The sequence below is a fragment of the Conger conger genome, chromosome 7, assembly GCF_963514075.1.
Source record: "Conger conger chromosome 7, fConCon1.1, whole genome shotgun sequence".
In the NCBI taxonomy this organism is placed as follows: Eukaryota; Metazoa; Chordata; class Actinopteri; order Anguilliformes; family Congridae; genus Conger; species Conger conger.
In genome coordinates this window covers 15536938-15650078 of record NC_083766.1, presented here as the reverse complement: position 1 = coordinate 15650078, position 113141 = coordinate 15536938, and the positions used below count along the sequence as shown (strand labels likewise).

Here is a 113141-nt window from a genome sequence, read left to right as displayed (position 1 = left end):
GAAGATCAAAAGAAGCTGTGCTAATGAAAATTCCTTTACTATATACATAATGGGATAAACTATTTTTTGCTATTTAGATTGTTCTTTAATTTACAAAGCCAATGCTAACACCTTTTTTGATAGGCTTTTATAGGCCAATGTAAAGGCCAAGACAGCAGGCCAAAAATGCTATGTATATATTTTTGTTTGGTTTATCATATTCTTGTACCAATTTTACTGCAAATGTATTTAAATGATGCAGAACTCGGCCCCCCTACCTGGTGATACGCTTCTAGCTAACTGGCTGGTGACCACTCTTTAATTTTTTCTCTTGTTCATTATTAACCTTGTCTTTATCTATAGTTTCTCTTATTGCCAGGGGGTTAAGACAGAATTGTAAATGTAAAGTCTCATTCCACATCTGCTGATACCAACTTTGAGATCACAATGGGGTAACTTTGGGGGGATATTTGGTTTTCGCATGGCTCTGAGCGCTCTGCTACAGTTAAGAATACTTTCAATGGAGATATCTTGCATTCAGATTATAACCGTTTAGGGCACTATACCTGTCTTGTGATTAGGTTTAATAATATTACTATCATTACTGCTAACATATATGGATATAATACTAAACCTGAGAATGATAATTTACTTGAATCCTTGGAAAGAAGAATTCTCCTTTGGCTTTCCAAATACCCTAATTCTTCTTTTAATTGGTAAGGGATTTTAATATAAATTTAGCTAATGCAATTGATAGCCCTCCACTTTTAACACAAGCTTGAAGGTGTTTATCGGAAAATATAATATTGCTGATATGTGGAGAGAGAAATTTCCTTATAATAGATCTTTCACTTGGAGCAACAGGGCAGGGACCAGGCAATCTTGCATCAATTTCGATTTCTGTTTGTTTCAACTATAATTCCAGACAAAATAAGTGCACAGGCGCGCACACACACACACAATTAAAAAATCATACTGTTCTGCAGTATTGTTTGAGCTTTCAGATAAAGATAAGGTGGACATACCAAATACCAGGAAATTCTGAAATGAATGTCATTTTTTCAAAGATTCAACTTTTCACTCAAATCGTTACACTTATATCATTAGTAATTAAAGAATTTGTATGAAATTAGAAAATAATGCAAAATAGAAGCATTTTTACAGACTTTTGGACCCCACTGTATATGGCATATTGTATGAGTGCTGAGTCAGCTCCATACTTTGACCCCTCCTCTCTGTGTGGCCTCCAGAGCTTCTCTTCTTTCTTTCTTTCTGTTTCTGCCTTGCCAGCCGTCCCCAGGAGAAGTATAATACATTTCCACTCCTAAACCATGGACACATTCACAAACAAAATAAAAAGAACAATGCAGGGGCTGCAGACACAACCCTTTCCAAGAATTAGAAAGCTTCCACTTACAGTCCCGTAAGTACTAGGAGATTACCAGGTAAATATATGGTAAGAATAACATAATTGGGTAATTACAACCTGTCAATACTAAGAAACTGAAATGCAGGATACTCTTTCTATTACCTAGCAATGCAAGTGACTATCTTGTTATGAAATAAGCTTGGTTATAGCTGTGTAGGCTACCTCCTAGGAGGTACAGTTATTTCCCTCAACAGCATGAACACAGGCTAATCATGACATACTGTACTGCAAAGCCTACATACAGTAAAAATAAATGTTGTTTTGGAAGGGCAGGTGTTAAAGTTAACCATTGAAGGTTGTATTTCCTATGCAGTAACAAACTGAACAACATGGGAAGCAGAAATGTTATGTTTATTTTTCATGAATAAGCATGGCTTTTGTTAGTCCTAAAGAATGAGTGTCAATGTGGATTAAGCAATTCATAATAAATGGAAAGGAGCGGTAGGTACAGTGCATTTGTGTAGAGGTGTTCATACCATATTTCACTGAGACAAATGTGAAGAGGTTGATCAGAAATGTTATGTTTATTTTTCATGAATAAGCATGGCTTTTGTAAGTCCCAAAGAATGAGTGTCAATGTGGATTAAGCAATTCATAATAAATGGAAAGGAGCGGTAAGTACAGTGCATTTGTGTAGAGGTGTTCATACCATGTTTCACTGAGGCAAATGTGAAGAGGTTGATCATTTTCAGCTTTGATCATTTCCTGCTTTAGTGTGACCAGGCATTGTGAGGTGGCTGCAAGCATTGCTCAATGCTTTTGTCTGCTTCTTCCTCTTGTCTTCAGCACCTGGAATATGACATGCCCACAGATGATGTCACGGTTCACAAGGAAAAACCAACTACTTTTTGGTTCCAGCTGAAAACCAACTTTTCCGGTTCCGAATAAATTAGACTAAACAAGCCAGTGATTTTTGTGTTAAAACATTGTTACAAAACCATTGTAACAAAATCCCTTCCTATTGTTGAAAAAGGCTCACTGACATATTGACTCACCCTCTGCCTGTGTATAGTCCTTAAATTCTGGTTTAAAAATATACGGTTGATCCATCACTGAAACTTTGTATACTATTGCTTATTATCCAGGCGAAGCCAAGAAGCCAAGCTAACTAATAGTAATTTTATGAGACCGATTACTTTTTGCAGTTATGCTGCTACATAACATTAATTGGTGCTATACATGTGGATTATTAGAAAGAAAACTTTTATGTATCAATTCCACACAATTTGTGTGCCCCGTGTGAGGATTAAGATGTATATGTTTGAAATAGTAATCCTCACTATTTAGTAGAGTGTAAACTCCCTACACTATTTTGCAGCAATTAACATTGTTTTTTTTATTTGGAATGCATTTTCCATTATTTTTGTGCTTTCCCTTTTGAAGTGTGATAGTCTTATTTGTTTCTGAACATGCAGAATATTTCCCTTTTATATTTACGTTGACATTTTGAAGTATGTTTCTATTGCAGCACATTTCTGTGTTTCATTTGCTTTAGCATTTGTTTTGACATTTGCTTCTTTTCTTGATTTGGTTTGACACTTCCTTGAATGTTTTTGCTTTCGTTTTTGAAGCTACCACGGTAGAAAAGCATATGGACAAGCGAAGGAGAAGGAGGAGCTGTACACTGGTGCGGCTGTGATAGTGAAAGAAAGGGTAAAAGGCTAACCAAATGGCAGGACAGTATTCAGTAACATTAGGTAACTGCTGCTATGACCTAGCCAAATTAAGTTATAACTTAACATAACAAAATGGCGCCATTCAGCCCAGCAATGCTCGCCTTTTACAACCACAAAAATCTGTATGTAATGCTTTGTTTACCTCTTGACAACCTCCACTACATGTCCTTGCAAATTATTCCACACAGTGACCACTCTGTGTGAATAAATACTTCCTAATGTCTGGGTGGAAATTATCCTTTGCCAATTTCCATTTGTGCCCCCTCTTTCTGCCAACCTGAAGAATATCCTGTAGATCACTTTGGTAATCCCTTTAATGAAATCTCCCCAAGGTCTCCTTTTACTAAATTTGAAGATATTATCCATCTTTCCTCATGACTTTGATCGTTTATACCAGGAATAATAATATCTGGTCAATCTTTGAACCTTCTTTACATTTTTATTTCCAACATGTGTAACATTTAGTTACATGAGTTTCATTTTCTAGGCTTCTGGATTCACTTTAAATATTCTTGCATTACTTCCGAACTGTTAGCTAGACCTCTCAGTTTTGTCTCATCTGCAAATTTAACAAATGTCTGAAGGTAATTGATGTAAATGATGAAGAGCAGTGGTCCTAGCATTGCTCTTTGTGGGACTCCACTTCCTACAATACCCTGCTCAGATAAGATCCCTTCGACTACTACTCTTTGTGTTTTATCCTGTAACCAGTTCCGAGCCCACTGTAAAATGTATCCTGGAATTCCTACTGTCTTCATTTTGATAATGAGTCTGAAGAACATCTTTACAGTCTTGTGGCACTACCGGAGGCCACACCCATGAACATGCCCTGGGCAGGTCTATACTGTGTCCTCGCCAGCGAACAGTAGCGGGTGAGGATGAGGATCAGTCCTCCATTCTACAATGTTTACACATACGTACACTCACAGCTTACCTGTCAAAGCTTATAAAAGTTGGTAACAGTCCAATATGCATGGCTAAAACCATTACATTTCGGGGCAGCTGCAGGAGATAGAATACCAAACACTTTAGACCTCCATCAGCTCCTCTCTCACCTTACAGGTGTTCTCTCCTCCACAACACGTAACACTCTCTTGCATTAGCTTCACTCTGGATCCATAGTGCCAGGGCCCCAGGAACAGCAGGTTGCAGGTCTGAGATGGCCAGAATTGGCCATATTATGGACACTTCCAGAAGTTAGGATAGGACAAGTGTAAGATGGGATGTTTCACAAATTCATATTACAGAAGAAAATCCTAACTAACTTTAGGAATCCTATCTTATCTTCCTCCATCCAATCTCATCCCAGGTTAGGAAATCTTAAGGAGAAATGGGAGACGGAGACTAATTTTGCCATGTCAGGGGAGGAATGGGAAAGGCTGATCCAACAGGAGTGGAAGACAACTTGCTTGTTGATTTGGAGAGAGTTCAGCTGGAAAAATATTGCAAGATTTTTCATATCACTAGCACAGAGGAAGCACTAATTGCTAGGTTCAGGCTGCTCGAGAAAATGCTAATCATTTCCACATATTTTGGGGATGCCCTTTCATTCCTCTATTTTGGAGGGGGTTCATGGTTGTATGGAAGAAATATTGAATACTGAAATACCTTTCACATTCAAAGTTGCATATCTAAGGAAAGTGGTATGTGCATTTAGAACAAAAGAAGACCAAAACATGTTTAACATGATGCTGGTGGCTGTTAAAGAAAAGCACCAACATTTTGGGAAATATACTTTTTTTCCGACTTACCCAGACTTAGACAAGGCGTTTGATTTCATTTTCATTTTTGTGCATTCACTGGCTCAATTTCCATGTTAGCAAAATGTGTTAGCTTTGCATAAAGACTTGAAGCCAGTAGCCTATGTCCTTCAAATGCAACTTACAGCAACTCCGAAGCAGGGTTATTTACACAAGGTATCATATGTATTTGAAAAAAACTGAAATGTTTCTGAATGTTAATCGGGAATGTCAAGAATTGTATGTGTCTCTAATTGTAAACCGCCATATAAAAATGAGAATAAAAAAGAAAATAAATTAATATTTGATAGCATATCCCTTGCTTGCAATAACTGCATGAAGCCTGCAACCCATTGACATCACTTTTTTTTAAAGCTTTTTTTCAGGCTTTTACTGCAGCCTCTGTTTGTTTGGGGAGTTTTTTTCCTTCAATCTCCTCCTGAAATGCATGCTCAATTGGGCTCAATCTGGTGAGCCCACTCCAGAAGCAGCCAAGCAAGCCTAAACCATGGCACTTCCTCAACCTGTCAACCAGATAAATGAAGTCACAGTTTTGGATTGAGGTTGAGGATATCGAGTAGCGGTTCTTAATGGTGATATCGTTGAGGCCTTGGTAGTCAATTCAGGGACACAGGTCTAGCTCGGTTCAGCCAATCCCGTAATGGCGGGAGCAATAAACTTTCCCGTATAAGAGCAAGACATGTTCTCGGGATCCCTCTCTTCTTCCTCTTCTTTCTTCTCCCCACTTTTCGACGCACCCTTTTTGGCCATTCGCTTCAGTTCATCTGCTCCGAGACTCGGACAGAAGCTGAATGCTGCACAGCGCACTACCAGGCCTACGGACACACCTATTTACCTCGCGGTAACTTAGTGACCTATAGCAAGCGGAATCTGGTGTACGCGAAACTCTAAATCAGTTTACCCCTGCAAAGCTCACCAACGAACAACAGCAACAAACTTTTCCACCCGGAAAAAGGACCAGCGAACATCCTTCCAGCAACCAAGCGGGCCAGATGACAACGCGTGGCTAAGACGGGAACATCCCAGCTTTGCGCACCTCTCCAGGACATTATTCACAGCACCATCACGGCTCCTATAAGGACAGCACGTCTTTTGGATCCAATGCGTATGGACTCAGTAAGACAACAAACATTCAGGCATAGCCAGTGTTTAGTTTAGTCTTAACTGTTTTTGTGAATCTGTGTTTCCATATTTGTTCCATGTTCCATGTTCCTAACAACAACCTGCTAGACCCCCATCAGTCTGGCTTCAGATCGGGCCACTCGACAGAGACTGCGCTCCTCTCCGTCAGTGAGTCACTCCATGCCGCACGAGCAGCCTCCCTCTCCTCTGTCCTCATTCTTCTAGATCTCTCTGCTGCCTTCGACACTGTGGATCACTCCATCCTCCTGTCTGCCCTGTCAGCAACGGGCATCTGTGGCACAGCCCTGGACTGGATTGAGTCCTACCTCTCTGGTCGCTCCTTCCCGGTTGCCTGGGCTGGTTCGGTATCGACACCTCGGCCCCTCACCACAGGAGTTCCCAGGGCTCAGTCCTAGGCCTGCTTCTTTTTTCTCTTTACACTCGCTCCCTTGGTCCTGTGATCACTGCACATGGGCTATCCTACCACTGCTACGAGGACGATACCCAACTCTTCGTCTCGTTCCCGCCATCTGATACGCAGGTTTCAGCCCGTATCTCTGCTTGCCTGAGGGACATCCAGAGCTGGATGGACAACCACCATCTAAAGCTCAACCCAGGCAAGACTGAAATGATACTCATCCCTGCTAATACCTCTCCCCACCTGGATCTCTCCATTTCCCTCGGGGATACCACACTCACGCCATCACCCAGTGCAAGAAACCTCGGTGTGGTGATGGACAGCAGACTGTCCCTTTCCGATAACATTGCGGCGGTGACCCGGTCTTGCAGGTTCTTCCTATACAACATACGGAGAATCTGCCCCTTTCTCACCCCCTACTCGACCCAGCTCCTGGTCCAAGCGATGGTTCTATCCCGCCTGGACTACTGCAAATCCCTCTTGGCTGACCTCCCAGCATCCCCCATCAGACCTCTCCAACTTATCCAGAATGCAGCAGCTCGTCTGGTCTTCAACCTTCCCAAATACTCACACGTCACCCCCCTGCTTACTTCCCTCCACTGGCTGCCTGTCATGGCTCGGATCAAATTCAAAACATTGGTGCTAACCTTCCAAGCAGTTAAGGGGTCTTCCCCACCTTATCTACAAACAATCATCAGACCCTACACCCCTGCCAGACCTCTTCGTTCAGCCTCCACAGGCCGCTTGGCACCTCCCCCTCTCCGAACCTCCACCTCACGCTCACGACTACTGTCTGTTCTGGCTCCACGGTGGTGGAACGAACTCCCCGTTGAGGTCAGAACTGAAGAATCTCTCCCCACCTTCAAGCGCAAGCTGAAGACACACCTCTTCAAGCAGCACTTCTCCCCATCCCTCCCTACCAACCTTAATTGTTGTCTCTGTGACTTGCTTTGTGTATCGGTATTTTTAGTTAGCTAGGTAAGCAGTGTTTGGATAGTGAACTTGGTCACTTTTGCTCTGTTGTTTGTTTCTTTGTTCAAAAAAATAAAAAAAATAAAAAAAATTGGCCCTTGTCCTTATCTTTGTTGTACAGGTAGCAGTTGAAATTGTACTTCCCTCTAGGGTCTTTCAGCGAACTTATCCCTGGTTATGGGTATGCACTTTGTTGTACGTCGCTCTGGATAAGAGCGTCTGCCAAATGCCAATAATGTAATGTATTTGCCGTCTTATCATTGGAATGTATTTTGTTAGCTATATATATGTACGTGAATTGATTCGCCGTGTTTTGCGCATATATAGAGTAAACTACTTAAGTAGTCTTCTCACAGCTAACAGTAACTCACACACCCACTTTTACTTTCCTTTGTTCAAGGGACACGCGCGCGCAACACACACGCACCCTACTAACTTACCCTATTAACTTCCCGTTAGCTTATCGGTTCTGTGTTTGTACGTTTGTTTAATAAATATATTTTATTAAACCCGTGTCTGTTTTGGCGTCACAGACATGAGAGCGGAGTTAAAGCAGTCTTTTGAAGAACTTCCAACCTTCAGGCCATCAGTATGTTTAATCATTAATATTGGTCATTATAATTAATTAAAATACTAAATTGGTGGTTAAATATTTCTGAAAACAGTAATTTTATGAGACTTTTTGCAGTTATACTGCTACATAACATTAATTGGCGCCCTGGTTTGAGTAAAATCCCTACATTATTGGGCAGCCCGTGAGAGGACCCTATAACAGCTAGGACTCCAGCCGGTGATGGTCCATTAGACTCAGTCGATTTGTGGATTGTAACACAGATCTGACCTCCTGTTGTAGGTGGAGAAGCTGACGAGGTGTGGAATGGCCCACTGCAGACCAGCCAAAGACCTTCTTAATGGCATAAGCAAAGACAGGAAAGCTGGCGCATTCATGGTGAAGACACACTGAATGCGGCAAAACCACCTGGCACCACAGCAGCAATGCATTTTTTAACTGACAGTGGTGTTTGTTAAATTTCAACGTTATAGTTTCATTGTCCAGTTTTAATCAAATCTAAAAATCCAGAAAATGTAAGATGTATTTTTGCGTAGGTGTGGTTAGTCTTGAAAGTCAGTCATGAAAAATGATATAACTATAAGGAGCCAGATTTGCATCCCAATGTCAATGCCCTTGTTGTCTGCTACAGCAAAACATGAAGCATGAAAAAAACAAGGTCAAACACAGCACGGAGAAGACAAACTGGCCATCATCGTGATGTGGGAAAGGCTACGTTATAAAAGAAATGCTTGGGTGGTTGAAGAGGGAATGGAAGGGGAAAAGACAGGTGGTCAGAAGCATCCTACGTGAGAGGAAGCTACTAATGGTGCCTGCACTGACTAGGAAATGAAAGCACACAAACAGTGCAACTGCTGCAAAAGCAGCTGGACGTGAAACTGTGCATCTTAAAGGAGCACTATTCTGTTTTTTGACTTGAGCTTATTTGGATTAAATGCTTAAATTCTGTGTGTAGGCATTTTTTTAATCACCATCACCATGTAGGCGTTTCCTAGATATGGGGCAAAAATTATCAAAACAAATGCATCCACTGTACATGTTTGACTTGAATCTCCAGCCTGTTACCCAGAAGGTATCGGGCGCTCAAACTCAAACCTTGAACGCAGACTGGTTTATGGGTGATCACATGACACTCCAACGAAAATACCGTAACGTTAACATACAGATCAAGTCAGAACTGTCCGTCATATCGCTCAGGCGATAGCCAAGTTAGGTTCCATGATATTTGTATGCTAGTACAGAAGATGATAGAAGACTCCAATCTTTGAATCAAGACAGTAGGCTGTTACATTAGCAAATGTTGCTAGGCTATCAGTATGATCACCAGTCTAAATTCATATGCTGGCTACCGCCAATAAAATATCAACGAGGAATCGCAAGAGCTGCACTGTATGATGAAAAACATTGGTTTTATATTGAATATCATAGTTACATATATGCTAAGCAGTTTGCTGTTGATTCCTATTCTACAGACAAGGGTATGAAGGTAGTGAATATAACATTACTTGTATCAGGTCAGAACTAAATTAGATTCCCAATATGCATTGTGCTGTATGTACTAGCATTAATAAACTTTGGGCACAAAACTCAGTCAATATGACAATTAATGAAAAGCAGACTCTTGGTTACGTTTGTTTTGAGAAGTTTTGGCCCATATCTAGGAAATGGCTACATTGTTGGTGATTTTAAAAATGCGTACACACATAACTAAACATTTAATCCTAATAAGCTCACGTCAAAAAAAGTGAGACAGTGCTTCTTTAACACCAATTTGGCACAAACAACTGGTGTGAAGAACAATGCCTTTGGCAAACTGAGTACCAATGTACAACACAGGAGCTGGGAGCAGCGGCAATGAATGATTTCATCAATAATACAACAACTCAAGGGTATCTGAAGAACCACAAGCAATGAGTGCCCTCTGGTCCATCAGATAAGTACCTCTCAAGTTTTACCATTTCAAGGAAAGATACTGGTTTCAAGAATTCAAGACACCCAGTCATTGCATAAAGTAAAAATATATTTCTGTACAAAGTATGAGTAGAAAGCAGCCAGTAACCAATTTTAAACATTTTAATATAAAATAAAAATAAAAATACTTGTATGTAAATGATTAATAAAAACATATATAAATAAATAAAAATGTTTTCAAAATGAGTTGGGAAGATGGGAGGTACAGAGCTAAAAGACAAGAAGTTGCAAAGTAAAAAGCCATTTCTGGTCTGTCCAAGTAGGCTTCCTTCAAAGTATAAAAAACAAACTAAGGCAGTAACATCCACTGGTAGTTTCCATATCCATTCTGAATACAAGTGTGAACACTTCATTTCCTCAGAAAGTTGAACAGTCAGCACTCTAGTTTAATTTACATTTACTGCTTTATTCAAAGATTTGGAGTATGGCACTCTTTGGAAAGAGCGCATATTCAAAGACTAAGCCTATTTCTTTGGTGAGGCTCATGAGTCAGTTCTGACTGCCCAGAAACCTCCTTCTGACTTTGTGCAACACACAGGAGCCAGAATTCAGAAGATCCACATGCTGACTCTGTCCAATTCCAGAATATGTTCAGGTGCTTTCCATCCTCAGCTTCTTGGGGACTGGCACAGGACCGAGAAAACATAGGCTATCACTATCGCCCTCCTTGGTAATTCCTGATAATCTTGCCCATAATTTTATAATTCCACCTCCAGCTTTATGTAAAACCATTATTGTTTAACCTGTTCCATAGTCATGTTTACAGAGTTTACAACAACAAAACTATCTCTGGTGTGTACAGCACATACAGTCCCCTCCAAAAGTATTGGAACAGCAAGGTCAATGCCTTTGTTTTTGCTATACACTGAAGACAATTGAGTTTAAGGTCAAAAGATGGAAATGATAGATCTGAATTTCTGTTTTCATTTCCTGGTATTATGATCTAGATTTTAGAATATAGATATAGAACTTAGAACTTATCACCTTTTGTATCTGACAACCGATCTGATTTTTAGGTGAGCAAAGGAATTGGAACATATGACCGGCAGGTGTTAAGCAATAGTTCTGAATGTCTACTCTTGGTTTTAGCCTTGGGTTTTGCCTGTGAAGACTGCATTTGTGTATGAAGGCCAGAGAGCTTTCTTTAGGAGCAAAGCAAGCTTTTGAAGCTTAGAAAAAAGAAAAATCCATTGCACAAGCTTCTACGCAAAGGGATAGCTTCGACAACAACCTGGAATGTCCTGAAAAAGAAAGAAACCGCTGACATACTGAGTAACAGACATTGTACAGGTCAACCAAGGAAAACAACAGCAGTTGATAACAGAAACATTGTGAGAGCTGCAAAGAAAAACCCCAAAACATCAGTCAGTGACATCAAACTATTTCTACAGAACAGGGGTGAAGGTATCTCAATCAACTGTACAAAGAAGGCTAATACAGAAGCTATACCACAAGATGCAGTAGTCAGTAGTAAGAATCGGAAGGCAAGACTACAATTTGCAAAGAAGTACAGAGATGAGCCACAAAAGTTCTGGAACAAAGTTTTATGGACGGATGAGACCGAGATTAACCTCTCCCAAAGTGATGGAAATGCCAAAGTGTGGAGAAAAAAGGAATATGCTCATGACCCAAAATATACGAGCTCATCTGTGAAGCACGGTGAAGGTTTTATGGCTTTGGCTTGCATGGCTGCTTCTGGAGTGGGCTCACTTATCTTGATGATGTAACTCAAGAACAGGATGAATTTAGAAGTCTACAAAAACATTATGTCTGTCAACTCACAGAGAAATGTGTCCAAACTAATTGAGAGGAACTTTATCATGCAGCAAGACAATGACCCAAAACACACTGCCAACACAACAAAGGACTTCATTAGGGAGAAAAATGGAAGGCTTTAAACTGGCCAAGTCAATCACATAACATTACTTTACATTATTGACATTTGGCAGACGCTCTTATCCAGAGCAACGTACAGTTAATTAGACTAAGCAGGAGACAATCCTCCCCTGGAGCAATGCAGGGTTAAGGGCCTTGCTCAAGGGCCCAACGGCTGTGCGGATCTTATTGTGGCTAGACCGGGATTAGAACCACCGACCTTGCATGTCCCAATCATTTACCTTAACCACTACAATACAGGCTACCAGACCTTAACCCAACTGAGCATGCCTAAGGAGGAGATTGAAGGGAAACAAACCCTGAAATAAACAACTGAAAGAGGCTGCAGTAAAAGCCTGAAAAAACACCACAAAAGACGAATGCAACAGTTTGGTGATGTCAATGGGTCGCAGACTTGATGCAGTTATTGCAAGCAAGGGACATGCTACCAAGTATTAAGAGTTATTTACTTTCATTTACTTAAATATGCTGTTTCAATACTTTTGCTCACCTACAAATTGAGTGGTCTGATACCAAAGATTCTAGGTTCTAAGTAGTTATCTACGTGTAAATACCAGGAAATAAAAGCTGAAATTCGGAACTCTTGTCTCGTGTTCATCTTTTTATCTCAACCCCAACCCCAAATGTATTCAGTGTCTTGCAAAAACAAAGGAATTGGCCTTGCTGTTCCAATAGGATGGAGTGGACAGTCCCCTCCAAAAGTAAGTTTTCAAAGCACTCCATCTCGATTGTTATGGCCTCTTAACGGAAGCCCCTCACTAACAAATGATCTCATTGATCTGCATATCAGTTCTAAGACTGCTCTGGCAGTTTTTTGATCTTTTGCAACAATGTCCAACAGTAGAGTATTAATGGGAGTGTTGCTTCGCGAAGCAAGCATTCTCACCGATTCTGCTTGTGACAGCTTGTGCTGGCTAAACTTTGTGGTTGCTTTACACCAGTAACAAAAGCCTCCTATTATGAAAGAACCGGTCTTACTATTGTGATGTCTTAATCCCTTCTCTATGGCTTTGCAGCATTTCCACTGGGTAAACCAGCTTTTCTGAAATGACCACTCAAAGGTCTCTGTTCCAATTTTCCTCCCAGGAAAATGGATGTCTGACCAACACAGTTTGTCAAATCCTGTAACATTTGCTAGAACAAATGGCTGCAGTTCCTCCTGCTCTGTGTTGGCTAACGTTAGCTCTTGTTTGTTAGCCACTGACCTGCTAGCTATTACAATGTCTGCAGTGGTGCTAGCAGCTTGGTGGTCATCGGTGGGCAAAGTAGAAGAAGCTGCTGCATCAGCATCTTCTAACTCTGTCCTGGATGTTTTTGCATTTTTCCGCCATGTTGTAACTGAATCATTTGTAATTGTAACAACTTTCGTACTGACACCGTGTGCTTTGTTACCCCGACTCGTAGCAAGATCATTAAAAACTAACCAACACTTTTTTCAACATTCTTGGAGCCAACCAACCCAAAGGAAAACAAGAAAAGACCCTAAACTTGTCTATTTCTAATTTCTAACTGAAATAAATTCAGTATAGGAACAGCTCTCTCTCTGTCTATCTTAATACCACAATACTGGCTCTGTGCACGTGTCAATACTGAAACACCAAAGCTCAGAGCAGTGCCAGGAAGAGACTTAAATAGCTCTTCAAGCAGGTGACTGCAATCAGCCATGATTCTACCTGCATTCCACATGCGGGAGGCAATTACTCCTGCTGAGCTAAGCCGGCAAGCCCTCTAGAGGTCTAGATGGGTAAATACCGGAATTTTCAGGAGTAGACAGTGAGAAACCATGACAGGACCCCCCCCTTAAGGAGCGGCAACAGACGATCCATCAGAACCCTGTCTATGGAAATTATTGATGAGCTCTGGGTCCAGAATGTTCCTGGATGGAACCCAACAGCGCTCCTCTGGTCCATAGCCCTCCCAGTCGACAAGGTACTGAACCCCCCTGCCGACTTGCCGACTGGCCAGAATGCAGCGCACGGTGTACGCTGGCTGGCCGCCCACGATCCGTGGAGGCGGTGGTGGTGTCTCCGCCGGTGCCAAAACACTGGTGAGCACTGGCTTGAGTCGGGACACATGGAAAGTAGGGTGCACTCTCATGGTGCGTGGTAGCTGAAGGCGCACCGTGTCCGGGTTGATCCGGTGTGTGATCTTAAAAGGCCCAATAGACCAGGGAACGAGCTTCTGGGACTCTACACGCAACGGCAAGTCTTTGGTATCTAGCCACACCCGTTGCCCAACTCGGTAGGAAGGCGCTGGGCGGCGATGTTGATCCGCCAGTGCCTTCTGGTGGGCAGACGAACGCAGGAGAGCCGCTCGTGCTTTCCTCCAGGTGGCCCTACAACGCCGAACGAAATGCGCGGCAGATGGCACCCCAGCATCTCTCTCGTGTTCCGGGAACAGTAGTGGTTGATACCCAAACTGAGCCTCGAACGGAGAAAGACCTGAGGAGGCGTTGCGCAGGGTGTTGTGCGCATACTCCACCCAGGCGAGTTGACGGCTCCAGGAGGAGGGATTGGCAGAGGCCAGGCACCGAAGCGTGCTCTCCAAAGACTGGTTAGTGCGTTCAGTCTGGCCATTGGTCTCGGGGTGGAACCCAGAAGAGAGGCTTGCTGTAGCACCAAGGAGGGTACACAAAGCACGCCAAAACCGTGCTGTAAACTGGGGACCACGATCAGACACCACGTCCGTTGGAAGGCCGTGTATCCGAAAAACATGGTCCACCACCAGTCGGGCAGTCTCGGGAGCTGACGGTAGCTTCGGAAGGGGAACAAAGTGGGCCGCCTTAGAAAAATGATCCACAATCACCAGGATTGGAGATGGAGGACGGAGAGTCTGATATTGGCAGACCAGTCACAAAATCGCAAAATTTTGTTTGTTTTGTTCTTGGGGACGAACAGACGACCTGGAGGGTTGCCCCCCGGACCAGGCTCCCGCACAACGGTCTCTATACCCCATGACACTGGAGCCATTATTTGAGTGGTTGGGACAATCGGTGCAGGAGGATGATCTCAAAGGAAAACTTTCCTTTGCCTGGGATTCTGGTAGAACATCCTAGAATCGCAGTCGAACGCCCACTGTTGGAGACAAACTGCTAACAATCACCACTCTAGCAAAGGCTCTTTTGGAATAGTGTATCTACAGCAAAAATGTGTGCCCCGCTGGCAGCAGCCAGCTCTATGGTAAAAATGTGTTATCTGAATAAGAAAGCACGCCCCTGCAATTGAACACCCATGAGGGCTGGAAGGAAGAGGCATGCCCAGCCAAAACTGACAGATATGAGAGAAATGGAAAAAAACGACTGACTGAAATATAAACAGGATGAATGAGCAAGTTTGCCAGATTTAACAATGCACTACGTCCTTATATATTTTAATATATTTAATATATTTTAGGGCGGCCTGTAGCGTAGTGGTTAAGGTAAATGACTGGGACACGCAAGGTCGGTGGTTCTAATCCCGGTGTAGCCACGATAAGATCCGCACAGCCGTTGGGCCCTTGAGCAAGGCCCTTAACCCTGCATTGCTCCAGGGGAGGATTGTCTCCTGCTTAGTCTAATCAACTGTACGTCGCTCTGGATAAGAGCGTCTGCCAAATGCCAAAAATGTAATGTAAATGATCCTCCTCTGACCCATCATATAGTCGGGAGAGAGCGTCCGGTTTCAGGTAGGTCAGAAGGAAGTTGAATCTCGAGAAGAATAGTGACCACCGAGCCTGTCTCGAATTCTTCCTGAGCTTTTTTTTTATTGACTTTTTATGGCCCCCTCTAACCAGTGTCCCCACTCCTCCAGTGCCAGCTTGACCGCCAGCAGTTCTCTGTCCCCCACGGGGTAATTCCTCTCGGCTGATGAAAGTGCCCGGGAAAAATATGCACACGGGTGTACTTTCCCCATCGAGATGTGACCGCTGGGACAGAACAGCTCCTGCCCCCTGCTCCGAGGCATCAACCTCCACAATAAAGGGGAGGGAGGGGTTTGGGGTGATTAAAATCGGTTCAGAGGAGAAGCGCTCCTTCAGCTCGGTAAAAGCTGCTTGGGCTTTTGAGTTCCATTGGAACCGAGAAGGTGTGTTTCGGGTGAGTGCAGTGATGGGAGCCACTACAGCGCTGAAGTTGCGAATGTTGCGATAAATTCGCAAACCCCAGAAACCGTTGCACCTGCTTCACTGTGCCAGGGGTGGGCCAGTCCCTGAGTGCCGCCACTTTCTTGGTGTCCATTCTGAGCAGCCCCTCAGATATGAACCCCAGAAAGGAGACGGATGTGGTGTGGAACATGCACTCCTCTGCCTTCACAATTAGGCGTGCATCCAGCAGGCACTTGAGGACTTGTTTTACGTGATTGACGTGCTCAGCATGAGATTTGGAGAAGATCTATATATCGTCCAGATATACAAAGACAAACTTCTCTCTCTCTGAGCACGTCATTAACAAGTGCCTGGAAGACGGAAGGGGCGTTACTGAGCCCGAACGGCATCACCAAGTACTCATAGTGGCTGCTGTGGGTGTTAAAAGCGGTCTTCCACTCATCCCCCTCCCTGACGCGTACCAGGTTGTAGGCGTTGCGGAGGTCTAGTTTTGAGAACACGGACGCCCCCTGCAGCCGTGTGCGGCCTTAGCCCTCCATCTTTTTTCCCCACAAAAAAGAAGCCGGCGCCTGCCGGTGAGGTGGAAGGTCTAATAAACCCATTGGCCAGTGCTTCTTTAATATACTCTTTCATTGCACTGCTTTCAGGGATGGACAGAGTATAGCGAGCCCCTAGGAGGCACTGTACCTTATTGCACAGTCATATGGTCGATGGGGTGGTAAAACAGTGGCACGCTGTTTACTGAATACCTCCGCTAAATCAATGTATTCGTGGGGAACATTTGCTGGCAATGGGAAGGTGAGCGCTCCCATCACGCTCTCCCCCTCTTTTCCTGATGGAACTAAGGGTGTGACCTCCCCAAAAGGGTCAGAGTCGGAGAACTCCTCGCCGGACCAATCGTCCACCAGCGGTTCCCAGTCCACTAGCGAATCCCAGGCCAAACTCTCCTTCCCCCCCTCAGATGGTGGTGGGGACCCCCCCTGATCAATCAAACCAGCCTCCTCCTCCTCGCTATCAATGGCAGTATCTAGCTCAGGGCCACCCGTCTCCAGGGAGCTTGATGATAGCTGCCCACAATGAGATGCGCACTGGGGACCCCACTGGAGGATAGCATCTCCTACCCTGCCCCAGTCGACCTGAGGCTTGTGTTGAACCAGCCACGAATGACCTAAGACTAGAGGTAAGGTAGGGGAGTGAATTATATCATGGTATCATTTTGCATTGTCATTTTCCCATTAAAATCCATCTCATGCATGTTTTTTGTTTCATTTAGTTTCAAAGGTAATGCAAGTGACATTGGTCAGATTTTATCTTCCCCACTTTATTTTTGCTGTTCTCCGTTCCTTCTTAACCTTAATTGAGCTTAACAAAATTAATTGTCCTGAGTACTCATACAAGTGATATGCTGTGCAAATATGCTCTTTTCTGGATGAATTGTACTCGCGTTTAGTTGGTGATGCGACATATTTTATACTGACGTTTTTACAGATTATTCTCTTCAAAATTTTGCTATTGGATTAACGCTGCATTGCACCAAATCCAGGATAGGGCCCCTTATCTGCTGAGATCCAACTCATGCTATACCTCAAAACTCATTGGATGGCACTCTACCCTGCAGTAGGACAATGAACCAACACACAATGTTCAAGCAACCAATTTTCGCATTTTCTTCACTGACTATGTCAATCACCCACCGTGATTCCAATTAAACATGCATTTATGCATTTAAGCTGAAGACAATAATAATAATCATAATCATAATCGTAAAAATGGGGGTGGAAAAAAATGGTTGCAATTCCTACGTGGTATTCGGTATATGGACATAAGTGTCAATTAAAGTTGACAGTCTGCACATCACATTCACTGTTTAATTTCAGGTCCAATAAGCTGGACTTTGGACTTGAAGTTACATTGGACTTGAAGTTACATTGTGGCACACATTTGATTGACTAAATGATATTGAAGAATCAAATACTGTATAAGGAATAGAATTTTAAAAATAAATTCAGTTATGTTTTGCAAATGTAAAGGCATGTTTTACTTCTTATAACAGTACACAATTCTAATATGAAAAGTTTTAGATCTTGATAAATACTTAGTAGGGAGGGATAGTTGGCAAGGAGGCCGATCCAATTCTCAACCTCTCTTCCTATAGGGTAATTTGGCCACATTAATCATTCCACCCCTCCATGCAAACTACTAACCAGCATCCACAGGGATGTAATATAAGCAGGAAGTAATATAAGCATCAATCTGCACTCTGAAATCACATGTACATTTTCAAGCCAAAACATCAGATCGCCTCTTGCAACTGTTAACACACAGTACAGGAGCACAGTATACATCTCCATTATTGAGCAGACATTGTGATGTCCTTTGTCAAGTACCTCTTTGCTGTAGCACCATCACAAAATATTCTCCTATGCCTTCGCTATCGGCCCTTCAACTGATCACACATCTTCTGGTCTACCCTTTCAATCACTTCCCTCTCTCTCTCATCCATATTTAAAATAAAATGGATATTTAGCCAAACATAACCATATCTTTGTTGTCAGCTTCTAATTGCCCTTGGCTGTCAGGCCCTTACAACTTACACCTTACTGTGAGTCACATGCATTTTACATTCTCGTTCATCCTTTACCATTTTTATCTGTGGAAGGCAGAAGTGGAAATCATTTAATCACACACACACATCCTTGAATGCAAAGAAAAGAAAACAAAGAAATGATCAAACACCCACTTGATTCAAACAATAACGAAGCAAAACACTCTAGTTCATGTGGATTTATTAACCCTCCTAATCTGTTAGAAATCTGCACGTACCTTTTGTGTTAGCGGGTCAAATTTGACCAGTTTTTTTATCTCAGCACAAAACACACACACACACAAAAAAAGATCATCCAATATTGTTTTTTACCTCACACTTTATAACTAACTTATTATCCATGCATAACCATACAATCACTTTTTTATGGTTCCAAAAACATTTACCTTACAATATACCACTTGTTTTCAGGCAAAAAGAGTATATATTTACTCATTATAATTCTGATAGTGAAGACAAGGGGCAATTATGTTAGCTGACTATTAAGGACTAATATTAGAACACACTTTCCTAGAATAAATGACTTGTGCTTTGTTTTTTTTTTACCTTATATTATTAACCAAAGTGACATCTGTGGTGTTATGGCTCGAAACTGACCGTTAGCGATCTATGTTAGAAAAAAGGTTTAAAAAATAGTTTTTTTTTTTTCTCAAACCAAAGTTTATTTTGTTGAAAATAACTCATCCAAATGGAACATGAACAAGGATTCTGAAATCATGTGGAGTCACGGCAGTCCACCTTACCTATACATAGGTACCACCATGACTATCCATTTGTTATGCAAAACATTTCCTGTTATTTTTCTGAATAATAATCCATACTCAAAGCTCAACTGAAGGCTTTAACAAATATTAGACAAATATTTGCCAAAGGTTGCACAAGATTTGATTGAAGGCTCAAAATAATGAACTCCCTCACCAGCCCCAGCCCGGATCTCCTACCATCGCAGTGTTTTGTGCAGAGATAAAACACGGGTCAAATTTGACTAGGAAAAGATCTGTGAGAAACCCTGAACAAACAATTTTATTTATAACCAGCCAATACCAGACACAGAATTATATTTCAATAATCTCTTTACTATCTATTTCACCTTGTGTGTGTGCATGTTTGTTCTCTCTCCTCCATTATTGTCATGATCAAATACATTATCAATAATCATAGTGAATCTGTTGCACATATTGTAATAGACAGATGCTGCTGCAGAATGAAATTGACAAGAACTCAAACAAGCCTTTTTGAAAGATCCCAATGTAGCGAGAAATCTGTGGAATGTTATTCATGCCACACCCCCACAATTGATACTGTACTAAAGCCTAGTGGCTAAGGTGAGCTGGGGGGTTGGTGGTTCCAGCCCTGGTGCAGCCACAATAACATCATTACATTATTGGCATTTGGCAGATGCTCTTATCCAGAGCGATGTACAGTTGATTAGACTAAGCAGGAGACAATCCTCCCCTGGAGCAATGCAGGATTAAGGGCCTAGCACAAGGGCCCAACGGCTGTGCGGATCTTATCGTGGCTACACTGGGATTCGAACCCTCGACCTTGCGTGTCCCAGTCATTCACCTTAACCACTATGCTACAAGCCGCCCAACATCACAGCAGCTACTAGGCCCCGAATCACCACATTGCTGCAGAAGGGATTGGCGTCCGCTTAGTCTAATCAACTGTAAGTCGATTTGAATAAAAAGCATCAGCTAAATAATTGCAATGTGCTTGTCTGCGAGAAACAAAATGAGTTCCTGTGATGCTGTATGTGGGCATAATATTATGAAGGGGAGCAGTTGTGATGACAGAGCAAGGGGTATTCTTTTTGAGAGTGTCTGTGGGATAGATGGACAGACAGCCAGATAGATAAGGAATAGAAAGAGAGAGAGAGAGAGAGAGAGAGAGAGAGCGAGAGCGAGAGCGAGAGAGAGAGAGAGAGAGAGAGAGAGAGAGAGAGAGAGAGAGAGAGAGTGTGTGTGTGTGTGTGTGAATTCAAGTTCCTTTTTCATGTGTGGGTGTGTGTGTCCTGGCCATTTTCTGCAAGAAAAATGTTGTTCCGGATTTGGAGTACAGACTGCAGGAAAACAAAGGGGAGGGGGTGGAGTGTCTAGACCCAAAGATTAATCTTGTTTGAGTAAAATATGATTCACAGAACTACCCACAACTTTGTCAAATGCCATGCCAGGTCATTTTTAACCCGTAACACCACAGATGTAACGTAATGTAGCGTAATTCTTTTCGAGATCTTCTTTTAGAGAATAAAATGGTGACCATTGGTTTTGTTGTGTTTATATAGCTGTTTTTGAGGATATCATGAAATCTTGTTCCAATACAAAAAAACAAAAAACTGGTATTTCTTACACATCTTAACTCGGAAATGGGTCAGATTTGACCCCAACACAATAGCAGGGTTAAGGCATATTGTTTAGGGGGGAGGGTGCACAGTAGGTACAGAATTTCTGGGTTCATAATCTGTTAAGATAAATCTTGCAGTAGGGACCTGCCCACCAACTGGCCCATGCCCCGCAGCTAAATATTGTACAGCTGCAGAAATTACCTTCACTGCAAGACGTTCTCAGGGACCCCTGTGAACCATAAAACTGCTACAAAACGAATTTCCTTTCCCCTTTGCGTGTGCATGCGTGTGTGTGTGTGTGCATGTATATGTGAGCATGGGAGTGAGCTGCAATAATTCCTTGTGAACCTGGCATCTTGCCTTGACATCCAGTTTGACAGAATAACACTGGCACTGCACGGGAGCAACCCCAGGCACTTTGGCTGTTTACTGAGGAATGGCCCAACAAACAAGTTCACATGAAGCTTCCCTGGCTCCCAGTGATCAGCTCCTCTCTGTGGAGTTGTACAACACATGGCAGCGTAGTCCACAAGAGTGTCTATCAGCCGACAGGTAAACGAAAGAAAGATGTTAATATATCAGGTGAAGGGTGTTACGATACACTGTTGTGTGAGTGGAGCTCAAACACATGCAAACCAAAACCCTTGTGCATTGCCGAAAGCCTTATCAAGGTGTTGTTTGTGCCGCACTGGTTGAAGCTGGACTTGCCGTAACGGCAAACGGCGGACTAATGTGGCAACCACATAGACACAGCTATCAGCTCGGGAGGTTAGTGCAAAGAATGATCCGTGGCGATTTTCCGCTTGGATGCGTTTGTGTAGCTGCGTGAGATCCGCTGGGGGTGCGCTCCTGGATGAGGACAGCCTACAGGATCCAGCCCAGTGGGCAGCGTTGCAAATTCCAGGCCACGCCCAGGGTAAGACATTACGCAGTGCCTAGAGACCAAAGAAAATGACATGGCTTTGATCATATTGGGTTTATTGTAGTAGAACTTAGATATCCAGTGTTACCAGTACCAGCATCTGAACTTACTTAACCTGATCAATGACAATAAATTAGCAAATGTTTAAAAGATACTTTGAAGAATTTAAAGGATATTCAAGGATTGTGGGAAGTCTGAAAAAATATACTGCAGAGACTAAAAACCGGCATTCAGCTGACTCTCTTATGTTAATTTGGAGTTTTAAACACCAATCTGAAAAGGAATCAAGACAGCGGGCAGGAATCTGAATTGTACATTTTTGCTGATATGATGCAGTTGCTCCCTTTTATGTGAACTTCATCCAGCAGGCTTATCCCTGGACTCACCGTGCTCAGGTGGGAAAACGTTCCTCAGCTGCGCAATCACCTGCTGGAGCTGTAGCACAGTGTCCTCCTGATCCTGTTCATCTTCCCCTGTAGATACATGGTGCACAGACCAGAGACACACCCCTACAATAACCTACAATGACCTTGCAAACTCTCGCCCAGTTACCCCAGTTTGACTGTGTGAATGACAACCTGTGGCTTCTGTGTCTGGGGTTCCTCTGCTAAGCTGCTCCCCCTGGTGGCCACTCGCAGATACAGGTGAAGACACTGAGGATGGCACAGAGTTTGTCTCTGAATCCCCTTTAGGCTGTCAAGAAAAATAAAAAAACAACTTTGCTGAGGACAACCCAAGAACACTGCATGGGGCAACCCCAAAATGTAGAAAACTGTTGAAAATTGTTCAAAAGGGCAACCCAAGAACAATCTGTTCCAAGGCTTCTTTTTGTAAAGACATATCAGACATATATACAAAATACTTATACAAAAAAATAAACAATACAATTATTGAGAAAATTGTATGGTAAAATTGTAAAAATTGAGTGTGGTTCGGAATGGCAGTTACTGCTGGCCTTTATGTTAGATGCCATTCTACTGCAACATGCAAGAGTGACTTCTAGAATTCCAATGAGAAAAACTGGCACAATGCAAACAAAACTGTTGCTTCTGAAATGCTCAGAGATATTTTTGATAACTAAAAAAAATGAAATCACCTCCACACACATTTTTCTCATATTCACTCTACCCCCCCCCCCCCCCCCCCCTCAGTGGCTCTGACATCAATCTCCCCCACTCCTGCTTCTGTGGTTTTACAAATGCTGAATCTGGCAACTGTGCTTCCAATTGACCAGTTACTGCTCTCCCGAAGTTCTATCACTTCCTGTGCCCAATTATCTTTTTCCTCACCTGCATCAGGAGCTCTCTGAGTCGATGGAGCTGAGACTCCAGCTGCTTGTTGTGATCCTCCAGGATCTGCATTCGGGTCTCTAGCCGGGACTTGTGCTGCCTGAGGATCCGAGCTTCTGCCAGGAGCTCCTTGTCCTCTTCACCCAGGGTCACGCCCTCCATTAACTGAGGAGAGGCTGCAGTTTCTGCATGCTGCCACTTCAGTCGTCGGTATTCCCCCTGCAGGATCCTGTTAGAACAACACCTCTTACATAGTACAATGGAAGTCAAAAGGCATGAAAGTGCCAAATTTATGCTCTTTAAATTTGTTATGGTTAAATCAGGGTCCACTCACGAGCAAATATTTTAGGGTGCATTTACACTACCACTCTGATGTGACCTGCTTACATTTTTTCCAAACATCTGACACAGATTGGATGAACACAAGAAAAAACACGTTATCCGATAATACGGCAATGCCATATGATATGTTTCTCTTTTGGGCTTATTATCAATGTAATTGGTACATTCTTGCTTAGCAGAGTTTATTTAGCTACATGAGTGCTTTCGTCATGTAACGGTCGTGCCTCTGTTAGATAATGTCCAAAGCACACTTACATGCAAAACACGTTTATGGCCAGGCTCGTCATTTTGCCGTTGTGGGACCAATATACATGAAAGTAGTTTTTATTAAAAATATAAGTGAAAGTATGAGCATTTTCGTAAGAGTTATTTTTTTTGCACTCTTCTCGTTTTAAAGCATTTCACAGTTTCTCACCCAAATGGAAGACGTCCTACTTTTAAACGGACAAGTGCCTTTTCCGAAAATCGGGTTTTTATGTGCTACGGTTGTAATTAAAATGTATATTTTGAGAACGGGGCCCCGTTGAAAATGAATGGTGAAAAGTTAGCTTGTCTAACTATCTTGTTAGTTACTAGTAGCTAGCGATACAACTGTACAAAGCTATAATTACGCAAGTCAACTTAAATAAAAAAAATTGTCCTGCTTTAGGATCTGATTTCGCAAAATATCGAAGGAACATTATGTCTGACCCTGGATAAACAGGTAACATACTTTACACGACATTGCCTTAATGTAACGTTATCCCCAGATTTGTCGTTATCAACAGCTAGCACATCCTGGCATGAGGCATGACATCTTCTCTGTTCATTCTCTTTCACTGCCCTCCACTACATTAAGTACATGGATAGCTATCATAGCAAGCAATATAGGTAGAGCTAGCAAGTAACTGTCTTCGATCATGCTGTAACGTTAGCTAGTTTGAACAGTAGAGTTAAGAGTATGGTTGGTTGGTCACGTGGCTAGCTAGTAAACATATATTTCACTAACCTGTGTAGTCAGCAGCTATTGAAATGATCTTGTGATGGAGCTCCCCAAATCCTAACCATAACTGTTAGTAAATGACAAAAACAACAGACCCTCGATCACAATGAAAAAAAGTGTTACTTTCTTGTTTTTATCCTTTTTTTTAAACTTCGGACAATGTTGCTACGGAAAGCTGGAAAGAAAAAACTACATGCAGTGCCATGTAATTCCAATGGAGGGAAGAAGGGTGAAACTGATGTAGGATTAGATGGATGCATTTTTAAATATGCAGGGTGGTCTTTATTTTTAGATTTAAGATTCTACATGTCCTAGAGCACCTGTTAAGACATGATCATGAACACCACTACGTACCAACATATTGAAATAACAAAACAATGCACCCCCTGGCCCAATGAGCTCACAAGATTTCCATTTTCATCCAAAAATGTTTACCTTTGACTGCAATTCACTTATGATTATCTGCTTATGTAAGTACACATATCATAATGAAATATTAACTGTTTATCGACAAGTTTATACAGTTTAACGCATTTTTAATCAGAAAAAAACTGGTTTAAGCAGGTGTGTTTATGTTGCGGCTGATTGGTGTATGTAGCACACTATATTTACTTTATATCAGTGGTCACTTTATCTTGAATTCCAAACAAGCAGATATTTTGAGGATAACCTTATCGTATTAAGGTTTTCGTATTAAAAGGTGCTGATTTCAGACGCCTGTGGAAATAATTGCTGCCACACACACATACACATAGGCTGACTCTGTGGAAATATCTGAATGTGTTCTAAGCCGATGAGCTTTCGGCATCTAGCATGTGTTGTCGTTAGTATCATAATATTTATATGGTCTTGGGTAGCAAGTCATAGAAAGTAAAGCACATGCATCTCTTTCATCTCTTCTCTTGCTCACTTGACCTAGCTAACTAGTTGGTTTAAAACAAATTTCCGCTTGCAATGGCACAGGCCAAATGGTAGCTGAAAGTTTTGCTAAATCAGCCATTGCAATCTGCTTCCGGACAATTACCATAACTTCAACTATTAAATTTTTGACTCAGTCCGGAAAAGGCAGAAAAGAATGTGGCTCAAGGGGTTCAAGGCTTGTTGGCTACTTCACTGAAGCTCTTGCTGCTGTGACGTTTACGTGTAAGGGCCATTATGTATTTGATTGGTAACAGTCTTAAACTACTTATGGTTCTCTGTTCTTTTTAAATGGTCAAAAATTCGAATTATATTAGTCATTAATATTTCAAGTTATTATGGCAAAATTAGCAGAGTTTATTCAGATTTCAGAAGTGGAATATGATAAATGCTAATTTTGAAATGGTTTACTTTCTGATAACACAAGATATCATCGGTCAGGACAACCACTGTTTATATAGATATGATTACATTACATAAAAGTCTGGAGAATCACAAATTCTACAAAACTTCTCTGCTGTGATGTTGTCTCTTATTGTACAGTTGTCTGAACATCGATTTCATGGCTGCTACCAATCAATTTGGCAGTGATTTACCACTGCATTAATTACTAGAAAGTAACAAGACATAATTGGTACATTTTAAGTACACATAGCAACTAAATATGTACCTAATTGATTTCTAGAAATTAATCAACTCCTGCGTTCCTCTGAAAATAATCTATTTGGTTGTTGATTCAAAGAGAATATTTGATTGAATCCTGATTGATTGAAGTAGGCCACCATAGTTACAGTACCCACAGCAGGTATTAATGCATTGTGTGTTGGAAGCCTTGTCAGTGCCTAGGTCAAGATAATGTTCTCGGTGCTTCTGTGAATTTATGTGTCTTTTTCGGCTTTTGCCAATCATTATCTCTTCTTTAAAACATAGTTTTTGGGTTGAATTTCCTGTCTTTTTCAGCTTTTGCCAACCATTATGACATTATCTCTCACTTTAGATGTAGTTTTTGTATTGAATAAAGTATATGCAGTAGTTTCTGAAATGGCGTTTGCCAGGTCTGGAACTTTAACTCATATAAGTCAGGTGAATGTACATATGCTCTCCCACATTGTAAGTCACTCCAGACAAGTACATCTGCTTAAAGAATGTAATTTAATGTAGTCTAAGTGATATAAATGCCAGAAGATAACAGTGTGCTAAATGGATGTTTAATGTGATATACACTGAAGTGATATTAGCAGCTTTGTTTTTCCAGATCCAGTGGTCTCAGCCCACAGTACCTTTGTAGTATTACCGTTCCTGAGATAATTAATGCAGGTGTCTCCTCACCTATTCTCGTTCTCCAGGCGGGCCAGCGTCCTCTGCAGTTCGTCCTTGTCCTCGCAGTTGATGTTGCCCAGGAGGTGCTGATTGGTCAGTGAGTCCTGCTCCATAGCAGGGCTGGAGTGCCGCAGGAGGTACTGGTCTTCATCCCTGAGCCCACAAGGAGGAGACAGTGAACCAAGCAACAACAATGACTAATGCCATTCAGTAGGGCTAGCTTAGCATTTTACAGTATTTTGTTGTGTAGGTCTTAACTCAGCTATGTTGATGCCGTGTTGTGGTCGATGGGTTGGACCTACAGAATCAATAGCACATTGCACAAAGAGACTCAAACAACTGGAGGCCACCTGACCCTGAGCTGCACGACCCAGTTCAACCCTTGATCCCTACAGACAATAAAAGGCATATTCTGACAATCCTTGATACCATTTGTCTACGTCAAAAAATCATGTTCAAATATAAGAACAAAAATATACAATTCAGAAGTGTGCATGAATAAACACATTGTTTTCTTTTCTCAGGTCACTTTTATTCCACATCCAGCCGACATATTTTGTTTGTTTAGCAAATTATTCGATACAGATATATTTATGGAACCATATATCCCACCTGGTTATGAAGGTAGGACTGCTTTCTAACTCATGCTGAAGTTTATTTCGAAGTCCGTTCAGCCATTTTTGAGAAAACTATGTTTTTGCCAGGAATATACAAAGCAAATGCCGTCTTGTACTTATTATCATTGCTTAAATGCATTGCTTGGTCATTTCAGTACCAAACTGATGTTAAACATGGTAACTTCTTGTACAAGGTTTCCTACAAGGTATAATGTGTCATATTCAGGTGACAGGCAGTTTAGGAATATCGCTGCATTCGCATAGCAGAATGAATATACAGAGCTTTGGGCATGCCTTATGAAAAACATACTCTCATATATGTGAATAAAACACACGTGAAGGTTAATCTCCTTTCCATATAGTATCAAAAAAAATTCTGATCTTGCATGTGTAAGGACAAAAACATATGCAGATTTGGGGACTCTTAAGGACATCTTAAGGAGTTTTGGGAAAACTCATGTGGAATTTGATTGCCTGTCAATATCTTTTCCGTATTTTAGCGTTTAGTAATTTCTTTGTATTTTAGTGTATCTTTTGTGTACACTGTATGTACATGTTCTGACAAATTTGTTCCATCTCAAATATCTGAATGCTCCAAGTCTCCGTAAGCCTTCATGTGCAGGAAGTAGTTTTTTTAGATATTGTCACTTATAAGACAAATAGATGGAATCGCCTTCTGGTGGGGGGGTCAAAGTGGAACGGGTGTAGTGTGTGCTGTGCTACCGTTTCTATCATGATTTACATCATCATTCCAACAATTGCAAGGGTAGAAACACAACATGCATGCACACACACATACAGACACATTCAGCTATGGATTGCGATGTAAAGGTACAATAAGTACGATTTTTGTGTTAAAACATTGTTAAGACTATTGTAAATCCATTCCTATCATTGAAAAAGCCTCACTGACTGACAGCTAAGCCTATATGCGTCTCAAACTGTAAGTTACAGTGGTATTGTTTGCAGTGGACTATCATATCTTAGTTATATAGCCAGCTAGTTACATAGCCAAATAACTTGCTTGCTCATAATGTAGTTCGTTAGAACTATGAAAAGACGGTAGACTTTTCGTGTTTGTCACTGTCAGCTTTCCAAAACAGTGCATGAGAACACTGAACTGTATAATAACGCATTATATTTCGGGCTATATTCATAGACTGTGGGAAGTCAGCGTTGTGGTTTGAGGGTGTTTGTTGCTGCAATTCCTCTGTTGACAGTTAGGAGTCTGAAATCACCTACTGTACCTTTAAGTGAAAGGTGCGAGGGACAGTAATATACTCACAGGCTTTCATCAGGCGAGAGACTGTCAGTGAAGAAGGAACAGTTCTGATTTTCCATCTCCGCCAGTCTGAAGAAAGATTATTGATTAGAAGGATGGAGTCGACCTGCCATATCTCAGGAAGCACCTGCATCGTCCGTCCTCATTGAATAACAATGTGTCACTGCCAATATCTTTCTATCAAACTGTATTTTACAAATGCAAACAGTGTGAAAGTAATAAACATAATAATCACTTTATTTTCATAGTACTTTTCATACAATGGTTTGCAGCCTATTGAGCCCAAAGTGCTTCACAGAAGAGCATTTCATTGATAGATTCCCTTTGGTGATGTGTCAAAAACGTTTTCTGCGGTTCTGCGGGGGCTGACAATTCTCTTAGCTAATTCAATAGCCAATCATGACATTGACAAGGAAAATGCATGTAAGCAGTGAAATATCTAATTTACTGTGCTTTTGTTGAGCTTTGAAAATTTCCTAGTAGAGATGGTCCTGAAAGGGTTGGGTTTCTTAATTTAGTACACCAAAGATTTAATTGAGGGTAAATGTTGACAAGACAAATTTGCCTTCGTTTCAGTAGCATTTTCTGGGTGTTAACAGTGGAATGAATGTCTGAACTCAAAGCGTTGTGTACCTTCATAAAAAATGAGTTGGCAATTAGAAAGTGATGAGAGAATAATTACTTTATTTAGACGTTGAAATCACAACCTCAATTGTCCCAGTTGAAGGAAAAGCAAATGCGAAATTAAGTGTTTGCGAAGGCTACATTTCTTTTTCTTTGTGATTATTAATTATTTTGAGGCAACAATAAGTGCCAATACCATCATCTAATTAGCAGAAAATACAAGCTAGTCGGTCTAGTATTAATCTCGTGAAATAATTCAAATAAATAATTAAAAACAATATGAGACACCCCTCCAAATTCTATGGTTGTTCTGAGTAGTTTGATAACATCTCTGAATTTAGTTGAGATCTGGAGGCTTCAGCACCCCACAGATAAAGAATAGTAATTTTTCAAAAGTTCGTAAGTACTCTTGAATAGATGACTTCCAGACTGATGCAAATTATTTTTAAAAGGTAATGACAAGCTGCATGTCGATCATTTTCTGATGATATGGAGCCTTGTAATTTTGTGGTTGTAGAACCAACTGCTTTGGTTATATGAAGTTGTCGCTGCTGCTGTCTATGATGAAATGCGCAAGCATAGCATTTAGCTGTATACCGGAAATGCAATTCAGTAGGACATCCGTTTACTTCCTCATTAAATCCAAGTCATTTGAAGGGTCTCCTCTTTTGAAAAACTCCATACATTTTTCTAGATTTTTCTGTGTTTTTAAGAAGTGTAAGATTGTGATTTTCTAACCCTGAAGTAGCAATATGTGGTTGCTCTGATGCTTGCCCCATTGTTTTTTTTTGTTAGCATAACAGGGCAGGCATGTGCACTAGTGCTTTTCAGCGGCCGCTCTGGCTAGTAACGGCAGTGACAAGTAGTAGTCAAATGACCATTTTATAATTATAACTTATAGTCACCAAATGTAATGCTATATATATTATATTAACCTATCTATTAATGAATTATTACCTAATGTTAGCTTAGCTGCTAAATTGATTTTCGTTGGATTGTCAAAACCATTATGGGTTATATGCAATTGTACTGGGTCCTGACAACCTAGGCTTACATAATCTGAAAAAAAAAAAAAAAACAACTTTACTTTCTAGAAATTACCCGTTTAACAAACTTTTTTGGAAAAACCCCATTGACCTCAATTAATTCTGTGAGCCTGTTGCCTGTGTAATAAAGTACCAGTCCAGACGTTTCAGACCCTTAGTGTAGCCTCTTCCTCTCTGCCTTTACTACCCAAAAAATAAAATCGGCTGTGCAAGTGCCCACTGAGATCAACTCATGTTTTGATTGGTTAGAGGTTATATCAATCATCATGTCCAGAATGAGCACAAGACCGCGCATGATCAGAAGACATTAGTGAAGCAAGCTTCATGGGTGGGCATAACAACGCATCATAAATCAACAAATATCCAATTAATGCCTTTTGACATGAAAACGTCTCTCATTGGTTATTATACGTCTACTTTTGTGGCTCCACAGAGGGTGATTGCGATGACAATTTAATATTAAAAAAAGATATGTTGAGTGAGATATGCATGTTCTTCTAATGTGAGGGGCTATATAAAGTACCGACCTTACCTTACCTGTTCAGGGCCTTGCTCATTTTGCACAATCTGCCATGCTATGCTGCCTGCTAGCTGCATCTGCCCTGCTGGCTGGCTCATTCTTTCTGCTGTACTGCCTGTTTTGATATGCTGCCATTGCTCATATTGCATGCTGCCCGTTGCTAGCTGCATTCGCTCAAAATATCCTGCTTATTCTGAAATCATGCCTTAAAAATCTTTGCGCTCCCACCACCAACCCAATATCCACTGGTGAGCTCTGCTTCTCAGATCCTCATGGAATCCACAGCAGTTCTCAGATCCTCATGGGATCCACAACAATTCTTATTAATTATTATTTTCATTAGGTTGGTAAATTAGCTTGTGTTTTAAAATCCAACTCCAAAGTCTAAAATTGCAATTTCATAAAGTTTTAAAAAGGTCCACAAGCTTCACTCCATTACTTGGGCCCATACCTCAATTAAATATCAGTCGAACTGCCAATTCTTAGAGCCATGGTTAGATGGAGCACTCGCAGACTGACAGCAAGAATAATACAATCATACATATGTCACAATAATACAATGTCATGCAGAATTTTACCTTCCCTACTGATAAAACAAAGGGAATTCCAACCTGAGGAGACTAATTAGAGCTGGCACCTTTGAGGGGTGTGGGCAGCTTGCAGCCCAATACAGTAACACTCGGTATTCAGTGGTACCATATGTGAACCTAGTCAACTCTGTGGAGAACACCTGGCCTGCTGGGCCCCTTAGCCTTGCAGTCAATCATTAGTGCCGCATTAGAGGACACCCCACCACAACCCTATACAAGCCCGGCAGACATGGACACTGGCTCCTACTGAAAGTATGTTTCCAGAGTTCCTAATGGTAGTTATGCTCTGGACTTAAAGGGGAGGGCCTGAGTCCTACCTGCTTGCAAAGTGCTCGATCCTGGAGTGAGTGTCCGCATGAGGAAGCTTGGGGGAAGAACTGGGCCTGGTGACAGAGACAGAAACAAACGTTAATCAAACAGCCAATGGCGCAGTACCGAGATGTTTCTGCATCCACCCCCTGGTGAGGCACACAGCACACACACTTGTCAAATGACTCCTCCTATAGAAATTCTGTGTCAGACACTGAAATGGCAGTTCACTTGCTGTCTGAATCCCTTCATGTTACACTTTTCTGCAGCTGTGCCATTTCCTGCCCGCTTTAATTTGCATCAAATATATCAGGGTCAAATCTGGGAACTCACGTCTCTGTACTTTCAGCCCCCAGGACAGACTGTACGGGCAGGTAGCCTCTCTGCGGGTGCTTGCTGAAGTACTGCTTGGACCGGAACTTGTTCTTCAGGGTCTTGGCAAAGTCTCTCATCTTCTCCCCAGAGGTGGTCTATAGAGCAATATGGGAGAACAGGATAAAGGGTGAAGAAAGACCCGCAGCTAGTCCATAAGGACATCACACCCACTGCCATAGTCCACATGGCATGACATACCGTAACAGATGATTTTCAAAATGAGAGAGATTTTATGTACACTAGCATGCGATAACACTAAAAGTCAGATAATCGTATTCTGCTCCTTAACAGTCCTGTAAAGTAACTGAAGTTTCTGTTACTCCATTTTGTACTATTGCAAACCATCAACTCCCATGATACATATTTCTCTCATTTTAATATAACATTACAACTAGTCCAATCTGTTTGGGAATGTTGAATTTTAGCTTCTGATATCATCTCCTGTATTATCCCTGACAGCATAGCTACATAATGCCAATGTAGATGCTATACTGATTTCCAGAAGACTTTTGAGTTTGGCGGATATTGCAAAAAAAAAATTTCTATGCTTGTGCAAACTATCTGCTCTGTTTTGTTTGATACTTAATATGATGTTTTGTTTGACACTTTTGACATAAATCTGATTCTATGGCAGAGCTACAGTAAGCTACAGTAAGTGTCACTGCAACTTAGTAATGGGGAAACTACCTCCACGCTACATTGTGACTACCTCCCACAGTGACAGCCTACAGTACAGTACATGAATCCAAGGTCACTTTTCACTGTGTACTAGGCAATAGACTGGAATCGACTATTATACTACAAAACACACCATTGTTTGCACATTAATACAATTCAATTTTATGTGTATAGCACTTTTCACAGAGACATTGTCACAAGGATGCTTCGTCACAAGTACACCAGTCTTGGGTACGACTTTTATGATCACAATTATAGGATAAAATGATTCTGACATTCTAGGATCTGACAAAGGATACAGGCCTAGAACTTTTAACCCTTTAAGTATCGCCCCTTTTCTTGACACAAGCTTAAGAATGACATACCCCAATAACCCCATATTATTGAGCCCTTTTGACAAGGTTACCCTTTGGGGTTTGTTTTCCAAGAGTCAGAATTACAGCAAATATTACAAAAAACAAAGTTACAGAAGCTCAAACACAGTGAAATTTTTAGCTTTTTTTCTCACTGAAAAAATCTTCTGTTTGACTGGATACATATTATTGTAGCAGTGGCTTGTGCACTTAGAAAAACAATGGAGCCAAGTCACAACACTGGACAAATCTTCTTTCAAATTCAATAACATAAATAACACGTAGATAATAGAATTTCTATGAACGTATTAAGTATTTTTCTAGAAGTAGACAATGGACATTCTATCAACGTTTCTCCGAGTTTCTAGAATGAGGAACTATTATGCATTTGGTCCGTTGGACACTTGTCGTGAAAAGGACACTGACATTACGTTATTTCTTGTAGTATGTGGATTTCCAAAATGCAGAGAAGGTGAGGTCCCCCCACACTTGGTTTACCACCCACATGTTACAAAAATAAGTAACTGTTGTTGCTAAAGCAATGGCATCTTAAAATAAAGTTATACAGATAGAACTGTGAGTTTTAATGCTTTCAAACAGTATCCTGTTACCATAATGTTTGAAAAAAGGAATAGAAAGAAAGAACTAAAACCCTCAACAACTTAGGGCTGACTTAAAACTTAAGGGGCTAATCACGGTCATTAATCAATATGTTAACTAAAGGATAGAAAAGACAAACAGCAGTATTACTGGCCTCGATGTCCAGGTTTAGCAAATATCTGTCGTAGAAGGAGAACAATTTTAGATTTTACTGAATACTGTTTAGTTCTGTGTATATTCAGGTTTCCTGGTTTCTGGTCTTTATCATTCTACTTTGTTATTGTTGAGAGCAGACTGGGGCTTGTTGCCTTCAGAGACCAAGACTACTGTTAGCAACAGGATGTTCGCCTCTAGCTGAGAATGCAAAAAGCCTGAGCAATTTGTTTTTCCATCATTGATAACAGCAGTGGATGCTATGACTGAGGTTGTGCTGCCCCACTGTGGACCTTAAACTAACCCCACCCACCACAACTCCTTTCATATAAAGAATCAATGCTACTTTGAGACAGTCATTTAAGAAAGTATTTTTACTCTGAGACAATAAAGACTGCATTGATTTGACAGATCTCTTTGTTTGACTTCCACAATCCAACCACCCGATCTTAGACCAAAGAGCAAGCAGATCATCATTACCGGAATGTAGTACTCCATGATGGGATAGTGGAGCTTTTTTCCCTTGGAGGTCCGTCCCGTCAAGAAGCAGGTCTGGCATATATCCACATTGAACTGCTTAAGGCTACGATACCTAGGCCAGGCACAGGAGACACAACACTTCCAGTCTAAAACAGGGTTTTTATAAACCAGTCTCATTCATAACCTGTCGTTGATTCAAAACAACAAGCTCATTCTAAAGCTCATTCTCAAGGACCAGTTTAAAGACCTATCGAATGGAAATACTAGCACTTTTTACTGTACAATCTGCTGTGCAGTCCAGAATAAAATCCTGCAGTGTTGGGGTCTACTGTGGCCAGATACTCAAAAGTGAGGCATACAACAGGTCATAGCATTGCTAGACTCCTTGCAAAATGCCTCGCCGATTTTGATAGTCGTACAGCTACCACTGAGGATTCCATATTTGTAGAAAGTTTTCATGGAATGAATATTAATCATTACAATAAAAAACTTGGTCAAAATCAGATGCTAATTCAAATGCATATGCTAATTAAAAACCTCATTAAACACAGCCCACCATAACCTTCACCATAACCACCCAGGGAGCACAGAAGTTACTGTTCTCCACAGGATTCACAGCCTCACCTGAAGCCTTTGATGGGGCACTGTTTGCAGACAGAGCACTTTGCCTGGTGTTTGGCAGACTCTGCTGCAGCCACTCGGTGCAGGACAGGCAGCCACACCAGTGACTGCGGCTCCAGACTCATCCACTCTAGGAAGTGGGACACCTCAATGGCCGGCTTCTCTGGGGCCTACAGACAGGGAAGTAGGGAGGGAGGGAGGGAGCGAGAGATTCCATATGAAACCAGCCTAAGCTGATTTAAGCTGTTTTTGACACTTTTAGCTGGTCAACCAGCTGTTCACCAGCTAACCAACCTATATAGTCAGCTAGTCCACCAGTTGTCCAACTAAATACCAGCTAAGACCAGCCACAGACCAGCTATAACCAGCTAGAAGTGACAAAAACACAGCTAAAACCAGCTTAGAATCTCAGGAGGGGAGAAAGTCAGAGGGTGTGAGGCATGAGCTGACAAGATGGTACGGAGTAAAATAATGAAGGAAGGGGCTGGAGCAAAGACCTGGGTCCAGGCTGTATTTCAGCATGGAACATGGCAATGGCAGGAAATAAAGACATGCTAATGAAAGGGCTCAGGAGATAGGGACAGTCATTAAAGGGCTAAATTCTCATTAAATGTGTATGGAAATTACATTTAAAGTTTGATTTCCCCAAGGGCCCTGCTTTACGAATGAGCAAAGCAGGATAATTGACATGTCACTTCCCCATGGCGTGGTGACAGCGGTCTGTGTAAAAGGTGGTTTACCTCACAGCAACTTGGGCTGCGCTGCTCCCAGCCTGACTGAGACCATAAACAACAGTACCTCTTTGCTAAGGCTTTAGGTTTATAGAACTACAGTGACACATTACTGTAACTACCCAAGTGAATGGTTAAATCTGGGCCTTCTCCAACAGCAAAGCTTGACAATTATGCATTATCTCATGTATGGAGGATTCCTGATAAGCAGACAATTGATATTTCTTCAATGATTACAGCATTGTTAATCAGTTGAATTAGCAATGGCTGTAACCAGACATAAATATTTGAATAGGAAATGGTTTAATCATGGATCAAGCCTTTCAGAAAAGCCCTGAAAAGCATAAAGCTGGTTTCAAGAGGCAAAAATAGGAATAATAAACCTCTACTTACTCCAAAACTTATGATTAGTACAGTCAGAACCAAGAAAATATATGACAGTGCTATGGAAAATCCCTGACGATCTTATTGCAATAGCCCTTGCATAACCCTAAATGGCCTTTTTCACTTTACACTTTTTACAGACTTAGACGTACTTTTCCCAATCATTTTGACTTCACTAAGGGTGAACTCCCTGGAATACATGACACATTATGAAAACATAATGAGAAATTCAATGGAATTTGACACATTCACAGGAAGATTGCCACACAAAGTGGCAGGGCAGAACAGGAAGCGACAGGCCGCAGCAGGATAGCTCACCATGCGGAAGCAGCTGCTTACACTGGGCTCCACGTTGCTGCCCCCAAAGGCTGCAACCTCACCCAGCTGCCGTGGGATCTGCACGGCTTCATGCAGCAGGAGGCTGAGGTGCCGCTGGTCCGTCAGCCCACCGGGCCCTGATACCTGACGGAACAGATCTGACATGCGCACGCACATACACCCAAACACACACACACACACACACACACACAGAACAGTGTTAGAGCCTGACCCCCCAGGTTTCATTAGCTGGTCTGCAAGAGGGCTGCACCACTAAAAGGCATGACATTGACAGAAAGCTGGAACAACTGGAGAATGAATGACAATTACTATCTTAACTCAGACCTTATAAGCAGGGTAGAGCATTCCTTGCTAAAACTGACTACCAATTCAACCCGTGCAAAAGCACCTTGGAAAGACCTCCATTGTGGTAGCTGCTCTCCACACAGTGAAGACACAGATTGACAGTGAAGGCAGGAACACCCTACATTACATTACATTATTGGCATTTGGCAGACACTCTTATCCAGAGCGACCTATAGTAGATTAGACTAAGCAGGAGATAATCCTCCCCTGGAGCAATGCAGGGTTAAGGGCCTTGATCAAGGGCCCACGGCTGTGCGGATCTTATTGCAGATACACCAGGGATCCCAGTCATTTACCTTAACCACTACACTACAGGCTGCCCTTGCACCCTCCCCCCAGATGAAAAATTGCATGCTGAAAATTACAGCACTAATTCAATCCTTCCCATTGGCATATGCATGTATTCTCTACTGTTGAAATGTGCTCAGTACAGGTTTACAGAACTTTGCTAACTGTGGATGAGTGGAGGTGATGCTGAGAGCTATCCTCTCATTCATTTTCTCTCCTGGTAGAACAGGCAAACAACTAAGCAGATTAATAAGGTTTAACCTGGTGTTCCCTCCGTCTCTGCCATTCAAGTTTGAATGAGTAAAAATAGACACAATTCTCAGAACTTATTTTTTGGTCTTTAGGCAGCAAAAACAGTGAAATTTGCATGAGAAGAAAAGCTGAATCCGAGCAGACATAGTTGACTCAGCTTTCTTCAGAGCAGATAATGGTACACTTATCAGCAATCCCCAAAGGAAAATGGGACTGTGTATCTGACCCTTCAGCCGTAGCACAAAGCCTTCATACTTTTTCACTGATAAGGACATAATTCGCAGAAGGGGCTATACAGACCCGTTGTCAAATTTTAACAACCAATCTTAGCTTGCCCCTGTGCAGTAAATGTCGGTCGCCAAACCTGTCGACCCAATGATCCCTCTTTCCCCATTGTGCATTCTGAAGCCAAGCTAAAGCACTTGGACATGGTTCTCCCCTCTGTAACACATTTTAAAGTGCCTGCTCATAAAATCAGTCATAAAGGTCCTCCCTTTATAGCAGTACTCCAATACAAATTTCGCAGCTAACTGAAAATAAAAAACAACTTCAACAAAAGCCCTCCAGAGAAAAAGAGTTAAACAGCATCCGGTTTCAGCTTAGATACATGTGTTCTGCAACATAAAGTTGTTGGTTTTTAAGTGAGTTGAAATTGTACTTCCCTCTAGGGTCTATCAGCGAACTTATCCCTGGTTATGGGTATGCACTTTGTTGTACGTCGCTCTGGATAAGAGCGTCTGCCAAATGCCAATAATGTAATGTAATGTAATGAGTGGATACCTTTACATGGCACTTCTATTATTTGTGTGTTTCATGGTGCTTGATGATGTTATGAATACAAGTGTACTATATTTCACAAACTCACATTTGTATTTTTCCAGAACATCCACATTGCACAGGCACACCAGCCCGGTCTTGAAGGACAGAACTCGCACCTTCCCGTTCCGGCCACTAGAGAGAGCAAAGATACAGTTAGGGGGACGCTGGATGCTATTGCCACAAATTAGGGGCACAAAGTCAGACATACTTAATTGTATGATTCCGACTCCTTGCCCCACACACAAAACAAATGTAAACATGTAAACATTTTTAAAAATAAATTTGCCCTAATTTCACAAGACAGCTTTAGATTGTTGACTCTCGGATTAGTCTTGTTATTTTATGAGCACACACATCTGTCCACAAGACCTTTTTCCAGAACTGTAGTTGCTCTTGTAGTACTTCTTGCCAAACTGTAAACATACATCCTTTATTCTGCGGCTAACCAGTGGTTTCAATCTTGCAGTATAGAATCTGTATTTATGTTCATGATGTCTTCTGTGGACATTGGTGGTTATTGTTCATTGACAAATCCTCCTGAAGAGTTTCTCATCTGTTCTGAACATTGATCCTCATGTTGATAAACAGCAGTAATAGTTTCCAAAGGTGATTGCAAGCTAGAGGAAAAGAGGTAATTAAACACACCTGAGCAATTACACCTGTGAAGCCATGTGTCCCAAACATTATAGTGCCCTGAAAAGGAGGGTGGGGGGGGGTCTGTCATTTCTACATGGTGAAACCAAAATGTATAAAAGTACTCTTTACTAAAATCTGAGAACTGTGTACTTTAACCACAGGTTAATTGTGGCAATTCAGAGGCAAATCAAGAGATAATGGGTATTTTCCCAAACATCATGGAGGGCATTGTATATTTGCAAAAGTTCAAAAACGTCCAGTTCTCACCCTCAGCATATCTTGCAGAGATGGCAGGATCAAGCAAACGTTTGTTTTCTGCAGCAGGGCAAATTCTTTGTCTCTATCGTAAAACAATATGTCTTACTTACAGCCTAAGATTGCAGTTGCTCAGGCCTAATTCTATTCAGAGAGAGTATTCATGGAAAAAACAGCCACAAAAAAGCAATTATTAGAATCAATGGGGAACGTGTACAGATATGGAACTCTCATTAGCGGCAGGTAGCTCACAGCCACCTGCTTAAATTAAGATGGACTTTGAAAAAGAACTGGGGTCTGTGTTCTGTTCTCCTGTCATAGCCTCAGATTTTCAATCAAGCACCAGGTGGTGGGTGGGGAGCGGAGGGTCATTTCTGTACTGTTAAATGGTGCTCACTTCCTGTAGTGAAGTGAGATGCCTGCATGAGACCTGATCCTGTGAGTGGTGGGGGGCAAGCTGATCAGGCACCCCCTGCAGAGCTACCGACATCAGGCCGAGGGGAGTTGTTTGGTGGGGAGATCAAGGTCGGAATCAAGGCAGGAATTTGGCTTGATGCCAAATGTACATTTAACCTCTTAAATATCACCTCTTTTCTTCCCCCAAAAAAATTATTGCTACTCTTGAATCCTTTTGACTACAGGCAGAATCCTGGTCTCTTCTGAAAGGTAACAAACCCTTGGGGGTTTGTTTTCCAGGAGCCAGAATTACTCTAAATATTACTAAAACAAAGTTACAGATGCTAAACTAGTGGAAGCTTTTTTTCTCACTGAAAATATTTTTTTGTATTTGAGTGGATACAAATGCTGTGCCCGGTGGGCTTATATTTAATGTGGAAATGCCCTCTAGTGTGGAGTCAAATGTGTTTTCACTGTCCTCCTCAGAACTATTCAATCAGATGATAAGGAATTTTTCCACATTCTTCCTGGCAGAACACCTCAAGCTCAGTATTCTTCGGCCTCCTTGCATGTACAGCACGTTTTGAGCTCTCGCCACAGATTTTCAATAATACTCAAGTCTGGGGACTGTGGTCGCCATGCCAAAACCTCCATCCGTCTTTCCTGGAGGTACTTCATTGTTGATTTTGGGGTATGCTTTGGATTGTTGTCTTGCTGGAATACCCAACCTCTCTTCAACTTCAATGTCTGGACTGAACCTTGAACATTAGCCTATATGATTTCTTGATATTTGGTGGAATCCATTCTTCCTTCCACTTGCACAATCCCCCCCCCAGCTGCCACACAACCCCAAAGCATATTGGATCCGCCTCCATGCTTCACAGTTAGCAAGATCTTCTTCTCTACAAAAGCTTCACCCTTTTTTCTCCAAACATACAGTACTGTGCAAAAGTTTTAGGCAGGTGTGAAAAAATGCTATAAAGTAAGAATGCTTTCAAAAATAGAAATGTTAATAGTTTATTTTGATCAATTAACAAAATGTAAAGTGAGTGAACAGAAGAAAAACCTAAATCAAATCAATTTGGTGTGACCACACTTTGCCTTCAAACCAGCATCAATTCTTCTAGGTACACTTGCACAAAGTCAGGGATTTTGTAGGAATATAGTCAGGTGTGTGATTAACCAATTATAACAAACAGGAGCTAATAATCATCAATTTAATATGTAGGTTTAAACACAATCATTAACTGAAACAGAAACAGCTGTGTAAGAGGGTTAAAACTGGGTGAGGAACAGCCAAACTCTGCTTCCAAGGTGAGGTTGCTGAAGACAGTTTAATGTCAGAAGTCATACACCATGGCAAGACTGAGCACAGCAACAAGACAGGTAGTTATACTGCATCAGCAAGGTCTCTCGCAGGCTGAAATTTCAAGGCAGACAGGGGTTTCCAGGGGTTCTGTCCAAGCTCTGTTGAAGAAGCACAAAGAAACGGGCAACGTTGGGCACCGTAGACGCAGCGGTCGGCCAAGGAAACATCATGCTTACTTCCCTACGCAATTGGAAGATGTTCAGCAGTGCCATCAGCCCAGAATTGGCAGAGACCAGTTGGACCCAGGGACACCCATCTACTGTGTGGAGAAGTCTGGTCAGAAGTGGTCTTCATGGAAGAATTGCGGCCAAAAAGCCATACCTCCGAAGTGGAAACAAGTCCAAGCGACTGAAGTATGCATGAAAACACAGGAACTGAGGTGCATTTGGCTGAAATATTTGGCTGTAGCAGAAAGCAGTTTGATCGCCAAAGGGCTGGAGAGAGGTACAAGAATGCAGGCAACAGTTAAGCATGGTGGAGGTTCCTTGCAAGTTTTGGGCTGCATTTCTGCAAATGGAGTTGGTCAGAATTAATGGTCTCCTCAATGCTGAGAAGTACAAGCAGATACTTCATCATGCAATACCATCAGGGAGGAATCTGATTGGCCCCAAATGTATTCTGCAGCAGGACAACGACCCCAAATATACAGCCAGGGTCATTAAGAACTATCTTCAGCGTAAAGAAGAACAATGTGTCCTGGAAGTGATGGTATGGCCCCAACAGAGCCCTGATCTCAACATCATCGAGTCTGTCTGGGATTACATGAAGAGACATAAACATTTGAGGCTGCATAAATCCACAGGATAACTGTGGCTAGTTCTCCAACATGTTTGGAACAACCTACCTGCTGAGTTTCTTCAAAAACTGTCTGCAAGTATACCTCGAAGAATTGATGCTGTTTTGAAGGCAAAGGGTGGTCACACCAAATATTGATTTGATTTAGATTTTTCTTCTGTTCATTCACAGAATAATGTTCATGCATTTTGTTAATTGATAAAAATGAACTATTGACATTTCTATTTTTGAAAGCATTCTTATTTTACAGCATTCTTATTTTACAGTATTACAACCATGGTAGTTAGGTGAGGTACTGATTCCTGATTCTGCAGTTGGATACTTTAGAAGGCATGGAATAACTTCAGAAGGAAACGTTCAACCCTGGAATTATACTCACCTGACTCATTGAAGCCCTATTGGGTGAATCACCTGTGTCTGTGCCTTAGTAATCACCTTTTTAAAAAGATGCACAGGGCCATTTTCCTTTTATAATTAAAACATAAAAATAAAAGCAATCTTGCTTTAAAATTTGCAGAAATGTCTCATGTTAAACTCTGTACCATTTAGAGTTCAGGTTTGTTTTCGATCATATACAGATTCATTGCAGCAAACATTTAAATCAGGGGTGCCCACATTTTTGCACCCCACTGTTGATCTGCGTTTTCTGTGTTGGATTTTCAAAAGATTTTGAAAACTCAGCTGTTTAATTTTGCTTTCTTATAACTGCTGTTGTGGCTTTTATCTTTTATATTTTATTGCACTATACTCATTATTTTTGTTTTCATTTCTTATTTGCTTGTAAACATTTTTTATTATCATTCTATTTTATTTCAAATGTTTTCTCTATGAAGTACTTTTGTTTTGATAAGTGCTATATACATTAAAATTATTTATTATTACTATTTCAAATTACTAATTCAAATTGTTGTTGTATTTATATGTACATTCGTCACACTTGCAAAAGAGGGCACCTGCTATCAATGTGTCTCTGAGTTTAAATAAAAGAAAATGTATGAAAAATGAAGGCCGAGGGTGAGGACAAGAGGGCGGGGCAGAGGCTGGGTTAGGGGTGGGCCTACCTGTCATACACATTGAGCAGCCAGTTGAGACACATGTCCACACACAGCGGGATGTTGACTAGCACTCCACGCTCCTCCTCCAGCCGCTCATATAGGCCACTCAGCACGTGGATGACATCCGCCACATCCATGACGTGTTCGCCGTGCTGCAGCTCCTGCTCGCGGAACACGTCCGTCAAGCTACCCAGGGTCAGCATGTCCACTGCACTCAGTCAGACAGATGCAGGCTTAGACCAGGCAGAGCGAGAATCTCACATTCTCTTCTTTACATACATACAGTCACTGTGTTCTTAACATCATGATTTACTGAAATAGTGATGGATGAAGATAGAGGTGAAGCCTGCGTTTATGGTGTTGACATTGCTTTTATGAAAGCCAAGTTCAATCATAAGTGCAAGACTGAAGACAGTCTGCAGTCATGGCAGCCAGGTAATTAGTTGTCCTAAGGAGCTCAGCCTGGGGATGAATAGAGAGAGAGAGAAAGTGAGCTATGTTTTCCAGCGAACGCCGAGGCCTGTCTCCGGGGTACAGACAGAACAAAGACCAGGGTGAGTACTGAAGCAGGCAGCCAGTGATGAGGTACGACCAGTGGTTGGGGTGCTGACAGAAAGATTCAAAATGGGCCCCTATGGAGATCAGGAGGGAACGTTTTTCCTAAATTATTGAGACCAATTTTTGGACTTAATCTGTCCAAACAGCTGAGCCCTCAAGGACTGCTGCTGCCTTCAACATAGACTGAACTCTTGGATTCCAGCAGACTACCCAGAATGGCACAACTTCCCCCCTAGTAAGGACAAGCACACTTGTGGGGTGTGGTTATCTGGAAGATTGGCAGTGAGGGGTCCCACACGTACGTCGCAAGGTCTTCTGGACCCTCCTCAGCTTCATGGCTGTCCGGTAAGCCGAGAACTTGACGTTGTTCAGATCGACTGAGGAGGAGAGGAGGGGAGAGGAACAGAGGGAGGCATACAGTGGGGAGCAGGTGAGACAAATTAACATCTCTTCCCCTGGAGCCGAGACAACCACGGCCTCCCTCATTACGACACACCCATCTCCAGCAGATACATTGTCATGAGGCTTTATCATTGCATGCAAGCAGGAGGTTCAGGCACCCCCAGTAGATACATTTCTGAGGGCCATATTTTCCAGCCGACATCTGGCGTGTTGCGAGCTGGCATGCTGTTGATTTCAAATTTCTGGATGATCCAGATGCTTCTGGTAAGTTTGGGACTGACAGCACGCTGAATTGGGAGGAGAACCACTGCTCAGGGCAGTCAAGGCAGCTCATTGCCAATTTGGTGTAGCTTATTGAAATTCTGACAGAAGAAAATACGTACAAATTGATTTTCAAGCAGATTTATCTTATTTATGAGAATGTTTTAAAAAATCAACACAAGTCTGCACCTGCTGCAAAATAACTTTTTGGGAGAAACATCTGCTGTATCCTCGTCTTCCACTGTATTTTTACAGACTACGGAAATTGCCTATACAACTTGCACAATATCTTCATTAAAATAGTTAATTTGATTGAATATGAATGAATTAAGGTGCACCACACCCTATGATAATTTTATTAATATAATCCAGCCCATTTCAGCCTGCATTGGTTACATTCACATGAACTGCATCTGTAGCATAATAAGTCATGACACAGCCTATGGGGAGGCAGGGATTTCATGAACAGGATACAAAGTATAAAGTAGTAGAATCAGAAAGAATCAGGACCTCACCTGACAGCTACAGAGGAAAGGCAATTGTTATCTTACCCAATGCTTGGTACAGCTCTGTCATCTTTGGGTGATCCCAGCTGGTTGTCTGAGCATGATGACTAAACAAAGAAAGATTAATGGTTGTTTTTATGTTGTTGTAAAATGTTAACTCTCCAACTATGTATAGAAAAATGATTTAATGCCAAAAAAAGCAAGTGGAGAGATAGACAGAGATGGTTGGAGACAGAAAACAAAAGAAGAGACCCTCTCATTCTGCTACAGTGGCTGACATAATGTAAAGCTCCATTCCATTCTCAAGCATGAAGAGAATGTGTTATGGAACCCTGTGGAATCATCACCGCGTCACTGTCCTATTAGGTCAGGACAACTGGTTAAGCTGTGTCCTCCCCTCCTCTAATATCAGACCTTTAGCTCTTGGACTTACTTGATGTAGTACGGCACTTTGTTAGCGGACACAGCGCGTTCCCATGGAATCTGCACAGAACCTGTCAGGGGTGAGGGGTGGTTTCAGAAAAAACAATATCAGAGGTCAGTATCACTCACAAGACATCAGGGATCCTAGGATCAGTGATATGGTTGCAAATAAAACGGACCATCTAGTTAAATTAACTACCTTGCTAAACAATGAATGGTGGAGGTTATAGTTTTATACAATGGTGAAAGAACTCAAGAAGTAGAGGAATCTTACTGGAGAGGAAGTGTTGGGACCCTGGTCCAAAGTCTCTGTGGGCATCTTGCAGCTGCTTTAGTCTCTCCTCAATGGAACCCTGAAGCAGAAAAACATGTGACCAGGGGTGACAGAGACAGACAGACCTAACTGGCCAATCTCCGCAGGCTGGAAATGGTACACCCAGGTCCAGGCAATAAAGGAGATTGACAAAAAAACTATTTTCCCTCTTCAAACAGGGAAGGGGAAAGCAAATATTTAATTCCATTTACACAAAGCCTACCATTTGTGCTAGAATAAATGCATTTGCAGAGGGCAATGGTGCAGACTTCAGTAAAGGGGATTTCAGAGCACTAATACGTTCCTCTCTCTGTATCATTTGGTTTTTGCATATCTTTTTTTATGCGGCATAGGCCTAGAGGGATTTAGGCTGGCTCATTTGGGTTTATTTACAGGGTGCTGGCTTTACTGTGCAAATGAATGCCAGCAAATGTCAGAAGATCCCACTACACATCTAAAGCCTGCCTGTCCAGCACCAGAAATGCAGTTCTCTGAGGCAAATCTGAAAAAAGAGTTGTGAATACACGATGAAACAATCAGGATGGAAAACATATTTTTTTCCTCCCCTTTCACAGCATATCAACCCCCTCATCTGTTTACATATGTTGTTTATGCATCTGCAAGCACTGAGGGGGTTGGTGCCTCTGAAGAACTAGCAGGCAAAACATTAAGGAGTGGCAGCTACCCTGAAGACCACTGAACATCTACACTACAGCTCTACATTTTCCCATCTGAAGCCACATCTATAATTTAGTTAGGTCAAAGGTATCAGAGTAAAACAGTGGAAATCAGCCCCTGAAATGTGTTATATTTCTGTCACCGGAAGATAGTTTTAATTCAGATTACTTGTACTGTATAATCAATTTTTCATTCAACACATTATTCAGCAGAAGAACTGCTGGAAGAAAAGACACTGGTGTGTAAAACAATTCACAAGGAGAGAAGGAGTGAGGGGTATTCTCTTAGCCTCAAATGGTGCACTACACTCCTACTTCTCCATCGGAGTATTGAGCATGGCATGGATAATAAGCTGGTTGGATGGGAGATGCCTCTCGATCACTCCACCACTCAGCCATTGAATGTAAAACAATTTTATATAGCCTGTTCTGGGGAACAGAACCGCATGGCTTACCGTCAACCGTGTGAATGTTCAACCTCCAAACACAGAAGCGTCCAAGTCAGTACAATCCAGCTTCTATGTGATGCGCAGTTAGAAAGAGATGCCATCACAGTAGCAGCAGGTCTGTGCATGCGTATGTGACAAACCAGCATCAAATATGAAATTGTTTTAGAATCAAATACTTTTCAGCTCTCTATTGGTCTTGTCTGGTGCCATTAAGCCAACCAAGAGGACCAGAAGGCAGGGTGTGCACTTTGTGAGAGTATTTATTAGGTTATAATACACCAGAGAAGCTCAGTAAAGTGCAGAGAAGTATTTGAATCCATAACAATTAAATATTTGGCCCTGGTTTGGTGCGTGCACACATGCAGCTTACCTGTAGCAGCCTCCACCGGCTGTTGAGGTGCTCCAAGGCTTGTGCATTCTCCACGGACAGGTGGACGTTAGAGGTGGCCAACTGGTGTGCCTGGTCATTGGTCTGCTTCATGGCCTCTTTCACCTGAGTCAGCTCTTCCTTGAACAGCTGTGTGGCGGGGAGTCAATCATCAATCATGTGATCAGTGATCAATAATGTCCCAAATACCACAGGGCAGTAAGAGGGTAATGGTAAACTCCATGCCACCAATTCAAGCATGTGCAACCAAAACACCACTAACAAACATCCCCAAGATGTTCTCGGAAACTCAGTGCCTGGTTCACTGTGGCTACTTATACATGGCTGCTGGCTAATAGCATAGACATGAAGTCTCAGTTTAGCCAGGAGCTGACCAATCTGTTCTGAGAATGTGGAGCAGATAGGCACCAGCATAGCAAGCAATGTGTGGATAATGATGTATTCATTCCCACATAAGATATTTGGAAGGGAGGACAAGTTATGAGCTGATCGGCCGCAGTGATAAACACAAACTACCTCATTCTCATTTTAGACTCATGTCTCATGTCAAAATTTTAGATAATGGCTTTTTGTGACAAGAGAACAGTTATCTTTGTTTGTACATTTATCAGTTATAATATGGTGATGGGCTTCTGTGTACACATAGCATTCCCCTGCGGTAAAATAAAGCAGGGCTTCTTAATGCGTTAAGATTTGTTTTAAAGATAATGGTGGTATTAATAATTAATTGAGTTGAACCAACCCAAGCACTTTAATCTGAATTTGTAAATCATTGATGTTGTAATTAGAATAAATTGTTTTATGCTTTGTGATGGCCTGCTTTACCAATCGCTAATTGCTAATATTACCCTTCTTATACATATATTGCAGCAGCACACAGCTACTGCATGTATGCTATTATAAACTGGAACCTTTATGTACAGTGCAGTCTGTATGTGAACATGTGTACAATTTCTGTTATTTTGTCTCTGTAGTCCAGCACATTGGATTTGAAATTAAACAATAAATATAATGTGAGGCTAAAGTGCAGACTGTCCCCTTTAATTTGAGGGCATTTACATCCATATCGGGTGATCACATCGCTGTTTATACATAGTCCCCCCACATTTTAGGAGACTAAAAGTAATTGGATAGTTGGCTTCTCAGCCGCTTCTAGTCAGGTGTATTCACTCACTTCCTTAGTGCAGGTATAAGAAAGCTTTCAGTATCTAGACTTGATTCTAGGCTTTTGGGTTTCCTTTGGAGTCTGTTATTGGCATTTGTCAACATGAGGCCCAGAGTAGTGCGAATGAGTCAAGGAAGGCTGAGAAAAAATAAAGAAAAACAGTCCATAATGTTTGGAACATCATTATGAAGAAAGAGAGCACTGCTGTATGTTTGAGATCATTGCCTTGCTGTAGGATGAAGCAAAGTCTGATGAGTCATTTGATTGAACTTCAGCAGATGAGATGCTTCTGTCAGCAGCTATCAGCAGTTACATTATCAATGAAAGCAAATGTATCAGCACCCAAACTATAACAACCCAACCACCATGTTTCACAGATGAGGGGGAGGGTTGCTTTGGTTCATTTTAACCTCCACACTTTCTTCTTTCCATCACTCTGATACAAGTAAATCTTGGTCTTATCTGTCCACAAGGCCTTTTTCCAGAACTCTGCAGGCTCTTTTAGGTACATTACATTACATTACATAAATGGCATTTGGCAGACGCTCTTATCCAGAGCGACATACAGTTGATTAGACTAAGCAGGAGACAATCCTCCCCTGGAGCAATGTAGGGTGAAGGGCCTTGCTGAAGGGCCCAATGGCTGTGCGGATCTTATTGTGGCTACACCGGGATTAGAACCACCGACCTTGCGTGTCGCAGTCATTTACCTTAACCACTACACTACAGGCCGCCCACTGGTACTTCTTAGCAAGCTGTAACCTGGCCATTTTGTTTTGCAACTTGCTAGTGGTTTCCACACCTGTCACCTGAAGAATGTTTCTGATCAGTTGGACAGGTGTTTTGGGGGTTTTCTTTATTATGGTGAGGAAATTTATTGTAACGGGATAAACCCCTTGAGAGGCATCCGCTCATTTTCGAGGGGGTCCCAGCAACTGTTGAAGACTTCCTTGGCCTACCAGCCTCTTTGCAAATACTGAGTTCACTACTGCCATCGTTCTTCTTAATAATGCTCCAAACAGTTTATTTTGGGAAGCCTATTGTTTAGCTTATGTCTCGGATTGTTTTTTTCTTATTCCTCAGCCTCAAAATGGCTTCCTTAACTGTCATTGGCACATCTCTGGGCCTCATGTTGACAAACACCAATAACAGACTCCAAAGAAAATCAAAAGCCTAGAATCAACCCTGAAGCAGTTGTACCAACTGTCCAAATACATATGAACTGCACTGTATATGGGTTTCAGACTAGTGCTTTGAGGTGTGGGAAACCTTTGTGGCATCGATATGGTCCTGAAGCGAGTCGATGAAGAGGTCCCCAACAGGCTCCCAGGCGTCCCTCACTCCCTCAGCCTGGTCCAGCGCCACGCACAGTTCCCCCATGGCACCCTGCATCTCCAGGAGCCTCTCTAGAGTGAGCTCCATGTGCCGTTGGCGGTCCGCACAGCGTGCTGTCAGCTTCTCCCACAGGTCGCTCACCAAGTTGGCCTGCTTCCACACCAAACGGCTGACATTCTGGATTCGTCTCCGTGGTGAAACATCTGTGTGGGGGTGGGAGTAGGTCCTCTATCGGTCAGAGAAGTGATTGCGATGGGCACTATCCAACATCAGAAGTAGCAATAGGAGGGGGGCAGCAGTCAGCAAATGAAACACTATTATTTCCGCCTTTTAATGGCGGACAGAACCATAGTTTCTATTTTATGTCTTTTGCATTCCACAAAAATACATGCAGGTATTTTCAAAAAGTGGAAAATAGTTTGGTTCACACACTGATAGCGAATTTCCATATATTACGGGTTAGCATGCAAACCTTTGCCATCAGCAAGTGCCTCCTCTTCTTCTGTGAAGGGGTGCTGTGATAGAAAGGCCTGCGCTGACTCCAGCACAGAGTAAATGAAGGGACCCCTGGACCTGACATCCTCCACGAAGGCCTTCAGATGTGAAACACAGACAGCTGTAAATTCTGCACGGAGACAATGTAGGCATATACACAATGTATAGGCATACAGGCAATGTATAGGTATACTAGCAATTTACAGTTGAAAAAAACTTGAAAAGCACTAGTGTTCCAACAGTGAAGTAGTAGGAAGGTGATAGTTTGCGGAGCTTAAATGCACACACAGCCTTCGAAGGCAAAGCTGATGTCATTTGTTTCTTGGCACTTAAAAAAAATCATTACCCAATAGTGAAACATGTATTTCCTGCAGAGAGGTTGTCATAGCCTTTTCATTTACTCACATAAGCCCAACAAAAGTTATTTTTCAACCCACAGACTTAACTGTGCAACAAAGAACACTATGGGCCAGATCTACGTACATGAAAGCTTGCAGCGCAAAATGTGGGCTGTCTGAAATTGTTTTATTTTCAGTGAATGGGACTGCCTTCAAATTTCATTTGCAAATTTGCATGTTTCCTGGGCAGAATGAGTCACATGTGCACCTGAAAATCAGCACAAAAGGCTTACTAAATCTGGCCCTATGTAGTGTTACGTCCAGAGTTTTGTGATGTACGTTCGTGTGAATCACATTAAAAATGAAATTTACAAGACAGGCATTATTCTGTTACATTGAATATTGAAGCAATGTGTCGTCCAACACACCGAGTACATCAACACTGAGCATGTCCACCTGCACCCAAAAGACCAAGCACTTCCACCTACACACAACAGTCACACACTGAGCATATCCACCACAAAACACTGAACACTTCCACCTACACACAACATTCACATACTGAGCATATCCACCCCAAAACACTGAACACTTCCACCTACACACAATATTCACATACTGAGCATATCCACCCAAAAACACTGAACACTTCCACCTACACACAACATTCACATATTGAGCATATCCGTCCCAAACCACCAACCACTTCCACCTACACACAACATTCACACACTGAGCATGTCCACCTACAACCAAAACACCAAGCAATTCCACCTACATACAACATTCACACACTGAGCATGTCCATCTAAACCAAAAATACTAAACATTTCCACCTACACACAACATTAACATACTGTGCATGTCCACCTATACCCAAAACAGTGAACAGTACAGTGAATTCAGGTAATTTAAGACATTACTTTGGGACACCTGAAGTATTTAGATTTTTCTTCTTAACTAATAATAATAATAATAATAATTGTCATTCAGCATTTTCACCTCAAAGACCTTGCAATTGTCATGATCATGATCACATAACATTTATAATGTGATCTCATTGCAGTGGGTGTGGCGACGGGCCCAGGACGTAAGACAGGAGACAAGGTACAGGGTAAAAAAAGGACAGGAACAATGATGTCTTGTGATATACTATAGCACTCACACAGTACAGACTACTGCTCACAGGTGATTTAGGGTAAACTATTTACATGCTTACATCCCAATGAAACTGATTTCCTATGCAATGGGAAATTCTCTGACCATCACTGCTGTATTATCTTAGGTAGGGGTTGTGGTAATATACTGTGGAATTAAATTTGTATAAGCTTGTGGTCCAATCCTCTTACCACATGTAGGATGTAGATTACAAATTGTAAAAATCTCCCACAGAAGAAAGCAGCAGCCACACAGTATAACTGCCGGAGCCTCTTGATGCTGGTTTAACAACATGACCACAGCAAGTGATTGCTGGTGATTTCCCATGGCAAGACTACCGGGGAATCAGGGATGTTTACATTTTATTCATGCTTAAGCTTTCACCGACAGCAACTCATTTTCACACACAGGAAGTCTATTCCTTGGTATTTCTATTCAACCTATCCTTTATCCTAAATATATATATATACACACATATACACACACACATATATTTATACATATATTTATTTAATGCCTGTCCACCATCCATAATAAACATGCATACCTTTATTCACACAGTGTTTTCATAATCTTTACTATTACTGAATCTCCTTTTTCTTTTTTTTGTTCTTTCTCTCTGGTTGCTTGCTGGTTTGTTTTATTTTGTTTGTTTGGTTCTTTTCTGTTTTGAATGTCTGATTGTTTCTGTAATGCACTTTATTGCAGAATAAAAAAAAAATAAAAAAATAAAAAAAACAAGATGACAGAATATTTGATATTATACATGCGCAGAACAGGGAGACCAGTCCATTTCACCCACCATGCATGTACTGTATAATCCACAATTATTGGCTCGGGCAGTAAGAGCAGGCTTCTGGCACTCGGAGGGTTGCCACGTCACTCCCGCCCTTTATCGAAGTGTCCCTGAAGACACCTAACCCACAAATTCTCCTGTCAAGTTGGTTGGTGGCTTACATGGCAGCCAATTGCCATTGGTGTGTGAGTGTGTGTATATGAATAGGTGAATGAGAAGCATCAATTGTACAGCGCTTTGGATAAAGGCTCTATATAAATCCCAACCATTTACCATTTACCATATAACATACACTCATAGAGCACTTTATTAGGTATTTATTAGACTTATATTTTAGACTGCTTCTGCTGTAGCCAATCCACTTAGAGTTATGATGCATTGTGTGTTCAGAGATGCTCTTCTGCAGACCACTGTTGTAATGTGTGGTTATTTGTGCAACTGTCACCTTCCTGTCAGCTTTGACTGGATTTATTTTTGACTTTTTGCACCAGTCTTTGCAAACTCTAGAGACTAGTGTGCATGATAATCCTAGAACATCAGCAGTTTCTCAGACACTCAAATCACATTTTTTCCCCATTCTGATGGTTTATGTACGTGATTGCATGCATTGCTGCTACACAATTGGCTGATTAGATAATCGCATGAATAAGTAGGTGTAATAAAGTAAATGTGTTCCTAATAAAGTGCTCAGTGAGTGTATTTCTAAGATAATAAAAACTGTGATGCAATAAAACCGCCCGATTGTTAAACAGACTTTCCGCTTGCAGGAACAAAGAATGAGCAGATACGTAGAACACTTTAGATTTGTATCAACCTCTTATTTGCAAAGTAGGGCAGGTTCCCCCATGCCATATGAACGGCTTACAATGTGGAGTCAATAAGAACCATATTCTAACCATTGTATGGAAACCATCAACATGGAAATCATATGCAATATGCAATTCAGAAGTTGTGTGAATAGACGCATTGTTTTTTTTTGGTAGTAATACTAGTTTGTTTGGAAATTATTAGACACGGACATAGTTATGGAACCAAATACCCAAGGGCGGTTCTAAAAGGGTGGCCGGTGCCACCCCTAATAACTGATGGGCCACCCCAGTGCCATCCTGCACATAGCCAGTCTGCTTTTACCAAGATACCGTTTTTACCAAGACTGTCTTTGCCGTTTTGCTGCGTCAGAAGCGCTCATGTAAGAAGCACCAATCTGATTCGCACATTATTGGCTGTTTCATCAGTAAATCTGTTTTTACGAAGACACCGTCTTTTCCGCTTGCAAGACAAAAAAGCTAGAATCACCAGGACAGCTTGTAAGCTTGTATGGTGTAAGCCTCTAAACTTTATTTTGCTCTTGTCAGTGCGACAGTTTGAAATATTGAATATGTTGAATGGTATGCATGTTATGGTTGAAATATAATTTAAATGTCATCATGAAATCATATCAAACTAGTTAGCTAGCTGACTAAATTGAAGGCTATTAGCTAGCCAGCTAGCTAGCTAACGAACGTTAGTCTCAACAATAAATCAATGACTTGAATGCTGCGTTTCTTTAATATAATATGGCCCCCTTGTGTGGAGGCTCCTCCGTAGAGGTGGAGGAGGCCTGGCCTCCCCAATAATTTGAGAGAAGAGAGAGATTTAAAAAAAACAATAAATATATTTATTTTATTTATTTTAACAAAAAACATATTTTTTATTTTTTATATTCATATTATTTTAGTTTTGTTCATAAATCTAAATTTTCCCATGGCTAAAACCCAATATTGCAATTGTAAAGCAACAGGCCAGATTTCCCTATCAGTTTGTATTAAGGGAGGCCAGGCCTCCCCTAGGAAATTCGCTTTTCATAGAAGTCAATGTAATGCTTTTTTTTTCATGCCAATATGTGATTGCCCAGATCACTGAAAATGGGTGGGCAACGGAGGCCTGGCCTCACCATGCATTGTGTCCAGGGCTGAAAGATTGACATTTTGTTCGTCCAATCACATGCTACTGGTTCATTTGGAATCAACTGTCCTTTCCTTTCCTATTCAACACAGAAGCCATTTTGAGAATTCGCTAGTCACTTCAGTCAAACAAACACTCGCCATAGTGGCTACAAGTGTCCCATCAACTTGTGCTTTTCAGGAAATTTAGAGAACACCCCTGGCTATCATCCCTGGAGTTTATAGCTCATTTGGCCAAACACTTTTGCTTAAAACTACCTCGGAAGTCGGCGAGATTCTGGCGCTATTTGAGATCTTGGGCTGGAGATATGCAGATTCCAGATACTAGGGAGTGAGAATGACATTCAATAGGTCATGTTAGACACCATTTGGGATTTATTGAACAGTTTTATTTTTAATGTAGTCCATTTCGTTTTATTACAAGTCAATTTAATAATCTTCCATATCAAATTACTGAATTGTTGCTCTGTGAGGAAATTCACTCTAAATACGAATAGAGTGCTGCCCTCTAGTGGATAACGTTAACGTTAGATAAAGCCAACTGGAACCATATTTTTACATATTTTATATTAAATATATTGAATAAAACTACATATGATAAAGAAAGTGTTATCTTATCTTTTTTATATGCTAAACTTGATTAAATTGGTGATTACATGTTGAAGCTGTAGAAGAATGAAAAATGTAAGCTAAACAAAATTGTTTTTAACTACATAATTAAATCCTGCCTTTTACACATGTTCACTTGGCATTTATATTACATCCAAATGTAATTTCTCAGCTTAATTATCAGGCAGGCTCATAGACTTACAGCAATGTCATTTCTTCAGGAAGGCACAAGGCTAAGCTCTGCACAATGAATTTCATCAGCCAGAACTTTCTGACTGTAGCTTACACTCCAAATTGAAGTCTGTTTGGTGGTTTGCTTAGAGCATTTGTCTACTGAATAGCTTATTGTAACTTTTGTAAGTGAGCTCAGAGAAGGGTTGTGATGACAAAAGAGGCTCATAGCCTATAATTTGTCATTGTTAATGTTATCCTGTAAATGAGCTTATCAGTAGCCTATAGCCTATTCATTTATGTTCAGTCTTAGTAGACTAGTAATGCATAGTGTTTTTTGTAGTTTTTTTGTACGTGAAACAATAAAAAAAAAAATGTTTTGTGCACACAAAGCCAGGAGATATGGTGGCCACCCCCAGACAACCCTTGGACCCCCCTTGTAAAAACATCCTAGAACTGCCACTGCAAACATCCCACCCGGTTATGAAGCTACCTGCTTTTCTGATGAACCTTCTGAGTTTATTTCATAATCCGTTCAGCCATTTACATTTTTTCAGCCATTTTATGCCGGGACTATACCTAAGCTAATGCCGTCTTGAACTACTTTTTATTGTTGTGTAAATGCAGTTCTACATCATTTCAATACTGAACTAATGTAAAACATGGCTCGCTTCTTGTAGGGGGGGTTCCTACCCTTTCCAACAAGGTATAATGTGTCATATTCCGAGTGTTTAGGGATACCGCTGCGTTCGCATAGCAGAATGAATATACAGATGTGCGCAATTTCAGGATTTTGACTTGTACACCTGTAATTTTGGCTAACGGGGCTAAGGTTAACCTAATTTTGAAATACATGCATGTGATACATGTGATGCACATTTAAAGGAAAGGGTTAAAAGAAAACAATTTATAGAGACGAACGATTAAACAAAATAACGTGAATTTACTATCGTCACAAAACAAAATCCAGCAACCAAGCGCAGACTCGCAACTGGAAGAATCGGTACATTTATTTGCAAGGTTATACAGTCCAGGTAAAGAGCCAGCAAACAGGAACAAAGAATGAGCAAATATGTAGTCCAAGGGCAGGCGAAGGTCAAAACCAGGAAGTCAGTCCGATGGGGCAGGCATAAGCATGGAAGGAGCTTGGAGGAGAGGAGACTGGAGGGCTGGAGACTGGATGGAGCATGAAGACAGGAACAGGGGAGGTACACAGGGAACAGGAACAGGCAGGTTGCATGAAGGAACAGGCAAGCAGCAGGAAGGAACAGGCAGGTAGCAGGAAGGAACAGGCAGGTAGCAGGAACTTGGGGAACAGACACGAGAAAGCAGGACAGGACCACGAAGGCACAAGACCATACAGTTAGAACAGGTAGGGTTATATGCACGACTATCCAAGAGACAACGAGGAACAGGTGAGACAATCACACATGAGGACACACATATCAGGTGCGGGGGGTGTGGACATGTAACCGGGCAAAAAGGAAACCATGAAACAGAATATTAACACAGAGAATATATATAAATGGAGAAACAAGAAAACAAACTAAGACAGAGGCACAGGACATGACAGGAAAGCATGAAACAGAACATGGAACTAAGAAAAAAATACATAAAACACAGAAATCAGGAAATAACAAGAATGGGATGTGACAACTACATAGTGAAAGGAAACCATCAGTACATTTAATTTGCTTTATTTTTTGTACTTTGTCTAGGATCAGAGCATAGGACACATTTTCCAACATTTAACTGAATTAACATAGTTTAGAGAAAACCAATATAAAACACTTTGTGTCCTAGATAGTATTTTCCATACTTGTTTTGTTGTTTGCTCGAACTATACACGATAAAGCTTTATACTAAAACATACTGTTAATAGCGTGGCATAGTAACTGTCATAATTGGTCATAACAACACATTACAGCTTACAATACTGTCCATGTGACTACACTGACATAATGTAGTATACTGTGAGCGCTTTTGAGAAGATGTGTTGAAATGTACATTTGCTGCATATATATGATGACAGTGATGTGACGTGTAATATGCTGTCATGATTAGTCTTGTCATAATTATGGTAACATTATGCAGGGTTTATGCTGTATTGTTTAAGTAAACTGGTAATGAGATCGTTTTAAGTCCAGTGGGGCAGAACCTGGATCGGTGCTTGGGCAGAACTGTCTGAGCTGCGTCACTATGGGCCTACCTGGTGGAATTCGCTCTGTTGTTGGACGGTCACCACATCGCCCCCTATGGGCAGCTGCTCTGACAGCTCCTCATCCTTTAGTGTCAGCCAGTCGATGGTCTCCTGCAAGGAGAGCTGCAGCTTCCCGCTGTTGTCTGAGAAGGCCTCCAGCCTTGCCCTACAGACACACACCACAACCAGAGTTACTCTCTGCTGCCTGTCAGACCAACCCATGGGGCTGCTTGCAAGCTGTGATCCAATCATTCAAAATCTGTTCATAAGCATATTTTCTGATCCAAACAGACAGACAACATGCCAAAAGAATATTATGTCAACAAAGCTGAATATAATATAAAACTACCTAAATTATGTATTAGAAATGCATGGTGGCCATCTTTTATAGAAATACATGGTGGCCAGCTTCTATGTGCCCAGCACAGTGTGTCCAACTGTGTGTCAAGCCAGTGCCAGCAATGGCCAATGAAAATGAACTGAGGTAATGGATTCACAAAGATCCAGCAATCAAAAGAAGTGGGTGATTCATCTTAATCAGTGCACAGTTAAAGGTCCTGTTTTGATTCACGGGCAAATTGTATTTCAAGATTCAGCTTGACAGTTCCTCTTTTAAAAAGCAATGGGACTAGTATCTCAGAAATTATGCACTTACTTTTCTGACAGGGCATTGTATAGGTAATGATTGGTTGGTTGGTCGAAAACACAGAAAGAGGGAAACAAGCAAATACTCTTGCCTGCAGTTAAAAGTCCATGCCATACACTATTCTTATTGTAGTTATGAACAACATTGTTACCAGGCGTATGCAAGGCCAGGTCAATGATGCAACCCTGTCATACTGCTAAAACCCAGCGTTGTGTATGTCTTCAAGTGTGCAATCGTGCCTGTGTATGTGAGAGAGTGTGGTGTGTGAGAGAGTATAGTGGTGTATGTGAGAGAGTGTGGTGTGTGAGAGAGTATAGTGGTGTATGTGAGAGAGTGGTGTGTGAGAGAGAGTATAATGGCCTCTCATATGTGTGTGCTTGTGCATGTGCATACAGTGTCTATATGTACAGTAAGAGTGTGAGTGTATGTACGTGCATGTATGTGTGTGTGTGTGTGTGTGTGTGTATGTGTTGGACATTGACATTCGACATTGGTTTTATTTGATGCAATATCCATAAAAAATTCTCACTCATATCTATCTACAGATGAGAAAATACTGTATACAGAAAAGGCCAAATCGGCCAAGAATTTTCTTCTATATTTACAATCAACTGGAAGAATACATCAGTATTGCATTTGGTGACTGCAGGGACTGGAGGTGTAAAATGTTTTAAGTTTATTATTATTATTATATTTATGGATATTTTGTCCGCTATCTCTCTCACAGATCACAGTTTTCCCACAGATCTCGACACCAAACCAACCAAAACGTCTGGCCCTATCCCAAATGGTGTGGCTGTATACAGCTTTTTAAAATTCCCAATAGTTTCCGAGATATTTAAGTTAATCACAATGCCCTAGCACCCACTTGGTACACCTAAGCAACCACCTAGTAACACCTTAGCAAGTATCTACAGGATTGGAGGGGCAGTGCGGAGCAGCAGAGCAGGATGTACAGAAAGCAGGATCTCTGGAAGAACAGCTGTTTCACAAAAAAAAACCCAAAGCTCCATGCAGTAAGTGACATGAGAGCCAGGAAATTAATTGGCTTTTCTGAGCCTCTCATTTCCTGAAGAAATGTGATCGTACTCCCTTTTCTGCACCTACCTAACGGAGAGAAATTTGGAAAGTAACCAAACCATTCACATTATGAATTCTGGCGCCCTTGTCCACAGTACAGGATTCACGGCTCAGCTGCAGTTATCTGATTTTGGCAGGCGTATACAGTTGCACTCACTGGAACTAATGGCTTTTTGCACCTTCCATGTCAAAAACAAACCTCCGTGCTAGGGGATGAACTGTCGCCAGCAAAACTAAAGAGAAGACACAGTCTCTCTGAAAACCCTCTCTCAACCTCTCTGAAACCTTTCAGTGGGCTCCTCCATCACTCATTCAGTGTGCATTTTAACGGTGACACTGCAAAATTCACAAATCGCATTCGTTAGACAAATAAATTCAATTTTACAGCACAGGAGGTGCTAAAGGGAAATATACAGCTTGGGTAATGGAATCTTTAACAAACACAAAGTTGCCAGCTGGAGCCAGCTCTGGCAGCCAAAAACAGTTTCAAATGTCGTGCGCAGTGCAGGATTAATTCGAGGTCTTCATGGGCGCCTTCTACTGATCTCAGATGGCAGATGCCAACAGCAAAGTGAAACAAGGAGAGATTTGACATAAATGATCCCGTGAGGATTGTTCCTGCTTTTCAGGGTCCTATTGAGGGTGGCTGTAGGTATGTGTGTGTGTGTGTGTGCATGCGTGCTTGTGCATCCTCAAAAAGAGTTGGCCCTCCATACTGTGAGTCACAAAACCAGCTGTGTGGCAAGCAGATGAATGGAGCTGCTTTAACAGCCTTGTCCATACTCTGGAGTCAGGCTTCATAACAGAGGAAGAGGTCACAGAAAAGGATCAGTCACACCCACAGGGGCAAAGAAACCCAGCAGCCACCACTGGAGGACTCAACAACCGCACCTATCTCCAAGTCACCCACTGCTTTTCTCACTTCAATACAAATATCAGCAGTCAAAATTCAAATGTATTTCAAAGGCTGAAAGAGCCAGCAGAGGTTACTGCAATGATCAGTCTTTAATTAATGAGGGAAGACTTATACCATGCGTATTGCTAATTTTTTGTGACTTAAAAAAAAAGCATGCCTCCTGGCTCTCCCTAGCATTCTCTTGTGGTTCAATGCATTTTCTTCCTGTCATACAAATTACAGCATGGCACAGTGATGCAGGGAGAACCACATTCAAGAAGTAAAGCTCATTATGTCTTAATAATAAATTCTAATATTAATGTTAACATGAAAAATATATACATAGATAGCACTTTATTAGGAACACCTACTTCATTCACCTAATTCAAGCGATTATTTAATCAGCCAATCAGGGGGAATGTGATCTCAGTGGTTTTAGTGATATGTGGTATAGTAGCCTATAAGGCAGCATCCGATAGGTATATTTTGGCTTTGAAGGAGGCTAATGATTGTGAGTCGATTGTTACATTACATTACAGGCATTTAGCAGACACTCTCATCCAGAGCGACTGTGAATCTCAATGTGACTTTGTAAATCACATACTCAGAATCAGTAGTGTGTGTCGCTCTCTTGGAGCCACACCTATGTAACAGCCCAGGGCCTCCAAACCCCTTAATGCGGGCCTGGGCACAGGGTAGGTAAATTGACGTATTTTCGTTTTTTTGCCATGTTTATCAAGGGTGGCAATCATTCTGGACAAAAATCCAAACATGAAAGCAAAGAACAGGTTATATGTAGCCAGCCGGTCTGCATGGAGCGAGGAGGGGCAGGTCCATGCATGTGATGTAGTGCTTCTGCTTGAATGGTGCACCTCAAGCATTAACCCAGATTCATCCCTGTGTTCACACACGCACATTCACTTTTACACCCGTACACAGATACATAAATAGCACTACCACTATCTGTACTGTCTTCCGGTTATACAACAATTATTGCGTGTATCAGGTGAAGAAAATATTGAGTAGTGCGACCCAGCAGATAAGCTCCTTACTGTACAATTCTGTGATTTAGTGAAATATTTTTATCCTCATTTGCGTGGGTTTTTTATTCCCCCCACTGTGTTTATTCAAAGCAGCATCACACAGATATAATACGATTAAGACAATCTCTTTAAAAAAGAAATGGTTTTGTAATGATAAAGATTTATTTTATGTAATGCTGGTGCATTTCTGATGGATCTAACCTGCAATTCAAAAGACTTACAGTGCAGGTTATTCAATAATGCATGTTTTCATCATTCCCAACTTCATTAGTGCCTGAAATGTAAAGTTGTTTGAGAGCCTGAACAAAATTTCTAAATGTACTTTGAGTGAGTTCATATTCCCCAAGGCATGGGGATGTACTGAAGTCTCAGTTTAGTCTATCTCAATAGCCTGCATTGCTCTTGTAGGCAGACTCAACTGATTCACACAGCAGCGGTCCTCTTTGTTTTGCAAAATCCTCTTCGTGATTTCACGCACATTAGAAACAATAACCTTGGGAGCTGGCAGGGTACCGGCCCTGGACATTCAACCGGAATATCAGAGAGCAAGATTGTTGGTTGAACGGCTGAAAATAATGCATTATTGAAACAGGTGCATTTTTAAAAAAATGACTGAAAGCGGAATCCACAGAAATATCAACCAAATAAATAAAACGCTGGCAAAAAGCAGACAAAAAAGTGGTTCCGGCCCAGCCAATTACAAACATATGAATGAACTTATTGAGATTGCGGTAAAGCTGCTCCTGCGCCCTCTCTCATTTAATAATTGGAAGATAATTATATTCAGCTGACGTTGCTGCCTTAACAGTGACAGCAGAAATGCAAATATTGTACAGAATACACAAGGCATATTTGGTGAGCTGCAAGAAATGTGTAGCTGCGGGAGATCATTCAGCGCATGTCAAAACGTCGTATTCTCATTATATGCTTGGCATGTAAACACACACCTTTAAATCGCATCAATTTATTCAGCGTGCGTGTAAAAGGTTCATTTGGAGTCTTCTGTCGGGACAAATTATTCGGAATGAAGAAATATTCTGCATGTAAACACGACTATTGTGGGACGTAGTATGTGGGCGAACATGCAGGAATGACCCCATGGTGGCCTGCCCCACCCCCTGCTCCTGTGATACAGAGAGAATGGAGCTCTGTCAGACTACAGAGAAGGCTCTGAAGCCCGGGCCCCCACACAGCTGGACAGTGCAGGCGGGGCTCCGCAGGAATCCTGGCAATTACTCCTCCACTTGCACTGGCCCTGCAGAATTCCTAGAATTCTGCCCTTCCCAGGAGCCTACTGCAACATTCCCTGAAGGTAGTTCATTGCCGCAATAGAAAACACTGCCTTCTGAGGGAACACTGACACTGGCTTCATTCTAGCTGTTCTGAAGGGAAATCAGAACTTTTTGTGACAGGGACACAGAGAGGGACCCGATCAAGATCAAGGCCATCAATGAGGAGACAGAAATACACTCAGTGTGCACCTGTACACCAGCGTGTTAATGAAAATATTTAATCAGCCAATAATGTGGCAACAACTAAATGCATAAAAGCATGCAGACATGGTCAAGAGGTTCAGTTGTTTTTCAGACCAAATGCCAGAATGGGGAAGAAATATTATCAAAGTCACTTTGAGCGTGGAATGATTGTTGATGCCAGAAAGGGGGGTTTGAGTATCTCAGAAACTTCTCTACAGTATGCAGAAAATGGTGCGAAAAAATAAAAACATCCAATGAGCAGCAGTTCTGCAGGTAAAAACGCCTAGTTAATGAGAGAGGACAGTGGAGAAGGACCAGACTGGTCAAAGCTGACAGGAAGGTGACAGTAACACAAATAAGCACACATTAGAACAGTGGTATGCAGAAGAGCATCTCTGAACATTGCATCAAACATCTAAGTGAATAGGCTACAGCAGCAGAAGACCAATAAGTCTGAAAAATTACTACACACAGCTGGGAAAGTCATCTTATTGCTGGCACTCAGACTCCAGTAGGAAGTTATCCCCCTTCTGCCCCATCTGACCTAATACAATCTTCTGTGCTCTCTCTCAGATTCACTCTTCAGACAAATTACATCAACACAATTTCTGGCCTGAGCTGCCAAGAAAGGCATTCATGAGCAATCCCATTACACTTCACTCCCTGAGTACTGTCTGAACAAATCCCTAAATTTCACTGCAATCTCCCAACATGGGGCCATTTATGTAATTAAGGACAAGTTAGGTAAACAGAATGTGACGTAGTGCCAGCCAGGCTGCCTCGTTTAAAATAGGAATTACTGTCATAGTCAGTAGAAGACTTGTTCTTAGCTATGAATATTCAAGCTTAAACAGCATGAAGCTGTATTTTGCCATTGAGACAGAGTACCTTAATTAGGATAAACTGCATCACTGTATACATTCCCACCTTAATTAAATTGCATTTTCCATAGAGACATTGTCAAAAAAGACACTTTACCAGAAATTGAAAACGGTGGAAGGCCAAGCCCCCCCAAAAAATAGCAAGTGCAGTAGAGTAAAAAAACTAGAAGACTATGGCGACATGGCTCAGGCAGTAAGAGCAGTCGTCTGGCAGTTGGAGAGTTGCCGGTTCGATCCCCCGCCCGGGCTGTGTCGAAGTATCCCTGAGCAAGACACCTAACCCCCAAATGCTCCTGACGAGCTGGTCGGGGCCTTGCATGGCAGCCAATCGCCGTTAGTGTGTGAGTGTGTGTATGAATGGGTGAATGGAGAAGCATCAATCGTACAGCGCTTTGGATAAAGGCGCTATATAAATGCCTGCCATTTACCATTTACCATTAATGGGGAATCAATCAGAACACGTATCCACTGTGACTGGGCAGATTATAGCCCATGATTTGAAGTTAGCTGGTAAAACAGACAATACAATCACAGAAAGGTCAGTTGCATATATGGCGACTTGACCTTGGATAAAGGCGCTATATAAATGCCAAATTTACCATTTATATATGACTGGTTCAAAACATCACCTATATATCCTGGCACAACAGTTCAAAGGTGCACAAAAGGCTATATTCTTCTGAAAATGATTATTAAACTCCTTTGTTGATACACATTCACTCAATGAGCACTTTATTAGGTGTTTATTGGACTTATTTTTTAGAACTGGTGTCTGCTGCTGTAGCATATCCACTTAAAGCTATGATGCGTTGTGTGTTCAGAGATGCTCTTTAGCATACCACTGTTGTAATGTGTGGTTATTTGCATAACTGTCACCTTCCTGTCAGCTTTGCCCAGCTAGCCCTTCTCCTCTGATCATTCTCATTAACAACGCGTTTTTTGCCCACAGAACTGCTGCTCACTGGATGTTTTTTGTTTTTCGCACAATTCTCTGCAAACTCAGACTGTTCAGCAGTTTGAGATACATTGTGTTCGGTATCAACAATCATTCCATAGTCAAAGTCACTTAGATCACTTTTCTTCCCCATTCTGACATATGGTCTGAAGAACAGCTGAACCTCTTGACCTTTTTATGCCTTTAGTTACTGCCCCATGATTGGCTGATTAAATATTTGCATTAACAAGCTGGTGTACAGGTCTACCTAATAAAGTGCTCAGTGAGTGTATGTTTCCCCGATTGAGAGTATGAAGCACATTGAAGCAGTATTTAAGCACAAAGTGGTCCTTAAATACATACTTCAACCTGCAACTCACTGCTCTGACCTCAACTCCCCCGTCCCCCAAGGGCTCTTACCTGATGTTGTGGGACTTGCGCTTGATTTCACTCCACAGATTCATCTCTCCCTCCTCGTGGCCCCCGCCCCCTCTGCAGCCTTCTGTTCCAGATTCCTGCCCCTCAGGGTCCTTGGCCTGCTGCCTGGGCGTGCAGTGACACCTTGGCCATGAGGGCCGGCTGGGGGCTGCCAAAGACCAGTACAAATGAGCCAAAGATCACACGCTCCTCAGTCAGTCTGACACCTGGCCCTCAAGCCCTGTGTCACTGCTAGTTTACTGTTCTATCTGATAATATATGGATTGATTAAATTCACTGATTGACAAGAGATTCCAGGAGGATCAGATATCAGTGTTTCTTGTCTAACATAGATGACACAAGTGCATATCACGAAGACACATCTCATCTTTCTCCGCAAGGGAAAACCTCCTTGGAGAATAGCGGTCCTTGTTTGCAAACTGAACTCTGAAGCATTCGCCTGCAAGTACAGTAGACACAATGGATCCCATGCAAGGATCACTCGGAGCAATAGCGGTCCTTGTTTGCAATCTGAACTCTGAAGCATTCGTCTGCAAGTACAGTAGACACAATGGATCTCATGCAAGGACCACTCAGAGAAAAATTTTAGGTATGGTCTCGACCTTTCATAAGAATTTAGTCAAGTCATTGCCAATTAAATATGTATCAAGATTCAGCAACTGCATTGCTTATTTCTGGCCTCAAATTTTTTATAAATGTATTTTGGAGGAATAAGAGAGTTTATCAGTCGTCTGCCATATTGTTATATTTGGCAAAACAAATTCATTGCTGTCTACCCAATCAGGTGCTGAGTACATGGTTCATGGTAGACTAAATCCCTTGTTTTTGTTAATCCCATTAGCCATATATCCAATGGAACCCACCTACAGTACCGTATATACACTCACTGAGCACTTCATTAGTTATTTATTAGACTTATTTATTAGACTTCTGCTGCTGTAGCCTATCCAATTCGAGGTTTGACATGTTATGTGTTCAGAGATGCTCTTCTGCATACCACTGTTGTAATATGTGGTTAGTTGTGTTACTGTCACCTTCCTGTCAGCTTTGACCAGTCTGGTCCTTCTCCTCTGACCTCTCATTAACAACGCATTTTTGCCCTCATAACTACTGCTCACTGAATGTTTTTAGTTTTTCGCATCACTTTCTGTAAACTCTAGAGACTGTTGTGCGTGAAAATCCCAGGAGATCAGCAGTCTGAGATACTCAAACCATCCTGTCTGGCACCAACAATCATTCCACAGTCAAAGTCACTAATCACATTTTTACATTACATTACATTACTGGCATTTAGCAGACACTCTAATCCAGAGCGATGTACAATGAAGAGCAAATTGGATACAGGAACAAGTGTGATGACGACCCTAGAGGAAAGTACGGTGTGACCACATAGATTCAATATGAACCCTTTAAGAATACATCAGCTTATCAGCTAGCATATCATGGGTGGCAGCTAGAATATCCCGAGTACAACAATAACTATATATAAGTGCCATTATAATCTATGGCATGCACATGGCTAGTCATGGTGGTGAGGTAGGGAGGGAAAGGTGCAGCCTAAAGAGATGAGTCTTCAGTCTGAGCTTGAAAGTGGTCAAAGACTCTGCTGTTCTGATATCTGACATCCATATTTCTTCCCCATTTTGATATTTGGTCTGAAAAACAGCTGAACCACTTGATGATGTCTGCATGCTTTTATGCATTTAGTTCCTGCCACATGATTGCCTGATTAAATATTTGAATTAACAAGCTGGTGTACAGCCCTACCTAATATAGTGCTCACTGAGTGTATACTGGATTATAATGGACATATTTGGGGTTCAATGCAATTTCTATTAATTTTCCAGACACGAATAGCCTTATATCTGCAACTCTTAGGAGCAACAGCTATGCAACTGCAACTGGTTAACAGCGGACTTGCCGACCCCAGTTTGTTGTTCCCTTGTTTAGGTCAACAGCTTTTCATACTGTAGTAACAGCTGCAACAGGTTTACAGCAGAGACACTGACCCCAGTTCGTAGGCTCATTGTTTGGAACAGCAGCTTTTAGTAGCAATCCCTTTGAAAGCTGTGACCGGTTTACAGCGGACATGCTGACCCCAATTTGTAGGCTTGTTGTTTGGAACAGCAGGTTTTAGTAACAATGCCTTTGAAAGCTGGGACTGGTTGACTGGGACAGTGGACATGCTGACCCCAATTTGTAGTTCCTTTGTTTGGATCTGAGTTGCAAGCACACTAGTCTAGACTAGAATCCGGTGCCATGGGCTATGGCCAAAAAGCCGAAATAAACGTTGTTTGACCGGCCTGCTTTCCATTCTCTGCAATTTGTGAGAAGATTCTTAGGAACAGATGAGTGAATGATGTGGGTACTTCTAGGGGCTGCCTTACATCGTACACATCACAGGTGACTCTTGTTATAAGGTCTCAACCTGGGCATGAGCGAGATGGAGATAATTCAAATGTGGGAAAGCACCGTCTCTCTGATGGTCAGAGTGAATGAAATAGAACCATATGTACCTGTATCTGTTGGACCAACAAAACTATCCATAGCTGTATCTATTCAACCAGAAATCTGTACTTGCATCTATTCAACCAACAAAACTATGTGTACCTGTATCTGTTTAACCAACAAAACTATTTGTACCTGTATCTAGCCTACCCAAAAATAATTTGTGCTTGTATCATGTCTATCTATACCTGAAACTAGTTTTACATTCAGCTCGTAAAAATGAAAACTTTTCTGTTGTATACATGACTTCCAGTTTATGCTATACCCGACCTGGTTTCAGCTGTATCACAGACTTTATGGTATAGATTTTCCTTCACCTGACTGCTCTGTGTCCCTCTTAAGGAGAAGCATAGATAAAGCATAAATATTTCATCACCCCTCGCTATTACTGTATACAAGTAAACTCATAAACGTGAAAAATACCACCTCCCTTCATTCATGGACAGAGCAAGACACAGGCAGCTATGACCCCAAAGCCCAAAAGCTTTGCAGTGCTCTGTTCTGCTAAATCTAACAAAGGTTCCCCTACTCCTCAAAAAATCTCCTGTCAACACACACACACACCATCACCGTCAGACTCCACAACTTCACCTACCATGTCTGCACATTTCAGCTGCTGAGACAAGAGCAAAGAATGCCCAGTCCCAAATCTGCCGAAGATCATTTTGATGAAGGTCGTTTTGAGACACAGAGCATAAAAAAAACATTGTATTCTGCGTCATAGACAAACAGTGCCTAAACCTCAGACAGAATAGCTAACTTTTAGCCATTTCCATATTCCATTTTATCAAGCTGTCATTATCAAATGCAGTAACAACAATTAAGACCAGCTAACAGCTCTTTCAAAACCTAGCTTGTTTTGTGCAGCAGGGAGATGCTACATTAAATTAGGTTACCAATACAATAATGCCTTTGGTGCAAAAACACTTGTGAAAAAAAATCTATACAACCTGTGCAAATAACAGTAGGATATAAATAATCTTTGGTCAAAGAAGGGATAAGACTCACAACACCATTTCCTGTAAGATAGCCACCAGGTCCTGCACAAGGACAACTGAGCAAGCATTTATGTTGGGCCCAAGGAGATACATTAGTGTTTGCAATGGACATAACTTGTATTCAAACATCAGAGCTGCAACCTCAAGCATTCATGGCACCAACATAGTATGTGCACACCAAGTAGCAGTCAAACCCACAGCTTTACAAAACCACACAGCCAATATTTCCTGACAATGGAAACAAATCCAGCTCAAAAAATCTCACCAGGCTATTCCTTGTAGTTACATCAAAGAAGACTCTTGCACATGTTTCCTCCAGGACAGCTTCCCAGGTGGATGTAAAATAAATACTGTCAAAAGTAAAGTAAAACCTTTAACTTCGAATGGCTGTGTTGCCAGCAAGAACATCCACCTTATTGCCTGAATGACAGATGGGGGACAGGCACTTACCTTTGCCTCAAGGTCACCACTTTCTCCTGTCCAGAGACGCCAGGCTCTGTGTGATTATAACGTGGGTTATGCCCAGTGCAGACAGCTCTACCATCTGCTAAGCTTCTTGGCAGAGGCTGCGCTTGTTTACTTTCTTTGGTGTGGGGAGGGAATCCAGCAGGGAGGCACACGTGGAGATCCCCCTTCAATGGGGGCTTTGTTGTCAGCATTCCGCACCACACCAACCTGAGTGACAGGGAGGTCAGCCCGCAGCCCGCAGCCCACGGCCCCTGAGAAAGGTCAGCGCCCAGACGGCAGGCTTCCCTCATCTACGCGCCAGGAAAACGCACACCAATCAACTGGGAAACACAAGTGCAGCCACCAAGCCGCCAAAAAAAACAAAACACAAAAACATTCATCAGAGTGCAGAGTGAGAAAGTGAGAAAGGTCAGTGCCCGGAGGGCAGGCCTCCCTCGTCTATGCGGCTGGAGAATGCACACCAATCGACCGATGAACGCAAGTGCAGCCAACAAGCTGCCAAAAAAAGCCCCAAAAAACTTGATCTGAGTGCAGCTACCAACAGCGCCGCAGGCATCCCCAGGCCTGAGAGTGAAAGACGGTTGGCTATGCTGCAGCCTTCGGGACTGTTCCCCATTGCCTCGACAGAGAGCGCAGAGCTTGGGGGGGATGCATGCATGCAGAATCAGAAGGGCCCCAATGGCACAAGTAGCTACAGTCACGCACACTGTTTACAAAAATATTACACAATCAGGTCAGCCCAGTAAAAGGATGGTTCAGCTGGTTCAATTACCAGCTTATGAACTACAGCAAGGCACAAGGACCGTAAAAGCACTATGGCCAATACAACTAAACAGTCACACTGTCATTACTGTATATGTATTACATTGGGAATACAAGACAGATAGACTCCTCCATATTTCTACTTAATGCAATTAGAGCATATTTAACAACATATAGCTAAAAAATATGTAGTGCTACAGTCAAGTTAAGGGATTTCTAAGGTGAAGCAGTGGAAAGTGAAGACAACTTTGTCACCACAAGATTTACTCTTCACTGATAACATTATAATGCAATGGCCAAACAATGTGCACTCATGCATATGTAGGCCCTGCTCATATTGTCATCTTGAGGTGCTCTGTTATAAATTACAGTGCTATTAGCATAAATAAATGTCACCCACAGCAAGGACTGCCTAACAGCATTAAAGAGGTGTTATTTTAAAAGTTTTTTTTATTCTCTCCTTATCAGGTAAGCAATCCCACACATCACTGAAATCTGTGACCTGTAGCATTGGATTAATTTATCATATTTTAAAGAAAAATGACAATGTAAACATTAAAGGAAGCAGTTTGTTTACTCCTGTCTGACCCTAACAGTGTGTATATACATCTGCCTATGGGCAGGGGACAGGGTCACTGCGACAGGGAAACTGCCTTGAGCTTCATCAGGGCCTAAAGATATAAGTACTTCTCAACTGAAAAGAACATGTTTCCTGCGCTTCCCTACTGGAGGTGAGGAGATGTTAAACTTTCATGTGAACGGCAGTGTGCAATAGTTGTCAGTTTGATTGCCAGCTTGAGTACCATTGTACCCTTGAGCAAGGGACTTAACCTGAATTGCGATGTAAATGTAATCTGTGTAAGTTGCCCTGGGCAAGAGCATCTGCTGAATGTCAAGCTTTGATATCAGCCAAGACGCGATTAAAATAAGTTATGTTTCATACAACTTCATAGAATCTGATTTGGGATCACTGGTAATGAATTCAGAACCTTTGTGCTTATCGATAAGGAACAGTAGACTGTAAAAAAAATCATTAAAGGTCAGAGCTACAACACTTGTGTCCTTAGCAAAAAGGTAAAACATGTCAAATGTATTGTGGTCTTTATTATGGTCTATATAAATGTACAAGATTTCCATCCTGTTGGGTGCATGTTCCACATTGTTAGGTTTATACCTAACAAGGTGGAAAATTAGCCATAGTTCTGTGAGTGATAAAGATTTAGCTGGTATGACCTATAATAAATGAACAGGTTTGCATTTGAAACATGTTTTGAAATGTTTAAATTTGATTGATTTTCTTAGCCAATTTCATTAATTCATAACATACATCTCTGAAATAATTTTAACATCGATGTGTAAGTAACCTTATAATCTTTGGACATAATATAAGCATTTTAAAATCATGATTTTCACTGCACAGGGTCTTTTAAAATAGACTTTTACAGAGTACATATGGTCCCAACTGCACTCATATGTACTCAGTTAGAGTTAAGTGAATATTGAACATTTTACTGTGTATATACCACAGGTCTGTCTTAACTGTGACACAAGTGTGTTCCCCTGAACATTGATTACATGTTCTGGAAAATTATGAAAAATTTGGAAAAATAAAGAAACAAAACAAATTAATGACATATACTTTGGGTATTGCACTAGGATATAATTCACAGTAACAGATGTAAAGAAATCACATGTAAATACCCATAGGATGAGAGCAGAAATGGTAACCTATGTTATTTAATTCAAGTCATGTTTTGTTTTCAGATGTGAAGACTGCAGTTCACATTTGAAAAAGGCAGTCATATGTGAAAAATATGTGCACAAACTTCATGTGACCAATTTTCTTTTCACATGGAAGTTTTTAATGAAACATTTGAACAGGATATACTGTATACGTATATACACTCACTGAGCACTTACTTTATTAGGTATACCTGAACACCAGCTTGTTAATGCAAATATTTCATCAGCCAATCATGTGGCAGCAACTAAATATATAAAAGACAGAGTGGTTTGAATATCTCAGATACTGCTGATATCCTGGTATTTTCATCCCGAACAGTCTATAGAGATTGCAGAGAATGGTGTGAAAAATAAAAAAACATCCAGTGAGCAGCAATTCTGCGGGCAAAAGTGCCTTGTTAATGAGAAGGGTTAGAGGAGAAGGACCAGACTGGTCAAAGCTGACAGGAAGGTGACAGTAACACAAATAACAACAAATTGCAACAGTGGTATGCAGAAGAGCATCTCTGAACACAAAAGGGGCGGCCTGTAGCGTAGTGGTTAAGGTGAATGACTGGGACACGCAGGGTCGGTGGTTCTAATCCTGGTGTAGGCACAATAAGATCCGCACAGCCGTTGGGCCCTTGAGCAAGGCCCTTAACCCTGCATTGCTCCAGGAGAGGATTGTCTCCTGCTTAGTCTAATCGACTGTACGTCGCTCTGGATAAGAGCGTCTGCCAAATGCCAATAATGTAAAAAAATGTGTCAAACCTCTCAAGTAGATACGCAACAGGGCTACAGGTGAGATCGCAGAGCAGAGCTTCAGTAAAAAAAAATCTTTTAATTTTTTTTTTTTTTAAACGGCATCTGAGGTCTTAACAACTAATATGAAAGGGGTCTATCAATGGTTACAGCAAAATCATCTCACACTCAATGTGAAAAAGAACGGTCTCAATGTGCTTCTCAATTTGAAAACGATCACAAATAGAAACGCTTCAAGTGACAATACAGAAGGAGAAAATCGAGGAGGTTAATTAATTCAAATTTCTGGGTATGATCTCAGACTCAAATCTCAAATTTCATAAGCATATTAAAAATATTGCTAAAACCGTAAAAATCAGCACAATTATATATGCACGCCATCTCTTACTGTTTAACAGCATGGAGCCAAGCCTCTGATGTTGTTATTCAACAATGAATTCTTTGTATAATAAAACTTGAAAAAATAATGGATAAAAAGCCCCAGAGATGGCATCACTGTCTTTTACTGAAGTCCTGAAAGTTTTATACAGTTTTCTTACCTTAAATTGGTTTTTAAATGCTTGAATGGTCGAGCACCAGACATACTTAATAAATTCATCTGTAGATTGGGGGGAACAGGATTACCAGGGGTGTAACCAGTGGTAACTGTAAAATTAGACATTGCGAGACCACTTTTGGGCAGTCAGCAATGTGAATAAAGGGTTCTCACCACTGGAATTCCTTGCCAATAGAAATAAAAGCTATCACTAATATAAAGGACTTTAGTGTGTAGGTCAAATTTTGGCTGAAACAAAAACAGCGCTGCTCGCATTTAGTCATCATATCAAGTTAGCTTGTCATTAAATACTTTTCTACTACCTTTTATTTGTAATATATAACACGCATGTATTTTTTTTTGTAACAATGTGCTATGTGTGTATGTATTTAACATCTATTGAATGTTTGTATTCTAAGTGTGTACATTTCTTAACTTTGTCTTATTTTTATTTATTTTTTTCATAAAAAAGCCTAACTAGGGACAGGAGTTGGAAACTAGCAATAGCGATAATCTCTGTATGCAGAACATCAGCTACATTAACCTGGTGTAATCTGGCAGTAATGATGTCTCTTGGCATTGTCCTTGCTCAAATAAACATTAAATAAATAAAATGAAATATAGCAGTAGAAGACCAATAAGTCTAAAAAAGAAGTCTAAAATACCTAATAAAATGCTCACTGAGTGTATTTTCATTATTGGAATAGAAATGATTTACAGAGTCTCCGTTTAGCAAAAACAACAAGGTATTCTTTAGCCTTTTTTTTTTTAAAGCCTTTTATAACTCTTGAATCATGTACATATCATGTACTCTATTCCTCATCCCAAACTGCAAATTCATACATTTATACTGGCCACTTACATAAAGTAGAGCATTAATTCATGGATCCTTTTTGGGTTTTCAGGAAGAGGCCTCCAAACAATGGCCCACTTATTTCCTTTGCAACATAGGAGGGGACCGGGGCATTTGTGCATATCCTCTTCTGAACTGTACTCTTTCCCTGAAATATAATTTTTAATTTTGTGCAACAGAACCTGGTGCGATTGGAAGTGATGTTCCAGGACTCCATTTAGAGGGGGAAGCTATTTAAATTTAATCATTTGGGAATTTACAATTCTAGCTTTCTACAGGGATGTCACAGAAAACATTGATGTTTAATTTGATATTTATCTTCTAGTTTAAAGCCTTTGAGGATGATGCCAAAGCCTGTGTCATAGAATGACCGAGACATAGATCACCTGATACTGGTCATAGTAGGAAATGTTGCCTAGAGTGCATGATGTGACTTCCGGCCCTCAGAATCATCTGACTGTCTACTTGAAACAGGTGTCTAAACATGATAATACTGTATGTGTGTGTGTCTGTGTGTGTGTGCGTGTTTAGCAAATGTCTCCATTCAGGGTGACTAAATGGTTATAATATAATTACATCTAGAGCAGTAGCTATATTGGTGAAGATATAAGAATAGATATTTAACTATATAGCAGGGGTCGGCAACCCTGGTCCTGGAGAGCCGCAGGGTGTGCTGGCTTTCGTCTCCACCTTAAAATAAGCAACCGATTCAGACCCAAGAAACCAGGTGAGGTGAGTTAACTGTGTAATCAATGGCTTTCATTGATCAATTAATGCCAAGTAACAACGAAAGCCAGTACACCCTGCGGCTCTCCAGGACCAGGGTTGCTGACCCCTGCTATATAGTGTAGTTCATTTGACGTTACAGAAGACCAGATTGGTGCACCCACCGTTGGGCTATCGGGTTCCCCTGAATGCATTCGTCCCAGAAAGTGGCATGATTGTGTGATGCTATTATTCCCTATAATCCACACAACCTATTTCACAAATAGTCTATATTACCAGTAGCATAGACTATAACCTGGAATGGCCTTCCAGGATAAGCAGATTTATGGGACTGGGTTTTAACGGGCAGGGAACTCACTTTTAGAATGCTAATTAACCATTTTTAGCCAGAGGTAACATCTTGGTAGCTACCCATTAGGCTATTCCATTGCCGCTTTCAACAAACTATATCAACTGCAGATTTCCACAAGCGCATGGTAGCCGATCCATATTTTGCATTAGGATGGGATATCATCAAGATATTGCATTAACAAGTTAACTAAGCTAATACCAAGCCAGACAATTCCCTGCCAAACAACACAGCCCATGCTCTCAACCCTTATCGTTGGCGACCTGGAAGACAAATCCGGGTTGTAGGCAGAACTGTCAACAACTTTTTTGGCTTCTAAAGAAATTATATTTAATAACCCTGCTGAAAAAAATGCTCAAGCTATGTTTTGAAACAGCTGGTAGCTGGTAATTTCAAGATGGCCATAGCTGGATTTACAGCAGGAAATATGATGAATACAGAGACAGATTTGCATAGGTGATCTTCGGACCAAGCCTCACAATGGTGATCAGATGGATTCTTGGTTTTCGAAATTGTTTGCTTAGCACAGCTTATCGAAACTGGCGGCAAAGCCTCCAAACAGGAAGTGAGGGCATATCTCAGGAACGCTTTGATGTGTTAATACCAAACTTGGTTCACGTCCTCCCTTCCTGAGGATGTGCAAAAAAGTAGTCATTGTGGCACCCCCCAGTGGTAAGATTAGTATAAATGCATTTTACCCAATAACTGTTGATGTGTTTGCTTTAAAAAAGTAATTATTGTGTGTGGTTGTATCTTGGGAGATCCCAAGGCAGAGACAAAAGCATTCATCCATTACAGTCAATGGAAAATGGCAGCAAAGTCACCAAACAGGAAGTGAGGTCATAATTCAGCAACGCTTTGATGTATCAAAACCAAACTTGGCACGTAGACCTGGGGAGGAACCAAAATAATTCCGTCATTTGATCACTTGGGGGCACTGCATTACATTACATTACATTAATGGCATTTGGCAGACGCTCTTATCCAGAGCGACGTACAACAAAGTGCATACCCATAACCAGGGATAAGTGCGCTGAAATACCCTAGAGGGAAGTACAATTTCAACTGCTACCAGTACAACAAAGATAAGGACCAGGGCCAATTTTTTTTTTTTTTACAGAAAAACAAACAAACAAAATGCAAAAGTATGACCAAACCCCTTACCTAGCCAAACTAAAAATACTGATACACAAAAAAGTAAGTCACAGAAAGACAACAATTAAGGTTTACAGGGAGGTGGGGAGGGACGGGGAGAGGTGACGAGAGGAAGGCAGCAGAGAGATCTAGAAGAATGAGGACAGAGAAGAGGGAGGCTGCTCGTGCGGCATGGAGTGATTCACTGATGGAGAGGAGCGTGGTCTCTGTCGAGTGGCCAGATCTGAAGCCAGACTGGTGGGGGTCTAGCAGGTTGTTGTTACAAAAGAAAGAAGAAGGTTGACTAGAAGTGGCTCGTTCTATGGTTTTAGATAGATGCGATAAGCAAAAATGCATTTTGGCTAACAATAGGTGATGTGTTTGCTTAAAAAAAAATTGTGTATCTGGTGATACCGTGAGAGGCCAAGAGATGGAAACGTTTCAAGTCAACCTAATTGATGCGGCAGCCGTATTGGACTTACAAAATCGTTTGTAAGTTTTTGGACGTGCAATAAAATGAGCTATTGGCCACTGGGGGGCGGCACAATAAGTAAAAATGTGTTTTGCCCAATAACTGTTGATGTGTTTGCCTTAAAGAAATTATTGTGTGTTGTTGTATCTTGGGAGATCCCAAGGCAGAGACAAAACCGATACATTCCAGTCAATCGAAAATGGCAGCAAAGTCGGCAAACGGAAAGTGAGGGCATATCTCAGCAACGCTTTAATGTGTTCATACCAACCTTGGTATTTGGACTCAAGACTCCTTCCTGAGGATATGGAAAATGTTTGGTGTTATTTGACCACTAGGAGGCACTACAATAAGCTAAAATATGCTCTGCTATTAATGGTTGATGTTTTTCATTCTTATGTATGCTGATACCTTGTTAAATCCCAAAGCTGAGACATGACAACCTATTCTCAACTGAATTGATGTAGCTGCCATATTGGACTTCATAAAAATGTTTAAAAACATTTCAGCACCAACATATTGTCCAATCTTCACCAAATTTGGCACAGATCTAACCTAACACATTTCTAACAGATCTAAGCCAGTCAGAAAGAAGCAGATAATGAGGAATTAAGTGAGTCGTGAGAACAGAATACTGGTTCATCCCTTTGCAGACACTTTCTAGTAGAAACAGTGGAAGCATTGTGAATTGAAAGTAATACCTGGCCTGGAAAAATTGTGTGATCCAAGTTGTCCCCACAAAGAGAAAAGTTATGAGTTGAGCAGCAGCATGAGGGCTGTTCACAGTAATAGCACTAACAGCAACAGCCTAGCCTACCCTACAAGATTTTTTTGTCAAGATCTTGCCATTTTCAAGATCTTTAGAAAATCCATCGGTCTATGCATGACAGTGTGCGTGTACCCGCCTCTTTCAATATGAGATGGTCAGGGGCTCAATCACAGTTCACCCAGACCAGTCTTAAGGTAATCCGAAAGCCATTTGATTTGACTTTTGACTTAAGAAAGTCATATAGTGTACACAAGACATAGGTCTAAATGACACCAATACAGGTTAACCGGCAACTGTAGATTGCAAAAAATACTTAATAAAAAATAAAAATGCCTTCCTCTGACTCATGTCTGTGTGAGCCTGATCTGCAAACTCATGTGATAAGCTGAGAAGCAGCAGCTAACATGACATGGTTTGGAGGAATCTGTGTTCAATATATAGAGCATGATTAAGATATAAATGAAATAATGTGACTTGAAAGGGGGATAAACATTTCTGTGAAAAGATATAGAATTAAGGATTTGCACCTCTGCAAGCAAAATGAAACGGACATAAAAATTGTGAGACAAAAAAACATTCGGAATAAAAATTAGTCAAGGAAAAGGAATGAGTCATTCTGATGCTAAGGAGAGGCTATTATTTTGTAAAGAAAAAACACAAAAAAACAACAACAATGAAGGCATAGGATTAGGGTGGTCAGGTGTCCCGCGTTACATTACACTGCACAACATTTGTCCCCCATCCCACATAGTGAGACGATGTGTCATTATTATCCATTAATCTCTGGCATTCTCTTGTCTCTGCCGTCTCGCTCTCGCTCCTCCTGTTGTCCTCACGATACCTCGTATCACAGTTTGATTGGTAGTAAATTCTCTTCAGCCAAAAACATCAACAAGGCACATAGTCGAAGCTAGCCAGCACTATCTCAAGATGAGTACTAACAAAAAGAAAAGAACATACAGCTACAACCAAGAATGACTGGGTCAGGCAATGGTCAGAGAGCTTTTAAAATTCTGATACCATTTTTGTTTTCAGTTGCACATGGAAGAGAATACCAAGTACCGCAGTGCATGTGAGCCTCAGCAGAAGGTTTTGCTGCAAAAACAATCGTCCAGGGGCCTGTATGCCAGTGATTCCCAACCTCGGTTATGGGGATGCAGGTTTTCGTTCCAACCAGAGTTGCAATCCCAGAATTTGAATTTAATTTGTTTTCTTAATTAAGGGTTTTCATCTTGAGAGGAATTATTTACCCTCTGAAGCCATATAAGGCAAGAAATCGCTATGAATGCCATGAAGGGTAAAAATTCTGTGTTCACATTGTGGTTATTGTGCTAATTTGTAAACAAAAAAAGATACCAAAATGTTTAAATTCTAATCATCTGAATCAGTAGGCTCATAATTAGGTTGTTCAACACATGCGTTTCAGTTCATTCATATTTCTTTGTATTTTGTTTGCTTGTTTGCTTTTTTTTTTTTTTTTTTTTTTTTTTTACACATCAGTCCCTGTTCCATATCTAGGAGGGTCCCGGTAACTGGGTGCAGTTATCAAGCTAATTCAGTAATCCTGCTTTGTGTTACAGGCTCCTGATTTACGGAAGCATTTCTAATTGAACCCCAAGGTGACAGTCAAGTCACTGTAGCTGAGAAAAAAATCATGTATCACACTGCACCATTTATACAGGTCAGCCGACTATGGTAGCAGTCACTCTGAGAGTGCAAAGAAAATATTAAGTGGTCGTACAAAGGCTGATTTATTTTAGCATTCTTTTTTTGAAATCCTGCTAACCATCCAAATTCATGTCCAGGCAATTAGACATTTGATTTTGACATGCATTTTGTGCTTAATCTGTTTTATTTTATACCTATAATCTGTTATTCAAGCAGATTATACTGTATGCGCTGACTAGTGGGTAAGAGTGTAGGCGGGATATGTTAGGCCCAATATGTGTGTATAAATGTGTATAAAGATTGGACATTATCAATCAGTCCTGCATTGTCCTGCAAAATCTTACTGTTTGTCCCATATTTGGATAGTCTGCATCACTCTACATAGGATGCACAGGAAGTATGTATGAACCTTGTCTGTTTTAACAAGAGCAGGCTTTCACTATGAATTTACTGTATGTTGAATTTCTCCCAGTAAAATTCAACTGTTCTGCACTCACTGCTGAGACTAACTAAATGAGACTGTGTCTTCCAGTTCCTCAGGTTAAGTGACTGTTCGAGTAGAATTTGGTGGAGGATTGTATAGATCCAAACCACAATATTTTTACTAAAAATGGGAGAAGAAGGAAGGCAAAAAGAATTGGAACTGAGGACTCTCAGTAAACGCAGTGAATCTTCCAGGTATTAAGGAAGCAGAGAGTATATGTGTAGAATTACAAACAAGTGATAACTGGTGATGTTTGTGGCAACTGGGCAGGCACTTAAGTAGATAAGTAGCTGAAATAGATGTTTCTTTGAGGTAGTGAAATTGTGAAATTGGAATGCCTGATGAGCAATGCAGCATGGAGAATTCAAAGTATTTGAAAACAACATTCTGGCCAGTGGCATGTGCTGCATTGATGCCCCTCCAGCAGTGGATATTGCCAGAAGCTGGTCACAAAGGAAACTTTTAACTATTTTCTCAATTGAATTTCTCAAATCTCAGTCAATTCTAATACGTTTCATATTATTATTTTCAGCCAATATTTATACAAATTATGAAAAGGGAAATCTGACTTCTGTTAAAATATTTATTATATTATCATACCTATTCTGTTTTTTACGACAGGAATGTGTGGGGGGGGGGATTTACATTTTTTACTTAAGTGAAAAGGAATATACCATGAATGACATGACCTTTGACTGCACGGGCTACAGAATTATTGGCACCATTGATAAAAAAATGGGAAATTATTTAATTTAATTTCTTTGACTAAATTCATTATTCATTATTCATTATTTCTAAAAAACATAGATGTCAAAATTATTGCCACCCCTAACAATTATTGTAAACAAAATCAAACAAACTTAAATTGGCAATAACATTTCACATAATTTAGTTAATCTCAGGCAAAAGTGACTTTGGCTATTTATTCGGGATGTGAAACATTTTGAGAGCAGTAGGAAAAGTGGTACCATTTTAACGGTGCACTTAATTAGCCTAGGCTATTTAATTCACATGCAAGTAATATTTTAGTATAGAAGGTGACACTAGAAATAGTGAGCGAATGAATTAATGTTAAAACAATGTGTTTATTGTAGGTAGTGCTATGTGTTGAGTGTTATGTGTTTACAGTACATAATGTATTGCATTACGATGCTCCTACGATACTGAGAAATCCAAGACGGCCGATTATGGCTCACAACGAAAGACTTCTTCTATGATTTGGAAATTTTGTCAGCAACTGCAGAATTATGGCAAAATCCGCACAGTGTATACTCAGCTTTATGTCTTGGTAATGGCCTCACAATAGCCTCAACTGGTCTTTGCGAATCCCCAATCAGCCCTCTCTTCCAATATTGCTGCCTGTGCTACTATTTCTCATTTATAATAGAATCACGCTTATTACCTCCAAATATCTTTCATTACAGCTCAATACCATAGTGTACACCTGTCAGAGAATTTCTGAGTCAGCACTTTTCAAACAGAACAAAGATGGATTTTTCATTTTCACTGCATCTGTGTTTGGGAGGGCACCATATCAGCACTTAATCAATTTCTATTGTGGTTGTATGCAAACAGTATCCTTGCCCTAATGCTTCTTCAGTTAAAAAAAAATGCTTTTATTGGATCTGGGGAACTACTAATATTATCTGCAGTTCAGGGGCATAATTTCAGTTTCAAATGTGTGTGTGTGTGTGTGTGTGAGGGGGTTATCATGAGTGCGGGTAGGGGCTTTATCTTGTTTATGTTACAGCCATCTGTAAATGCAGGGAACATGCACCACAGCTTGCAGTGCATCAGAAATTGCATCACAGTCTGAGCTCCAAAGAGACCAAGAGATCTGTTGGAAGAGAAGGCTGGCATTTTTATGGAAAACGTGTTGGAAAAACACATACGGTTTGGTTCCCATGGTACAAATGACTTGAAATGGTTCATTTAGAAATGCCTCTTTCAAACAATACCTCTTTCTAGAGGGAACCACAGGGAGAGTTGGATAATTAAAAAATAAGGGTGATGATAAAGTCTTCAGTGTCATGCCGTTTTAATTTACCCCATAGATGTGTCAGATGTGTCACCACCAAGTTTCTATTCCCAACATGAAGTCATTCTTCTCTGGTTGAAATAAACAAAAAAGATGAAGTTACATACTTCAGAGAGGATTTTGGGTGGGGGAAAAACTCACAACATTTCTGCCTAAAGGGAGCTGATTCAATGCTCACAACCAGGAATTGGGTTTGAATGGCTTTGAAGATCGAAGGGGCCACATTCTGTTCCCCATCACTGTTGCAGATTAATCTCTTTCCCTTGCCGGCTGCCTCTCCTGCCTCCTTAGGGACAGGCAGTAAACAGTCCTGCTGTCTCACAGAATTACACAGTGGCAGACACTGGAGCACAAAGCCAGCCGCACACTGGAACGCAGAACAATACAGAGCGTAGTGGCCAATAATGCGTGCACTCATCCGTGGCATTAACCAGGTTCACAGGATATATATATATAGTGTGAAAAAATGCTGTAAAGTAAGAATGCTTTCAAAAATAGAAATGTTAATAGTTTATTTTTATCAATTAACAAAATAGTTACACAGATACCCTAATCTAGGCCTGTAATCTATGGGTCTGAGATTGTCACTGAATAGTCACCAGAATATGCTATTTATGGGGTGTCATGGCAATTGAGGCTATTTATGGGTTTCCATTTTCCCCACTTGTTTGAATGCAATCTGTAACATTCAATTTAAATCATTGAGTGTCGTAATACCTAATAAAGTGCTCAGTGAGTGTATTTATTAGACTTATGTTTCTGACTTATTGGTCTTCTGCTGGTATAGGCTATCCACTTAGAGGTTTCACATGTTCAGAGATGCTCTTTTGCATACCACTGTTGTAATGTGTGGTTATTTGTGTTACTGTCACCTTCATGTCAGCTTTGACCAGTCTGGCCCTTCCCTGACCTCTCTCATTAACGACGTGTTTTTGCCCGCAGAACTGCTGCTCATTGGATGTTTTTTGTTTTTCGCACCAGTCTCTGCAAACTCTGGAGACTGTTGTGCGTGAAAATCCCAGGAGATCAGCAGTTTCTGAGATACTCAAACCATCCAGTCTGGCACAAATAATCATTCCATGGTCAAAGTAACTTCAATCACATTTTTTCCCCATTCTGACATTTTGTCTGAAAAACCGCTCTTGACCATGTCTGCATGCTTTTATGCATTTAGTTGCCACCACATTATTGGTTGATTAAATATTTGCATTAACAAACTGGTGTACAGGTGTACTAATAAAGTGCATATATAAGTGTGTATATATAATGATTGTTGAAGCTAGACAGTTGAAATCTACATTATCGGAAGCAGTTTGATTTTATTACATGGAATATGTACTGTAAGTATCTACAAATAGCACCTCTGTTGTTGGAAGCAGAAAGAAAAAAAAAATTCAATATCTGAGCAGGATTACCTCCTAACATATTCATGTTCAGGCTAAAACCATGAATCTTTTCATCATAATAGAATGGTGCTTAGCCTTTCTCGCAACAATATGCAGTCACTTTAATTACTAAGTACATTGACCTCTTAGATGGGCTAGTTCTTGCCATATAGGAGGATGACACTCCCGCCCCCCGCCCTTTTACACCTTAACTCAGCATCACCCAATCAGGGCCAGCTTGTGTTGCAAGTTCTAGCTTGTTTACTTTGTTCCTGTGACGCTTAAAGCAGAATAGGGCAATACTCTAGCATGGTCTGGCTTATCAGTATTTCTCTTTTCTCTGGTATTTCCAATTTAATGTCTTGTCTAATGTCTACTATCTTGTAAATTAAAAGTAGTGAGCCTATGTTCAATAGAAAATGTAGTATTTCATTATTCTAACTGATTGCTTCTTAATTAATTTGCTTAGATTCTGATATAGAGTTTGTTTTGACTTGTTGGTTGATTCCACCTGGTTACTGTAGACAGTATTATTACTACAAATTATTATTAGACATTGATAATTGTCATTCTTAATACAAAATGATTCATTTAAATCACGTAAAATATATATTTTATGTAGGTTAAGGTCTAGCATGCAATATCACTTGTGTTCAGTATTCAGAGTGCTGAACATTTTATCTTTGTTGTAACTGCTGGATTCAGAGAATTAACGTAGTTTACTTGATCCTCACTTCCCCGGCAATTAGTAAATACCAATTCACATAACATTATTGGAAAGTAATTTTAAAAATGATTTTGATTTATTTATTTTTGCTGAGGGAGGTGAATTCAGGTAAATGCTTTGTTTTATTTTGTTACTGCTAAAGTAGCTAGTCAGCTATGCCTATTGCTGTGTTTATATGCAGCTCATTACATACAGCCAGAATTCTGCACTCATGCTATATTTGAGCTATCAGTTTCCAAGCTGTTTGCAGGCTAAGTGGTAAATGTTGCCATAAAGAGGCATTTTCATGTCTGTGTGTAAAAATGGCAACTCAGGCAATATTTACATCGCTGCAAGAACAGAGGTCATGAGCTTGTCCCTGAGGGTGCGGTGCTGTGCAGCACAGTAAATCAGCCTGATGCAGATGGCACTCCCAAAGCTCCAAGTTTTATCATCATTAACACATAACCCTGGCTGTACAACTGAATCCTAGGCATAGAAAACTACATTCTAAAAAGGTATGAATGTATATGGATGAACTTATTAATCATGATATACTTGGTTTCTGCATCACCACAGAGAAAATAAGTCATGCCCAACATTTAACCCTCTGTAAAAGATTATCTCTGGGGATTGCATTAATGTATTAATTGTTTCCTGAATGCCAGTGAACTAGATAAATCACTCCTACCCTATCACTCTTGCCATTCTATTACTCTGCTTTTGCAACCAGAAACAAATGGACGCATGAATGTGTGTGTGCACCAGCTTAATTTGTTCATTCATTCATTCATTAGTCACAGTAGTTAATGCACCAGAAAGCAAATTCTACTGCCATACCTCTTTTAATAATGTAAAGGAAAATGTCCCCATTTCCCTTTCTAATGCAGGGGCACCAGCCACGTTTAGTATTAATCATGTGATCTATTGTTGTTCTTCTGTGGTTAGTGTGCAATTACATTTGACTTGAATAAAGTATAGAAAACCCACCTGCATTACAGATTTTGATCAACAGTCCCATTTTCCCATTTAATGGTGAGGAATCTGTTGCTCCCGATAGAAACTACTACTATGGAAGAGCAGTCAGTATTTTCAGACTCAATGAACATCTCACGTCTTCAGCACAGTAAAATACTGAATACCTCTGGTATTGATGAACTGTGTCTCAGCCTTGTTTAATTAGACTGAATGTCAAGATCAGTTCACCACAGTGCATATCTTGGGTACTATCCTTGAAGCCAAGTGTATATGCTAATCAACTATGAAACAGGCAATAGTAGAAATGAAAAAAAATTAAATAATACAATATAATGAATAAAATAGTATGGCCAATCGAGCAGAGGACCTCAAAATAATGCAGTAGCACTATTCAAATTGACAACAATACTAATATAAACCACAGGCGCATGACAAGAAGATATGCAAAAACTAAAGTGGTGGAACTGACATTAGCAAAGGGATAAGAATCCAGTAAGACTAATTACATAACTGAGGATGGAAACAGGGGCACAGTTGCCAGGCTAATACTTAACCTCTGGATTGTAAGCTTTAGTACCTCAATACTTCAGGCGTTACACAGCCTTAGGCCGTGTTACTTTCACAGATTTTTCAAGCCTCTTACAGCTTTATTCATAGGTTTTCATAAGGGAGGCAGACAGACTGGACCTTCACAGAAAATTGCAAGCCATTTCTGGTCAGAGACAACAAGTAATAATATATTTAGAAATAATAAATATATTTCCATTTCATGAACAGTTACATTACATTACCTTAACTGCACCTTTTCAAATGGGCAGAAGATTCTGCAATCAGGTTCTTGTTTAAACAGGTGGTGTAAATGCATCTTTGCTCATCTCATGAAACTGTCAGCCAGATTAAACATGGGCCTGACCCCCAGCTCATCCAAAGCCCTGTTTTACTTACTGTCAATGGCACAAGAAAGGTTAGCAGATTTCCTGTCACATAGCAGTGACTCCATTCCAAAGGAGCAGCAAAAGGCTTGACACGCAGGCACTTCCTTTAAATGAGTCTCCTCATGTGGACATCTGAGATACTTGAAATAAAAAGAAGCATATCAATCCAAGGTCAAGGATTAATTATGACTGTTTTCTGGGCTTGTCATCTGTATCCTGAATAAAAGGCTAATCATAGTTGTCCTAGTTGGTAAAAATAATCAGAATCCATAATAAATGGTAAAAATATTTGGATAGAACTGGTTCAAGCATCTGTCTCCAGCCTAGAAAATGTCAGGTCCTGTTAATCTTATCTGAATGCTTGCTTGTCGACTTGGATTTAATTTACCAAAGGCATATACACAAAATTGTGCATGCACAAGCGTGCACACACACACACGCACGCACGCACGCACACACACACACACACACACACACACACACACACACACACACACACAAATAAACAAATATGAAAAACCAACACATGCATTGAAACATATACATACGCACACAAACATGCACTTGCACAAACACACAGGTACAAGTGCATACACACAGCAAAGTCTTACCATTGCACTGACAGACACTGTGACCAATGCATACATCCACAAATCCAGCAAAATGTATGGGAAAACTAAGCAGCCACCCAGCTCCTGCAAAAGATAACATCCACAATCTGCTTCCTGCCACTTTAGTCCTACCGCATCACCAAGAGAGGCAGAGCAGGGCAGCGACTTAGATGCAAATGATAGAAGAGCCAGGAACACCAGAGAACTGGGGAGGAGACTGTCATATTAGCTCATCCTCAGCTGTGCTGTGCTGTGCTCTGCTAGACCTCCAGAGGACAACACATGCACAAGGACCTCCAGAACCCCCAGGGGGAGCTTCAGATGAGGAGGGACAGGAGGGCAGTGGAGGGGGGGGGCGGGGTGTGTGCCCCCCACACATACCTTTTTGAAAGGCAAGTTCAGTTGCTTGTGCACATAGTTTCAGGGACAGATGAACAGTGTGGGTCAGGTGGGACGGAGGGGTCATTCCACTCCCCTTGATAGGTTATCTGGGGCTCACTTCACCTAACTGGTGACCAACACACAGTCCCTACATCCTTGTGTAAGAAATCCAAATGTCTTCCCCAGTGTTAAGAACTTCCTGATCATTTTTGCCTGGACACATAATTTCTTACTCTTTATTTCCCTGGAAGTTGGAATATGAGAAATAGGAACTAGAGCTGTTTTCGTGACCATGTGTATCTAGTATAAGTCATGAATTAGGAGGACGCACAGCCCTTCACAAGCAGGATATGGACAAATCATTGCTTATACATATTTGAGCTTGAAACTGTAGGCTATAGCTATGTAGGACCATAGCCTAGTTCTGGGGTATATTGGGTTTATTCTTGCATTCATCATGGTTTTACGAACTTGCAAGCAGTAACATTAGCTAAGGTTTTTCACTAAAACACATCATTTCATGTAAAACGTGGATTTGGTCACTTGTCCTCTTTCTCTTCGTCTGATGGAGGCTCCGATCCTGACTCATACATTTGAGGGTGAATTTACCTATTGACCTGCAGCTGTAAAGCTCTCTGCCATTCTGGATAGATGTACCCACGTGTGTAGCCACGTGTGCTTGTTTATGTCTACTTGTGGGTGGTATGTTTTGGGTGGAGTTGGGTTTTTTTCAATACAGATTTTAAAACCGATTTGAAATTAGTCTTATTATTGTAATTCATGTTACTTTTAATCTATATTTGGAGAATGTATAGCTGTATAGTGGATATATCCCTGTATGATAATGTATGGTTATTTTAAAATTTCCCTGCCACTTTAGAGTCATTTAAGAGAAAACCTTTTAACATTTACCACACTACCCAGCATTCATTCAACACAAAATATGTTGTTGAAACTTCACAAAACGAAAAATATTGGTCACAATCGCTAATCACTGCTCTTGAGTCTTTCTAAATAACTGTATTAACTGTGGCGAAAAAGACAGCAAATCAGTACATGATGATCTATTGACCATTTGTTATTTGTTTTTTTAACAGTAAAGCACTGATAGATTCGATATAAATGGATTTTAGAGGAATTACCAAGTACAAGTTGGTTGGGAGAGATCGTTAAAGGCAATGCAATAAGGGCATTGTTGATGGTACCATGATCCGGCCAAAGGGACAAATCAATGACACAAAAAATCACAAATAATGCGCAGATGCAGAATACATTTCCCATCCCTCAAACCAACACACTTTCCAGCCTCAGGCAATGTGCTGAAGATAACAAGTGAGGCAACCCTCAATGTAGAGATCAAAGGTTTGGGGATTTTGACAAAACTAAGAGGAGAAAGGTATTGAGAAATATTATCTGTGGCACTGCACTGACGTTACCAGCTCAGCTACACTCTTCTAGCCACCTAGCTTTGGTCAGTAATGAGCACAAAGCTGTGAGCATGTGAAGGACACAACTAATGAAGCTTGGCTTTGGAGGAATTGTGGAGAAGCAGAACAGTGCTAACAAGGGTGAATAGAAGGGTCAGTCCCAGCTACCATGGACTTGTCTGCCACACAGAAGAGCCATGCCACCAAAGCAACTCAAAGATGTAGAGGGAGACAAATGAATTAATTTTCAGTCACACCCTATTACGACCCGGTCTAGGGTCAGGCCGTGGCAGGGTAAATGATCATTTAAATAACCCTCAGTGAGGCTTCAAAGGTTTACCGGGCTCGAAGTGGCGTGTAGCCAAACCCCAACAGAGATCAAGTCTCCTCTCAGGATCACCTTCAAAAAGAATAAAAGGAAAAATAACAAAGGAAAATAACAAACAGTGTCCCGTTGGAAGGATGCAATCCAGCTGTAACTTTACCGGAGTCACTAACGGCGAGCAGAAGGGCAAATCAAAGTCACATTCAGGGTGGGCGAACAGGGTCGAGCACGAGTGAGGCACTGGGTCGAGCACAAGTGACGCACTGGGGGGAACAGATCAAAAAGGGCTGGGCAGGAATCAGAGTCATAAGTGATGCAAGGGTCAAAATCCAATCAGCTAACAGAACCAAAATTGGCTAGGCAAGAATCTAAGTCAAAGACAAATGAGGCAATGGTCACACACGGTATCCAAACAGCAAACAAAGCAAAAAGGGCTAAGCGAGAGTCTTAAGACAAACACAAAGAAGGTCATACACAAGTCAAATCACAAATCCAAAGTTACAAAGGCAAAGGGTTGCAGAGCTAGTAAAGAAATTGCCAATCTGTGGCAAACAGGAAGTAAAACAAAGATGTCTGTGCATCCAGCCAAGATGCAAGCACAAAAGCTAACAACAGAGGTCGTAACACACCCACACACCTGAATCATGCCTCCACATGAACCTGAATGAAATTAAGATTCATAAAGCCCATGATATTATTATATATTTATTTAACAACAGTTAAGTTAATTAATCCAAAACATTTTTTAACCCTTACTCTCTCAGACCTTTTTAAGAGAAAATCACATTATAGGGCCTTTGATAATACATAAATTATAATAATTGACTGTTTAATCAATGTAAAGCTTAGACAAAAAGCTAACATAATTAATGCACATAAAGTATGAATACATTACACGAATTAGAATACACCATATTAGGAAAATATGTTTTCTTACAGGAATCACAAACAAAATCTTGAATTTATTACAAGAAACTGATTTGAGGATACGTAGTGACCCTTGCTTGCAAGATTGCATATTCTCTCATGTGTAATGAGAAATAGTCCATATCAGACAGTCAGCTAGCTAGCTGACTGTCACTGCCACTGCCATTTTTCCGTGTAGCTAGAGCTACTCACTTTGTTGGTGTTTATGACTAGCCTAATAAACTAGCTAAAATAGCTGCCGATTTAGCTGTAAGTTTTCTGTTTATGTATGCTGACCAAACTGGTCTCTTTTTGGCTGCCTTTGATTTGCGACACGTTTTGAAAAATTTCACAATTTGCTATTTCGAATGGAAGTGCCGACCAATGCAAACATAGACACTATAATTAACTTTTATATTTGTATACTCATATTACACACTTTGGACTTATGTTCCATCTGCAAATTACGTGACCTGGGGGGATGCCTCTGCACTTTTGGGTTCTTCAATTCGCTACATTTCATCAATTTGCTACAGGATAATGCAAATTTCAAAACTTCTGTATGTGGTGCAGCTTGCTGATTTTCAGGAGATTTCTGACCACTCCCAGGTATCAGATCAGGTGACAAATTCCTGGAGAGGTGTTTAGGGATTCATAATTTTGCTAAAATTTTGCAAACCTTAGATGACAAAATTAAGCACAGTAATGTAAAATATATTTTTCTTCTATTCCCTAAATTATTCTCCCATTGTTAAATATACTTATTTTCTCAGCAGATATTTTTCTTGATATGTCAACTTCAAACTAAGTGTAATTACTTGTGTCTTTATTCTCTTTCAAGCTCAATCCTGCTGTCAATCACAAGGAAACACATTGCCTAAACTGATTCAAAATTAAAGGGACAATAGGTAGGATTTCTGTTAAAACACTGTTACAAGACCATTGAAAATCCCTTCCTATTGTTGAAAAAGTGTTTATTGTCCTTAAATTCTGGTTTCAGACTATACAGTTGACGGGCCGTCACTCTATACCAAAACATTGTACAGCTGTACAATAATTCAAGCTCAGTGGTTGAAAAATGGTTCTAATTGCCACAGCCAATGGCGTGGGGGCTTATTCAGATTGTTGGCATGTAGCTGCCAAAAATGCAATCCAGACAAGCTATCACTGAAACTCTGTATACTATTGCTTATTATCCATGCGAAGACTACATCTAGTCCTAAAACAATACCACTTTGCTATTGGTAGCAACAAGCAAATTAGCCATAGTTAGCTCGACAAATTTCGAAATATCCTCCTGAGGCAATACGAACATAGTAGCGAGCGTAGCGAGAATTGTTGCACAAGCGCTGTGTCTCAGGTGGATATTTGTAAATTCGGCAAGCTAACTAATAGCTAATTTGCTTGTTGCTTGTGGCATAATTTGTGGTACACTATCATATCTTAGTTTTATAGCCAGCTAGTTCCATAGCCAAATAAGTTGCTTCCTCATAATATAGTTGGTTCGTTAAAGTGAAAACTTCAAAAAGACAAAACATATAAATAGTGTTGTGCAGCACACTAAAGTCAACATTTCATAAAGTCACCTGTTCGGTGTTGCGTTTGTCACTGTCATCTTGCCAAAACATGTAGTGGTTTGAGGGTGTTTGTTGCTGCAATTCCTCTCTTGACTGTTAGGAGTCCGAAATTACCTATTGTACCTTTAACTACAGAACATATTACCAGTATTGGAGGCTATAAGCATCACATGTAACATTTGCAGTTAAGTCCTTGATAAATCCAATATAATTCCCATACCGGGTTATTTATAATTCTGATACAGTTCATTTGAATATTGTTCATAATTGGTTCATCATTGACAGGACACTGTTTTGATTGCTAATAAAGAGTGACAGGCCAAGGGGTTCTTGGCATGAAGCAAGTTAAGCCATTTTATTTGCAGCCAAGGTACACCAAGGTTACCAATTTAATAGCCGTTTTCAATGATTTGAACAGTTCCCATACTCACGCCTCCTTTGGTGTTTCTGTTTCAGACAAACAGAGGTGTCCTTGAAATGTCACTGTTCATTGTTCAGTTTGTGTAGCAGAGGACTGGAGGGCTTTGCTGACAAATTGCATTACGTTACACGGGTAAAATGTGCATAATTGCTGCATGAAAAAATTGCTTTTATCTTCCCATTACTTTATGCACACAGTCTGTTATCATTGACAATAATGTTTTGGTGGCATTTTATATTCTAATGGAGTTTGACTTCATCAAATTTTTAATATGCAAGGTGGATGGAGATTCTGTATTGGAAAAAGTATGTGGAATGATGAATGCTGCCTGTTAATGTATCCTGACATGTACCTTTTCCCTCAGAGGCAGCAAACCTCTGCATAACACCCACTTTTTAAACTGATGAAATGAGCAGTTAAGGTAAAGAGGTGTGGAATGTAACTTGAGCACTGCAATTGCCCAAGGTTAACACAGATGAATTTAGTCTAGTCATTGATTTTCACAGAAAAAAAAAAAAACAGTTTCACAGAGCAAATGATCTGTAGGAAGTTAATATAAGGCACCTTATGCATCCTACAACAGATTAAAACCCATCAAAAGTGTAGAAAACAGTTCTGGGGTTTCTCTAGCCCGTACACCTCCAGAAGAGGTGAACAAAGTACCATGAAATTGAACTATTGGCAGTATTGACAAGTTAAAGTTAAAATAGGTAAGTCAAGAGAGGAATTGCAGCAACAAACATGCTCAAACCACAACACTGTTTATGCCACCACTTCTCTGTGAAAGCACTGACATTGAAACGCCATTGGCTGTGGCAATTAGAACCAATTTTCAACCAATGAGCTTGAGTTATTGTCCAGCTATACTATGTTTTGGTACAGAGTGCCGGCCCGTCAACTGCATATTTTGAAACCCAAATTTAAAGACTATAAACACAGGCAGAGGGCGAGTCAACATGTCAGTGAGAATTTTTAAATAATAGGAAGGGATTTACAATGGTCTTGTTTTAACACAAAAATCTTACCTATTGTACCTTTAAAAAGTCGTTTGGCAATTAATCGTCAAGTAATCAGCATAGCATTCATGTGTCCCAGAGGGATGAATTGGACCTGCAGGACTGCAAAAGTTCCAATGCATTATTAGGAAGCAAATATGGGACTCAGATACACTGAAATACATGATCAGCTATCATTTAAGCTGGAAGTTTCATGCCTGGAGTCAGACATCTTGAATAGAAAGGAGTTTTGCAGAGAAAGCTTTGCACTCAGCTGAAAGCACATTTTGCAAGCTCAGTGACACAAACCATGCATTAAATTTGGAAAAGTACAGGAAGGCTTTTTTTGCAGCCAAGTCTGTGGATTAGCAAACTTCAATGAAAATAGCAATGGCAGCATCAATATAGACAAGCCAATAGGCAGAAACCCCTCACAAATGTGTGAGATGTGTTTGAAATCTTGACAATGAATACCCCAATTGCAAATAATACGTCTGTTCAAACGTTGCAGATGTATAATCATTCCTTTTTACAGCAATTCAGCAATTGCTATTTATAGGTAAATCAAAGGAGACATCTTTGAAAGTTTAATGTGAGAGAAAATGAGACAGGTCATGGAGTGAGATTTCTCTACATCACATCATCTTTACATTGATTTAACTAGATCTTACTGACAAAGATTTAAAATGTATTGATTAGCTTCATGTGTCACATTGTATCTGCTGGATGAAGTAACCTCCAAGCAACGCTGTCTGTATTCAAAAGCTAATGGCAATGCTATGGGAGAGCAGTTTACCCTTTAAATGATGACAGACTGAACCAGTTAAGATCTGCTTGCATTTCCTCTCCAGTGGGAGGACTAGACTGACACATCTTGAAGGGGTTGAAAACAGAGAGGTCAGGGGTGAGCATTCAGTCTTTATGTTCTCTGTTAATCTCATCACCACAACAGGAATGGAAGTGAGTCACCAAAACAAACAACACACAAGCCGGAGTTAGAATATCATCATTTACCTCCCGCACAACCACCCACACATAAACCATGAATCTATATGCACAAACACTTGTTTTACAGACAGCGGGTTCCACAATGAGTGTTCCTGTTCCACAATGAGTGTTCCTGTTCCACAAACAGACACAATGGGCGATTCAGCCTCACAAGACAAAACTTTACATAAATCGAAATAAATACACAAAGATAATACCCACTTTGAATAGCAATCTGTGCTGTGTGCCAGCATGTTGTCCCCTTAACATACATAATGAACCATAAATGGGAGAACATTTCAATGTGCAATTTCTGTACTTTAATCATGAAATGGCTTCATTTACATAAAGTACAATCTGGTGTTTAGCAATACATCTCAATTAATCCCAATTTAAGATTCCTTCAAATGGAAGACCATGGGTAATAGCTCTGTCACATGTGATGTGTAACTTGCTGGAATCTGAACCCAGTGCAGTGCTCACATAGAGAAACAAAGCAAGAAAATCCATCTCCTTGGCCTCCTCCTTCTGTATTGGTTCATAGAGCTTGAGTTCATTGTATTGGACACATGCTTTTCAGATATATTATATAAATAAAAAAGGCCCACGCTGTCAGGTACTATATTTCTCTGCATTTCCTTGTTTTCCATCCATTTCTTTCTGTATTCCTGTCATCTTGTAATTAGTTTCACAAGTCTCGTTACCTGTTCCCCACTTTCACACCTGTTTCAGTCATTACGTCTGTGTATTTATACCTCCTTTTCCTTTTCTTCCTCGCCAGATAGTTATGTGTCTTGTACCATTAATTCCAGCGTTTTTGCTCGGTTCGACCTGTTTCATGTACCCCTACCTCCGTCTCGGATTGGATTACGTCTTATACCTCTGATTGCCTTTCTGTGTAGAAACATTTGCCTGTGACCCTGGATTATCCCTACTGTGTCTAGTAGCCTTGTGTAAAAAACCTTTGACCAGGAAATTGCTTATCTCTGATATTCTCATCTGCCTGTGTATGACCTTTGCCTGCTTGACCTGCCTCCCACTGAATAAAAACCCTCATTCAGTCTACTTCCTGGTTGCTCTTGGTTCCTTGGTTTGACACACACACAGAAGTGGCCTGAGGAGTTTTTAGAATGACAAATACAAGTAGACAAGCAAGATATTGAGCAGAAGTGAACACAGACACAGATTGCCAGCGTATCATAGTAATGACTGAGCATGTTTATTTAATTATATTTTCAAAGTGGAAATCCTACATAGTGTGCCTTTAACTTCAGGAAAAGCATGACAGCAAGCCTTTCCATAGCTCTTGGCTTTCTCTCTGAGAAACTGTTGTGATTTGATTTGTGATTTGTGGACAAATTTATGAGAAACAAATTTATGTTCCCTGCCAATAAAAGAGGATTATAGCCGCCCACAACTGCACCCGGTTCAACTGCAGTCAAATTATGCAAAACCGTTGTTTATACAAACAAGTTCATTATTTTTCCCGCTTGTGTAAAATTGTACATAAAAGCAGACATGATAATAAAGCTGAAATTGCTAACATCACTTCTATGCACATACAGTGGTTTCGTGTTTCATTTGGCAGTTTGCTTGTGCAGTAAGAATTTGGCCAGCCGGGAAGAAATGCTCGCAAGGTTCCGACAGTAGGTGCAGTAGCAATGCATTTCAGCCTGCAACCTGCAACCACTTGAACTGCCAGATACTGGTCTAGTACATGCCCCCTGGGTGTCCCATAACATGTCCGCTTAGTCCACCGGGTGCTGTCCCATGACTTTGCCAGCATAGAAAAAAAAGCATTTATTTACTTCAATTAGTGTGTAACCAATATTTAGCCTATTTTTATATACAGCTGAAAATACGCTTACGTTTCGTTTTTGTTGAAGGAACTGTCCGATAATAGGTGCTTGAACGCTAGCAAGCAACATGCTGGTTAGCCAAGGGATGTGTCAAAAACCCAACTTGCTATCTGTTTACACCAATCCTAGGTATTGTTTTACTATATTAATTAAATTCAGCCTTACTCTATTTCATAAACATGACGACAATTTTATTAGTGAATCTAGCATTGAATAATTTCTGATAACTATGAGATTCTTTTTTACTTTGGGGGATCGATCCGAAGCAATGTATTTCGAACTCTGGTAATGTAAGCTATGTTATTTTTCACTCTCAAATCAAACATAGAGTGGCCAAAATGAGAGAAATTAGCAGGTATTTGCAGATGAATGAAATTAATAATACTTGGGTTTACTTGTTTTCTAATAATGCCAGCACAATAAAACATTAAATTATATCATTTTTCATGACTTTGCATGCACCGAAAAGATTTAAAAAGTTATATAATTCAATGTTTCAAAGCGGTGGCATTATCAAAAAAGCGAGTCAAAGTATACTTGAATTGATACTGAATAAAATAATACATTTGTAACCAATTACTTGTACACCATAATGGGCATTTGTGAATGCTATGGAAATATTTATTTGTTAGTGATTATGCACAGTAGCCTACGTTGCATTTATGTATGAAATGAGAGAACAAATAAAGCTTATTATATTTTCAGCGTCGCCAAGAGCACTTCAAAATTGCATGTGCAAGAGCACAATACAGTATTTGCAGGGCTTGCTCCACTTTGCAAGGTGCACTTCTATTAATCGCTGGAGGTAAAATGATTCCCTCATGACTAAATCGGAGGCACTCAAAGATAACATTAAAGATAACATCGTTCTGAAAAAACACGTTCCCTTCTAAATGCTCTTCTTAAAAAGATGGCTCCTTCATCGACAAGAAGCTTGTTTACAACAGCTTAACCTGAAACCTAGGTTTTTGTTTTCTTTGCAGCTGCTGGATACGGGGCTACCACAAAAGCGGAGCTATGATGTCTGGACTTGGGGCAGGGACTTTGAGGCTGACGAGCTGGTCTCGGTCTACAGCCCCCGGAGGCAGAAAGTGAGTGGATGGGACCCTGCAGAGTTCTGGAGAGAAGGGGGAGGTTGTGTACCGGCTTCAGCTGCCACCCGGGGGAAGAAGAGTGGCTCTACACATAGACAGGTTGGCCCTGTACTATGGGGATTCCACCATTCCCCCCCCCCCCCTCACAGGCCCCTTGCAGCCCTGACACTCCCCACAGCCCCAGCCCTGACAGTCCCCATGGCCCCTTTCCCACTCACGTGGCTCCCCACAGACAGTGACTGTGCCCCCAGATCATCCAACCACTTCTCCCTGTTACTCTCCGGCCCCCCAGGGGCCTTCTCCCGCATGGAATCCATGCCCCAGACTCCTGTGGCCTCCACATGGCCATGGAGACAGAGGAGACCCCGCTGGTCATTTCAGACGAACCCTTGAATATTACAGTGAAGCACCAAGCCTGTTTTCCCTATTATGGGGCACTTGCTTATCCTGACAGAAATGCAATATCCTTGGGATATCCCACAGTTTTGTCATAGGATTTAAGACTGAGACTGAGATTTACCATTGGAGACTGAGATGGTCATTGCAGAACATGGTTCTTGTTTTTACTGTGTGTATTTTGATGTATGCTTGGAGTCATTGTCCTACTGGACAATCTACCTATGACCAAGACTCAGCTTCTGAGCAGAGGCAACCAGATTTTCTACCAAGATTTCCTGGTACTTTGTTGAATTCATTGTGCCACTGATCTTAAATAGTGCTCCTGGACCACTGGCAGCAAAACATCTCAAAAACATCAATGACACACCACAATATTGGAGGTGATGTATGCATTCCATTTTGCCGCCAAACATGTTGATAGTGTGTATGGCAAAAACATTCAATTTTGGTCTCTTCTTACCATTGCACTCAATGAGGTTTGGCAAGCTAAAGATGCTTGGTTTTGTTTATTGTGCTCAATATGGGCCGCCTGTAGTGTAAGGGATCGGTACACCACTGGGGTGGAACGGCCCGTGCGCCAGGGCCAAGAGCTGGGGAAGCTGATTAACTCTGAATATTTTCCCATGTCCTATTTAAGAGAGCGGCACCTTGGAGAGACACCGGGAGGAGAATCAGCACCAAGGCCAGCAACCCCCGGGGCGAGACGGTTGCGGCCACATTCCGCACGTGAATAACAATTTTAATTGAACAGGCACAGCTGAACCAAGTTCGGGAAAGAGCGCGGCGCCCTTCAAAAGGAGAACACAAACGCAGCAAGAGGCTCATGACGGAGGAGGAGATACCTGGAGCCAGCGTACACGAACGCCTTTACCAAACCAACGAACTGAATCCACCCCCGGAAGACGGGGTGCGATTTTGGAGAGGACTGCGAGAGAGCCCATGCTCACGGAGGAAACCCCCGCGGACGAACCCTCAAAGTCCCGGATTCACGTGAGCCGAGCATTCCCGCAATAAGCCCGCTAACATCTCCCTCTCTAAACCTAGACGGGATCACCCCAGACGGATGACTAGGCGAGGAAGGACGACTTCAGAGGCCGGGGCAGCGCCGGGACTGAACGACCCAACGCCCGATTAAAGACGGACGAACGTAACTCCATTAGCGGAGTTCCTCATTTTTTGGCCACTTATTTTTTTTGGACAGCAGTCTATTGGCTCAATTAGGAAATTGAGGCAACAGAGCGATCGGCCTCACATCAGTAAGTGCAGGTTCCTGTTAATGCAGATTAGGAACAGAAAGTGGCCACACTATAAATGTCCTTGGGGGCTGAGGTCTGGTCAGGATTGATTAGCTGACAGGCTGGGAATGGAGGCCCACACAGGGAGTGATTACAACAACAGCCATCTCTGATATTAATTCCCAGAGACCGCCTTGGTACACTGAGAATACATAGGCAACAGGCCACCCCTCTTTTCCTCCCCCTCACGGAAATCTATGGGAAATGGAAGAGAGACTTGTGTTACTAAAATGTGCCGTAACTTCATATTGGGGTCATGTGTGAATGAGAGCTGGTTTAAGCCTTCTGGATTACATTACATTACATTATTGGCATTTGGCAGATGTTCTTATCCAGAGCGACGTACAGTTGATTAGACTAAGCAGGAGACAATCCTCCCCTGGAGCAATGCAGGGTTAAGGGCCTTGCTCAAGGGCCCAACGGTTGTGAGGATCTTACTGTGGCTACACCGGGATTAGAACCACCGACCTTGCCTGTCCCAGTCATATACCTTAACCACTACGCTACAGGCCGCCCTAGGCCCTGGATAAGTTGCTCTGGCAATTTCCCAGCTCAGACCTAGTAGTGAGAACAAAACCATAACATTAATGGATCAAGCATGCAAAATGCGACTTGTTTTGCTAAGACATCCATCCAGCTACACTGTTTCTTACTACTGCTAAGAATAAAAAAATTAATTGAGCATCAAGTAAGGGATAATCACGATGAGATGTGTGGTCATCTCCTTGATTTTTGCATGACGTGGAGGCAAAAGAAGTGCATTAATATAACTGCACACCTCATTGTGGATTATCCCATTTATACCCTGGCCACTTGACAAAACATTAAACAAGAGCATTTACTGATTTCTGTTGGACGTTTTGCATTTAAAAATAAAAACTGATTAAGCCGAAAATATTATTTTCCAGTGAATAATGTAGGGGTCCTCGCACGGGACTCCAAATTATGTAGGGTCCTTGCACGGGCCGCCAAATAACGCAGGGATTTTACTCTCTACGAAACCGGGGCGCCAGTTAAACGTTGTGTTGCAGTATAACTGCGAAAAGTAATCAGTCTCATAAAATTACTGTTATCAGAAATATCCAACCACAAATATAGTATTTTAATTAATTAAAATAACCAATATTAATGATTGAACATACCGATAACCTGAAGGTTGGAAGTTCTTCGAAAGACTGCTTTAACTCGGCTCTCATGTCTATGCGATTCCAAAACGGACACCGGGGTTTAATAAAATATATCTATTAAACAAGCATACAAACACATAACAGATAAACTAACGGGAAGTTAGTAAGGAAATTTAGTAAGGAAATTTAGTAGGTTAAGTTAGGGCGTGTATGTGTGTGTGGGCGCGCGCGAGCGCGCGTGTCGCTTGAAGGAAAGGTAAGATAAAAGTGGGAGTAGCTAGCTTGAGTAAGCTAGAGTTCTGGGTGTGGTAATGAGTTAGAGTTAGCTGTGAGAAGGGACTACTTGCGTAGTTTTACTCTATGTATGCGCAAAAGACGGCGAATCAATTCACGTACATATATATGTAGCTAACCAAACACATTACAATGGTTGGATGGTAAATATTGAAACACAGATTCACAAAAACAGTTAAGACTAAACTAAACACTGGCTATGCCTGAATGTTTGTTTTCTTACTGAGTCCATACGCATTGCTGGATCCAAAAGACATGCTGTCCTTGTAGAAGCGGCGATGGTGCTGTGAATGGTGTCCGGGAGAGATGCGCAGGCTGGGGTGTTCCCGTCTTAGCAGCGCGTTGTCGTCTGATCCGCTGGTCCTTTTCCAGGTGTAAAAGTTTGTTGCTGTTGTTCGATGGTGAGTTTTGCAGGAGTAAACTGATGTAGCGTTCCGCGTACACCAGTTTCCACTCGCTATAGGCCACGAAGTTACCGCGAGGTAACTGGGTGTGTCCGTAGGCCTGGTAGTGCGCTGTGCAGCATTCAGCCTCTGTCCGAGTCTCGGAGCAGATGAGCTGAAGCGAATGGCCAAAAAGGGTGCGTCCAAGAGAAGAAGCAGAAGAGGCAGAAGAAGCAGAAGAGAGATCCCAAGAACGTGTCTTGCTCTTATACGGGACCGTTTATTGCTCCCGCCATTACGGGATTGGCTGAACCAAGTTAGACGTCATTCGTGGTGGACGTCGCAGAATTTTCCTGTGGGAATGTGGAAGTTGTAGTCCCTACAATAATCACTGCCATCCTATCATAAAAATGAGTTTACACTGCAATGGAAACATTACATCAAGATTTCAGCAAATAGGCCAAAAACTGGCATAGATTTTACCTAGTAACTAGACACTTATTCTACTCTCTCTTATTCTAGTGAAGTATCAAGCCAGTGTTATTCTTGGTTCACTCGTTTTTTCATCATAAACCACCATAAGGGGAATATTTATATTTTTATAATGGTCAAAAACATTTATTTTTTCAGGGTAGTTTTGGATATGTTTTTGTATCTCTATATATTTTAAAACCCTATGCTAATGAAAAGATAGGGAATGATGCAGTGAGTTCCAGGAGTCAAAACAGTAGTAGAAAAATATATGAATATTTTGATTACACTTGTAGTCAAGGAGTTTATGATTCAGGAATTGTACACATTTATCTCCTACCTGTTTGTCACTCTCAGTATTGTATTTGTGGCTAAAGTAGCATTTATACCTAAAATACGACAATAAACTAAACTTACTACTATTGTAAATGTGTCTTTCTTCAGGTAAAGGTACAATAGGTAATTTCGGACTCCTCAAGAGAGGAATTGCAGCAACAAACACCCTCAAACCACAATATGCACTGTTTTGGGAAGTTGACAGTGACAAACGTGACAGAGCCTGCCATCTTTTTGTAGTGTTCTAGTAAAAAATGTTCGCTGAACATGACTTTATGAAATGTTGACTTCAGTGTGCTGCACAACACTATGTTTTGTCTTTTTGAAGTTTTTATGAGCACGCAACTTATTTGGCAATGGAACTAGCTGGCTATATAACTAAGATATGATAGTGTACCACAAATGATGCAACTGCAACTTATAGTTTGAGACAAATAAAGGTTTAGCTAAACACCCATGATTCAACACATAAAGAGACAAAAGGAATGTATAGCTGCCCAAATTTCACTCCAGACAAGCGATCACTGAAACTCTGTATACTATTGCTTATTATCCAAGTGATGAATACATATCTAGTTATAAAACGATACCAGTTCATTGTCGGTAGCAACAAGCAAATGAGCCATTAACTTGTTGAATTTAGAAATATCCACCTGAGACACAACGCTTGTGCAAATATGCTCACAACGCTCGCTACTATGTTCGTATTGCCTCAGGTGGATATTTGCAAATTCTTTGCGCTAACTATGGCTAATTTGCTTGTTGCTACCGATATCGAACTGGTATTGTTTAATAACTAGATATGTTTTGCTTTGATAATAAGCAATAGTATACAGAGGTTCAGTGATAGCTTGTCGAGAATACAATTTGGGCAGCTACATGCGAACAATCAGAAAAGCCCCCACGCCACTGGCTGTGGCAATTAGAACCAATGAGATTGAATTATTGTACAGCTGTGCAGTGTTTTGGTACAGAGTGAGGCCCCGTCAACTGTATATTTTGAAACCAGAATTTAAGCCTTTTTCAACAATGGCCTTGTAATAATGTTTTAACATACAAATCTTACATTTTGTCCCTGAAAGCAATTTTTCTAATCTCTGTGATGCTCACCACTGGAGCTATACAGCCAGAGCAAGGAAGGGTTAAGGGCCTTGCTCAAGGGTCCAATAGCTATGTGGATCTTATTGTGGCTCCCCTGGGGCTTGAATCACCAACCTTCTGGGTCCCACTTATTAGCCACTACACCACAGGCCGCTTAAGCACCACTGAGCTGTGCATCCTTACTTTTTGTCAATAATGTTACATACAATTACAAAACTTCTAAAACACTTGGGGATACTTGGGAAATGTACAGAAACTTCAACCTAATAAGCATCCTGAAGTGAATGCAGCATGTCATTGTCAAAATAAATTTGCCCTGAACTCAAATGTTTTGTCATAGACAATAATGTACTTGAAACAGAATTGCTCATCGCAAGAGAGCTGGACTGCCTGTATAACAGCATGCCACAAAGAATTTGGCCTTTACTGAGCAGAACATTTTGTTTAAACATTATGAACATTATGAACTATGCATCCCATTTTTGATAATTGCGCACAATTAGTTTTGAAAACACTAAAAAAAAAAAAAATGAAGGAAATTATTTTTATTGGCTCATATGTGGAACTGTACACACACAAGTCCATTTACTGGACATCATAAGTAGGTTTGGGAGGAGAACGTATCCTTCACTTGTAGTGCTCCTTGAGCAGGGAGATTCTCCAAAATTAGGGAGATAAACACTTACATCCTTGAAAGTCCCTATAATCAGCATTTCTCTACTCTGCAGATCATTATTAAGCCTGAGCAGATAAGCCCCCCCTAATTTAGAGTGTATTGTGTCTCTTTTTAATTCTATTTAATGATAAGTACCAACTTAGTGGTCGGACTAAAATAATTTATCACCTGCAATCAGATGGGAAGTGGGCCTAGTGGATATCTGGAATTGGACAGAGTGTACGTCTGCCATGACACAGTTTACCACTTTACATGCTGGGCCCCTGGCTGTAGCTAATTTATTCATTTCTGCAAATCACATCTGCAGGAGCAAACCAGCCGGAATGAGGATATAACCTTAGGAGGGGTTCAGATTGAGCCTGTCGGCACAGTACGAATATGTGTGCCTGGTTTTCCAAATGAGTTTAATAGTGCAGAAACATGCCACAGAGATGTTTCAGAGTTATAGCCCCAGTGTATTTTGTTCAGTGAAATATGGTGAAATATAAAGTTCATTGAAAAGCCTGTGACAGGGTATTCTGAAAAACTGGCAGCATTTCTTTATTCTTCAGAACCACCGTGGAAAAGTATAGAGCCAGCTAAAAATTGTCAGATTCTATGTGGTACTGTCATCTGTAAGGCTCATCTGTAAGGCTTAGTCATTCTACTGCCTTGCAAGATTGCAGTGTTCTAAATATAGATGTATATAGATGTGACTTCTTATATTACATATCCAATTATTGATACAGCCATCAGACCAGAGACAATTATATCTGGGGTTTCATACTAGCTCCTTGAGAAAATGGAAAATAACCGCAGTATCTAAAAATATCTTACCTGCTGCCTTCCACGAGCCAATTCTCAATATTACAGTCATATATTAAATATAATACCTGTCAGAAAATAGAAAGGTCAGGCCTTGATTGTTTTGGCAAACTGAAATACTAGGCGTTTGACAAAGCCATGAGGAGAACCTTTTCATGCCTAAATTTGGAGGTCCTTGTCAACATCAAAATGAACCATTAACAGGGTTTTTAGAAAACCCCTTCAGCCATGTATGATACTAACACTAATAATAGGTCCCAAATCACATAAATTCCTGCAGTTATCTTACATCATTCTTGGTGTAATGATTGTTTCAGAACTGTCTTTCCAGGCCCATAGTAGCAATATCACAAGAGTGGCCTTCCACCTGAAGAACATTTCCAAATTAAGAAAGATGTTGTCCCTCCAGGACGCTGAACAGATGGTGCATGCATTTGTTACCTCACGGTTGGATTATTGTCATGTTTTACTGTCTGATTGCACTAATTCAGCTCTGAAATGCCTACTACTTGTACAGAATGCAGCCGCTAGGGTTTTTACTAGAATTAAGGAATGTGAGCATATCAGTCCAGTGCTCAAAACTTTTCATTGGCTGCCTATTAAATGTAAAACATTTTAGGCTCAAAACTCATCTCTTTAGTGAATCCTATAGCTAAATGGTGTATAGTTCTGGAGATGGTTGGGAGGTGCATAAAAATCCATGACCAGTGGCACTGAGCATGCATCAATGGTGCCAGTCTCACTAGAGGGGTTCATGTGGTACTGGAATTTTGGGCATGGTTGACAGGTCAGGCTACTAGTTCTGTGCATGAGAATATTTTACATTTTATACATTTTCTAGTGCCTAACATCCTTATTTTATTTCTTCTTCCTGGGTCATCTGCCATCTGCTTTTTCTCGGCACTGTTTGTGGGTTTTTCTCCTACTAGTCCTACTAGGGAGTTGGTTACCTCATATGCTATTTCAGGGCTGATATTCAATGCACTTAACAGGACATTCCAAAAAAAACTTGTCATGAAAAGCACCGCATCTCCAGCCCCAGTTCGGTTACGGTGAATGATATCACTCAGGTAGGCACTGTTTTAATTATGAAACCACACTTAATTTTTATGTCATATATCCATTAAAAAACGATGAAGTAGGTCAGTAGCACTTGCCAGTTGCCACCTTCCCGCTGTAATTTCATCTTGCCTCGGTATTCGCGAGCAAGCAAGCTAGTATAATTACTGTATCATTAAAGCTACGTTATCTCCGTCATGCACAACTTACAAATATGTAAGTTTGTTTTTGAAGCAGGTAGTTACGTTTTGCATAGTTTTGTTAGTTTAGTAATTACCCAGTTTTCTATAAACGTGATGTTTAAAAGCCAAAATTATTGTTTGGGCATGTCACAGTGTGTTTTCCCTGTTAAATAAAAGTTTCAACCAATCAATTTTGATTGGGAAATAAGAAGCAGCATAGGTAAACACTGCTAGTAGAGGCAATTGCACTTGCCTCCAGTCAACTGCAAAATACTTCTCACCTCCCTGACGCTGAATCAGTTTTTCAGCCACATGCATAGATGTAATAAATATATGAGTGTGTGTGTGTGTGTGTGTGTGTGTGTGTGTGTGTGTGTGCATGTTTTTCAAAATAATATAATACCGTGGTTTCTTTTTCTCTGTGTGATGCTCAAAAACATGTTACTAAAATCAAACTGTAGTTTGGTTGTTGTACCGTATGTCTCATTTAAAAAATATATTTAGTGTAAGAAAATGATACAGAACATGAAAACCCCAAATTATGGGGGCTTATGTTCAAAGCATGTCCGAGTAGGACTGCTGATATCAAATCTTTTCATTACATATAATGAAAGGTAAAACAGGTCCCAGGTCAGCACAAATCCTTGCTGACATTTTGGTCCAGGTCTAGGCTTTTAATTTGTGTCTGGGATAAACATTCATTTTTATTTATTATTTTATTTATTATTCATTAAAAATATTTATTACATGTGTTTTACATTTTCATTCCTTTTCTTTTCATGGAATAAAGATTGAAGACCAAGGTCAATGTGATGTCTATGTGAATTGCTATAGTGAAAGTGTACATACTGGAAAGGTATAATCTGTTTTAATGCCATTAAATCGCATCCTTCCTCATCCTCTTTCTCAAAGAAACCACTGATCTAATGTGACTGAATTAGATTGTTAGTTAGGTGTCATGGGTAAGTAAGTTACAACTGTTATTATTGTTATTATAAAATTAGTAGGATAGTATAGTACAGTATAATGTAGTATTATTACTATATTCGACCATGCAAAGACCAGTGTGATGTGACAGTGAGAACAGGCAATGTAGGTTGAAAAAAATCTCAAGCTGTGTAGGCACTGGAAATAGTTTAGAACTTACGCACCAAAGTGTTAACACCTGGTATACTTGGATAGTTTCCCATCTGATTATGGAATTCTATGAAGGTAAAATGTAAAAGAAAGAGCACAAATCTGTAAAAAAAAAAAAAAAAAAAAGTTTAAGACGACGATTGCATTATTTGTGATTGATTTTATAGATATCAATAAAGTATGCGTCAATTAAGCTCTAATTGTCACATTGTCATACTGTATGTGTGTGTGTGTGTGTGGGGGGGGGGGGGCATGTGTGAGTCTGTGAGAGTAAGGTTGTGTGTGTCCTTGTCCCCGCTGCTGGGGATGCCTTAGGCTTCAATAACAGGACATTTGCTTTGAAATGAAGGCTGCTCTCCCTCCACTCTGGGATACAATACATAACAATGTGCCCACAATGGGTAAATCCATGGATCTTAAAGTACCAACACAGACGGAATTTATTACTGCAAGGCAGACCTAGTGCCATTTGATAAATCATGATGGCAGGAGACTGGTAGAGAGCGCTGGATGCAAAGATTTGACTGATGATCTTTTCCAGAGGGTAATTGTCACAGTGGCCTGACCTGGGCATGCCATCAACACTTTACTGCTAACTGAAGTCTAGACTGCCCTTCTACCTCTACTTTCAGATAGTCAAACACATCACCCACCACTTTTGAACTTTCCATTTACACTTAATTATGTTCCCACATCAGCAGCCAATGTCTCTCACGGCAGTAAAACTTAAACCTTTCTATTCCTCTTGAGCCTTTTAAGAGGATACAAGGATAATTGCAAACAATCAACCACTCTGCTGGAGTTGAAAAGCTCTCGTGAAAGCCCAGAAGCTTTTAGCCTGTGAGGTTAAATGAGGTTAAATGATCCATGATGAACATGGTCCGTTGGATAGTGCACAGGTGCAAAAAGAAGCTGTCCATGCCATGCAGTGGCAATGTTTTATTTTGCACAACGCCGCTAGCACACCCAGCAGCTATTTTTTCATCATTAAAATGTACAATTACGTATATTTTAATTACCTTTCCAAGTAGCCTAGACTCAACCATCAAAATGATTAAATTGCATTTTGACAAGGAATTCATAGGTATTTTCTGCTACTTCATCTGACTGTTTCATTCGAAGCAACTATGATTTGGTTTGTGTGAAGCCTTGAAACACTTCAGTGATGAAATTGCATGAGGGTTTAAAAACATGATCTTTGGACATTTGCAACACTGGCTCACCAAAACATAGCCATGTGAAAGCAAAAACAGATGCAAGTCCAAAACACAACTACTGATTAAGGGTACCAAACTGTGCTTTGGGGAATTACCCATTTACTTTTGCTTTGGTCACCTGCTTCTGTCTGTCTCCAAAAAAGCTCTAACAAATTGTTTCCAAAAGGTCTTCCACAAATGCAATATATAACAGCGCTAGTCTATGTCTACTACAGATCATTGGCAAAAACACAGTCACACAATGTATAAGCAGGGGCACAGCACATAGTGTTTCTATTTTCCAGTTTACCTGTACATAATGTCCAGTATACACTCACCACTTTATTAGGAACATTTTTACTTTATTACACCTACCTATTCATGTGATTATCTAATCAGCCAATTGTGTGGCAGCAGTGCAATGCACTGTAGATACGGGTCAGGAGCTTCTGTTCACATCATATCAAGCATCATATCAAGCAGTCAATCTAAGTGACTTGAAGGATTGTTGGTGGCAGATAGGGTAGGTATCTCAGAAACTGCTGATCTCCGGGGATTTTCACACACACACACTAGTCTCTAGAGTTTACAAAGAATGGTGCAAAATTAATAAATAAATAAACAAATAAATAAATCCAGTGAGCAGCAGTTCTGCAGACAGAAACGTCTTGTTAATGAGAGACTTTCAGAGGAGAATGGCCAGACTGGTCAAAGCTGACAGGAAGGTGACAGTAATGCACATAACCACATATTACAACAGTGGTATGCAGAAGAGCATCTCTGAACACACAACACATCATTACTGTAAGTGGATAGGCTACAGCAGTAGAAGTAAAAAAAATAAGTCAAATAAATACTTAAAGTGCTCACTGTGTATATGAATCAAGCAAACAGAACATTACCTACATCAAATATCACTGTACCAATTGTAGCAATGACTGATCTTTGTTTTTTAATAAAAATTTTGCAGTTGAAGCAAGTAGTTATGTGTAGATGCAAGCCAATTGAGTTATTTTGTCAGAAGATTCAGGAGGATCTGTTGGTAAGGAAAACGGATCCAAATTAAAAGCGAGCAATGCATAGGGTCAAGCTCATAATTTTACTTTCTAGCACTTCACAAGGGAATCAAGGGAATTTACAAAAACATATTCTTAAAATGTCCTGTTAACAAAAGTGAACCATTTTTTAATATGCCGCTTTGAAAGTGCACCATCATGCAAATCCTTTCAAATTGCTATAGTCTCATAAGCATATGGACAGTAGATGTAACCCATGACCCCCCCCCCCCCCCCCAACCCCACGACTCCCTGTGTGCTCAGAGAAGATGCATTTTAACACTCTTTTCTGGCAGGGAATTGGAAACACATTTTGCTGACACTTGCACTTTACAAAATAAAGAGAGGAACAGTGGCCATCTGGTCCTTATGCAACTGAGAACTGAAAAGATTAAACTTGGCTCCTGGTCATTGCTTTTTCAGTCTTAAAGTAGATCTTACATGCAGATATGACCCATTTTGCAGACTAATGGACCATGGTGAATAAATGCAGGGATCGTATTTGACGGGAAAAGGTCACTTAAAGAATGGGCCACCCTTGAAGATGGACTAAGAGGAGATGACCTGTCATCCACTCTCATGTTATCAACTGTGGTTAGTGTGATTATGGATCCTGTGACATAATAGAATAATTCTCTCTGCATTCACATGGAAGGGAAACACTGTTAAGGGAGATCTATGCTTTCGATTAAATTGCGCAGTATAAAAAATGTATGTTACTTGATGAAAACCTATGCTTTTTCACATCATTTTGGACCACTGTCATTACCATATTTGTGAATTTGATTAACAATATGATTTATTTTAATTGTATGTAGCCTATAATATGAACAAAACGTATTGACAGATTCTTTTGAGCATTTGATCCTCCTGTTTCTCTTAGTGTGAAACCTGATCAGCTTTGTGTTAAATGAGCACTGTCACACTTGTTTCAGTTGAGATTATTTGGATTAAATGCTTAAATTATGTGTAGGCATTTTCAAAATCACTGTCAGTGTAGCCGTTTCCTAAATATGGTGCACAACATCTCAGGTTTGGCTTTAAACTCTTGAACGCAGAGACTAGTTTATGGGTGGCCACCCATCCAGGCAATCACATGACACACAGTAATGTTAGCATACAAAGATCCCGTAACCCAACTTGGCTAGCCTGAGTGATATGGCGGACAACTCGAGTTAAGAGGATGAGCTATACAATTTTGACAAAGAAATACAACAGTTTTGAACCCGGATTTACTGAGCAAGAATTGCGTGAAACTAATACAATTAGTAAAATCAATCAAAAGTAAAAACAATCAAATCAAAAATTCTACTAAATATGTACAAATGTTCTCTTCTGTGATCTGATTGTACACAAGTTTTGTGGTTAGGTAGAACGGCTGGAGCAGGGTTGGACAGAGACAGGAAAGGCATGCTGGAGAATTGGAGCAGGACGGGATGACACAGGAAGATGAAGACGATGTGGCACGGAACAGTGAAACAGGTCGGCTTTTATACAAGCGTAGTGGTTAAGGTAAAATGACTGGGACACACATGGTAGGTGGTTCTAATCCCAGTATAGCCACAATAAGATCCGCACAGCCGTTGGGCCCTTGAGCAAGGCCCTTAACCCTGCATTGCTCCAGGGGAGGATTGTCTCCTGCTTAGTCTAATCAACTGTACGTTGCTCTGGATAAGAGCGTCTGCCAAATGCCAATAATGTAATGTAATGTACAAAATCTCAATGTTTCAAACTACCTATTTCCACTGTCAGAAACATTATTAGAAAATGGAAGATAAGCGGAACAGTTGAAGTCAAGGCAATGTCCCGAGGAGGATAGTGCCAGAGGAGGAGTTACAAAGTACTAATGGGGAGGGTTCCCAAACTTTTTTTCTATTATTATTTTGAAACTGTAAAAAATTCTAATAAAAAGTAATCTTGAAGAAATGCATCATGGACAGGTAGTCGGGAGATAGAAAAACATGAAGTGGAGCATACCTAGAAAAATACAAAATACCAAGGAAAGAGGAAACTGGGAAATTAACTAAGATAGGGGGCACGGAATGCGAAATGAAACATTAAACAACACGGATACATAGAACACGGTGAGTACACGGAAACAAACTATGCGACAAGATGTGACAGAGCTTGCTGGTTAACTGTAGGGCAGATTAATTACATTAATCGGGCAAGTTTCGGACCACCTTCATTGTTTAACACTATAGTTACAATTATCCATATTGTGTATGAATGAAGATTACTTTCCTGTTTAAAAGTACGGTTTCAAAAGTTTCAAAGTCCCCGTTCCTGCACACATAAGAGTGTAGAGATGCAAGGGGGGCATCACGTATCACTATAATAATGGGGGGGGGAAGGAAGGAAGGAAAATACACCATAGTGACAGGCTTTAAATGTAGACATGCTATTCTTTACCCATAACGTTTTCATGTGTATTTCAGTCAAATTTACGTTTACAAACAGCTATTCATAAAACTTAATGGTCAGACTTTGAAAATAGGAAAATGGTGTTATTTTATTTTAGCATATACATGTATGTCTTGGCTACAGTTAAATTAAATACATGCATGTACAGTGCCCTCCATAATGTTTGGGACAAAGACCCGTCATTTATTTATTTGCCTCTGTTCTCCACAATTTGAGATTTGTAATTAAAAAAATTATGTGGTTAAAAGAATATTGTCAGATTTTAATAAAAGCCATTTTTATACATTTTGGTTTCACCATGGAGAAATTAAGGTAGTGTTTATACATATTCCCCCCATTTCAGGGCACCATAATGTTTGGGACACAGCAATGTATTTAGCTTTTAAAAACTCATTTGTGGCTTTATAGTATGGGATCATTGTCTGGCTGTAGAATAAACCGGCGGCCAACGAGTTCAGGCGTTCGCTTGAACTTCAGCAGCAGATTCTGATCTGTCGGACAGGTGTTCGGGGATTTTTCTTTATATGGAAATAATTATTCTGTCATCAGCTGTGGAGGTCTTCCTTGGCCTCCCTTTGCAATTACTAAGCTCACTATTGCCCTCTTTCTTCTTAATTATGTTCCAAACAGTTGATTTTGGTAACCCTAAGGTTTGGCCGATGTCTCTAACAGTTATTCTTGTTTCTCAGTCTCATAATTGGCACAACTTTCTTCCTCATGTTAATAAACAGCAGTAATAGTTTCCAAAGGTGTTTGAAAGACTAGGTGCTGAGAGCTCTCTTATACCTGCATTAACAAACACCTGTGAAGAATGGAAACCAAACATTGTGTCCCAAACATTATGGTGCCCTGAAATGGGGGGACTATTATAATGTATAAACACCACTGTAATTTATACATAGTGAAACCAAAATGTATAAAAAACCCTTTAATATCTAATATCTTTAAATCTGAGAATGTGCATTTTAACCTCAAATGTGTGATTCCAAATCTAAAATTGTGGCAAATCAAGACATAATGAGCCTTTGTCCAAAACATTATTCAGAGAGTACTGTATTCTTGCTAGTGATCATTGTCTCTCACATTATTTCTCACTCTAGGAATACAATCACATAGGCAAATTGTTTAATTTATGTAAAAAAACAATGTTTATCAAAATGGTGGAGCAGATAAAAACTGGTTAGATCTAGTGGTCGTGTGTCTCCTAGTTCATCAATGGAATGCAGCTCTGTTGTGTAGTTTTGTGTAACAATTTCTTAAAAAAAAAAAAAAACAGGGTTCACACTCTAGTCACACTGTAAATTAGCTACTGTGCTACCATGTATAGATTGATGATAATTTCACTGAAAACAAGATTTCAAGAAAAGGGTAGAAATGGTAGGCCTAGGCAAATTTCAAGAGCCCATACTGTAGCCTACAAAGCAGTCGGCCTACCAGAGCGGAATCATAACATTCACTACAAAAGTCTCTAGTTCATATCTGTTACGGTGAGGAAAATTGAGTCCATCACACCAGCAAGGGTGGGCTCATGACAGCTGTGGAATGGAGTGCTCACATTTGCCACCTGGTGGTGCTTGTGCGAAAAACAAACCCTAAACCACGATAGATTATGGGTCTCTTGCTAGGAAGGACCTAACACTTAATCTGCCTATAAACTAGATAGTATCTAGCACGACATCAAGCCTGATCTTGAAAAGCCCTGCCTCCACTATATGGCCTGCGAAGCTATTCCACACAGTGTGAATAAATACTTCCTAATATCTGTGCAGAATTTATCTTTTACTAATTTTTTTGTGTTGAGAGATTTCAGTTTTTGATTTTTAATACATTTGCAAAACTTTCTAAAATCATGCTTTCAGTTTGTCATTATGGGTAATTGAGTGTAGATTGATGTGCAAAAATGTCTATTTTATCAACACAAAAAGTGAAGGGGCCTGACTATTCTCTGAAGCCACTGTATGCCCCCTCATTTTGCTAAAAATTTAACAAACAATAAATATATTTAATACACGTCTTAATTTAATTAATGTAATTTAATAAAACCTAGTTCCTTTGTTTACCAACTGAATCGACATGGAATGCTCTGCCAATGGAAAGATCAGAGGTATCCCACCTAACTATGTGCCCATGGCACAGCTCAGACTATTACCTGCAACGTGTAGGCCATAGGACCCAGTAAGTAGTGGTGGGCACCTTGTTACAGCATTCTCCCACTCTTAATTAAGCATCTTGTGGATAATGACAGAGAGTGGGTAAAATAAGGCTTCTTTTCCACACAAGGGAGGCATCAGTTTCACAGTCAAAATGTTCAAACTTTAGCCTATGTTTCCATTGCTTAATCCAACACTGTTCTAGCATTCTTGAATATCAACCAAATAATTAAACTTTTGATGACATTTAAATATTTCTCAAATACCTAAACAAATATTGTATGCACTATTCTATAATACTATTTATTCTATATACTATAATACTGATCTACGCCATACAGGTCCACTGAGAAAGAAAGCAACAAAGAAGTATCAATGAGTGAATTTCCTCTCACTCATTGGGGGCATTCGGTTCGTCCCGAAGCGTCTACACTTCGAGACAGAATCATGAAAGCGCTCTGCACAAGCTCAGCAAAACTCCCCTCACAACTTAAAACGTAGTCATGGTTTTGAGGATACGAAAAAGCTTCGAGAATCTTCAGATATTTTCCGTAGAAGGATAGTGGAATTTAATCACATAAAACGATTTCTTAATTGTGAAAGGGTAAACTATCTTGCTTGTAGCGTATAAATAGCGTTTTATGAGGTCCCATAGTGAAATGGCAAGCTCCAATAATATGCGATATTGCATAATAATATCCAATAGGCTAGGTATTCAGTGTCAAAGATTTGAATGATTGCCTGTCTCGTACCAGACTCAAAAAGGGGAAGTCGCATTTAAATAGGCTACATAATTTTTTGAAAACAAATAACATTTCTCTCTTGCCACACCTGCACAATATACAGGCTACCATACCACCATACCAATAACTTGATCCTGGATTTCAGAGCGCATCTAGTAAAATCTATCCTATAGCTGGGACAACCAAAACACCCAACGGTGGGATGTTGTGTGTGTGAAAATGAAACGCGCCAGGTAGCCTAATGTTATACGGATGCCGCCTTTTTTAATTAGCCTATAATTTCAAGGATCTGCAGAACACAGAAGCGGTTATCTTACTTCTTTGAAATAACTCAGGTGATGCTTTCAACATGTCCGTCAAGTAGGTCGTTCGATTTAAACTAAATAGTATCATACGCTGCTGTAGCTACAGTAGTTATTTGTTAGCTAAGTAGCTACAGTACAAGAGTCTTACCTTCTTGTCCGTCTGGCATAGGGTAGACAGCAGTTTCTCACTGTGCCATCAAAATAACATGCCCAACCTCAGCAAAATCCCTTCGTAGCCTATATGAACATTTACAAATGCAGTGTTCAATGTTCAGTGAAAAATACTGCGGTCACGCCGTCCCCACTTCGAAAAACGTTGGTCAAACTATCCGCAAATGTTGTGCCCATTTACATTGCGCTTTACGGTAAATCGTGTTTAGACGACAAAATACAGGTGAAAACTACACTACTCGCCGGTTCAATACTCCAAATGATACCGTTTGGTTATTTTAAACATTCAACAGGAGGATTATAGGATTGCAAAATCCTTAAAAATGGTAAATGTATTCACTACATGGCACTGTTTTCAAGAAGTACCATTTCCATCTTGAAAAGCACTATGCCGGTATTCGTGCCATTGATTGCGTGAATTTTTACTGTAGGATTTTCAAATTATGGGATTGCAAAATCCTCCAAAGTGGTAACTGAAAAATATAAAATTGTAATCTATTTTCAGGAAACACTATAAGTTTCTTGAAGATCATAATCAAAGGTATACAGGCCATCGATTCTCTGCATTTTTCAATAGTATAAAACCATTTCTAAAGCTTTGTTCCTGGGAAGTTTTAGAAATGGTTGAAAACCCTTCCCCTGATCTATGCCTTGCCAGAGGTGTACAGATTCCCTCGGACTTCATGGCTTGGTTTTTGTCCTGCCATGTAGTGTGAATTATGGGACCTTATATACGCAGGTGTGTGCCTTTCTAAACTATGTCCAATAAATTAAACTTGCCACAGGTGGACTCCAGTGAAGTTCTAGACACATCCCAAGGATAATTAAAGCAAATCAGATGCACCTGGCCACAATTTGAGTGCCATCACAAAAGGGTTTGAATACTTATGTCAATGAGAGATTTAAGTTTTTGA

The 113141-nt window shown here is 40.7% G+C and overlaps 1 protein-coding gene across 3 annotated transcripts; it reads right to left on the bottom strand.

The window, feature by feature from the left end:
- Positions 1 to 18648: 18648 nt before the first annotated feature.
- Positions 18649 to 112350, bottom strand: LOC133132731 (dystrophin-related protein 2-like). 3 transcript variants are annotated; one of them, XM_061248401.1, is made up of 24 exons: positions 112205 to 112350; positions 84347 to 84476; positions 64070 to 64235; positions 56705 to 56861; positions 49458 to 49578; positions 48920 to 49188; positions 46468 to 46614; positions 44933 to 45011; positions 44669 to 44729; positions 44281 to 44342; positions 43369 to 43443; positions 42515 to 42716; positions 38049 to 38134; positions 36278 to 36435; positions 34848 to 35014; positions 34224 to 34335; positions 31918 to 32054; positions 31593 to 31658; positions 28499 to 28564; positions 26606 to 26749; positions 23035 to 23263; positions 22324 to 22438; positions 22132 to 22218; positions 18649 to 21758 (listed from the first exon to the last, which is right to left on the bottom strand). In XM_061248401.1, the coding sequence occupies exons 2-24, from the start codon at positions 84399 to 84401 to the stop codon at positions 21748 to 21750; spliced, it is 2772 nt and encodes a 923-aa protein (XP_061104385.1). In that variant the 5' UTR covers positions 84402 to 84476; positions 112205 to 112350; the 3' UTR covers positions 18649 to 21747. The 3 variants fall into 3 exon arrangements, with proteins under 3 accessions (XP_061104385.1, XP_061104386.1, XP_061104387.1); XM_061248402.1 differs by lacking the exons at positions 84347 to 84476; positions 112205 to 112350 and adding an exon at positions 68044 to 68119; XM_061248403.1 differs by lacking the exons at positions 84347 to 84476; positions 112205 to 112350 and adding an exon at positions 67859 to 67945.
- Positions 112351 to 113141: the final 791 nt, after the last annotated feature.

Excerpts from the sequence above, each read along its gene's own strand:
- LOC133132731 (XM_061248401.1), bottom strand. The coding sequence starts at position 84,401 with ATGGAGTCACTGCTATGTGACAGGAAATCTGCTAACCTTTCTTGTGCC. Across the intron at positions 49,189-49,457 it reads GGCACTTGCTGATGGCAAAG|ATGTTTCACCACGGAGACGA; the intron begins GTTTGCATGCTA and ends ACCCCCACACAG. Across the intron at positions 36,436-38,048 it reads TGTTCTGGAAAAATACAAAT|ATCTGTTCCGTCAGGTATCA; the intron begins GTGAGTTTGTGA and ends TGCGCATGTCAG.